The sequence below is a fragment of the Acinonyx jubatus genome, chromosome D1 (genome assembly GCF_027475565.1).
Source record: "Acinonyx jubatus isolate Ajub_Pintada_27869175 chromosome D1, VMU_Ajub_asm_v1.0, whole genome shotgun sequence".
Taxonomy (NCBI): Eukaryota; Metazoa; Chordata; class Mammalia; order Carnivora; family Felidae; genus Acinonyx; species Acinonyx jubatus.
The window spans coordinates 85,989,578-86,133,756 of NC_069390.1; the positions used below are offsets into that span (position 1 = coordinate 85,989,578).

At 40.8% G+C, this 144,179-nt stretch overlaps 1 protein-coding gene and 1 long non-coding RNA gene across 11 annotated transcripts; both read left to right on the forward strand.

Moving 5' to 3' along the window:
* The first annotated feature begins 33,692 nt into the window (after positions 1-33,692).
* On the forward strand, positions 33,693-80,916 carry SNX19 (sorting nexin 19). 10 transcript variants are annotated; one of them, XR_003413351.2, is made up of 13 exons: positions 33,917-35,835; positions 37,567-37,705; positions 38,952-39,052; positions 39,169-39,288; positions 41,203-41,333; positions 42,557-42,653; positions 43,381-43,561; positions 46,075-46,204; positions 68,986-69,170; positions 70,281-70,368; positions 71,283-71,421; positions 75,858-75,943; positions 80,771-80,916. XR_003413351.2 is itself a non-coding variant. In XM_015087298.3 (12 exons), exons 1-11 carry the CDS (start codon positions 34,135-34,137, stop codon positions 71,413-71,415), a joined length of 3,006 nt encoding a protein of 1,001 aa, XP_014942784.2. In that variant the 5' UTR covers positions 33,917-34,134; the 3' UTR covers positions 71,416-71,421; positions 80,771-80,916. The 10 variants fall into 10 exon arrangements, 8 of the variants coding, with proteins under 8 accessions (XP_014942783.2, XP_026892733.1, XP_053059830.1 ...); XM_015087298.3 differs by lacking the exon at positions 75,858-75,943; XM_015087299.3 differs by lacking the exon at positions 75,858-75,943 and having other exon boundaries at positions 80,776-80,916.
* Positions 80,917-83,130: 2,214 nt separating this feature from the next.
* LOC113593256 (uncharacterized) lies at positions 83,131-100,014 on the forward strand. Its single transcript, XR_003413350.2, has 3 exons — positions 83,131-92,351; positions 92,653-97,430; positions 99,685-100,014. It is a non-coding gene; the product is annotated as an uncharacterized LOC113593256 (long non-coding RNA).
* Positions 100,015-144,179: the final 44,165 nt, after the last annotated feature.

Below are 144,179 nucleotides of genomic sequence, written 5' to 3' on the forward strand. Positions count from 1 at the left end.
AGCTGCCCTACTATGTCACAGCTCACTGGCAATGAGAAGAATGCCAATAATCAGTAAAGGCTGTCATGCAAGTCTAGATGAGCAGGATCTAACAGAGAAGGGATACTAATTCACAACTCTCTCCTGTAGTAGCAGAGAAGCTGGATTGTGTCTTCCATATTATTGACAAACTAATAAAGTTCAAATCTCTTTTCTCTCTTCTGAATCTTCATCAATGTTTAACTTGAAAATAGCTGTCAACAGCCTTGACTATCATGTCAACACCGGGTCTAGAGCAAGGATAACCAAAAGAGTGGGATCATTCTGTTCCATTCACTGAATATTAGGGTATAGAAAACTTAAGCCAGATGAAGACCGAATAAAATGAAATATTTAAGTGCTTACTATAATGATGGGCACATAGTAAGAGCTCCAAACGGACTGCTATCATTAGCAACAGTAACTGTATAATGAAATTCAACTCATGAATCATCACCATACTATCAACATTTTAACATCTAGCCCATAGAACATTGAAGTCCTTAAAGAAAATTAACATTCAGATCACTCTTGAGCAGAGGCATAATTGCTTCTACCTTGCACACTCAATCCCTAGCCTTCAAGACCCATTCTGATGCATACACCTAAGATGCTCCATTCTGATGCATACACCTATGATGGTCCTCATGACAGCAGCTTCTGCAGCCCCCTAAAATTATGCTTTGGTGCTCGAGCTTACACCCCAGGACTACTTAGCACAGATGAATGATTGCCAAAAAAAAATCTATCTTGTCTCAAACTTAGAGAGTTCTCTGTTTCTTACCTGTTCTTTCTCTAACCACAGGATTCAGCTCCTGATTCCCTTCTAATAAGAGATGGTATGGGAAAAGCTTGAGCTTTCAAGTAAGGCAAATATAAATAAAGGAACTACGCTGAGGAGGATCAGGATGAGCATGACAGGAGAGGATTCAGTCTGGGGACAGATACAGTTATTTCTTTAATTTTATCTATAAGGCTATCAGATATTACATACTACCATTAAGTTTCTGCAGCTTCTATAAGAAACAAGCACCAGTTCTGTTGGGAGACTGAGGTGAGGTCATCTAAGAAAAAGTATTCTTTAAGGAAATTTGACATGCCCAGAATCCTCTGATCAGGTGGTTTTTTGGAGCCCACAATTGCAGAAAACTCCTCTCGAGCCTTGTGGAAGTGAGGGCCCCAGAAGTCCTGGGCTGTGTTATGCTTGAACGGTCAAGGCCAATTCCAACTCCAACATAGATTTGGCTCCCAGGGTCTGGCCCACTCCCCACCTCTCATAGCTCAAACTTCAAAGTGGCCAGAAATACCTACAAGTGTCACACATATGGTTGCACTGATTACCACTCTCTGATTTGGGGATTCCTGCCAGGGAGTGGGAGAATGAAGGGCACATGATGCTAAAAAGACATGAAGAAGAAATCTGTGACTTCCATATGGACAATGCCAGGGTTCGGGAGGCCCTTTCATCAGGCTTTTGTAAATTAATGATCAGCATTAAGTCAACAGAGTTTAGTGGGGTGGCTTCTCCCTAGTGCAGAACGGGGTAAGTTATAATTCATGAAATCTGTTAGATGTGCAGGCCTCTGACAAGTTTGAGAAGAAAAGGTAAGGAGATGCAGTGATCAAGGACTTTAAGACAGGAAGGGATGGTGTCAAGAGAATGAGCAGCTGTGTTCCATTTCCTCTGATGACACCATCAGAAGGATCAGACTGCTTCGCAATAGGAGTGCCCAGGTGAGTCTAGCCCAGCAACCCCCAGCAAGCCTGCAGCTTCCATATGCCTCGCCGTGTTCGTGGCTTGATTGAACACTACACTCATTGCATCTATCCTTGCAGTGATTCCTGATGGCAAGGAGGTGAAAGGCATCCAATAGTGAGGAAATGTCAAAAAGTCTTTCAATATCATATGAACAGTTACCAGGGTTCTGGCAAAACTATCCTTCCGACCCCATACGTCCATCCCTAGCTTTGACCATTTCTCTTGGAAATGCCCAGCACCTGGTGGGCCAGTTCAGACTGGCATGTGCTCCACCTCAACCCATCAAGACGCTGAGTTCTCATGCCACCTCCACCACCCACCCGTTCCATTCCACCTGACAACTCTATGCTCACGAGGTAATAATCAGCTGTCAGATTGGGTTTTATCCTGGTTATAAATTAGTCTGTTTTAATTGGTTTTATTTCCAGTCAAATGTAGAGAATGGGGCAAGGGATGGATCCCTGTAGGGTTTCAGAAAAGCATTTTATTTTACTCTATCACAGCATCTTAGAAGAATTACAATAAAATAAAATGTGGATGCCCCCTCTCTCTTGCCCGCCTGTGTCTCAGAGTAATAAAATTTCCATTTCAGTGGGGGAATGAAGCTATTTGTCAGTTCCAATGTCAAGAATGAATACAATTTGAATTCTCCAGCCATTTATTTCAACAATTCTCTATTCTACAGCTGAAATAACTTAACATAAGAAATAGCTGTTCACTGTATGTAAAACTTGCAAACCTGGTTCCACAAGGCATATTTCTAAAAAGTAATGAATCTGGAAGGGCTGTTGGGTAAGACGCTCCATCCATCGTGGTGCGATGGTAATGCCCAAGTCCACTGGAGCACTTTCCTCCATCGTCCTAGGCTCAGGAGAAACGTCCCAGTGGGCCAATCTCTTCACTTCCCTCTTCATTACCATCATCATAATTGCTGCCGTTTTCTCATAAACATTCACGATTCATCATCTTTCCTCTTTAAACCTGAAGCATTGATGACACCCAAATGGCCCTGAATGTGAAACCGTCAATGACTGAGGCATCGAGAAAAATTAGAAGTAATGATAAAATTTTTCATTTCACTCCTGACAAGTCCCTACTGCAGACTGCTACAGAAGGCAAACCTGAGCCGCAGCATACAGCAGGAAAATGGCTTTGTCTGGATGATAGCATGAGAAGTAGACTCATGGGAAACCTGTCAATACCCAATGCTAGACTCCCATGTTTGGTATGTCCTGGGACTGAACACCAAACCTTGGTGTTTGGAAGGATCTACACTTCTTCACCTCTGCCCCCATCCCTGACACACCACCCTAACCAAGGTGAGCATGCAAATGTAAAGATTGACAGGAGCCTAAAGAATGTGGTCTAGTGAAAGACCAAATTTTTAGCTTCTCATTAAAAAAAATAGCAAACATTTATGCATTCTATAGCTGTGTACCAGATTCTGAAGTATTTTACATATTCTGCTTAGCCTTTATTATAATCCTAGAAAGTAAATGCTTTCACTATCTCCATGTGAGAAAACTCAGATTCAGTGGCCTGGCCAAAGGCAGAGAGTTTTCGAATTGTGGTACTGAAATCAGATCTAGATAATTTCCCCAGAGTCTGTGCTCTTAACCAGCACACTACATGTCCTCTCTCAAAACTGCATGTTACTGAAATTTCCAGAGGACACTTTTTGAGAATTGAATGTTCCTAGCAACGATTTCAGTGAGATCGTGCCTAAAAGTAGAAGACAATAAATTCCAGCTACTCTTGCAGCCTCAGTGTACCTATACATGTTTACAGCTCTTTTCCAGATTTTACAAAAGAGAAAGAACCAGTCCTTTTTCTAGTATGTTTGTGTTCTTTATTTCCCTTTGGGTAAAATGAGGGGAAAAAAGAGGGGACCAGGGAGGAGGGTTAAAGGCCAACACAGATGGAAGGAGCCACAAATGGAGGCATCTTGCATGTTAGAGAGAGAGTGGGGAGGAAAATCTCTGAAGCATAGAATTCACGCAGGAAACTATAAGGAGATATAGTTAGGTGGAAAGATGAACTGGAACAAGTTACATATGGCCTTGGACATTAGAGTAAAGAGTTAGGCAAGGTTTACTGTGGGACTGGTGGAGCAGGGGTAGGAATGGACAGGAACCCCACCAGAACTACACTCAGTTATTCTTCCCTGACACTCAGAAACTGTCCTCCCAAGGTCCTTCCCCTCTGCTCTCAAAGACCTTGTCATCTCTTTTGTGTCCAGAGAAATTTGGAAGACAAAACTTAGATCTCAAGGCTCCCCTCTTATAAGGCCAGGCTGTTTGTTAAGGAAATTTCTCACAGCTCTTTTCTCTGTTTACAGACCAAAACAGAGCTAATATCCACAGCCTCTTGCCTGTCAGTCATCAAAGTCTCCTGTCTTTCACAAAGAATTTATTTCTGCATGTCTTCTTTCATCTACCAGAGAGCCCCAAGTGTAACACTAGCCACATTCACAAATCTCTCTTTCTCTCTCTGTCTCTCTCTCTCTCCCTCTCTCTCTCTCTTTAAGCTCCAGAGAAATATTTTAGACACTGAGTGATTAGTTCATAGACTGCCAAGGAGGAATATACAGTGCAACTCGTCTCTTAGCTGAGTCAAGTCCACCTCCCTATTTCCATCCATTTAATTACTTTCCAGTGGCTATCAACCACCATGAAAGTCTAGAGTATTGTGGGGGAGAAAAGAAGGCGCCTCATTGTCACTCCTATTCTCCCAGGACCCTGGCCATTGGTAGTTGGACCAGGTAAGGGGAGATAAAGTGGGATCGGTCATAAAGGTGGGGTGAGTGTGAGAGTATCACGGACTTTTTCTTACCCACACTTAAGTGATAGGGAAATAAGGGGCATGTCACTGTCTGCCAAAGCCAAAGATAATAAAACCTTGATCAACCAGGATAATGCTAAACTAAATCCTCAATTAATTAGATTTTTTTTTGTTTCTCCGCTTTGGGCAAAAAGACAAATAATCAGATTTCAGATTGATGCCAGATATACATTTTTAAAAATCTATATCATAAGATTGAGAAGACAAGCCAAAAACTGGAAGAAGATATTTTAAAAGATATGTCTGATAAAGGACTACTATTCAAAATATACAAAACTCATAAAACTCAACAATAAGAAAATGAACAACCCAATTAAAACATTGGCAAAACATCTGGACAGAAACCTCACCAAAGAAGATATACAGATAACAAATAACACATATGGAAAGATTCCCCACAACACCTATCATTAGGGAAATGCAAACTAAAACAACCATGAGATAAACAGCTATTAGAATGGCCAAACTCCAAAACAGTGATAACACCAAATGCTGGGGAGGATGTGGAGCAAAAGGAACTCTCATTCATTGCTGGTGAGAATACAAAATGGTAAAGCCACTTTGGAAGAAAGTTTGGCAAAATAAACATACTCTTACCACATGATCCAGCAATCACAGTCCTTTGTGTCTACCCAGCAGAGCAGAAAGCTTATGTTCACACAAAAACTTGCACACAGATGTTTACAGCAGATTTATTAATAATTGCCAAAGCTTGGAAGCAGCCAAGATGTCCTTCACTAGGCGATGGGTAAATTTCAGTACACTTAGAAATAGAATATTATCCAATATTAAAAGAAATGACCTATCAAGTCATGAAAAGACATAGAAGAACCTTAACTGTATATTACTACATGAAATAATGTATGTTATATGTTTGCAATTACAGGCAGTCCCTGACTTACGATAGTTTGACTTATGAATTTTTGACTTTATGAACATGTGAAAATGATATGCATTAAGTAGAAACCATACACCAAATTTTTAATTTGGATCTTTTTCTAGGTTAGTAATATGTGGTACATTCCTATCTTGGGATGCTGGGAAGGAGCAGTGAGCTGCAGTGAGTTGCACACAATCATGACAGGAAACAACCCATACACATAAAGCTATTCCATACACATAAACCATTCTGGTTTTCACTTTCAGTATAGAATTCAATAAATTATATGAGACACTTAACTCTTTATTATGAAACAGACTTTGTGTGAGATGATTTTGCCCAACTATAGACAAATGTAAGTGTTCTGAGCATGTTTAAGGTAGAGTAGGCCAAACTATGATGTTCAGTAGGTTAGTGTATCAAATACAACTTCACCTTAAAATATTTTCAATTTATAAATATTTTATTGGGCAAAACCCCATTGTAATCTGATGAATATCCATAAATGACATTCAGGAAAAGATAAAACTATGGAAACAATAAAAAGATCTGTGGTCTCCAGGAGGCATAAATGGTTGCAGCACAGAGGCATTTTAGGGAAAGGTAACTAATCTATATGAAATTATGATAGTGGATACATGTCATTATACATTCATCAAACCCATAAAAAGCACAACACAAAGACTGAGCGCTAATGCAACCTATGGACTTTGGATGATAATAATGTGTCAGTTACAACAAGTGAACTGAACCACTCAGGTGCAGGATGCCAACAATGAGGATGATTGTGCATATGTGAGGCCAGAGGGCATATGGGAACACTCTATACTTTCTGCTCAATTTTTCTGTGAACACAATACCACTCTAAAATATTGTCTACTTTCTTCAGAGCTTGAATAACAAATCTCTCCAAACTAATGCTTCTGAAGTCCTGACTCCTGAACAAATTATGACCAGAACTAGGGTCCTAAGAAAAAGGCTCCTACTGCCTTGTAAAATTTTTTCAAAAATTATTTCTCTAATACTTCACTAAGCAGTTATTGAGGCATTGGACTAATCCCTGAGGGTCTAAAAATAATACAACCCTGACTCTGGCCTTTGAGGAACTCACAATGCAGTGGAAGAAACAGACCTGCAAGCAATCAATTGTACCGAGTAGTAGAGACTCAATGCAGTAAATGTAAATCGCTGTGGGAGACCTTAAAAGAGATGAGAGTTGGCTTGGAGGAAACTTTTGGTCAATGCTCAGTGAACCATCATCCATTCATACCTTCATCCATGCATTAAGGGACAATTCTGCTGAGCATTGGACCAGATAATAGGGAAACAACAGTAAGCCAGATGACACAGCCCTTATTGGTCAGGAAGATGACAGTTTAAAGGTCCCTATTTTAATTACTGAAGAACATAATATTTAAGCAGAAGCAGAAAACCCTTCTCAAAAACCTGGTTAAAAAAAATGTGTAAGTTCCAATCACAGACTATTAGCATTAAGAGGGACATTAGAGATGCAATATTACAGTGGTTCAAAAACCTACTTACACATTAGCCCTGCATGGTACTCTGTCAGCAAACATCAACACCTGAATTTCCATCCAAACCAATTAATTCAGAATAGCTCGTGATTGGTAGTAGGTTTAGGTGCTTCTTAAATATCTCTAAGTGATTCTGGTGCATAGTGAGGGCTTGAAATACCGACTAATCTAATCCTATCTTTTCACTGATTGTGAATGATTGTCAAAAGATTGAGGTCAAAATTATAGATCCAGTCAATATAACAAATCCATGATCCACCATACAACTTAAGAACTATAACACTACCAATACCTTGTATCTAATATTCTCCTCCGAGTCCTTTTCCCCCAAATAGTAACCACTACCCTGAATTTTATAATTGTCTTTTTTGTTAATTTATGCCATATGTATATACTGTTTACCCACATAACAAACTATTAGATGTATCTTGGTTTTGAGCTCATAAAGAAGGTGTATATATGTATATATATATATAACCTATATATATAGGTTGCAGCAGCAACCTATAGATGCAACAGCATCACCCAAAAGTTTATTAGAAATGAAGAATCTGGGATGCTAGCACAGATCCACTAAATGAGAATCTTCATTTTAACAAGATGCCCACATATTAAAGTTTAAGAAGCACTGTTCTAAAGACTCATTTTATCACTGAGATTTATCCAAGTTGTTATATGTAGGTATAGTTATGTAAATGAGTACTTATGATGCTTCCAGCTATTTTTTATATTATGGAAAATACCTCTATGAATAATCTTGTATGTCTCCTACTGTACAGGTGAAGAGGTTTTGTAGGATATATACCAAGGTGTGGAATTCATGGGAAATAAACTACAAAAATGTTTAAATGCCAAAAATTTTCCAAAGTACTTAGATTTATGTATCTACTGGAGTATGTAAGAGTTTCTATTAACTCACATTTTCTCTAACACTGAGTATTGTCAGATTTCTTGATTTTTGCCTGTTTAATGAATGTACTTATCACAGTCTTGATTTATATTCCTTTGATTTATTAATGACTTTTGAAATAATTTTAAATGCTTTCTCGTATTTTTCCTCTGTGTATTTTGCCAGTTTATTTATTGCGTTATTTGAGCTTTTTCTTTGGGTTATAGTTTTTTTGTGTTTATAGATACAGATATGTTTTCAATCATATGTGTTGCAAATAACTTTTTCTAGTATAGAGGTTCTCTTTCTATTTTATTCACTATGACTTATGATGAACAGAAATTCTAAGTTCTACTGTAATAAAATTTATTTCTATCTTAGTAACTGTTCCCTTTTTAAGAGATATTTCTTTACCCTGAGGTCTAAAATATATTCTCTTCACATTTTCTTCTAACAGTTTTAAAGATCGACTTTCATATTTAAGTCCTCAATCTATCTAGAATTAATTTTTGTGCTCTTGGTGCAGTCGAGATTAATGTCATTTTTTTTAAGTATGGAGAATCAATTGTCACAGAATCATTACGGAATAGCCCCTCCTTTCTTCCAGATCTGCAGGACTCTTGTGTACTATATATTCACCAATCTGTTTCAAGACACTGTCTTGTGTCACTGAACAATTTGTACTATTCTGGCACCAATACCACAGAGTATTAATCACCACAATTTTATAGTAAAACTTGGTATCTATTAGGGCAAGTCCTTTCACCTTCTTCTCCTTTAGTATTTGAGCTATTCTTAACCATTGTAATTTCCATATAAATTATAAAATCAGTCTGTCATATTCCACTCAAAACATTGTTGGGATTTTTATTGAGACTACATTTATGAATCAGTTTGAGAAGAATTTATATCTTTATAGTGTTGAGAATTTCTTTTTATGAACATTGAACATTAATGTCTTTCAATCAAGTTTTATCATCTTCTCCACAAATTATTATATATGTTTGGTTACATTTATACCTAAACATCTTTTTTTTTAAACTTTGATATTGTAAATTTTATTCTTAATATTACTTTCTAATGTTGTGTTGATAAACTATAGAAATGTAAATAATTTCTATAATTGTTTTTTAAGCAGTCACTTAGATAAACCCTCTCATTATCTCTAATTATATATATACATAATTTGTCAATGAATTATTTAAAATTTCTATACATACAAGTCATTGTATCTGAAAAAATAACAGTTTTGTTTCTTATTCTAATACGCATATGTGGCAGGGACTGCTAACTATACTATATATATATATATATATATATATATATATATACACACACACACACACACACACACACACACACACACACATTCTTTCTTTTTAGTAATAGAACACTGAATTTCAGGTGGGATTATTGCTACCTTGCAGCTAAGTGTGAGCAATTGACCAAGTTCAGGGCAGTCAGTTGTGAGGAGAAATATATGAAACTTCCACATCATAACCATAAGGACCAAGTATAATCTAATTGACTGAGACTAGGATTTTGAGTTTGGCTGTTTTAGAAAAGTTAACTGATTCTCTACCCCCAGACAGCAGGCAGGATATTGATACTCTGAGACTTTCTCAAGAATCTTCCATTACCTGTTCTCATCAACTAAAGAATGAGAGATAATCTAGTGGCAAAAATCAGATTAAGACTGGTGCTTCTCACACCAGACTGTCATGGCAAATGGCCTCAATACAGCTACGACTAAATTGACTGAGTTATGAGCTGAGCACAAAAGCTAATACCTAAAAGAGATTTGACAGATGTAAAAACTACAATCTGAAGAGATCATTGGATGTGTTTACTTTTACATGAAACTGACTAGAAACTCAAAAATTAAAAGCTATTTAGTTTGTGGGGCATTATATTAATGCAAAAGACAAAACTCTTGCCTTTAGAAGTATAAAGTCATTCAATTCTTAAAGCCACACTTGGGCCCCAAACTTGCACTAACAGGAATTGGGCTGTGAAGATGTGAAGTTCCAAAAAAGCCATATTTTCTAATACTTATTCTAGATAGATGTATAAAGAGCCATGGAAAAGGGAAAAAACCTAGTGGGCAAAGGCAAAGAAAAATGCACAATGGACTTACTTCCAGAGGGCAGGAGCAAGGGCAGGCAGCTGTGCTAAGCAAGGAATCTGCTCTACTGCCAGGGCAGGGAGGCTCATAATTCATGCCCAGCAAGATTTGATGACCTTTGCTGTTTCTCACTCTTTGCTTTCCAAGTAGGAGTTTTCATTCTAATTGTATTTTTCTTATTTGGATTAGTAAAGATGTAGGCCAAGCTGTTATAGAAAAAGGTACCAAAATAGAAATTTATTTTTTTCTGAGATAATATTCCAAATAAATACCAAAATAGAAATTTATTTTGTTCTGAGCTAATATTCCAAATAAATTAGACTCTAAGAAACAACCCGAGGTCATAGGCTGGCAGAGTAGAGCTCTTATCCTTAATACATGACTATAGCTTCTTTTTCTGTGTCCAAGTTGTTATGAATTCCTTACTAACTATAAGTCCACAGTGAGTAGTGAGTATGCTGTCTTTAAGGAGGTATCACAGAAGGTACACACATTACTTTTACACATATTTCATTGACCCAAATTTTGTCACATGTCTGCACCTAGCTTCAGGGAAGTTTAGAAACTTGGTGTGTGGCTAACTGGTCATGTCCCCATTGTAAAACTCTACTATTGAAGGAGGAAAGAGAGAATGAAATCCTGGAGATAATCAGTCACATTAATTCATTATTTTATATTGAGTGTGAAGTATTGGGATGAAGTTACTTTGCCCTTTATTTTTTTCATAAGTAAACTACAAGAAGATAAGAGGAGAGAAATAAGCATCATACAGATAACCTGAATTTTGAGCCAGCTGCATTAACAGAATGGGGCTTTGGGTTATAAGGGAAGAGTTTTGCTGGGGAGTGGGGGAGTGGGGGAGGGGGAAGAAATGCATGAAAACCTAGATGCCATAAAGGGAAAACTCAAGTCTACAAGGGAAAATGTACAAAGATATTCATCATAGCATTATTTGGTGACAGGATGTAGAAGTAAATCTAAGTGTTAATCTCTGGGAGAATAAATACATAAATGTGGTAGATGTATATAAGGTTTACTATGTAGCAAACAGAGAGCAGCAGTAGATTAGATAAGTGGGAATATGGATGCATATTAATGACAGTGCTAAGTACAAAAAAAGCAATTTATACCTTAATACAATTTATATAAATTTATATATAAATACAATTTACTTTAAAATCTAACAATACATATATGCCAGATTCCAACAAAAATATACAAATTAGCTTGTTAAAATCGTTACCTATAGTGGGGGAAAGAAGTAAGAGTAGGGATCAAAAGAAAAATGTGGAAAATTAAAATAAGCAAAGAGCCTTATGTATATCCATGTCATTTTCTGACATGAACTGCAAAGGATTAACCACCCTCTGAAGCTGAAGTCTGGGGAAAAAAAAAAAAAAAAAGGAGTGACTGTGGTGTTCTCAGAAGTGAAGGGTTTGGAAACATAGCCCCATCTGAGATTAAATTGGGGGGGGGGGAGATGCCACCTGGCAGGCGTGGACACAGACAGTATAGAAGTAGGGAGTGGACAGAAGCCTGAGACAAAGGAGGGGTGCTTGATTGCTGGTTGGTGAGAGCACAGAGTTCCTATGCCAGAGACTAGGAAGCTAGGTGACACCATTTTCACTTCTCCCGTGCATGTGTGTGTGTGTGTGTGTGTGTGTGTGTGTGTGTGTACGCACACACACACACACACACACGGCCACATCCATCTACCCCAGTAAGCTAAGCAGCGCCAACTAGTGGAGAATGGAACCATTACACCAACCCTGCCCAACTGTGCCCTCCAAGCACATGCCTTAGAGGACCAGCACAAGTCTCTCCATTGGCTTAGTGTATGGACTATAAAGTGCTTCATAGTTTGAGTTCTAGGGGAAATTGGATGTAACTTCATTCAGGTTTCTTTCTGTTTGGTGGTTCATCTATTTGTGGGTTTTTTTGGTTTTTTGTTTTTTGTTTTTTGTTTTTTTTGCTTTACTTTAAGTTGGTTTTCTTTTCTTTCTCCTTTCTTTTTCTTGGATACAAAAAGAGAAAAAAATATTTTTATGTTTCTTTTTTACAAATTTTTAAATTGTTTTCACTATTATTTATTTTTTGTAAACTTTTTAATTCTATTTAATTTTCTTCATTTCATTTTATTCTATTTTATTGTATACATTTTTTTAAATTTTTAAACCTTTTCTTTCTTTTTTTCTTTTTTTCTTTTCTTTCCTTTTTCTCTATTCTATCAAGCTTCTCTCAGCTACCAGACCAAAACACACCTAGGATCTAGCTTCCTATGATATTGTGTGTTATTTTTTAATTTTTTTAATTTTTTAATTTTTATTTTTACTTTAATTTTATTAATTATTTTCCTTCCTTCAAAAGGACAAAATGAAGGAATTCACCCCAAAAGAAAGAATAGGAAGAGACGACAACAAGGGGCTTAATTGACACAGATATAAGCAAGATTTCTGAACTAGAATTTAGAATCATGATAATAAGAATACTAGCTGGGCTGAAAAAAACATAGAATCCCTTTTTGCGGAGATAAAAGGAAGTAAAATCTAGTCAGGACAATATTAAAAATGCTATAAACAAGATGTAATATCTAATAGATGCCTTGTTGGCAAGGATGGATGAAGCAGAACAGCAAAGCAGTGATACAGGAGATAAAATTATGGAGACCAATGAAGGAGAAAAAAAGAGGGAAACTAAGGCAAAAAAGAATGATACAAGAATTAGAGAACTCAATGACTTATTAAAAAGGAATAACACCCAAGTGTTAGGAGTCCTAGAAGACGAAGAAAGAGAAAAAGTAGAAGGTTTATGTGAGCAATATCATGGAAAACTTTCCTAACCTGGGGAAAGACACAGACATCAAAATCCAAGAAGCACAGAGAATTCCCATTAGGTTGAACAAAAAACAACCATCAACAAAGCATATAATACTCAAATTCACAAAATACACAAACAAGAAAAGAATTATGAAAGAAGCAAGGGAAAAAAATCCTTAATCTATATGTGAATACAGATCAGGTTCACAGCAGAACTATCCACAGAAACTTCTCAGGCAAGAAAGGAGTGGCAGGATATATTCAATGTGCTGAATCAGAAAAATATGCAGCCAAGAATTCTTTATCCAGAAACACTGTCATTCAAAGTAGAAGGAGAGATGTTTCCCAGACAAACAAAACTAAAGGAGTTCATGACCACTAAAACAGCCCTACAAAAAAATGTAAGGGGTACTCTCTGAGGGGAGAAAAGATGAAACAAAACAAAAAAGACCAAAAGCCACAAATACTAGAAAGGACCAAAGATCACTACCAGAAACTCCAACTCTACAGGCAACACAATGTCAATAAATTCATATCCTTCAGTACTCACTCTAAATGTTAATGGGTTCAACGCTCCAATCAAGACAGAGGGCATCATAATAGATGAGAAAACAAGATCCATCCATAATGGATAAGAAAACAAGACCCATTTTATAACTAAAGATGGCTTCAGATTGAAAGTAAGGGGATGGAGAACCAACTATCATGCTAATGGTCACTAAAAGTAAGCTGGAGTAGCCATATTTATAACAGAAAAACTAAATTTAAAAAAAAGACTGTAACAAGAGATGAATAAGGGCATTATTTCATAATTAAGAGGTTTATCCACCAAGAAGACCTAACAATTATAAACATTTATGTCCCCAATATGAAGTACCCAAATATATAAATCAATCATAAACATAAAGAAATTCATTGATAATAATACCATAATAGTAAGGGACTTTAACACCCCACCTACAGCAATCGACAGATCATCTAAAGAGAAAATGAACAAGGAAACAATGGCTTTCAATGACACAGTGGACTGGAAGGACTTAATAGATATATTCAGAACATTTCATCCTAAAGCAGCAGAATACGTATTCTTCTCAAGTGCACATGAAACATTCTCCAGAATAGATCACACACTGGGACACAAATCAGCCCTCAACAAGTACAAAAAGATCAAGTTCATACCAACAAGTACAAAAAGATCAAGATCAGACCACAACACTGTTGAAACTCAAAGTCAACCACAAGAAAAAATTTGCAAAGACCACGAATACTTAGAGATTAAAGAGAATATCCTACTAAAGAATGAATGGGTTAACCAAGAAATTAAAGGATAAATTAAAAAGTATATGGAAGCCAATGAAAATAACACAACAGCCCAAAGCCTTTGGGATATAGCAAAGGTGGTCATAAGAGGGACATATATAACAATCTGGGCCTTCCTAAAGAAAGAGGAAAGGTCTCAGATACACAACCTAACCTTACACCTTACAAAGCTACAAAAGGAACAGTAGATAAAGCCCCAAACCAGCAGAAGACAGGAAATGATAAATATTAGAGCAGAAATCAATGCTATTGAAATAAAAAACAAACAAACAAACAAAACCAGTAGAACAGATGAATGAAACCAGGAGCTGGTTCTTTGAAAGAATTAACAAAATTGATAAACTCCTAGCCAGATTTATCAAAAAGAAAAAGGAAAGGAACCAAATAAATAAAATCAAGAATGAAAGAGGAGAGATCACAACCAACACTGCAGAAATACAAATAATAAGAGAATATTACGAACAATTATATGCCAATAAATTGGGCAATCTGGAAGAAATGGACAAATTCCTAGAAACATATAAACTACCAAAACTGAAACAGGAAGAAATAGAGAATTTGAACAGACCCATAACCAGTAAAGAAATTAAATTAGTAACCAAAGATCTCCCCCAAAACAAGAAGTCTATGGAGGGATGGCTTTCCAGGAGAATTCTATCAAACATTTAAAGAAGAGTTAACACTTTTGAAGCTGTTCCAAAAAATAGAAATGGAAGGAAAATTTCCAATCTCATTCTACAAGGCCAACATTACCTTAATTTCAAAACCAGAAAAAGATCCCCCTAAAAAGAACTACAGACCAATTTCCTTGATGAATATGAATGCAAAACTTCTCAACGAGATACTAGCCAACCACATCTAACATACATTAAAAGAATTATTCACCACTATCAAGTGAGATATATACCTGGGGTGCAAAGCTGTTTCAATATCTGCAAATAAATCGATGTGATACATCACACTAATAAAAGAAAGAATAAGAAACACATGATCCTCTCAATAGATGAGGAGAAAGCACTTGACAACATACAACATCCTTTCTTGATAAAAAAAAAAAAACTCAAGAAAGTAGGGATATATGGATCATACCATAAGATCATAAAAGCCATACATGAAAGACCCACTGCTAATATCATCCTCAATGGGAAAAAGCTGGAAGCTTTCCCCTTAAGATCAGGAAAACGACAAGGATGTCCACTCTCACCACTGTTATTTGACATAGCGTTGGAAGTCCTAGCCTCAGCAATCAACAAACACAAAGAAATAAAAGGCATCCAGATCAGCAAGGAAAAATCAAACTTTCCCTCTTCACAGACAATGTGATACTCTATGTGGACAACTCAAAAGATTCCACCAAAAAACTGCTAGAACTGGTCCATGAATTCAGCAAAATTGCAGGATATAAAATCAAAGCACAGAATTTGGTTGCATTTCTATAGACAAATAATGCAGAGAAAGAGAAATCAAGGAACTGATCCCATTTACAATTGCACCAAAGCCCATAAAATATCTAGGAATAAACCTAATCAAAGATCAAAATCTATACACTGAAAACTATGGAAAGCTTATGAAAGAAATTGAAGAAGACACAAAAAAATGGGAAAATATTCCATGTTCATGAATTGGAAGAACAAATAGTGTTAAAATGTCAATACTACCCAAATCAATCTACATATTCCATGCAATCCCTATCAAAATAACACCAGAATTCTTCACAGAGCTGAAACAAACAATCCTAAAATTGTATGGAACCAGAAAAGACCCTGAATAGCCAAAGCAATCCTGGGAAAAAAAAAAAAAAAAAAAAAAAAACCAACTGGAGCCATCACAATTCCAGACTTCACGATGTATTACAAAGCTGTAATCATCAAGACAGTATGGTACTGGCACAAACACAGACACATAGATCAATGGAACAAAATAGAGAACCCAGAAATGAACCCACAAACATATGGCTGCCTAATCTTTGACAAAGCAGGAAAGAATACCCAATGGGGAAAAAAAAGCAGTCAAATGGTGACTTCAGCAAATCATGTTGGGAAAACTGGACAGTGGCATACAGAATTAACCTGGATCACTCTTATACCATACACAAAAATAAACTCAAAGTGGATGAAAGACCTAAACGTAAGACAGGAAGCCATTAAAATCCTAGAGGAGAAAGCAAGCAAAAACCTCTTTGACCTTGGCTGCAGCAAGTTCTTACTCAACAAGGAAAACAACAGCAAAAATGAACTATTGAGACCTCATCAAGATAAAAATCTTCTGTACAGCAAAGGAAACAATCAGCAAAACTAAAAGGCAACCAATGGAATAGGAGAAGATATTTGCAAATGACTTAATGGATCAAGGGTTAGTATCCAAAATCTATAAAGAACTTATCAAACTCAACATCCAAAAAACAAATAATCCAGTGAAAAAATGGGCAAAAGACATGAATAGACACTCTTCTGAAGAAGATATCCAGACAGCTAACAGACACATGGAAAATATGTTCCACATCACACATCATCCGAGAAATACAAATCAAAACCACAATGAAACACCACCTCACACTTGTGAGAATGGCTAAAATTAACAACTCAGGCAATAACAGTTGTTGGTGAGGATGCAGAGAAAGAGGAACCCTTTTGCACTGTTGGTGGGAATGCAAAATGGCGCAGGCACTCTGGAAAACAATATGGAGGTTTCTCAAAAAATTAAAAATGGAAGTACCCTACAACCCAGCAATTGCACTACTAGGTATTTATCCAAATGATACAGGTGTGCTGTTTTGCAGGAGCACTTGCACCACAATGTTTATAGCTGCACTATCAACAATAGCCAAAGTATGGAAAGGGCCCAAATGTCCACCAACTGATGAATAGATAAAGAAGATGCGGTATATATACATATGCATATATATGTACATATATATGTGTGTATATATATATATACACACACACACACATACATATATGGAATATTACTAGGCAATCAAAAAGAATGAAATGTTGCCATTTGCAACTAGAGTGTATTATGTTAAGTGAAATTAGCCAAAGAAAGACAAATATATGACTTCACTCATATGTGGAATTTAAGATACAAAACAGATGAACATAAAATAATATAAAAACAGGGAGTAGGACAAAACATAAGAGACTCTTTTTTTTAATGTTGATTTTTGAGGGAATGAGAGACAGAGCAAGAGCAGGGGAGAGGCAGAGTGAGACAGACACACAGAATCTGAAGCAGGCTCTAGGCTGTGAGCTGTCTGCACAGAGCCCGACATGAGGCTCAAACTCACGGACCATGAGATAACGTCCTGAGCCAAAATCAGATGCTTAACTGACTGAGCCACCCAGGCACCCCAAAATATAAGAGACTCTTAAATACAGAGAACAAACTGAGGGTTGTTGGAGAGGTTGTGAGTGGGGAGATGGGCTAAAGGGTGAGGAGCATTAAGGAGGACACTTGTTGGGATGAGCACTGGGTGTTATATATAGGAGATGAATCACTGGATTCTACTCCTGAAATCATTATTGCACTATATGCTAACTAACTTGGATGTAAATTTTTAAAAATTAAAAAGTAAAATAAAATAAGTGGATAAAAAGTACAGCATAGGGCATATAGTCAATAATATTATAATAATTGTGTATGATGACAGGTGGTAACTGCACTTACTATGGTGAACATTTCATGTTGTACACATACCTGAAGCTAATGTAACATTGTATTGTGTCAGCTATAGTTTAATAAAAAATTTTTTAAATTGAAATTACCAGGCATGCAAAGAAGTAGGAAAATATACTAAATATAATGAAGAAAAATGAATCTCAATAAAAACCAACCCATAAATTATATAGACAATAAGATTAGTAGATGAGGACATTATCATAACTATATTCTATATGTTCCAGAAACTAGAAAAATATTTAACATGTCAGAGATGGTGAAAAGTTTTTTTTAAATTCCCAAATGGAACTTCAAGAGATGATAACTACAATGTCTGAAGTAGAAAATACAATGGGTGGGATTAACAATATAGTATAATATAATATATATAATATATATATTATATAATATAACAATATAATTTGCAAAAGAAAATATTAGTGAATTTGAAGAAACTATATAACAAAAAAACATGGAAAGGAAAAAGATTTTCAAAATAAGCAAAGCATCAACGAACTGTCTGGTGATTTCAAGATGCCTAACATGTATTTTTTAGCCTGAAGAAAGGAAAAAGGGAAGAAATATTGAAAATTTGAAAAAAATAGCCAAAATTTTTCCAAAACTGATAAAAATTTAGTAAATACACAAGTCTAGGCACCTCAATCAACCCAAGCACAAGAAACATCAAAGAAACTCCAAGAAGACACATCATAATTAAACTACTTAAAACCAGAACTTAAGAAAAAATTTCAAAGCAGCAAGAGATAAAAGGCATATTTCATACGGAGCAACAAGATGAGGATGAAAGCAATTTCTCATCAGAAACAATGAAAGTCAAAAGAAAGTGAAGCAATATTTTTAAAGTATTGGAAAAGGAAAAAAACTGTCAAACAACCTTGAATTCAATACCCAGAAAATATATCCTGCAAAGGTGAAATAAAGACTTTTTCAAGCATAAAAAACTTTTAAAACTTTTATTACCTGCAGAATGTTGCCACACACACAGACACACAGACACACACACACACACACAGACACACACACAGACACACACATACACACGTCAAGGAACTCCTTTGGGCAGAATGAAAATGATACCAGAAAGAAATATGAATGCACACAAAGAAAGAAGAGCATCAGGTCTGGTAACTACATGCGTAAATACAAAATACATTTTTATTACTTACATCTTTAAACGACAGTTTACTCTTTGGCTAAAATGAACAAATCAGACTATAGATGCTGGAGAGGATGTGGAGAAACAGGAACCCTCTTGCACTGTTGGTGGGAATGCAAACTGGTGCAGCCGCTCTGGAAAACAGTGTGGAGGTTCCTCAAAAAATTAAAAATAGACCTACCCTAGGACCCAGCAATAGCACTGCTAGGAATTTACCCAAGGGATACAGAAGTGCTGATGCATAGGGGCGCTTGTACCCCAATGTTTATAGCAGCGCTTTCAACAATGGCCAAATTATGGAAAGAGCCTAAATGTCCATCAACTGACAAATGGATAAAGAAGTTGTGGTTTGTATATACAATGGAATACTATTTGGCAATGAGAAAGAATGAAATCTGGCCTTTTGTAGCAACGTGGATGGAACTGGAGAGTGTTATACTAAGTGAAATAAGTCATACAAAGAAAGACAGATATCATATGTTTTCACTCATATGTGGATCCTGAGAAACTCAACAGAAGACCGGGGGGGAGGGGAAGGGGAAAAAAGAAAAAGTTACAGAGAGGGAAGGAGGCAAACCATGAGACTCTTAAATACTGAGAACAAACTGAGGGTTGATGGGTGATGAGGAGAGGGGAAAGTGGGTGATGGGCATTGAGGAGGGCACCTGTTGGGATGAGCACTGGGTGTTGTTTGGAAACCAAATCGACAATAAATTATATATATAGATAAAAAGACAGTTCACTCTTTAAAGCAAAAGCAAAAATACTGAAATGTATGTCAGTGTTTACAAAATATGCTGAAATTAAATGTATGACAATATCACAATGATCAGAAATAGAAAAAGAAAAGTATGTTTTTGTAATATTCTTAAACTATATGTAAAGTGGTATAATTTTAAATATTTTTTATTTTATTTTATTTTTTTAAACATATTTATTTATTATTGAGAGACAGAGAGAGACAGAGCATGAGCAGGGGAGGGGCAGAGAGAGAGGGAGACAAAGAATCCAAAGCAGGCTCCAGGCTCTGAGCTGTCAGCGCAGAGCCCAATGTGGGGCTTGAACCCACAAACCGCGAGATCATGACCTGAGCCAGTCAGACACTTAACCAACTGAGCCACCCAGGTGCCCCAAATATTTTTTATTTTAATTTCAGTATAATTAATATACAATGTTACATTAGTTTTGGGTGTACAATATAGTTATTCAACAATTCTATACATTATAAAGTGGTATAATATTACCTGAAGCTAGACTGTACATTACAGATGTGTACCATAAACCTTAAATGAAACACAAAAAGATCATTGCAGATGAGGCAACAAAGAAGAAAATATGGTATCATTAAAATGTTCAATTAATCCAAAAGAAAGGAAAAAAACAGCTAAAAGAAAACAAAGAATAGGATGGCCCAAATGAAAAACAAACAGCAAGATGATAGATTAAAATTCAACCATATAAATAGTCATATTAAATAGAGGTGGTCTAAACATCCACATGGATAAAAAAAAGCAATAACTAACTAAAAGCTACCTACAAGAAACCCACTTTAAACACAACACATTGTTAGAAGTAAATGCATAAAAACTACATATTATTCTAATACTGATCAGAAGAAACCTGGAACACAGCTTGAAAGGGATCTTGTTAGCCAAATTTGTGGCAGGGCATTAAAAAGAATAATGGCAGAACGTAGAAAATGAGGGACTTCTTTCCAATTCATTCTGTAAGGTCACCATTTCTTTGATACCCAAACCTAAGACATTATAGGGAAAAAAAAAAAAAAAGAACATCTTTCTTTCCTTCTCTTTCTCTCTAAATACATATACACACATATATGTGTGTGTGTGTATATCTCTCATAAATATTGATGCAAAAACTCTCAACAAAATTTTATTCAATCAAATCTAATAATAGTTTTTTAAAATGTTTTTTAATATTTTATTTATTTTGAGAGACAGAGAGAGACAGAGAGTATGGGTCGGGAGGGGCAGAGAGACAGGGAGACACAGAATCCAAAGCAGGCTCCAGGCTCCAAGCTGTCAGCATAGAGCCCAACATGGTGCTCAAACCCACAAAATGTGAGATCATGAACGGAGCTGAAGTCCAACGCTTAACTGGCTGAGCCATCCAGGTGCCCCTCTAATCATATGTTTTTTAAAAATAATACATAATGACCAAATGGGGTATGTTCCAAAAATTCATGTTTGGATTAGCATGAGAACATTAGTTAATGAAACTAATATTAACAGACTATATGATTCTCTTAGTAAATATAGAAAATGTATTTGATGATGTCAATGTTAGTTTTATGCATCAACTTGGCTAGGCTACAGTACCCAGTTATTTAATCAAACACTAATCTAGGTGTTACTGTGAAGGTATTTTGTAAGTGTGGTGAACATCTACAATCAATTGACTTTAAGTAAAGGAGATTGCCCTTGGTAAGGCAGTGGGGGCAGGGGCCTCATCCACTCAGTTGAAAGGCCTTCAGAGTAAAAACAGATTTTCCAGATAACAAATTCTGCCTCAAGACTGCAGTATTAATTCCTGCCTGAGCCTACCCTACAGATTTTAGACAGGCCAGCCCCTATGATTGCATGAGGCAATTCCTTAAAACAAATCTCCTGATATTTATATAGATAATTTATGAATATAAATATACATTTATTATTTACTTAATACATTCAAAAATATACATTATTTATAAAAATGTATATTATTACTCAAATTCCATCTATATATAAGATATAGATAGATAAACAGAATATTAAGGATAAGTTTCTGAATTGGTTTGTGGGTTTCTGGAGTTGGTTCTCTAATCTTACTATATTTAAAGGTAATAATGACTTTATTGCCAGTGGTAAAGACAGTGATAGTCTATGGCATGATGCGACAATAAAGATATATAAAATATCATTCCTGGATACTCCTCATCAAATACTTACAAAAGACAAGGCTCTGGGTGACCATCTGTTTGATACCTAGTTTATTTAGACTAATAAGTATAATGAGATAGACTGGTTGCTCCTAAGTGCACTGGAGAAAGTAGGAAAATAAGCAGTTGAGCTCAAGGCTTCAAGTTCCTAGCTCAAGCTCAGCATAAATCAACAGAAAGTGTCTATGCCATGCTATAAAGAAAGTCTTATGTCCTATAGCAGCAGAACTGAGACTTCTGAAAAACAAACTCGGAGTCTCATCCCCCAAGTAGCTGAATTACAAAGCAAATTGAATTCTCAATTTCATAAGGTATATTTTGCTAAACTAAGGACATTGTCTAGGAAGGAATAGGATCCTGAAAACTAGAATGAGAAGATGTGGGCAGATCCTGATGAAGCTGGAGTTACTGAACCCCGAATCTTCTTTGCCAGCAGACTGCTTTGCTATCCCTGTCCGAAGAGATGACCCCACTTTGCCTGAGAGAACTGTAATAGCCTTTCCTGAGGTAGTTGACTTGCAAGACACTACTTATTCTTCTCAGGATCTACCCCCACATGACCTTTAATTGCTTCTAGACTCATAGCAAGATTCAAGTCCCAGCAGATCCTCAAGGATGAGATACAAAATGTGACCCATTAGGAAATGCATACACTCTAAAACACTGTGTGATTTTTCCAATTCATACAGGGATAAATCTGGGGAATATGTGTGGTAATAGATATTAGTGGTGTGAGAAAATGGTAGAAGGAACATAAAATTGGATCAGATCAAATTCATTGATATGGTCCACTAAGCAGAGATTCTCATTTCAATGTTATAGCTCCAGAGCTTAGAAAGAGATCTAATAGTTTGTCTGGTTTGTTAGCTGAAACATGGACCAAAAATTGGCCAACACTAACTGAAATTGACATGCCAGAACTGCCTTGGTATACCATAGTGTAACATATCCCAAAGCTTAGGAAGATTTGAATGTTACAGGGATTTTATCAGGTAAGAACTGCTTTACTTCTGTGTCCAAGTGACTTGCCTTTCACCACAACTCTGTGAAATAAACTGTGAGGTGAGCCCTAACATTCTTAACTGTGGTCGCTTTTCTCCTTAGGCCAGAAATTCCAATGGGATCTGCTGCTCCAAACTAGGATACTTAAAAGAATGGATATAATTGGATCCAAAGGTAGCTGAGGGTCCAGTGGAGGCACTTAATCATCAAATACAAGGTGGGTGTGGTTACAAATGGACAGCATGATCAAGACAGTAATCAGAATAATCCGACACAGACACCTATGCTATTGGTTATTTGATCATTGTCCCTGGAAGAGAAATAGATGGGCAATCTACTAAATCAAGCAAAAGTGTTTTAGGTCAAGAGAACAGAAGTCTAATTTGAATCACGAAAACAAAAAGTATTGCCCCTTCAATCAATGTTAAGACTTGATCAAGTTTTACCAGGGAGATTGTACATTACAGAAAAGGAAAATAATTGTACTTTTGGGGGGTTATTGAAACATTGGCTCTGAACTGTCACTAACTTTAGAAGGCCCAAAATGCCACTGTGGCCCACTAGTAAGAGCAGGGGCTTAAGGGGCTTATTCAGGTCAGATTATCAATATGGTTTTAATTCAAGTCCATTCCGCAGGGGGTACAATGGGTCACCAAACACATCCTGTGGTTATTTTCACAGTTCAGAATGCATAATTGGAATAGACTTACTGAGCAACTGGCAGAATCCCCACAATATCTTCCCTAACCTGTAGAGGAAGGGCTACTGTCATAGACTCTAAGTCTAAAGTTCTCTTTTTGCCAGGAAAAGAGTGGATGCAGGATTAAAACGAGAGATGGCTTATGTCCAGGGAAAAGACAAGAGCCTCGAATAAGGATCCTTGCCCCGTATTTATTCAGATCAGAAGGCTTACAAACATGATGGGCGTGCACAAAGAGACAAAGAAACTGTAAACATTAACTTGGGGATGTGAGGGGAAAAGGGGGGTTTTGGAGATATACAGTGTTTGGGGTTTGGGTCAGTGTAAAACAAAATCCTGGTGCTGGGCAGATGGGTAGATGGTTGTTAACAGCAGACAGGAGGCACCATGCCTGTTTATCTTTGCTAACCTAAGGGATGAGACAGATAGGGGAAATAACCTCAGGGTTAACAAGACACCTTTTCTTTTGTTAACCATCTCCGTTCCAGGCTGCTTTGCCTGCAGCACAGAGGTCCATAGCCCAAGTCACCAATTTACCTAACCTGGCCCTCTTCTCCTATGAAAGCAGCCTTCTGCTATAGTACTATATTTGGGGTGCTTTCACCCTGAATATCTAATCTTGTTATTCCTATGTATTGGCCACCTTTGTGCTGTTTCAGTTCCAGGCCTTTGCCTCTCCATTTTGGGGACTCTGCACCCCCTCTATATTTTGAGGGTGCCTTTGCACCTCCATATTCCTGGCACCTTTATGCCTCCCTATTCTCAGGGTGTCTTTGAACCCCCCTATTCTTGGAGTGCCAATCTGGTTTACCCAAACTCAGGTGTGAACATTTTATGACTTTGTATTTCTTTATGCCTTGTTAACCCATTGGTGTAAGCCCAAGAGATTCTTAAACTTATCCCCCACAGGCTACTATGGTGGGAAAGGCCAAGTGAAAGCCACTAAAACTGCTTCTACCTGGGAAAAGAGTAACCCAAAAGCAATAGCATACTCCCGGATGGATTTCAGAAATTGGTGCCAGCATCAAGGACTTGAAGGACACAGGGGCAGTAATTCTATCATACTCCGATTCAACTCCCTAGTTTGCCTGTGTGGAAAACAGATGGATCCTGGAGACTGACAGTGGATTATCATAAACTTAATCAGGTAATGATTCCAATTACACCTGCTGTTCCAGATGTGATTTCAGTGCTTGAACAAATTAACACATCCCTGATACCTAGTATGTAGCTATTGATCTGGAAAATCCGTTCTTTTCTTGATACCTATTAGTAAAGACCACCAGAAGCAATTTGCCTTGAGCTAGAATATACTTTCACTGTCTTAATTTAGGAGTATATCAGTGCTCCAGCCTTATGTCATAATTCAATCCACAGAAACTTGATTGCCTTTCCCTTCCACAAGATCTCACGCTGTACCATTACATTGATGACATTGACATGCTTGTAAGCTCAAATTGGCAACTATTCTAGACTTATTGGTAAGAAATTTGCATGTCATAGGGTGGGAAATAAATACAACAAAAAGTCAGATGTTTTCCAGTTCAGTGAAATTTCTAGAAGTCCAGCATTGTCATATATATTGAGATGCTCCTATATCTCCTACACACAATGCCTAATGACCCTCTGGATTTTAGAGGAAACATATTCCTCATTTGGGCATGTTATTCTGGCTCATATACTAAGTGACCCAAAAAGCTGTTTTGAGTGGGGTCCAGAACAAGAAAATACTCTGTAACACGTCCAGGCTGACATGAAGGTGCCCTGGCAGTTGGGCCATATGCTCCATCAGGTCAGTGATGTTTGAAGGATCAGTGGCAGAAAGGGATGCTGTTTAGAGCCTTTGGCAGGCCCTTATAGGTATTTTCCCAAGACAGGAAAAAAAGGAATATCTCCATATAAAGAATTGCACACAAAGGTTCACAAGAGTTTTATTTCATATAGTCGTAAACATTAAAAAATCCAATGTCCATCAACAAATGAATGAATAAGCACATTATGACATATCCATACAATGGAATACTACTCACCTATAAAAAGAATGGATCAATTGTTAATTGATCCATGCAACAATATGAATGAGCCTCAAAACAATTATGCCAGGTTGCCTGGGTGGTTCAGTCAGTTAAGCATCGGACTCTTGATTTCGGGTGAGGTCACAATCTTACTGTTCATGAGTTTGAGCCCCTCATCGGCCTCTGTGCTGACAGCCTGGAAGCTGCTTGGGATTCTGTCTCCCTCTCTCTCTCTCTCTGCCCCACCCCTGCTCTCTCTCTCTCTCTCTCTCTCTCAAAATAAATAAATAAATAAAAACTTTTTAAAATTAAAAAATAAATTTGAAAAAAAAGACAATTATGTTGAGTAAGAGAAGCCAGACACAAAAAAGTCTATGGTGTATGATTTCATTTATACACAATTCTGGGAAATACAAACTAATCTAAAGTGAAAGAAAACAAATCAGTGTTTGCCTGGGGGAAGGGGCAGGACAATGTTGAGTGAACAGAGGGAAAGTTTTGAATATGACAGATATGTTAGTTATTACTGTGGTAGTGGTTCCATATGTCAAAACTTAATCAACTTGCACACTTTCAGTATGTGCAATTCATTTTATGTGAACTAAACCTCAATCAAGTTGTTAAAAATATTTAAATATAAAAAATTATTGACATGGGAAAAATGCTTCTCGGTTTCCCATTCAAAATGATACCGTTGCCCTCTTACCATAGTTTGTTTTGAGGGATGTTTGTTTTTATTTTATTTTATTTTATTTTATTTTATTTTATTTTATTTTATTTTTAGCCTCTTAAGACATTTATATATTATATATATTTGGAATGACTATATTACATTTGGAATTGGTTTGGTAGAATTGGCTGGTAAAACTCTCCAGTGTTTTCTTTGTGGTAAACTTTAAAAATAGTATTAAGTTTCTTGATAGAGTAGATTTATCCAGACATTTTATTTCCTCCTGAAATTATTTTGTAATTTACATTTTTCTAAAAATTTTTCCATTTTATCTTAGAGTTTAAGTTGGCTGTCATAAAAATTGTCTAGCCTTGTTCTCCCCTATATCTGTAATTATTTCTCCTTTTTCTGACTCAATATTGTTATTGTGTTTCTCTCTTTTTTGTTCTCAATTTATTTCACTTGATTTTTTCTTCTTTCTTATTACAATCAACTTTTGACTTTCGTACAATCAACTTTTGACCTTGTTGATCTACTTTATATTATTGATGCTTCCTGAATCTATGTGTGGATTTATGTTTTCATTCCAGTTTTAGAAAATTCTCTGCCAATATCTCTTTGATTCATCTTCTCCATTCTATTTTCTATACATTATCATATCTCCTTGCTCTCTGTGATATAGTCTAAGTAATATATTTAAACATATATTCCAGGTCATTAATTTTCTCTTTGGTTATGTATAATCAACAATTAAAGACATATATTAAGATGTTTATTTCAGTAGTGTGATGGAGGAAAAACTTTTCCTCTACCCTCCTGGGTTCTGTGACTAATTTAAGAATTACATTGACATAAAACAGATTAACAGGGAAAAAAACATTTTAATTATTCTTATGTGCATCAGAATTTCAAAAAAACTTGAGACTCAAGGAGGCAGCCAGATGATTGAGACTTTATATACCATCCTGAGCTAAGGAAAATGGAGAGGGGTTTCAGGCTTCTGCAGGTGGGGGGGGGGGGGTGCAAAATAGGGGAAGGAGAGAAGAGGAAATACATGGTAAATTAAAGTTGCCTTCTTATGCAGTTAAGAGTCTCTCAGATGGGAAAAAATTAACTCTGGAAGTAGCTCTCTTCCTGATACATACACATTTATTAATGGAAATTTCATTCATAAGTGTAAGTTTCCTTTATACAGGGGAAAAATTAAACTTTATTTGAAGCCTTTTTTTTCCTTTAGCTCAAAATAATCCATATGCCAAAGTGACATATTTTGGGAACTTCTGAACTTCTGCAATTGATTTTTTCACTTATAAAAATTCCATTTGGCTATTTAAAAAAAATCTGTATGGTCATATTGTATTATCTGTAATTGCTAGGTCATATTTATGTTTCATTCCTTTGGAGTTCATACACAGATAAGTATCAGTTAATTTCCATTTCTACAGCCCTGTTCGTCTAAATTTGATCTGTTTATTATTTTTTCTGATTGTCACTCAAGGTGGCTTGCCTTCTCATATACCTGATGACTTTGGATTTAGAATTCATATTCAGTCTATATTAAATGTGATTAATTTGGGGAGTTTAAAATGAGTATATTTTCTTCCAGAAAGGATTTTCATCTTTGTCCTCCAGAAGCTAGGGAGCACCACTGGCCTGGAATCTCTTCAAGTTCCCCTCAAGGATTGTGGGTAAGGCAGGAGTCAGGGGCTGAGTTTTACCTCCTTCTGCTGATACAAGGCTCAGAACCTGGATTACAGTCCTGCTGAGGACATCTGTCCTTACGGCCACCCCGCCCACTACTCCCAGTTCTGCCTTCATTTCAGAGTTCATTTTCTGTTCTTTTGTTTTGGGAGAGGGCCAGGATAGCGCAGCTTGAACTTATTACCTATTTGTTTCCTCTTATGGATCCATCAATTCACCAAAAAGTATTTGCATTCAGGATCTAGTTGTTCTGCAGTGGAAAAGCACTTAATATTATGTGCAGTCAGATGACATATTTAAGTCTGGGTCTCTTTGAATTGTAGTTCAATGTTATTTTCATTTTTGTATGCCATGAAAGCAAATCCTGACAACTATTAAAACTATCATCCTCCTTTTCAGTATCCTGATCATCAAATTGTGACCATCCAGATAAGCCACAGACAGAAAGGAGCTCTTATGGGCTGAATTGTGTGTCCCCAGAATTCATATGTTGAAGTCTTAGCCCCCAGTACACCTCATAATGTGACTGTATTTAGAAATAAAGCCTTGTGGTAGTTAGTTTTACATGTCACTTCGACTGACCATGGGATGCCACATTAAACATTATTTCTGCATGTGTCTGTGAGGGTGTTTCTGGAAAAGATTAACATATCAATCAGTGGACATAGTAGATTGCCTTTTCAAATAAGAGTGGTCATCAACCAATCCATTGAGGGTCTGAATAGTACCAGAGGTGGAGGAAGAAGACATTCACCATTTTTACTGCCTCACAGATAGAGCTAGGACATATCATCTCATCTTCCTCAGCCTTTAGACTGGGATTTACATCATCAACTCCCCTGGTTCTCAAGCCTTTAGACTTGTACTGAATAATACCTGGATATCCAGGTTGCCAATGGCAGATCATGGGACTTCTCAGCCTCATTGGCAGGAGCCAGTTCCTCATAACGAATCTACGTGTGTGTGTGTGTGTGTACGTGTGTGTGTGTGTGTGTGTGTGTGTGTGTGTGTGTGTGTACACATATATACTTGTTCTGTTTCTCTGGAGATCCAGACTTAGACTAAGAACTTAGTCTAACTAAGACTAACTAACTTAGACTAACAGACTTAGACTAGCTAAGAACGGACTAAGTTCTCCTGACAAAAAGAACTTTAAAACAGTGAGTAAAATAAAATGAAACTATATAGGTGAGCCCTAATTCAAATGAGTGGTGTATTTATTTTTATTTATTTTTGAGAGACAGAGACAGAGCATGAGTAAGGGAGGGGCAGAGAGAGAGGGAGACATGAATCTGAAGCAGGCTCCGGACTTCAAGCTGTCAACACAGAGCCAGACATGGGGCTCAAACCCATGAACAGTGAGATCATGACCTGGTCTGAAGTCGGACACTTAACCAACTGAGGCACCCAGGCGCCCCTGAGTGGTGTCTTTAAAAAGGAGAGAGAGAGGTACCAGGGAGGCACACACACACAAAGGAAAGACCATGTGTAGACACAGTAAGAAGGCAGACATCTGCAAGCCAATGAGAGAGGCTTCAGGAGAAACCAACCCCGCCAACATCTTAATCTTGGACTTTCAGCCTCCAGAACTGTGAGAAAATGAATTTCTGTTATTTAACCCATCCAGTTTGTGATATTTTATTATAACAGTTCTAGCAAATACAGGAGCTTACTCGGTGTTCCTCATGTTTTCCTTACTCCTGGAATGACTTGTTCTTCTTGTCTTCATGAGAAATTTAACCCATCTTTCAAGGCTAACACAAATGTCACTTCTTCTATGAAACTTTCCCTAATTCTCTGTGTTCCGGTATTTTGACATATTTCTTTGATAGCACTCTTAACATTGTGTCAATGCCTGTATCTTGTAAAAGATTGTGAATTATTTAAGAACAGCAGCCACACAAAGTCCATCTTTGAATTCCCAATACCTAGCTTAATGCTAATGAATGGATACATGAAAGGAAGAATGAAGGAGTAAAGGAGATAGAATTTCCCGTTAAGATGCCATTCTCCCTTCTGCCCTCTGGTGGCTATTTATTCTCCAATGCTACATCTGAGACAGCTCTTTGTAACTTCTTCCAGATAACTTGTTTTCCACTTTATGAAAAACTCCCTCCTCCTATTTTGATATTACCATACACCACTCTTCTCATTACATCACCCATAAACCTCTGGTCATCCTCCTCATTTTTGTACAAAACCCCCAGTCCTCGCTACCCTAACATCAGTACCTTCCAATGCCATGTAGATCATCCTTCTCAAAAACAGTTTCAAAATTTTTTCCTCAGGAGAAAATTTCTTCTTTATCCTACTTCAGAATCTCATTAATTGGATACACCCAGACTTTATAATCACAAATATTTTCACCTCTGGATATTTTGGCTCTGTAAATTAAATAATGACCCCCCAAAGACGTCCACATCTTAATCCCTAGAATCTGTGACTGTGTTACCTTTTATAGCAAAAGAGATTTGCAGATGTGATTAAGTTAAGAATCTTGAGATCAGAAGATAACAGATTATCTGGGAGGGCTCAATACAATCACAAAGATCCTTATAAGAAACACTCAGAAGGGTTAGAGTGAGGGGAGAAGTGACAACAGAGGCAGAAGTCAATGTAATGTGAGGTCATGAGCAACAGAAGGCAGGCAACCTCTAGAATCTGGAAAGGGCAAGAAAATTGATTCTCCCCTAGAGCCTCCATAAGGAACACAGCCCTGCCAGCTGAGTTTAGATTTTTGACTTTCAGAACTTTCAGAGAAAAAAACTTACATTGCTGTAACCACTAAGTTTATGGAAACTTGATAGAGTAGCAATGGAAACTAACACAGGCTCCAACAAACCAATCTCTAACCACAAGCTTTGGTTCTTCTGGCTCACTCAGTCTCTTCCAATACAACTAACCCTATCTCATAATTGATGATCTCTATCTTGGCTTCATTTCCTTCCTTAGACACATAGACATGATGATTTTAAGTTTTAACAACTCTCTCTTCAAGACCTCAAGGTCCTAACCCGAGTTAGGTCCTCAGTCCCTCTTTATTCTTTACATGAACTTCAATACCTCCTTCTGTTTCTCACAGCAATAATTCCAAACCAAATCACTTGCCCCATCACTACTTCTCTCTTTAGTAAGTTACCTTGACTTCCATTTTTCAGAGAAAATTGAGGTGTGGCATGAGCTGCTTTCAGCATGCCCCCTTGGTGCAGCCCCCCTTGTTCTCATTGTCAATGCCTATTTCTCTCTGCTGTCTCTGCCTAACAGACTTTCCCTCTCTCTTCCGCTTGCTCTCTCTATCCTACACTCACCTAAAATAATTTATTTACTTCTTTTTCTTTTTCCAACATTTTTCCAACTTTCTATGAAGACTTTATTGGCACCACCCAATTCCCCAGTTGACCACCCTTTCTTCGTGTTCCCATTTTATTGTACATACCTCTACTGCAACTATTATACCACACACGATAATATTTTGTTGCATTTATTTATTTATGTGTCTTTCTTCTATAATTAGACTAAGAATCCCTTGAGGTGAATCACTATGTCTTATTTGTCTTGTTATCTCCAACAATCTAGCACTTTGCCTACAATGTTTTAAGAAATAGTAAGAAGGAAAGGAAGAACCTACTGAGATGGTGAGTGATGTGGCCAAACAGCCAGCCTCCTCCCACCACATATACACAGCATCACTACCACCAAACATCAGTTCTGCCTCTCACCTCCTCCCTGTGATTAATCTGTTTGGAGACTAAGGCTGGCCCCAGATCTCTAGGCAGAAACTCATTCCAGTCAAAATGACAAGTGCACTGGCACGTTCATCTGAGAGTCCTGTTTCATCAAATCCATTTCAGAATCAGGAAGGCACTCTTGGCTACCTCCATGCTCCAGACCATCTGGTCAGGTGGCACAGCGCCCACTTACAAGGTCAGTTTCTTACTACCCTGAACACTCCAGATTATGCTGCAGAGTAAACTTTCTCTCTGAACTGTCATTTAAAACTCTTCAAGATCACATTAGTTTCTTCCTCATCCACTTCTTTTAGTTCTTGGCTAAGTGGCAAGGATATTTCTCCAGAGCATCATTGTGATCTTCTAACTAAGGACAATGAAGTGGTCTGGGTGGATAAAGGCGGCAGCACCCGCTTCTTATCTTCCTTTTCTGTGGGAAGAAGGGCAGCAGAGAAGTAGTCTGTGCCATGGAAATACTGAACCACATTCTAGGATCTCAGGGATGTGCTCAGTCTGCTTTGTGGACATTCTGATATTAAATCAAATAATTGCATTAGAATTGATAGGCATTAACTACGATGGTTCCTTTTGTTTTCAAAAGAAATCTTTGCCCCAACAATAGAAATGAGAGAAGCTACAATACGTTTTCTTCTTGTTGGCACAAATGTTGGTTGGAGTTTGCCTGATGATTCCTCTAAGCATCTGGGAACTAATGCTATAATGATGAAGGCTGCTAACACCATTGAGAAAGCTGAAGATGAACAATTATAAATAGCACTATACAAATGATATACATCCTGTGTAAAAATAAAAAGGATAGCCACATTGCAGGCAGAGCTCCTAGGGACCAAGACGGTGAAGAAAGCTAGCTTCTAATGACACTGGCACAAACATTCTTACACATGGTCAGTACTACTGTTAGGTATTCAATCTTGTAGGTAATTTTGTCTGTGTAGATAACTGAAGGCAAATTTACTAAAACAAAACAACCAAACATAGAGCACATTTCAAAACAAATATATTTGAGGATTGTCTCTAACTTCATCTCTACTTCTGCCTTCTTTTCTCATATATTTGGGGAAGAAAGTGGAAGAAGACATGGAGTGGGTAGAAACAAACTCACCCGCTTGAAGATTCAACATAAAGGCTACTTTCTCTGTGAGGTTTCCCTTACACCACTGCAACCCACAGTGATCTGTCCTTCCCCTGAACACCTATAAGATTTTGCATTTTACTATACACCATACTGACTTGCGTTGTTATCCATCATGATCCAAGAACTTGTCATCTCCCCCATTAGCCACAAGGTTCTTGAGGACAAGGACTGCTTCTATTCCTCCACAGTACCCATTCACAGTGATTAACTATAGCAGATGCTCAAAGTATCTAATAGCTTGGGTAATGCCACCAGCAAATAACTCCCAAATCACAAATAGGATTTTGTAACACAGTATATGAAATTTAAGGAATAAATCCATCCCTTAATAATGTTTTATGCCTTGTGTTCTGCAATTGCTCAGAACAAGGTAGGTGAGCTGTGTATTGGGGATTCGGGGGGGGGGGCTCTGGGGGGAAGCAGGGTAAATGTTGAAATGTATCATGACAACGAAAACATTTCCATATGGGATTGAAACAAACTGGGTTAGTGAGACTTTGCCTAAGCAGGAAGAGATGTCGGCGAACTTATTTAATAATTAAACCTAGAAGTCTCAGTCCTTCGGGGGGGGGGGGTTCTGCCTGCAAGGCCGCTCTGCGTTCCACGCGGCTTTTGTCACACCCTTGAGCACTGGCTCTGCAAGCACACAGTTTGGGAAACCGGTGTCCGCAGGTGCTGTCGCGGCCGTTCCTCACCACCAGGGGGAGCTGCGCAGCGCCGCGCCCAGGGGTGCGCTAACGCTCTCCCAGCATGCCCTGCTCCGCCGACGTCGACCCGGAAGCTGTCGCCGGCGGCCGCCGGCCGGCAGCCGTGACAGAAGTCGGGCTGCGGAGCGCAGTCGTCCGGGACCCCAACCCGGCGGAGGGTCTCTCCGAGGGCGGCGGCGAAGACACCGTTGAGTCCCTCGAACATCGGGGCTCCGTCTGGGCGCGCCCCCCAGCGGTATGTGACCCGGTGCACGGCGTCTGTAAGTGTCAGGTGAGGACGCTGAGAGCTGCTTCTCCGCTGGAAGGGGCTGGAGCGAGGGGGAGAAGCAGAGCCGCCTCTGTCGCTTTGCATTGCCTCTAGGACGTGGAGGGCCCAGAGCCCGCCGGGTCCTGAATAGCACTCCACATAACCTCGTCTCCGTACACAGTTAGTGCCCCATTCCCTAACTCGGGTGAGGTAAGAGAGCGGTTGTCTGGGTAGCCACCTGACCCTTTCAGCCATGAAGGCAGAGACAGTGTCCTCGTTGCAAGAGACTCCAGCTGAGTCCAGCTGGAGCCTCAGTAACCTGCTGAGTAGCCGGAAGCTGATGACTGTGGGGATCGTGCTCGGCTGGCTCATGGTCATCCACTTTCTGGTCAATGTGTGGCTTCTCTGCCTTCTGTCTGCATTGCTAGCGGTGCTGGGAGGATGGCTGGGCTCAAACGCCATTGTGGGGGCTTCAGGTCGACTGCATCTGGAACGCTTCATCCCAGTGGCCACCTGTCCTCCAAACCCTGAGGCAGAGAGGCAATTGGAACAGGAGATCAACCGCACCATCCAGATGATTATTCGGGACTTTGTGTCTTCCTGGTATCGCTCAGTGAGCCAGGAGCCAGCCTTTGAGGAAGAAATGGAGGCCGCCATGAGAGGCTTGGTCCAGGAGCTCCGGAGGAGGATGGGCATGGTGGACAGTCATGCTCTTGTTCAGAGGGTTCTGACTCTGTGCGGTTGTCACCTGCAGAGCTATATTCAGGCAAAGGAGGCCACAGCTGAGAAGCAGAGTGGTACAGTTGAGCCCTCCCAGCTCTGGGAGGCTTACTGCCGAGCTACTGCCCCACATCCTGCTGTACAGAGCCCCAGCACTGAGGTCACCTATACACGTGGCATTGTAAATTTGTTACTGCAAGGACTCGTGCCAAAGCCCCACTTGGAGACCCGGACCGGGCGCCATGTTGTGGTGGAACTCATTACTTGCAATGTAATCTTACCACTAATCAGCAAGCTTTCAGATCCCGACTGGATCCACCTTGTACTTGTGGGCATCTTTTCCAAGGCCAGAAATAATCCTACAGGAGTGGTTAAACCAACCTCCCCAGCCAGTGGTCTGGAAAAGCCCTCAGTGCCCACATCTCTGCCTCTGATTGTTGAGGTACAGAGTCTGCCAGAAGTGAGAGCCCCGTCTCCAGCAGCAGCAGCACCAGTGCTACTAAACTGTAGTGAGCCAGAGGGGCCTTCCCACCACTCGCCAGAAGTTGAAGAAGGCCATGAAGCAATAGAGGGAGAATTGGGTGGAGTGCCAGAAGAAAGGAAAGTAGGAAACAACGCATCTCATTTCCTACAGCCAGATATTCGAGGCCCTTTGTTCTTATGTGAAGAGCTGGAGTCTCCATTGTCTGAACTGAGTAAAGAAACCATCATGCTCATGACCCCAGGCAACTTCCTCTCTGACAGGATCCAGGATGCCCTGTGTGCCCTAGAGGGTCCCCAGTCTCTGGAGTCTAAGAATGTTGAGGCATCTGAAGGAATCGAAGGAGCAGAGGCCGAGGAGGGTCCAGGAACAGAAACAGAGGCAGGCCTGCTGGTCTCCATGCTGACTTCCTGCCCAGAGATCCACATTGACACAGCAGACAAGGAAGTAGAGCAAGGAGATGTCACCTCTCTTACAGCTTTGCTGACAGATCCGGAGAGGACCTGCCCCCCACGACCCTCATGCTTAGAGAAGGATCTCACCAATGGCGTGAGCTCCTTAGATCCTAGTCTCCCACAGGTTCTGCTTTCCTCCTCTCCAACCGGTCCTGTCAGCTCAGCCACCTTCAGCTTTGAGCCCCTGAGCAGTCCAGACGGCCCAGTTGTTATCCAGAACCTTCGTATCACTGGTACCATTACTGCTCGAGAGCACAGTGGCACTGGATTCCACCCATACACGCTCTACACGGTGAAGGTAACAGGATTAGAATTTGGTCACCCCCACTGGGCTGGGAATGGGTTTGGAAAGCAGAGACAGCGAAGCTAGGAATCTAAGGGAGAGAGGGTACTCTTCACTTGTTATGTTTAATTGAACAAGAATCTATATGTGAATGGTCTGAAGATCATTTGTAAAGCAGAGTTGGCCTCTGTTTTGTACCCATGCAGACAATCCTAGAATCTCAGGATTCTTAGGATACTGAGGGTCATATTTTTCAGTGGTTCCCAATGTATAGAGTTTTGTCCAGAAATTCTCTTTCTACTGTTCATTTCTTTCTTTCCTTTTTTAATTACTAGTATCTTTTGTACTTTGTTTAGGAAGGAAGTTTATTTACCTATATACATCTCAGAAGGTGGCAAGTTCCTCATTCCTAGAGATGTTTAAGCACAGAAGTAGGAACTACTTGGCAAAGATGATATGAAGGGGTTCATGTATCAGATGGGTTCAGTTATAGCAGAGTCTCCCTTTAACTGGCTGTAGGATAGGCTGCTTCCAGATTACCTGAAGAGGGTATTTTTGGAAATTCTCATTCCAAATCTATCAGAATCTGAATATTTAAAAAGCAGCCCAAGTGATTTTTGTCGTGCAGCCAGGTTTGGGAATGTATGAGTATTGACTAGTGTCCCTCAAGGAGAAAAATCCACAAAAAGCATCCTAATTCACAGGTGCTCCAAGTTTGAGAGCCCCACCCTGAATTCCATCTGTCTCATAGCTAGGCCTTCTCAGTGCTAGTGTGAGGGACTACTACTTTGCTCATGTCAGTTCATAATGAATAGTTCTCTCTGGCTCTAGAGAATTTTAAAATAGCTTTAAGTCCCACCAACAAAGAGATCGTTTCTTCCATCACTTGCCTCACACTATAATACCTCCTCCAAATAATAATGGTAACCTACTCCTAATGACAAGTGCATACATAGTTCTTCCACATAATTTCATTATATCTTAACTACTCTGTCAAAAAGTCTACCCTGTACTAAGTCACAGCTTCAGGGTGTTCACTCTGGGGGAACATCCAGTACAAGTTGTCTTTTCCCACATACTGGCCCTCCACGCATATTAAGACAGCAAACCTTGACCCCTTACGACATCTCCAGTCTTCATGTGACTTCCAATCATACAGATGATATGTACTTAGGAAAACAAATTTCACTTGAGCTCCAAGAATAATAATTAATCTGCCCAAAGCAAAATAAAAACACATGGTTCTTTAATGCATTCCAGGCAAACAAATGATTTTATTCATCAGCTGTTCTGGATTATTTGTTCTTCTCCCAACTAACATAAATAATCACTGGTTGAGTATAATAGCAAATGGTTATCCTCTTATAACGTCCAAACCCATTATTTAGGAGTGAAAGAGGCAGTGTCACTTTTATTGCTGTTTTATCTTCTGTTTTATACTCTGAGATTTGAAAATTAATTAGCCAATTTTATAAGTCAAAGTGTTTGCAGGAGGGAGTTTTGAGATGGAAGAAGAGAATGGAGAACAGCAAAACTCTTCTTTTTCTGGGGCACATGTGTTAGGAAATGCATCTCATTCCTTAATTCAGCTGCCCTGGGAATTTGAGTTACTCATTACAACTCAGGGCAGCAATCAGCTCTAATAGGTTCAGAAACAATAGGAACATCTTTCTCCCTCTACCCCTACTCTGCTCGTACTCTGTGGCCAATGAGCTGCTGCACTAAACAAATTTGTTCATTCAACAGTATGAGACAGCTCTGGACGGTGAGAACAGCAGTGGCCTGCAGCAGCTGGCCTACCACACTGTGAATCGCCGCTACCGCGAGTTCCTCAATCTGCAGACACGTCTGGAGGAGAAATCAGATCTACGGAAGTTCATCAAAAGTCAGAGTTTCCCCAGGCTGGACTGCCTGCTTGCTTTACACATCTAGCCACCTGATCTGAGAGGCTAGAGGCCTACTAGTTTGTGAGGAGGGATGGTGGAGGAGAACACAGCATCAAGGAGCCTGTGCTTCCCCCATTTGTTTTCAGATGCTTTTTAGTGCAGGATGGCACTGATCACATTGTTTCTGAGGAATTTCTTTGCCACTGAATGCTCTGTTCTGGGGCCTATCTAGTTTAAGCTTAAGAAGCTTTCACATTTGCACCTGTGTCTGTGAGGTAGCATGAGGCATTAAATTAACTTTTCCAGAGGCATCGATGGATTGCTCTTAAATATTAAATAGTATCCAGAAATGTTTGCCATTCTTCAAAAATCAGGCTTTTGTGTCTGTGTTGTTTGACACCCATAAGGCGTAGGAACAATACAAAAAGGTAATAAAATTTAAATCTAAATAAAAGCTGGTAAGCAGCTACTTTTTAAAAAAAAAAAAAAATTACTGATGATCACCCAAATAAAGTTTAGGCATAAGTTATGGATTTCAGTTATGTATTTTCTTTCTTAATAACAATAGCTACTACTGAGTTAAACTTGAAAATATATGCCAGTTTCTCTTCTGGGTACTTTACATATATTAGCTCATTTAATTCTAACAGCTTATGAAACAGATATCATTATACAGAAAAAAAAAAGTCAAAGGAAGATTAAACAACTTGCCTTAGGTCATTCTCACAGTAGGGACTGGAGCAAAACTTTAAACTTGCAGAAAAAAGGGACGTCTGGGTGGCTCAGTCGGTTAAGCATCCGACTTCAGCTCAGGTCATGATCTCGCAGTTTGAGTTCAAGACCTGCGTTGGGCTCTGTGCTGACAGCTCAGAGCCTGGAGCCTGCTTCAGATTCTGTGTCTCCTCTCTCTGCCCCTCCCCTGCTTGCACTCTGTCTCTCTCTCCTCTCTAAATAAACATTTAAAAAACTAAAATAAATAAACTTGAAAAAAAATTTAACTTGGGCAACTGGAGTTCAGAGCCTTCATCTATAACCATTGTAGTGTATGGCCTCATATACCTTAGTACGAGAGTAGATTGTAAGTATTATTTCCTTAAGATATATTTGGAACTCCTGAAATTAAAAAAATCCTAGGAATGTATTCAATAGTTCTGTTTTCCTTACATATATGATATGTTTTATATGGAATACCTCAGTAAATGTTAAGTGAATGAGTTTTTGTTTTTGTTTTTTGTTTTTTTTAAGATGTAAAGGGTCCTAAAAAGCTCTTTCCAGATCTTCCATTTGGAAACATGGATAGTGACAGAGTAGAAGCCCGTAAGAGCCTCCTGGAATCCTTTCTAAAGGTCAGTATCCTTCTGTTTTGGTTGTGCTCTCATTCTGATTACCAGATACCCAAGCCAAGCTGGAGAGACCTGGGAACAGGAATTTCTCTTTGAAGTCTTTCTTGTGTCTTTTGCAGCAACTCTGTGCCATTCCAGAGATCGCTAACAGTGAAGAGATGCAGGAGTTCCTTGCTCTGAACACAGATGCTCGTATTGCCTTTGTCAAGAAACCATTCATGGTGTCCAGAATAGACAAGGTACCTGCAGGGCCACTGTGCTCAGCTTTAGTGTCCCATCAGAGCATAAGCAGGGACTAAAAAATAAAGGAGATTGGGGATGGGGAGAGACAGCAGAAAGGAGTCAGTAGAACGTGGACTAGAATTTTCAAGACCTCTTGTAAATATTGCTTGGATCATCACCTTCCTGAATTACAGTAAGCAACTATGAGGATACACTCACCCTGACACTATACATGTACACATATCTCCTGGGGGATATTATGACATTGTTATTCTAGTGGAAGGAGGTAAGGATAGATCTGTACCTCCATAAATAGGTGAGGTCAGAAAAGTCTTTTCTGGAGGAGATCATTCTTGGTATTGGTCACTCAAGTAAAAGAGCCCCAAGACCACACACTCAGCTGGACTTAGACTGGTGTGGTGATTCTCTGCTAGAGAACAGAGAGTGGAGAGAATTGTACTTTCAAGAGGGGATCTCAGAACCTTTGGAGATGGTAGGAGAAGGATATTTGTGTAGTACATTATACCCTATAAATAGTGATTACCAGCTGATTTTAGAGTCCCCAGGGCACAAGTCTGAGACTTATGTTTATCAAAAGATGGCATATGTTTTAAAAGGTTAGAAAACACTGACTCATTAGCAGAAGGTGGGGCATCACTCTAGACTTAAGAGGATAAAATGTTAAAGTGGAATTTCATGTGGTAGGAATTAGGAGAAATTCACTGCTGTGAGGAAAAACCTGCAAACTGGAAAGGGATGAATGAGGTAGAATCCCCAAAGTTCCGTGCAGATGTGTCCATCCACACAGATGTGTTCACTCACTGACTCACCATCCAGTTACTGCTTGCCTCCTCAAAGCCATGAATAGTACTAGCTGCTGGTGACACAACAGTGACAAAGCAGATAAAGACCCTCCCCAGAGATCTACAATTTTGTGAGCCTTGAGAGCAAGGTGCCATTATCTATTCATACTATCCTCTGTGTTCTTTCCTTGGTTTGTTATGCCCTATGCTTTACTGTAGTCTTACTCAGCCACTCCAGCCTTGTCTCAGCTGTGCTAGCTGTGCTTCTTATAGAGGATGAACACAGGCATGAGTTCAGGAAGGCATGACACTACTCTTAGCCAGCAGTGTTAATTAGCAAGGAGCACCAAAGGAAAAGTAAAGATTTCTTTTCATTTCTTGAGTATTGTAGGGTTTCATTTGTTTGTGCATTTTCCTTTTTAGCAAATATCTATATGCCATTTTCCCATTCTGAGAAATACAGACAACTCTTACTCTTCAGTGAGGATTGCTTTATTTGGTCTTTATGACCAAATATTTGGTGTTTATGAGTAGAAAAGTTGATATCAACTCAAGATTCCTTAATTTTGACATGAGTGATTTTTGTTATTCTTTCTGTAAAGAAGAGAAATTGTTTGAATTAACTGGAAAAACCAGTTCTTTACTCTGTGAATTACTCTGAGCATGTTAATATGTATGCTACCAGACTGCATTTCTTATTTGATAATCTTTTCTCTTTCTTTTTTCTATATATCCCTGCCTATGTTACTTCCATTTATTCACATCTTGGTGAAAGTATTATTGATTTACAAACTAAAAATTATTCCTTTATATACAAGGAAAGAAATTGAGAAATGAAAAGTATTTCACCAGCCTGTAGAACTCTCAAGGTTTTTATTTATCTCATTGTTTGTTTTGACTTATTTTCCCATGGTATTGTTTGTCTTAACTCTGTGAGGAAGAAGATTTTTATGGCCATAGAGAAAAGGCAGAATAGTTGACAGTAAATCTGCCTGATACCTGACTGTGCTGATGAGTAAGATTCCACTAGCTAGCCTAGCTATCTGCGCATCCTAATTGCATAAAGCAGCATGAGACAACTGCTCATTTGGTGGTTCCTGTCTGACCCTGCACCTCTGACCCCTGCAGATGGTGGTGAGTGCTATCGTGGACACCTTGAAGACAGCATTTCCTCGCTCTGAACCCCAGAGTCCCACAGAAGAGCTGAGTGAGGCCGAGACAGAAAGCAAGCCCCAGACAGAAGGCAAGAAGACTAGCAAGTGAGAAACCCTTCAGTTATCCAGGGACCCTTTCCAGTTCTCAAGTTGATTGCCAGTCTTTAGCCAAATCCCATCTCCACTTTCAATCCCTAGGAGAGAGGAGATGGGTAACACATACCAGTTATTATACAAAACCAGGCTCCACCAACCTAAAGGAGCCTAAGATCCAGCATAGGCATCCCTGATGAATGTTTGTCTCGCCATAGGATCCCAGGACTTAAACTGATCAGGAATTTTTAATTAGAAGGAAAACTCTAGAATAGAGATAGTGTCCTTTTCTATTTTCCTGTAAAATTTAGATGTTTCTTTTCTATGAAGAATTAAGGCTGATAACTGATCTCTGTTTGCCATCGTTTCTGCAACCCTTAGCTCCAAAGATGCATATACTAGCAATAAACAGGAAGGGGCCAGCTATTGTTTCCTGCACTAGGGTCCCAAATGTACCCTTTCAAAGCCAACATGTGGAAGGGAATGGCACCACTCTTAACCTTTAGTGCAAACTTCATATCTGTATCTGGGCCATTATGAAGAGACAGAGAGAAAGAGATAATGTGTGTTTATGTGTGTGTTGGAATGGGGAGAGGGAAGGATAGAGTTTGTATTTTTATGTCTGTATGTCTGACTGTCTTTGTGTACATGTGTCATGTACCAGCAATAACACTCATAATTTTTAGCCTTTTTTTCTTTTTTTTTTTTTACTGAGCCCATATTTTGAAAGGTGACCATGATATCTGTGCTTATAAGATCCTTGAAACATTGAGGTTAGCACTTGTGGTCCTTCCCCTGGTTTTATTTGGAATACAAGGAGAATAAATGGATGTGCAAATAGGGTACCAACAGTAACAACTAAAGCCTTGGTTTATTCCACACGTCTCTTTAATCTTTGACAAATTTTTAATGAGAATATAGTATATGCTAGCCATTCTTCTAGCTTATGGGAATACAGCCATGATAGACTGGTCCCTGTTTTACATTAGCAAAAACCCTTTCACAAATGCGTTGTGCACATAGCTTAGTGCAGTGGTTGCACTATGTATTGAGAATTGCCTGACTGTCACTTGAAGAATTTCAGGGCCAGGTCTCTCCTGGCAACTCTGACCACAGTAAGATCCCTAGAATAAGTATGAGTGTTCTTGTTTTAAGGTATTAATACTTGTCAGTCCTTCATATAGGAATCCAAATCATGCATTACATTCTGTTTCTGCTCGTTGTGTCAATACCAGGTCCAGGCTGAGGTTCTCATCCAGTAAGATTGCTCCAGCACTGAATATAACTGAAGCACCTGAGAAGATTCTCTATTGTTTTCAGGAAGGCAGTGTGGTAAGATAACCAGATGACTCCTGGAATTAATCACTGGGAGGTTGACCCTGCAGTTATAGACAATTGAGACATTCTCTAAAGTTAGGAGGGATGTAGGTGCCTTGCTGAAGGACCTAACCAGCATCTGTGTCTCTAACTTTTATTCTTTTTTTTTTTTTAATTTTTTTTTAATGTTTATTTCTTTTTGAGACAGAGAGAGACAGAGTGTGAGCTGGGGAAGGGGCAAAGAGAGAGGGAGACACAGAATCTGAAGCAGGCTCCAGGCTCTGAGCACAGAGCCTGACGCAGGGCTTGAACTTACGAACCGCGAGATCATGACCTGAGCTGAAGTTGGACGCTTAACCGACTGAGCCACCCGGGCACCCCTCTAACTTTTATTCTAAAAGTATTTTCTCTGGGTAGTTTGTAATTCCTGCTGGCTCTGGGTCAGCAGTTTGACTTCTCAAGCACCATGGGTTTGGAATAAAAGGTGGCAGAATGAGAAGGAAAGCCAGTTCCTGGAAAAGAATAGATGACCCAAATGTGTTTGCAGCAAGTGCAAATACAAAGGCATTGTTTTACTTGCAGTTTTGGTAGAAGCTAAAGACTTTCCTGAGGTAGTCACAGAGTCATTTGGGTTCTGTACTCATGATACTTTTGCAGAGAAGGAACAGGGAAACTCAAGTGCCACAGTTGCTCTCATATATTCCTCATACTTTATGTGATGTGCCACTGGCTCTTTCCTCAGGAGTCAGAGATCCTATCCATGTCTGGGATGGAGTCCTTTATTGAAAAACAGACAAAGTTACTAGAAATGCAGCCAGCAGAAGTCCCAGAAAAAGACCGTGAACAAATCCCCAAAGGTTGTGTGGATGGTTACTTGTCAGATCCAGCCGTGCCAGCCCAAGACCTCAGCACCAGTGATCCGGGTAAGTGACAGGGTCCCTGCTCCTACAGAGAAGGGAGCCATGGTATAGTATACTTGGGACTTGTGACAGTTGGGATTTGTCCATTTAATTTCTCTTCTGTTTAGCTAAGCAAACCATGTGTTAAAAACCAGTGCTTGAGGTGCTCTGCCGAGCCTGGCATACAAAGAAGAATCCGACACAGTCCCCAGAGCTGATTCAAACAGGGGAACAGGGCACAAAAACAGGGAGCTCTGATCCAGCAAGATGAGATCCATGCTTATCATATCATTATCTTACGTATGTTATTTATGGCATGCTTTGGCATCTTTGGACTACTCCCTTTATCTGCAAAACTTCCTTCCTTCATGTCCATGGTCCCCCTCTCCTGGTTTTCTTTCTGCCTCTCATGTAGTTAGTCTCTTAGTCCCATTTGTTGGTTCTCTTACTAGCCTTCCAGAGCTTTATTTTTGGCTCTTTATTCTTACTCTGCATGGTCCCCCTGAGTGATCTCATTTGTACTATTGATTTCAAATCTAACACATGTGCTGATGATGCCTAAATGTTGGATATTGTCTTTCCACTTGCCTACTAGAAATCTTCACTTAGATATAGCACAGGGCAGCTGAAGTGCAACCTGTGTGAAATGGGATTCTTCCTCTCCCTGGAGCTTTTCCTTCTGTTTTATTTACTGCCATGGCAAGTGATACCACCCAGTGCCCCACCATAGAACAGGAAAGGAGAAGAGGTGAGGATAGGGCAGGTTTGCTTCCTAGAAAAAGTGCAGATGTTTTCTACATGGGCAAAAATGGGAGCCCAGGATATTAGTATGTTTGCTGAGCTACAATTTATAAAAAAGGTTTTCAGTTCCACCAAGACAAAGTTTCCCACAAAGTCTCTTCAAGAAGAGATCACAAAATCTTTAGTTCAGAAGGAAAAAAAAAAACCAAAAAAGCAGATTTCAACATTGTTTCTTGGATGCCCATGAATAGTCACTTGACCTCACTCTATGGGACCTCTGCTTAACTGTGAGGAAGAAAAAATGAAATTTACAACCCCACCTCTTCACACATGTCTCACTGGGTAAGTAAATAAAGTGTTATAATGGCAAAAGCATCAGAACTGTAAGAAAGATGAAATGGGTAAAACAGTGTAAACAGCCAAAATCAAGGCTGTAAATTTTCAACATCATAACTCTAAAGATATAGTTTATGCCTGAGCTTTTCTTTTAGCCTTAAGAAACTCAAAATTCTCACAGGACAGGAAATTCACCATTTTGTTCCAGAGGACTTGGTGCCTTGTTTTGCTTTTTCTTATATTTTCTGCTATGACTAACTGTCACCACATGGTGGCAGCTCTAGGTAAACACTAAACCTGAGAAAATAGAATTGAGAAGGGTGACAGATGCTCAGAATGATGCTGTTTCCCAAGGACCTAAATATCCTGTCTTTGACCAAATGACTGGAAAGTAAACATACCAGTTCTGAACAAATTCCCCTTGAAATGCAGTGCAGAAAAAATATATATATTGGGTGGGATTAAGAAAAAAGTAGGATTCAGTTCTAACAGATTCATCTAAATCTGAAGTCATTAATGTTCTAAAGAACCCTTTAGGGAGAAGAGCTTGGGCAAACTGGCTCAGACAATACCTATTTGTCCTAGACCAACAAAATTATTGTTGATGATTAATTGTAATATTAATCACAGCAATAGCATCAGATTGCTGAGATTCATTCATTCGTTCATTCATTCATTCATTCATTCATATATTCCTAGAGATGTCTTTTGGGAGGCAAATCACAGATGACATGGGACCCCTGAACAGGGTTAGAGAACAGATGCTTCCATCCATGAAATACATCTGTTCAAGAGACTTCAGCTTAGCACGGATGTGAACTCATTTGTGGTCCTCTTTCCAGTCTTTGAAATAGGAAGGAAATCAATAATTGTCATGGCCTATTTTACCAAAGGTATAGTGCTCTTTCTAGAACTGCATGTTATCTCAGAACCAAACTGAAGCCTCCTGGATCCCAACCCAACAGCTCTGTGTAATGGAGACGCTTTCAAAGCAACTTGTTTATAGGAGAATGAATCCTAAATCTTTCCCCAGATCTGCTGCCCACAACATTTCCATGATGCTTTGTGGAGGCCAGTGGAATATAAGGATGGAAGAGACTGGGCCTTGCCAATTCCAGTTAGTCACTAGTTGGGAGCAATTACTTGGAACAGAATGTATTCAGCTCCCTGGAGAGAATACAGAAGAAACAGAAGCTAGGTGGGAAAAATATTTATATGCAAAATCTTTTAGAAAGGCAAACAATATTTACTGAGTGAGGAACATAAACAAAAGAATTATAAAGAAATACAGAGCCTATCACTGAACTTCTTAGATATAAAGTAAACATCTCTTGATTTGAGTAAAGAAGAATTACAGAAATACAAGATGATTGATATAAAGGTGAAGATCCAGTTCGTTGAAATATGTTCCACCTGAATGGGTCTCTTCTCAGTTACTTTTGATGCCTTTCATTCCCCAGGGACAGAGACAGAGCTAGCTGACACAGCCCTGGATCTGCTCCTCTTGCTGCTAATGGAACAGTGGAGATGGCTGTGTACAGAAAACATGCAAAAAGTTCTTCGTCTTGTCTTTGGGACCCTAATTCAGAGGTAAGACTGCAGAGTTCTCTATCGTATTAGAGTCTCAAGTTGGACAGGGCTTGGGTGTGAATTCTGAATTCTGCACTGGAGAGGGAAAATGTCGAGTCCAGGAAACCTGTGGCCATAACGGAAGACAGAGACTCTGTTGTAGGGGTTCAGGGATGAAGACTGCCTGAAGTGTACCAAAAGGCTTGTATTAATCACCTCATTGTCTAAAGAGTGAATGGGTCTGCTTCTATAGGACTTCTGGCATAATCCACTGAGTTACAGACATTGCCTGTGATCTTAAAATACTTCAACTCTTACTACTGGGGGATCCATTCTCCACCCAGTTAAACCCCAAGCCCTACACTGTTCACCTTGTTACAGTGAACATTTCACTGACAGTATGTATTCACTGTGATGATAAATAATGAGAAAGACAAGGCGAAAACAGATCAGTGCTCTGAAAATAAAGATTGTTTTCTCCAAAAGGTGTGTAAATAGTCAACAACTGAGCAAGTACTTCCACAGGATGGTAAGGAATAGTAGTATACTTGGATTTAAAATGTGGATTGTGATCCCAACACTACTTATATCTCTTAAAAGATCTGTGAAAAGATTTATTCTGTGGAACTTTGTGTGGTATCCTCTCCCACCTTCCCCCAGAACTGAGGAGCCCTCTTGTCTACGCTTAGAGTTGTGATCATAATACTGATAACACAGCGTATTAGAGAAATAATGTTCTTTCCCTAAACTAGTGGTCCTCAAGTGAGGGCCAGTTTTCTCCCAGGGGTAGTTGGCAATATCAGGAGACATTTTGAGTTGTCACAACTGGGAAGGGAGATAGGAGACTATTTAATCTAGTGGGTAGAGGCCAGGGATGCTATTACACTACACAGGACAACACTCTCCCCACTCCCCATGCCCCAAACAACACTGAATCATCCTACCCAAAATAACAGTAGTACAGAGGTTGAGAAACCATGTTCTAGACTACCAGTTCTTTAGGGAGTACACCTGACTTTATATCCCCAGCAACTTACACAGGACCCAGGACATAGAAGATGCTCACTAAATGCCAAATCAAAGATAAACATTTCCTTTCTCATTACCTTCATACTTGAAAGCAGAGTCTGTCTGTGTTGTTTTCAGTCACTTGTGGATGTTGTTAATTGAGCCTTTGTTTCTCTTCTTCCTCTGTTAAGCTTCCCCTTGCTGATCTTCCAAAATCTTCCAAAATGCTGATCTTTCAAAAAATTGGAAGATCCTAAAACTAGCTAGTATGTGATAATTGATTACTCTCGTCCTTGAAGGCATTTACATGACAAATTGGTTTCAAAACACAAGAAAGTATTCAAAGATAAGGATTCATATATGAAAAAGGTAGGAAGAAGTTTACCTGAAGTGTAAATAACTAAGAATATTAAAGGGCTTGAGCCAGTACCAGATAAGGAGAGAGAAATATATTTGGCGATTACAAGCTGATCACTGAAGAAGTAGTATTTTACATAGTCAGGGTTCTTAGAGATCTAAACCAGGGAGATTAAATACAAGGGAATTTCAAACTTGAGAATTCTAAGCCAGATTGCATTTACCTCAGTGGGCAATGATTATAAATTCTCTCGGGATAGGGAAGAGATAAGAGTAAAGTGGAGTGGATGGGATGTGCAGAAGTAAATATATTGTGCCCTCTGATCTGAGCAGTTTCTGGGTTTGACTGGTAGACAGTTGTCCAAGCTGTTTGTAGCATTCATCCACTTCACCTTGAAATACTCTTACCTGTCTATCTAGCTGGGAAATTGTTTTGGTCTTACTCCTTAATTCACCAGGCTGGTCAGTAGTGAAGAAAACAGATAGTCTCTACTTTTCACATTTTGTACAGTTTAATGGGGGTTAGAACAGAGGGCCTTATCCACAATCACAAAGCTAATGCATGGTGGAGCCAGAAATCAAATCCAGAAATTCCAAAGCCCAAGTTCTTATCCACACAATATACTACTACTCTGCTATGATTAATTTCTCTGAGCTTTGGTTTCCTCATCTGGAAAATAGGAATAATAATAGTGTCAATCTCAGGTGCGTAGAAGGTATCCAGTAGATGTTCGGTCTTAATTATTTGCACTTCAGAAAAAGGAAAGGATAAAAAAAAATTCTTTCTCTTTCTAATTCCTCCAGCTGGTGACCCCAGATTTGTTCTACTTTTACGTCTTCAGGTTGCTCTACCCTATACCCATCTCCTGTAGCAACTGCTATCCCCACTGTGCCTGTGTCTCTGAGTTTTGCAGAATAGAGCTCCTAAACAATAAAGGCTTTGTAAGGGGTTTCTAGGTGACTTTGTGCCAATGGGTTCCTTTGTTAAAGTAACAACTAGAGTATTCCCATGTCTGACATCATGAAGCAGACCACCCAGGTATCTTTCCAGCACAGACAAGTGTAGGTTAAGTATAGAATTCAGTAGTATTTTCCAGGTGCTCCTGGTTACATGGGTGGGGAGAGCTGCTAGACTCAAGTAATGCCTTCATGAGAAGAACTTTGAATCAGGCTTGCTCACCTTTTCGTCCCCAGCCCTTGACACTTCTACTAGAACTACAACTCTAGTTAGCTGGATAGATAGCTGTCTGGTGAATGAATATGAGCAAAACCCATGTGGAGCTCACACCATAAACAAAATCAGGGAGAGGGCTTACAACTAAATTTCCCTTGACATTCCTTTAACTTTTTCTTTTTTAATGGAGTGGCATCTCTGTTTGTTAAAGGAGGGAAATTCTGGATGTCTTTAGTGAATTTGAATGAAGCCAAGATGAATCTTGTGCAAGAATAGAATTTTGTGGCTATTTACTTCTGGAAAACTCTTTGTAAGTGTGGTCTGTTATCTTTGTTCATCATAGATTTTTCCAGGCGATGATATTTTGTCCTTATTCACTTGTCTCATCCCTTCCTATCAAAATTTCCCACTTCTATCAAATGTTATTGTTAGGTCCATTTTGTTTTGTGTTAGCTACAGTGGAAATGGGAACATAGCCAGTTGACACCCTTCACACCCTAAGTCTCCACAGACTAGAATTAAAAGTTTCATCCTTCCCTATTCAAGGCCTTTCATCCTTCCCTAGAAATCATTCCCATCTTTTAAATGATGCACATGGCCCCCTTCTCAAATAGCTGGTGCTGGGTTCACAGTGTTCTTGAAGAGTTTTAAAGGGAGTCAAGGGGTCCCTGAGGGGCTGTCAGTTAAGCGTCCGACTTCGGCTCAGGTCATGATCTCATGGTCATGGGTTCGAACCCTGCGTCAGGCTCTGTGCTGACAGCTCAGAGCCTGGAGCCTGCTTTGGATTCTGTGTCTCCCCACTCTCTCTCACTCTCTGCCCCTCCCCCACTCATGCTCTATCTCTCAAGAATGAATAAATGTATAAATAAATAAATAAATAAATAAATAAATAAATAAATAAAAGATGGGAGTTAAGAGGCAACCATGGATATCTGGGGAAAGAATTACAATTCCCCTTCCAGAAGTTCGAAGTATCTGTGGTCTGTGGTCTTACACCAGCAAGTTCCCCTGTGCATGGTAGACAGGGAATAGACAGGGCTTACTTCAGGACTCAAAGTGTAGATACTTTGTAGATAACAATGTAGATAACACAATGTAGATAACATTGTCACCTTCAGCGTTTTTAGTGCCCGGCAAACCTTTGTTGAGAGTTTACTTTGTGCAGACACTATACTGAACACACAAGCGCATTATATCATTTAATCTCCTCAAAGCCCTGTAGAACAGCTATGATCCCCGTTTCAAAGATGAGGAAGCTAAGGCTTACAAAGAAGTGTGGTTATTTAATCCAGATCACAGAGCTAATAAGTATACCACAGGCAGAATCTGAACCCATGTTTGTCTAATTTTCAGCTTAATGACTTTATCTTTTCTTATCAGTTTTGCTCTGGGATTTGAAGGGATTAAAAACCAACAAAATTATTTTGCCTCAGAGTAGTCTACGTTCCCCAAGAGGAAATTTTCAGTCATTTTGTAAAATCCAAACCACATTTCCCTATATGCACATTCTCATGTAACACAAAGGGCCCTGCAGCATCCTAATCCTAAGGTCATCCCATGTTACATGTTCCCTGAACGGCTTACGCTTCTTTTTATTTTTAAGATGCGGTTTATACAGTGCTACATTCTTGGGCTTTATTTGCTTTGGTAAGCAAATAAGTTGGAATTTGATATCCCCCCAAAGCTACAGCATCTCCCCCACCTCCCCACCACTCCACATACCTTTCTTACTATTACAAGAGGTACAGTGTGGTCCCTGCCTGCTTCAGTGTTGGCCTCTCTGAGACTGTCCCCAGGAAGCACCATGGCTGTTCAGTCTCTGAAACCATAAGTATCTGAGCTGTATCCTTTTGCAGCATACTGAGCTGTCTTTAGTTCTGCACTTTAAAGGTAGTTGGTATTGATGGCACTGATAGCTATTGCCACTTCTCTGGTCATCATGAACACACTGCAGTTCGGGCATCAGGGACAGAACTGCCATCTAGATTTACATTCATTACCTGAAAATGTCATAATTTTCCAGCTTCCAGCATTATCATCTCTAAGAAAATAAGTTAGCTTCTGCTTTCAACTTTGTTTACTCCCCTTGCTCCCTTAAAAGATCTATATACGTAACTGCCTTGGATGCCAAGGACTCCTGCCAAATCATGAACAGTCACTCCCTCAGTCTCTCTCTAGCCTGCAAAAAAAAAAAAAAAAAAAAAAAAAAAAAAAGGAGAGTAAATTCAACCTCATGACCCCTCCTTCTAAGCCAAGGTTGGAAGAGTTCTGGTCTGAGCCAGGCTTCATAAATCTCCCTTGATTGTTGATGTTGTTGATGGTGTGGAGAGAGTGGGGGAAGGGAGCTAAAGAGAAGTTAGATGCCCAAAAAAGGCATTGTTAAGTCAAAGGGAAGTCTTGCACGCATGCGCGCCTGACCTCGTATGTAAGCTTCCGTGCTGGGAACATCCAATTATGTAAGAAGGAGCACTCCTTGTTTGGAATTAGAGACTAAGGGAGGGGAAGAGGAGTGGGGGTAGCAGTCTAAGCCAAGAAGTGAATCCAGCTTGTGCAGACTGCTCATGTCCGAAAACAGAAGAAACTTAACAGTATCCCTGCATGCATCAGAATCAGGGTTAAGAAATTGGACAAGTACTCAGATATGACTAGGCTGGAGGGAAAGAGGAGAGATGTACTGTGCTCCATTGATGGTAGAAGGTTTGGGGCAGGAAGACCCAGCCAAGGTAAGGGGTGAGATTATTATGGAGTCCTGATGTAGAGCAAAGGAATGAGAAGAAGCTGGACTGGTTCCCTGCTTGGATGCCCAGAGCAGTGATCTGATAAAAATATGAGGCAGGCTAGCAGTAGAGTACACGAATGCCACGTCTCGTGGCTCTGCCCTCCCCATGGCCCCGAAGATGGCATCAGACTCTGTGTCAAAAGGGCAGCAGACACATTCTTGGCATCTACATCAGGATTTCTTAAAGAGTGAGTGAGTGAATGTGTTTGTGTGTGTATGTTGAGGGGCACGTGGGAATGGAATAGTGTGGTAAAAAGAGTAGGGAAAAGGGAAGAAGGTTCTGTGATCTCTGGGCAAAGAGACTAGTTATGTTAAGTCAGGAATTATATGGAGATGAAGAAGAAAAGAAAGAATGTGTCAGGTTTAAGGAGTCCAACAAGCAGTGCACTTGAAAATTAAGTGGATGAAAAAATTAAATGGCAGGCACTGGACTTTATGCCAGGCCATGGACTCATTTTCTTAGAAAAGCAATCTCTGTAGATTATCTCCAGGGAAAATCAGAAGGTGTATGGGGAGAGAGTAGAGGAGCATTGGAGAGGCTGTGCTGCCAGGCAAGAATGTGCATTTTCCAGAAAGACAATTATGAATGGCTGACCGTGTACTCTTTTGCCTCCACTAATTCTCTTAGGTCACTCCAGAGTCTTAGGTGCTCTCTAAGAGGAATCTATTCAAGGGCCTCTTTCTCAGTGGGCATGTCTAGGTAGCAGATGGATAAAGGGTCTTTCTGACATTGGTTATATCTTAAGGGGGGAACATCAGGCCTGCCACCAAAGGGTACAAGTAAGTGCAACAGGAAAGGAGCTAACATTTGTTAAATACTAACTATACCAGGTAAGCAGCCATGTACTTCAGGTACTAATGTGCAGTGCAGTTCTGTGAGATAGACATATATTTACACATTTTACAAGTGAGGAAAATGATACTTGGGTTAAATAACCTTCCCAGAATTATAGAGCTAGTAAGTATCACACCCAGGATTCCACTTCAGTCATCCTGGCCTCAAAGCCTATGAAATTGCTGCTGCTCCATACTGCCTCCCTACTCTGCAAGCTTCCTCACCAAGGCATGACCACTAGAATTGACCTTGCAAGTTCCTGTGCCTTATTTCCATCTAATCTCTCTTGCTTTCCATCTGACTAGACTGAGGGACACATGCACATGATGGTAGTATATAAATTCATTTCCATCTGAATATTTCTGATTTTATTCTTAAAACACTCCTGGATCAGAGATTGCATAGTTTCCCTTAGGGTCCCTGTTCTACATCCTATTCCCAGTCAGAAAAAGATTTTCAGAGTTAAGACTCAGAGTTTCTCAAGAAACGCAAATTACAGCTTTCTCCTTTGCCCCATAAACTTCTCTTTTGATTCAGCTTTGGTGCCTTGTGGTTTCTTACACTTGATCTCTTTCTACACACAATTTCTGTAGAAAATAGCATACTTTTGTAAGAGCCCAAGATATAAAATTATCTCAGACTAAGTCTTCAAATTTTCCTGTCAGATTATTTTCTGGCCCTCTCATTATTGACTCAGGCAGTTTTTAGAGTTGCTGAAAATAATTTTTTGCACTGATGGCTTTGGATTAGGTTGTATTGTGCTTCCTTGGGGAAAAGGAACATCGTTTGTCTTACGCTTCTTCCACTAGACCTTGACAAAGGTCTCAACTTCTATAGATTGTGCCAGGATGGGCCACAGCAGTCTCTCCTATTATGAGTGGCCTCCCTGTCAGATTTCTTAGGTGCCACTTACCCTACACCCATCTTAGGATAAAGACTTCATGCCTTTTCTGTTATATACTGACAGTTTCTACTTGAATACCTCTTTAAAGTTTTAACAGATAGGTGGTACCTGACTGGCTATGTGCCTATGCCTGTGGGTTTTTGCACTTCTGTATATAAATTCTCATACACTGAAACACAGAGGCAGAATTGATCATTGCATCAGTTATGAATAAAACAGTATCATGAGGTATTTCAACCTCAAAACCTTCTTTCAAGGCACATTACTTGTATCTCTTGTCCATCTATAACTACAAATTGAAACCCAGGGCACCTGGGTGGCTCAGTTGGTTAAGCGTCCAACTTCAGCTCAGGTCACGATCTCACGGTTTGTGAGTTCAAGCCCCACATCAGGCTCTGTGCTGATAGCTCAGAGCCTGGAGCCTGCTCCAGATTCTGTGTCTCCCTCTCTCTCTGCCCCTCCCCCACTCCTGTTCATTGTCTCTCTCTCCTTGTCTCTCTCTCCCTCTCTCTCTCTTTCTCTCAAAAATAAATCAACATTTAAAAAAAATTTAAAAAACAAATAGGAACCCAAGACAGTTTTGAAGGACAGTTTCAGACTGTCCGTATCCTGAGAGTGGGGACTCTGTCTTATTCATCATTCTGTCATAAGTACCTAGCTATATATGTGGAAAGCACTTAACAAATTTATGTCAAATGAACATCTTCTTACCACTAGTGAGAATTGCAGGGATTCCTCAGTAGTGCTAGGGGACAAGAAACACAAACGTGAACTGAGCCTCTGTTATATTCCTCCCCCGCAGCTCTAAGTGAGCAACTTGAATTCCCATAGCCGTGGTTGAGCCTGAGAAGAGGGTTTTCCTTTGGGCCTTTCAGGCCTTCTCCTATCCTGGCGCACTCTCCTTTCCAAAAGAACATAGTGCCCTCTCCGCCCTGGGCCTCCCACTGTAAGATCCATACAGGCTTGACCTCTCTGGAAGTGTCTCCTGCTGTTGTACCTTCTCAGCCCCTTTCCTTCCACACAGGGAAGTAAGAATATGTGCTTTGAAGTCAGACAGATCTGAATTCAAATCCTACTACTTTGTGTCTTACTGTCTGTGTGACTTAGACAAGTCACGTAACCTCCCTCTGCCTCAGTTACTCTACAAATGGAAATAAGAGTTCCTAACTCATGAAGTTAGTTGGAGAATAAGAGATGATAATGAAAGCCTCTTGATGTGAGCCTGGCACAGGGCAGCATCACCCATGACTTCTCACCCATCTTTATAAGGTCCATGTTCCATTTCCTTGGGGATTTTGACTTGCTGGGGCAGTAACATATCTGAGGTAGAGAATATGTTTACATTTCAACATCTTTCTGGAGAGGTCTTTCTACTGTGCTTGCTTTGTGATCTGCAGGGCCTGTTTCTTCATATGATCTATCTATGCGCTCCATGCTACCTTACATACTTAAAGTCTCCCCCAGTCATATCCAGAGCAGAACCTCAGAGTTTCTTCAGAACCCGGGGACTGCCCTGTAATGTAGATGCTCCTAACCCTCTTCACTTGCTTTCTAGAAAACTAACTTTATGTTCTTGTTATGGTGACCTCTTTACAAATAATTTTTGAAAAGTCTAAGATTTGATACCTCTGTGCTAGCCCTTCAGATCTAATGTGTGACTGTTTCTACTTTAAGGTCCTTTCAGCCTAAGAGAAGAAATAACCCATATGAAACAATTAGAAATATTGAATAATGTGAGGCCAAATGACACTGGATATAGACTGTAAACATAGTACAAAACAAATTAGGATTCTTGGGGCTAAAGGCTTTATAAAGGAAAGTAAGTGTTTAAAGCTGTATGTGAGATGGGTGTCAGTTAGGTTTAGAATAAAGAATAGTACAGACACTGAACATTTTAAGGAGAGGAGGGGCATTATTTCTACTTTAAATAAAAAGTAAACTTTAAACGTATTTTGAATATCTTCATCCAGTCCCTCTCTGAGAGAGTCAGAGACAGATACAGAGGAAGTGTTTGGGTGAGAGAAACTTCATACGCACAGAAGACAGAAAGATCATTTTGACAAGTACATCTTGGAAAGCCCCAGCAAGAAGCTGAGGGAATTAGAGCAGGAATTCTCCCTCTAGGCACCAGGTGGCACTGCAAGTTAAATTGTGCCCATTTGCCTTCTTTGAGGGAGGGTTTATTTTGCAACTACAGGTCCTTGTCTTGGTGGTGGTAGGAACAGAAACCATTCCCTGCCTTGCTCCATGATTCAGAAGCTACTTATCTGCCCTCTACTCTGGGCCACTGACTTTTAGATGAGCCCGTTTCTTTTATCTTTCACCCTCTCCCCTCTCTCTGATCGGTCTTCAGTGTACACTTGCTTCTCTGAGCAGTATGTAAGGCCAGAAGTTGCCCGTTTGAGTGCATTCCACCCCTCAAAGGGTTCAGTGCTGGAGCTGATTCGTCAAGAACAGTTTTAACTCAGAAACCCAGAGTAAACCAGAGAGCCTACAGTGATTAAACCAGCTGGACATCTGAAGTTGAAAAAATCTGTTGCTACTCTCTATAAGCTAGTTGGTCTTCTACTCAAGGCCTTTTTAGATACCAGAATCCTAGATATATATGTCACTAAGGTAGACATTGTCAATGCTAGATTGCACTGATATTGGGAATCTTATAAACCTCTTAAATGATCAACGGTATTTCGTTTTGCTTTCAGCCGTGGATGGAGATCATTTGTCTCTTTCCTGTTGACTTGGTATTGGAACACAGCCATATGTTAACGCTTCAGGTTTGATCTTTACCTCTGTCTTTAGACAGAAACTTCACCAAGTGCCCTGTGGAGGAATAGACCTGTATGGTACTAGAGTAGGGAGGTAGTAGGGGTGACCCGGTGGGAAATACACCTTAGTCTAGTGCTGTAATTATGGCACCGGAGATTTTCTTTGGGGGAATTTAGCCCTTCCTCAGTAAATATATAATCTCTATAACATGGTATGCTTGGTATGGAAATGCAGCTTCAAGGTAAGCCCCTTGACCACCTCCTCCTCTCTCCCCCTTGTTTTCTAACCACAAGTGGTGCCCCCAAAATCCCTACTATGTGGACATCTGGAGTCACCACAGCTCTATTCCATATCCTTAGGATCAGAATGGATAACCTTCTATTTGGAAAGGTTTTAAAATTCAGCCTATAGACAAGAAACTGAAAACAACTACCTTTGGGTTACTCTTCTACCCCTTGTTCTTTTTAGCCTTTTCCAGCTTCCTCCACCCATTTTCACAGTATAATTTGGAACCCTACTATGTCTACTTATTTAAACCCAATCCCTAATTCTCTTCCAGATCATGGCTAAGCATACTTTAACCTGATATCTAGTAGAAGTTGGGAGCCAGTCGCATCATGTAGAGCACACACTTACCACTTTTCCATCCTTCAGTTCCCCTCCTTCTTCCTCTCCGATAGTGGTGGGGTTTGCTCAGAGCAGAACCTGGGTATCCTTCTGTGAGGTAAACTCAACCAGGAACAACAGGGGTTTAGTTGTCAAGACAGCAGTGAAATTCCTGCCTTCTGCCCTCCTTTGTGCCCTTGCCTTTCTTTCCAGGGCTCCAGTTCTAAGCATTCCTCTCCGTCTCCCTGTCCTTTCCCCTCCATAGACTCAGTATTCTTCTGAATGGGTGCCCATTTTAATCAGCCTTCCCTTTCCCTGCCTTCCTGCCTTACGTGCTGAGAAAGAAAGGCTCAGCTGCCTGGTGACTGAGAATGACCCAAGCTTGCTGTTCACATGGGAGTGAGGAAAGAAGGAAAGAGAGATTTTGGATCCTGCAGTCCAGTCCTTGCAGTGAAAGTTGCATTGTTTAGTATTATTGAGGTCTTGCTTTAGGAAGGATTCCAAAATATAATCTTCAAATTACCCATAAGCCCCTGTGGTTTCTCTCCAATCTTCTTAAACACACAGGACAAAAATGGTTCACTGTTCTAATATTTATACCCCTAAGCCTGCCAGGAGGAGAGTCAGTTTGCAAAAGGGAAAACTAAGGCATGAAATGCAAAGCTCACTCAGGACTTTACCATCATTAACTTTGTGAAGACGGTAAGGCAAGAATTAGCCCATTTTATTAAGAACGAAGCCAGAACTCTGGTCATTCAAGTGGTCAAGCCAGGTTCAAAACTGTGGCTTTCCAGTGTTATTTCCAGTCATTATAGCACACTGCTTGTGTGAAGCCTTTGTAGCTGTGGCCACTGAATGTGTCTTTTCCATAGAAGAGTATGAGCTAGTTTATACTCAGTATTGCCTTGAAAACTGTGGTGACAGAGGAATCTCTTGGGCTTGGAGAAAAGACATGGACTGTTCTAGAGACACTAAGGAGGCTGCTGGTTGTGAGGCAGATGTTCTGCTGCTTCTTTTACATGGATCAAACAAAGAGCACAGGCAATTGTCCAAGAAGCATGACTTTGATTTTGCCTAGCCTTAGAATCTATCAGCTGTGACTTTTCAGGGCTGGATTATGGTGCATTAGCAACATTATATGCGGCTGAGAAAAGTTGATGGGAAGGTCTTCAGAGGTATACTAGATTTGTGTAACCAACTTTCAAACTGGAATCCTAAGGGTGTCACAATCCTCAAATCTAGAACAAATTTCTAGAGCTCTCCCTTTGCAATTAGTCTCATTTATCCCATGAACACAGAACCCCTCAAGTGTCTTCCTCTCATTCTGTATTTGTTAGAAAGGTAACCTGACCCTTGCTTTTGGTCACTTTTTACCCAGACGTTCTGCTATTTTCTTCTTCTTACTAGTTTCAAGTAATGGCTGGAATCCGTTTGATGCTGCTCCATCCATCAGGGGCAGTTCCCAAAATACAAGTGACTCACAGTCCTCTTAACCCCTTTGCTTTTGTTTGACTTTCAGTTTCTTCCATCCTCTGGGCCTATTTGCCAGGAAAAGTGACAAAAACATAGACTGCTGGCAGGTGTCTCTCTTCTCTAGGCTTTATAGAGTGTGCCACATACGAAGCATGGCTGACCCAGTCCCTTCCTTCTACCTCTCTTGCCTTCCAGGGGAATACATAACCAGAGGTGAATTGCATGGATTATTCATGTTTTTTTTGTTTTTGAGAGAGAGTGCACAAGCAGGGGAAGCACAGGGGGAGAGAGAGAGAAAGAAAGAGAAGGAGGGAGAGAATCTTAAGCAGGCTCCATGGGCAGCACAGATCTTGACATGGGGCTTATCTTGCAACCATGAAATCATGACCTGAGCCAAAATCAAGAATCAGACACTTAATCGACTAAGCCACCCAGGCACCCATCATGATGAACTCTTAATTCTAGCTCAGCTGACTTACTACCTGGGATACTTACAACATTTACCCTATACCTGGTGTGTTGGAACACAGTTTAATTTTAATGTTAACCTAAATAAAAGATTATTAGGAAAATAAATCTGCCTAATATTTATGTAAATACATATAAAATGCCAAATACAAAGGATTTCTAGATTGTCCACAATTTTTTAATCTCTTACTGTCTTCTTCCATAAGCATGAATAATGAGGAGCTTACTATTCTTTTCTATTCTTACTGTTCTTTTCCTGCTTTAAGTTTTGGGATATTTGCCTTTTCCAAAGCTTATTTTGAGCAGTGTGCCATGCTTTTAGACCATTGTCCCATAGAGAGCATTAATTCCCTTAGTAACTAACATTTATTGATTACCCTCTGTGCTAGACACTTCATTAAGTGATCAAAATACAAAAAAGACCCCAAATTCCTACCCTACAAAGTTTAATATCCAGTTGGAGGTGCAATATTATAAATTAGGAATTAGAGTACAAAGTTAGGACTTTAACAAGGACCCTGTAGGTGATTAAGAGAAGTGATAAAGTAATGAACAATGAGAGGCCCAGAGCAGGCTCACAGGAAGATGACTTCTGAGGCAGGATTGAAAGGAGTAGGGAAATGGAGAGCAGACACTGGAGAACAAAGTATTGATGGCAGAGCAGTAAACAGCCTGATGTATTTATGGTACTCGAAGAAGTCAGGTATGATTAGGAATATATGACGTGCAACGAGAGTGGCCAGATTACATTGAAGAGTCTGATGGGTGCCAACTCATACAGAGCCTTGTGAGCCATTCAGAGAACGTCAAGTTTGTCCCCCATTTGTGGGGAAGCTTCTTACAAAATGTAAACAGGTGATGACATAATTGACTTTGTAACTTAGAAAAATCACCTAAATAGCGCTGCAGAGGATCAGTTGAAGGAGGCAAAGTTAGCACCAGGGAGACAAATTAGGAAAGGGTTGTACTGACAGCAATGAAAGGTGATGAGGAATTGTGATAGAGATGGGAAAGGTTGAAGAATTCGTGAGATGGAGGAGGTAGGATCACCTAGATTTACTAATTGTTTAAATCCTTGGTGTTGCAGGGGTGTATGTGGATTCAGAACAGGGAAAAGGAGAAAGAATAACTCTGTTTTCCAGTGTGTAGATTGAGAAGCATGACTGATAGAACAGTATGACATCTTTCCATACAGCACATCTGACTTGTGCTTAAAAAAGTCTGCGGCTGTTCATTAAATCAATAGATTTTTATCTCCTTTTGTGTAAAAATAAGTGATGATATATGAGGAAACATGGACTATATCCCTAGTCATTTTGAGATTTTTAATAGAATACTTAGAGACCCAAGAGCCCCGATTATATTTTCGTCTTTTCTTCTGTCTATAAGTTCTTTTGTCTTTGGAAGAAAAAGGGAAATGTGGAATGTATAGCTGGTACAAAGGGAAGATTTTCAAATTTTCTGTTCTTTGGCACATGATACTCACATGGTGGACTCCTGACTATCAAATAGAGCATAACTCAAGGATAATAGAATGTACATGGCAGGAGACCTGTCAATTCAGTGAAGAGCAAGAAGGTAAAAAAAAATTTTTTTTAGATAAAGCTAACACTGGATATGAGAACAGACAGAAAATGAGATAAGGAATATTACTGTTTTATATGCCATAATAATGAGTTAACTCAAAATTTTAACACTCAAAGTTACCATGAGAATCGTGGAATAAAATTGATTCAGTATTTGATGGCTTGTTGTATGACTGGCACTATTATAGTAAATGCTGAGGAAGATATCAAAATGAATTCAGTAAGATCCCTTTCCACAGAACCTTACAGTCTATTCTTTTGGCACCTACAAGAAGCTCAACCAATTTGTGTGGAATAAATGGAATAAACAAACTAAACACAGAATTCCAGTGAGGAAAGGAAAGAATCAAAATCAGATGAAACCAGCTTCGTTAACTGAGATCAGATTCTAGAAGTATGCATATATTTAAAAAGGGGGCAGAAGGGAGGACACACACTGAGTAATGCAAAATAGTAGCAATAGAACTAATAAGAATGGTGTCCAGTAAGCTTAAACTCAGAGTTGAATTTGTAGATAAATGTTAGGGGTAAAGGCTTTAAAAAACAACAACATGAAAAACAAGAAAAGCAAAGAAAGTAAGTTAAATTGTTTGAAACAGATGCTGTAGTATTCACTGGCTACCTTGAGAAAGCATTTATTCATCTGTTCAACAGTAAATTGACCTGCTGTATGCTAAGCTGTTTAATTTCTGTTTGTTTGTTTGTTTGTTTGTTATTTTTTTCTTGTCAAGGAAGATGGTTTGACAAGAATTGGACAGACATGATTAAACTAGAAGACTAAAATAGAAATGCAGATAAAAGAGCACTTAACCTATTTTGAAGCTCCCATACCTGACCCAGATGAATTATATTCTGTGGAACTGAACATTTGTATTTATCATTGAAGACCTAAGTTCATTAAGAAAATTGGCATATAGGATGTGGTGGGTTGGAGGTGGACAAATATGTTGCCTTTTAAAAAATGGATACAGGTCATTAACCCTGATATTTATCTCTAGAAATTTCTGAAGCAGATTATTAAATAGATGTTTTGTGAACATGCTTGGAGGGAGAAATGGCGAGCCCCAGAAACCAGTATGTGTTCAGTGGGAACATGCCCTGCCTTATTAGCATAGTTTCTGTCTTTCTTTGGCAGGATTATTAAACCATTACATTGCATTGGTTAGTAAATTGTAGGTGGATTTCCACAAGCTTTGGCCATATTCTTATAATATCCATGTGGAAAAAAATGGGCATATGTGACCTGAACTATAGTACTTTTAAGTGATTCACAGCTAGTTGAGTTTCTCTAGCCCAAGATATCTATCTAACAAACTGACGGCCTCCTGGAGGGAAATTTTTAGTGATAGAGCATTTTTCTTGTTCTTATCCTGGTCAATTTTTTCATCAGTAAATTTGCAAGTAATTGTAATCTTAGAGGTATAATTAATACTCTGGATGACAAAAATCAAGTTTCAAAAGGTTAGAATAATAGGTCAAAACCAACAAGGTATATTTAATAGAAATAAATGTTATAAATTAGAATTTAGATTTTAGATTCAAAAATTGTGCAAGTACAGAAGGGCAAGACTAGGCTTAACAGAGAAGCATGTGATTTTTTGTTAAAGTACATATGTGGAACTAGGGTCCTAGTTGACTGCAAAACTCAGTATGAGTCAGTGCTTTGATGTGTGTGCCCAAAAAGCCAACACAGTCTTTGTATTAATAGAAGTATAGTATATGGATCAAGGAAGGCACTAATCCTCTGCATTCTTTCATTCTTTGCTGGTCAGGGCACATCTGGAGGTTGTGTTTTGTTCTGGGTACTCCATTTTAAGAGAGAATAGAAAGCAGCACACACCCAGAGGTTGGAACCAGGATGAGGAATCGTTCATTTCTCTCCTCCATTCTTTAGACCTTTGTTGAGTGTATTCTGTGTGCTCAACTTTGAGGTTATCAGAATCGTGGATATATAACTTGTAACAGAGACTTAGGGGAGAAATAGCAGTTGAGTTTAAAAATGCAAAGTGTTTGTTCAGGAACTCTGCCCATTTTTAATTGGATTACTTAGGTTTTTTTGGTGTTGAGCTGTGTAAGCTCTTTATGTACTTTGTATATTAACCCCTTATTGGATATATCACTTGCAAATATCTTCTCTTATTCAGTGTTGTTTGTCATTTTGTTGATGGTTTCCTTCACTGTGTGCAAAGGCCTTTTTATTTTGGTGTATTACTGATAGTTTAATTTTGCTTTTGTTTCCCTTGCCTGAGGAGACATATCTAGAAAAATGTTTCCATGACCAATGTCAGAGAAGTGACTGCCTGTGTTTTTTTCTAGGGTTTTATGGTTTCAAGTCTCACATGTAAGTCTTTGAAACATTTTGAAAGAGATATGACCTGGTAACTTTAAAATTCCTGTTTTTAACTCCAGAGGGTAGAAGCAAGACGATGACCAGAAGTTACAACGAGGCAGTTTTTGGTTGCCAATATTTAAGAAGCATCTCTAATAAATTGCAGTTATCCTTTTCAGGAATTAAGCAACTTCCCCAAAGTCACATTCCTAATTGGTGGCAGAGCTAAGATGAAAGCCCAGCTTTCTGGATTCACGGACCAGAACCCTTGGGCTCTGCCATGATGTTACACAGGAGATTTCTACTGTGGGAGGAGGTGAGGTAGGGATTGCCTGTTTCCTTCCAGCTATGAAGTTGTATGTTCTTATTATAAACCTTTTGCTATGCAGTAGTCCTTTTTGGTTCTCTGTTTTCATGTGTGAATTGGTTAGATTATTGGAATAGATCACCTCCAAGGTTAAACAGATGATTTCTTTAATTTCCTTCCTTGATTCAAAATGCTTCAGTTTATAATGCATAATAGTCTTACAACTGTAACTTGTTCATTTCTAATCAAAAACAAAAACTGTGGCTAGATACAGAAGTGTGGAACTCAGGATTCTTAAATCGTGGTGTTTAGGCCATATGTAGTCTTCCCTTGAAGCACGTGTTTTAAAGATGTGGATCCATTATTTAAAACATGAAAGCAAAAATCAAAGAAGAAATTGTGTAGACTCCATGGCCATTTTAGATTTCACAATAGTCACTGGAAAAAAGAAACAGGAGTTTCTGGCCCTCAAAGTTCATTTCCTCCCCATTCTTCTTCCAACACAGAGCAGGAAAGGATGGTGACCTAGATACACAGTCAGAGAGCAACAATGCTGAACTTTCTCAGACACAACTGAGTAACCTGGGTCTGGCCAGTTCTAGGACCAAGAAGGCTAGTGAGAGCTGACACGGAGGAACTGTCTGTAAACAAAAGAAGGGGCAATGGCAGGAAGGCAGAGGCCTGGGAAAGGAATCAGAGGGAAGAGAAGTGTTACTTTTATCAGGTGTGATACTGGCAAAAATAACTTGTTTAATGGGAAATGCCCTGGATCACACCATCACCCTCAAGATCTCCTTTCTCTCCACTCTGTACGTTGGGGCTACTGAATTAATGAGCAAATACTCATAGGACTGTGGGTACAGAACACAATGTTCATGGTTTATGCCATTATAAACATTTTACAGGGTACTTGGAAGATGGGTGGAGGGTGGGGAGTGTTTCCAGGAGGCTAAAAATGTAGCTTGGGCTTTTTCCCCCATTTCTTGGAACTCCTCATTCCTTATACTATATCAATGTTTTTCTAACTATTTTTAAACTTCAATCCACAGTAAAAAATGCATTTTACAACAGGACCCACTGTGAACACAACGCATGCACACACATCAGTAGGTCCATGTATGAAACAAAAGAGTCCCAAAGCAGGAAATACACTTCTATGTATTCTAAGCTGTTTCTACTTAGATGTTTTTAAATGTTGTCACAAACCAGAGTTGAGTACATGGCCACCTCTAATGCTGTTCAGAATTTGAGAAATACCGTGCTACAGCCACCAGAGTTGAAATGACTTTGGAAGTAGCCTGACACATGGCAGCCAAGACCCTAGGTCTAAGTCAGTGATTCCCAACTGGGGAAGGTTTTGTCCCTCAGAGGAGATGTGGCAATGTCTGGAAATGTTTGTGATTGTCACACAAGAGGTACCTGGGAGGGCAGAAATGCTTCTAAGTGTTTGATAACGCACAGGACAGCCCTTCACAACAAGGATTTAGCCTAAAATGTCAGTAGTGCCAGAGTTGGAAAACCTGGCTCTGAAGGTAATTGAAATGAGCTGACACTTCTAATCTACTATAGATCTTTTACAACGGCAGAAGCTTTAACCTGATCTTCTTTTACTCTTTTACTTTGAACTGTATTTGGTACATTAAGGAGTTGGAGTATAATCACCCTTGGATTGTCTACAGAGGTAGCCCAGTTGAAAAAAGGATGAGAGGAATGATTCTGCTGTATCTTTCATTTAGACTATACCAAGCATTTTTTGTTAGAATATTGTTACTGCTGTTAAGAATATTTTCTCTTTTTTTAATGTTTGTTTGTTTTTGAGAGGTAGAGAGAACACAAGCCAGGGAGAGGCAGAGAGAGAGAGAGGGAGACAGAGAATCCAAAGCAGGCTCTGAGCTGTCAGCGCAGAGCCCAAATCGGGGCTTGCACTCACAAACCATGAGATCGTGATTGGAGCCGAAGTCAGACACTTAACCAACTGAGCCACCAGGCACCCCAAGAATATTTTCTATGTTATGATTTCACTCTCCTTCTCCCCCTGTCCTCCCCATTAGGCTCACTTACCCACGGCCCCTCCTCACTCAGCCATAGAAGCTCTTAGCAGAGAAGAGAAGGGAATTTGGCTAATTAGATTAGACATGGTCCCTTAAGCTTTCTCCCCTTACTTGTGAGAGTTGATTCTGTTGTTTTGATGGGAAATGACCTTGTGCTAACCTTGAGGTGCTGTCTTAAGCCCTAGTATTAAACTGTCTCCTTTTTAGCCACTGCTCCATTCCTCTATCTGTAGCTATTTCAGACCAGGTTCTTGTGAACACGGATAGACTTGCACTCCCAGTGTAATGAAAAGCCCTAATCTCCACATCCTCCCTCCTTCCATGTCTGGCATCAGAGAAGCTCATGAATATCTCAGTGTCAATCTGTTGTTGCTTCTTTCTCACTTTATTGGCTATTTCTGGGCCCACTAGTAAGGCTGCCATGTGCTCTGAATCATTCAGAGATGGCCTCATAGAACAGACCTGGTTTGGCTTTTTTTCTTCTTCTTTTTACTGGGGAAAAGGTAGGATGGTAGGAGGAGATAGCTCTAAATCAAATAACAGAACTGGAATAGTAGTAGAAAATAAAACCAATGCTATTTGTGGATGTTCGCTACCATATTTATTTTAGCATATTTACCTCATGCATCTTGAATTACATAAACAATAACATTTGTATTTAGTAAATGAATTCTTATAAATAATTTATAATAAATAGACTGAGAGATATGTGTTTGTGTCCACCTTGAAACTTCAGATTTCTGTTAGCATAATAGTAAGTGGTACCAGCAGATTCCAGAAACTGACACTGGAAAAGCTCCTGTGGCACCTTGGACTTCAGACACATGCATTCCATTCCTTTTGCTTCAAGAGAACTATAGGGATACAGATTTCTTTTTAACTTTCCCACTTGTAAGTTAGGAATAGAAAGACACATGTGGAATAGAGAGATGAAGGGAACTAATAAGCTAAGGCATTAGTCTCTCTTTTAATTTTCCAGTGCTTAATCTCTTCGCGTTCTCTAGCCCGGTTTCAGAGTGAACAGACCAATATGAAGGGAATCAGTAAGACTAGATAAAGCACTGTGGTGGTATGTGTGGAGCTCTACTCTGGAGAAGGATGATGGAATAAGAGGAAGGGAAAATGGGGATGGAAAGGGGAGAAGAGATCATTGGATGAAGAAACCCCTGCCTTCTTTGTTGTCATCAGTTGTTGGTTCTGTGCTAGGTGTTAGGCAAGGTAAATGATACAGAATCCCTGAATCTGGTCATTTACAACTTAAGAAAGGCATTTTGTGTAATAATAAAGGATGCCTTAGAAATTGTTCTAAAGCTCACAGATTTTTTCTGTTCTGTCTGAGGCGCAGGGCAATTTGGGTGGTGGTAGTAGTCGGCACTGGTCATTTTCTTGGTTTTGGCTTTATGATTTTTTTTCCTTCTACCTTGGGATGCTCATCATTCACGATAAGATACCATATCTCAGGAGTTCTGTGAGCACGAAAGGTTTCGCTGCCCTGCCTCTTTTCCATGGGCTGTCTGGGGCTAGGAAATGAAACATGGCTAACCCTAGATGTCCAGGAGAAAGCCTGTTTTCTTAGAGGAAGAGAGGTAGGAGGAACCTGGGCAAGAGGAGAATCTTGAAAAGGGTGAATGTTTAAATCTGCGTGGTACAAGTGTGTGTGGTTGGTGTCTTTTACCTTCAGGGTATGAAGAAGCCTGAGGGTAAGAGAAACCACAGCACCTTGCAGGTAGAAGCCACTTTGTACATTACATTCCTCTTTTTAGACATGCAGTTTGTTTCGTTTCCACCAATTTGTACAAGTCCTATACTTTCTCATATTCCTTACATTCCTGGGAATAACTTGTTGATCACTTCTGTGCCTCAGGGTTTATAGTGCTTGACAGTTTCTTTATCAGCAGTTGACATTTACTTGGAGACCTTAGTTCTCTTTGTCAGTTCCACTTAGCTCCCACAACTTGAGTTGACTCACTGACTCATCCTCATCATCAAGGACCTTATTTTACTTTTCCCTACTTTGTTTCTCCTTCCCAACATTCCCATTTAGGGTTTGATAAGTTGTAGTTCTATAGATTTGTATACATTTATACACTCATTTTGCCATGTGCCAAAATTTGTTTTGCACCCAGCGGGTATGCTTGAGTCACGAAGTCACAATGGAAGAGAACAAAAAGGACATCCTTGCCATAATGCAGTGGTGCAAGGGCCTGTTCCTATCAGGTGAATTAAGGTTAATTCAAAACAATCAGACTCCTATATTGTAAGACGTGCCCAGAAGATGACCGAGGTCCCCAGATTTACTGTTCAGTATTCTGCTCTAAGAAGGGTTGAGCAGATGCTGAGATAGATACCTTTGAAGAGTGGAGTCACAGGCATCGCTGGCCCCAGAGAACAAGAATAAGGGTACACTGGCTTATGTGCAAATGGGAATGAGAAGCTGAGCTAGAACTAATTCCAGGCAAAGGTTTCTGGTTTAAGATTCTCCTGGCTTTTTTGGAGGACTTCAAGATTTTGGTTTTCACTCCAATGAAACCAGTTGCTCAGATGAGACCCTAGTGCACATCATTCACCTTAGCAGAAGTCACACAAGTATTTGTGGCCTGAGGTGAAGAACGAGAGTTGGGTCACTTGATTCCCTGCAGATAATCTGATCAGGCCATTGCATACACCTCCCTTTGCTGACCCTTTTCTATAAACAGGAACAGAAATTCTTGCTACTGGATCCCTTTCATCAGGCGTCTTAGGCTCGCTGAATGAAAAGCCCTATAAAAAGGAGATGCAGCCTAATAATATCAAATACGATCGTGATGGCTATTTTGGGCAAGAGCAGCTTTGTGCCGCTCTTGATCTCCATCGGTGTCTGCCATTCCTGCCCTGCCATTACCTTTCAGACTTCCTATTCTTAGAATCATTTGTGAGCCCTCGGCTTGGGGGATTGCAGCCCCCAAGGCTGGAATGCCTAGCTTGAGTGGAATGCAGACTGTCTGGCAGAGTGGAGGTTAAATAAAGTTTGCCTTGGCAGCCCCTCTACTCTTGGATGGGCGACAAGTAACTCGGGTATAGGAGCAATGGCATGAGCTGCCATGTGGTGCAGGACCAAATAGAGTAGAAGTGGTTGATGGTCCATCCGTTAGAATCATAGCCTTGTCAGGCTCAGCCCTGCTCCATACTGAGGAGACTTGGCAGGCTTGAACCTCAGCTAGTAACCATATTGCTCTGAAGAAATGCAGGAACAAATAAAGAATAAGGGTGAAATGACTGCAGGAACTGCAGATTTAGTATGTTTGCCCCCTGAGAGTTATTGCCTCATTTTTGAATGTGAGATAAAGGGGGAAATTTTCATTGTAATAAGAACTATCGCTAGTCAATCAACAGGCCTTTCTTGAGCACCAGGGCACTGTGGGAAACTTTTTAAAAGTATAAGACATATAGAAATCTTGTGGTGCTTATACTTTAGTTGGAAAAGTAAAGCTGTAAGCACATGAGAAAATAATTTATATTCTAGAGTAAATTACTAGTTCCAAATCTGTACTGTAGAACTAAGTGCTGAAGGAAGTCTAAGAGGAAAGAGAACGCTTCTAGCTGGAATGGTCAAGAAGAATTTTGTGGAGGAGGTGAGGTTAAGCAGGTCTTGCTAGGATGGCAGACTTGTACTGGAAAGAAGAGGGCCTTGTCAGTGAGCAGACTGTTACGAGCAAAAGATGGATGTAGGACACTCTTAGAACAGCTCATGGGTCCATGAAGAGCCTGGATGTGCCACACCCTGGATGTGGACAGGGTGGCAAAGGAGAGGGATTTATCTAAAATCACCAAACCCTTAGCTGGAAAGGCAGCATGTGCACATTGCTGAGAAATGACAGAACTTCCCACTAGAAGATAGTTAGAAAGCTCCAGCCCTGCCAGATACTGGGGCCCTCCTAGTGCTCTGTTCTGTTCAACCTCTAATACAACATGCAGTTCCTATCGGACACACAGTAAATAACAGTATTATTAACTATTACTCATCTTCAAAGTCTGTGGTGCCGAGTTATTAAATTGGCTAGGTTTCATTTGTGAGAGTTGCCACTGCCTTCGCTTTGCTCTGTGCTGATTGCTCACATGATTCACACCTTTCTGCAGTCCTTCCTTCAAATTTATCTGACCATTCTCTCTTCCACCACAGGTGGCTGGAGGTGCAAGTGGCTAATCTAACATGTCCACAACGCTGGGTGCAGTACCTCCGACTTCTTCAGGAGTCCATCTGGCCTGGTGGGGTTTTGCCTAAGTATCCACGGCCTGTAAGGACCCAGGAGCAGAAAGTGGCTGCTGAAAAACAGGCTTTGCAGAGCCTGATGGGAATCCTGCCAGGTAATTGGATGATGAAATAAGTTATACTGATGATTAGTCCTTTCTCATCTGGCTTTGCCACCATTACCCCACACCCCTTCCCATTTTTAAAAGGGCTTAAATGTGATTAGACTGTTGACCCACCATTTCTCAGGCCAACAGGAAAATGATCGGGGCCGCAATTCTTTTATCCCTCATTCAAGTGATGCTGAGGGAATAGAAGGAATCACTGAGAACACACCGTAAATAGTAGGTGAGAATCCTGCAGATACTTGAGATAATAACAGCTCTGCCTACACCACAGAGTCAGGTCTCAGAACTGTTCCCACCAGATGAAGACCTCAGGTTCTCTGCCAATTCATGGTTTTTGGACTAGGGAAGAAAATGATATGTGCCATAGAAGCTTGGCCTTGATAAATTGGGGTCATTGAATAAAGTACCTGGTTATTAGCAGTAGATAAAAACAAACTCTGGAGAAGACTTTTTTTCCTTTACTTTCTATGGACTTTTAGAAGGCAGGAAAGGCAGTTTGTTGCCTGTCGCTGTGCTGTGGTAACCAGGGTACAGTAGTAAACTCTTAACTCTTAAAACAATTTTATATACTCTTATTAACCTCTGCTCTCCACCCTAAACTGTTACATCAGAAGTACCTGCACTTTAGGGGTGCCTGGGTGGCTCAGTAGTTTGAGTGTCTGCCTGTTGATTTCGGCACAGGTTATGATCCCAGGGTCGTGGGATCAAGCCCCACATCGGGCTCCATGCTGAGAGTGGAGCCTGCTTAAGATTCTCTCTCTCTCTGTCTCTCTCTGTCTCTCTCTCTCTCTCTGTCTCTCTCTCTGTCTCCCCCTCCCCTACTCATGCATATGCTCTATCTCTCTCTCTCTCTTAAAAGAAAAAAAAAATCCTGCACTTTAATGATTGGTTACAGAATTATTTCTTGAGGCCCATTCTTATTTAAACACTTGAGAAACATTTCTCTTAGCTTTTCCCTGTTTTAGTTTCACTATGTAGTTCAGAAGTTTGCCAGAAATACCTACTTTGAATAAAGATGGCAGATATCATGAGATAATCTCCTTAGAATCTAAGGCTTCCACGGTAGCACTGAAACCACATCTGCTTTTTCCTCTTCAGATATTGTAGTAGAAATCCTGGGGGTGAACAAATGCCAGCTGAGCTGGAGTCTAGTCTTGGAGTCACTACAGCAACCCGTCATCAACAGGTAGGCTGAAGGCGTATGTATACTCAGCATCACCACAGCTGAAGCCATCTCTGGTCTCAGAGGTGTCCATGATTTCTAAGTGTGCAACCCACATTGAGAAGAATAGAACTGCAGTCTTTGTTTGCCCTGGGCCCTGACTGCAGGGTGTGATGTCCAGATCCACACATACTAAGAAAAACCTACACTGACAGCTTCATATGTCACTGACAGGTCATATAATTTCTAGCTCTACATTCAAGGCTGCACAGCAAAGCTGAATAGTATTACAATCAGGAATTGTCTTTGCTTAATATGAAGTAGACAAGATAATAAGGTTTGGCTCTGATAAAGGGACCAGAAATATTGGGTGAATACTCCTAGAATAATCCAGAAGAGGTAGGTATTTCCCTGGCTGGCGCCTTGGGATATAGTGCTTCTGAAAAGTATTTAGGACTTCCAGTCCTTTCTCAAACCCTGTCCCAAAGCAGACTGCATCAATTAACTGTCACTACTTAAGGGCCCTGGCTTTTGCTTCATTGCCTGTAAGGTCACCCATAGATCTATGATGATTAATTATGAGAAACAGCCATAGTCAGAAGCTCTGAAAATTCTTAGTAAGTTGATATCACAAATATTTTCCCTGCTTCACAGTTTTTCAGAGTAGTGCTGATCTGCTAATGCAGCTATATAAATAAATGTGGAGTTTCCTAAAATCTAGTCTCAAGTTCTATTTCTACCTCTCTTGCAGTCATAACCTTTATTCGCAAACTTTTATTTCATGGCGGAGGCTTCATCAAGCTATTGAAATTTAGAGTTCACTAAGAATATCAGTAATGGGCAAGGAGGGGAAGGGAGAATAAATGTCATAAACAGGGATCTGGTGTCTGTTGACCGAGCCAGACCCTCCTCTAAGTTGTTTTGTCCATTTGTTTCAGGCATTTGATTTACTGCCTTTGGGACATCATCCTGGAATTCTTGGATCTCAGTGCCTCTGTTGAGGAGTCTACCGTAACCACCTCTGCCTCAGATACCCCAGGCAACCCCAGGAGAATGGGTGTCTCCCCTTAGCCATAGGTTATTTGCTCATTCTTTGAAGGCTAGGAAAGGAGAGTTGTTCTCCCACCCCATGACCAGTCAGGAAACCTGTGCTCTCTGAAACTGAGCTGTAACTCAGAAGGGGCACAGTTCTTCCCTAGCTCTACTCCATTTGTAGCAGGTGATGGGAGAAATATGTACCAATCACATGCGTATCCATTTCCATACCTTTTTTTGTAATGTTTGGATTGTTACTAGTGGAAAAGGAATCCGTGAGGTAGAAGAATGAGCCCCTTTTGCCTCCTCTTTGCCCTCCTTCCTAAGGTTGTTTGACAGGAGCCTGGCCCTGTATATACATGTTCCTAATCCATTAACACAAGTTGTAGATAGACCAAGAGAAAACTGGTAACCAGATTTCTTGGAGGAGTAGACAATCATCTAGAGCTCTCTGTTCCCACTAAGAAACTGAAAATTCATTCAGGTCCACCCTTGAAAGCCAGATCCTCTGAGTTCTATCTAGTTTCTCAACAATTCCAGAAGAAGGAGGGAAAACATTTCTCAAGGGACTTTTTGCTGATGGGCTATTTCCCAACACATCAGTCCTAGGGAGGATATCATTGAAGGCTGCTTCCATGGGTGGCTACACTTTTCCTGTTCAGAAGACTTCAAAGTGGACTGCTAAAGCTTCTGGGTAGATCCACCCCACCCTCCACACCCTTTCCTGAAAGGAGTTGCATCAGATTTTATTTATTAGCTTTCCCCCTAACCCCTCTCCAAGAACAGTCGAGTTTTGGTCTTTGTGAATTTCTCTCTGTCTTCCTTCAGCAGAATCATATGGCAAGTTGCTTAGTCAGCCCAGTGCTTCCAAAGGGAAGGGAAAGGTTTGCTCCTGCTCTGTGCCTGGGAATGTGCCCAAAGAGGAGGGAACCCAGGGGAAGTACAGGGCTTCTCTTTTCACAGGTAGGGGACTTTTTCACAGGCAGGGGACTTTTAACTTGAACCGATAATATTAGCAAACCTGCAATGGATTGATTACCACAAAATGCTTTAAACAGGAAGTACTGTTCTTTAAGATTATAATTAGCCTTTAGGAACACTTGAAGATGGAGGCAAAGGTACTATATCAGACACTAGTGTCTTAGAAGAATGGAACAATTAAGAGAAATTGGTAGGAAAGAAGCAGACAGAAAGTCACAAGGGAAGTACTATACATTAAATTCATGTGAGTAGCTGACAGGGTTCAAGGGGGTCACTGGGAGACTTTTGCCTCCCCCATCCCTTTAGCTTTGCACTTGCCTATTAGTGCCCTGCTGTCACTGAATTATGGATCCTCCCATTTAGAAGGGGATCTTGGGGTAAGACAGCAAGGAGATGGATCTAGAACAAGTGTCAGGTTCCCTTAGACTCTGAAGTAGATGATGTACACAAAATTAAAGTGGTTTATGGGAGAAAGTTGTGTAATCTTTTACTTTTTTTTTTTTTTCAAATACCCCTTGGGAGGCTTTTACCTATAAAATGTGTTCTGCTGTAATCAGAAGGCTTTAGTTAGGCTATTATTGCCTAAGGACAAGGAGATGAATGAGATCATGTCTCATGGCACCTTCTAGCCTTAAAATTTGATTGTTACAGCGACTTTATGGCTCCAAAACTTCTTTCGCCCTGGACACTTACAGGCAGAAAGAACTCAGCATTTCTAGCTTTAGTAATTACATATTTTCAGGATTACAGGGGTTCCAGTCTCACATATTGAAGTGGATCCTTCACCTTTTTCAACTATAGGGCCGGATGCTCTTTGGGATAGGTACAGGTGGCCAGCTCATTTCTGCTACCCTTCTCTCTTCATACTTTACCCTCACAGGTACTTAGCCACCTATATTGCTTGGAATCTCTGCTACTAGTTCTGGCTCAGATGTCATACAAAGCCAGTCCATAAGCTGACACACCATAAAATCCTTGTGGCTGTAACATCTAAGGAATCTTTTGACACTGCCATTGTATTTCATTTTACGTAAGAGATCCCATCCCTGTTTTCTATGTCCCAAAACATGAATTGTCTTCAGATCGTCCTGCCCAGAGGGGAAATAATGGATATCACCAAGGAAATAATCAAAGCCCATCTGATCTTGAAATAACCTGTCAAGTTTGGGTAGAAGGGACAGACTGCAAGGGAGATCAGCATTTGGGAGAGAGCCACAGGTATCAGGAAAAGTTGCTGTTGGCTGAATGATAAAAGGCAATGAAAAATTGGGTCTGCACTAACCAGAACATTCCTGAATTTTCTTTTGCCCTACCCAGCACGTTCATTTCCAGTTGCTCCTAATACCCAACAGCAGTTGTTAGGTTCTGGGTGGAGTAAAATATGTATAAACATGGTCCCTGGCTATATGAGTCAGGATGCTTTGGACTGAAAGGAAACTAATAGGAAAATTTATTTTCTTCCATAAGATCAGTACCTGAGTAGGTAAGCCACAGGGATTGATGGATTCAGCAACTCTGACCCCATAAAGGGCCCAGAATATTCCCATCTTTCTTTTCTGCCACCATAAACATGTTTTTTCTGTTCTCAGACTGCCTGCCTTCATGGTTGCTGCAGTTTGGGGCATCACATTCATACATAAAATGTGAAAGAACAGGGGCACCTCTTCCATCTGTTTTCTTTTCTTTTCTTTTCTTTTCTTTTCTTTTCATTTCATTTCTTTTTTTTAACATTTATTTATTTTTGAGAGAGCACAAGTCAAGGAGGGGCAGAGAGAGAAGGAGACACAATCCCAAGCAGGCTCCAGGCTCTGAGCTGTCAGCACAGAGCTTGACCAGGGCTGAAACTCACAAACTGTGAGATCATGAGCTGAGCCAAGGTTGGATGCTCAACTATCTGAGCCACCCAGGCACCCCCATGTTTTCTTTTAAAGAATGAAGAAACCTTTTCCCAGAAGTCCTTCAAGAATGCTAATGACTCACTGGCCAGAACTGTTCACCCTGAGCCAGTCCACGGTCACTGAAAATGGCATTACCTGGTTGGCTTGCAATAGTATTTACCCCACCAGAGAGGAGATCACCCCCCAGGAATGTTAATACCTAAAAAAACCATTAGATGTTAGCAAGGAAGAAACGGAGAATGTGTGTTAATAGTATTCTATCATCTGTTACAACATCAACAAACCCCCATGGCACTAAAAATATATAGTACCAGGTAAGAGAGAATATTTGCTGAAGGCACCACTTGGAGCACTTCATCTACATTAACTTATTTAATCAACCTTGTAAAGTAGGTTCTATGTCCCCATTTTATAGATGAGGAACACAAGGCACAGAGAGATTGTGAGTTGCCCAGTCACTTGCAAGGAAATGGCAGAGCCTAGATACAGATCTTGCCAGTCTACCCTAAACCCTACATGCATAACCATTACACTAGTCTATGTTTCTTCTTACAAAGGAAAATAAGACCAGGTTCTCACTTTTAAGGAGCTTACAATCTAGTAAAGAAGTGTGCAAACTTTTCGGTAAAGGAGCAGAGAATGAATACAGGCTTTGTGGCCATATGGTGGTCTCTTTTGCAACTACTGAGCTCTTCCATTGTAGCACAAAAGCAGCCATAGACAATACATACAGAAATGACTGTGGCTGTGTTCCAACAAAACTTTATTTACAAAAACAGGTAGCTGACCAGATGTGGCCCATGAGTCATTTGCAGACCTCCTGTCTAATGAGGTCTAATGAGCACTTAGAACAGTGCTTCTCAAACTTCAATGTCCGTGTGATTCAGCTGGGATCTTGTTAAAGAATATGCTGCATTTTTAACAAGCTCCCCAATATATGCCATTGAGAATGTGGATCTTCTACCACATGCTGAGTATCAAGGGATTAGAACATGGGCAACTCTTCATCGAGTGTGATTAATCCACTACTAAATATTTAGGAAGGGCACTTAATTGAGAGTGGAGGACCAAGGAAAGCCTGAGATGATAATATCTGAATTGACTCCTGAAAGATTCATGAGAATTAGCCAGTGAAAACATGGGGAAGGTGTCCAGATGGAGGGAACAATGTGTGCAAAGACAGTCATCACAGGAAGACAAATAACATGATCCCGTGTATCCAAGGTACCTAGAGTGGTCAGCCTCACAGAAACAGTAGAAATGTGGTTGTCGGGGACTAGAGAGGAGGATGGGGAGTGTGTAATGGGAATGGGGTGTTAGTGTTAGAAAATGAAAAGTCCTGGGGATCTGGTTTATAACAGTATCAGTTGATGTGACACTACTGAGCTGTACACTGAAAGTGGGTAAGATGGCAAATTTTACATTATGTGTGTTTTACTACAATCAAGAAATTTAAAGTTAAAGCCATGGAGAGCTACAAGTGGCACAGCACAGTGGGAGCGCAGGCTGCGGGGAGGGGGATGGAGAGAGGGGGTGCTGGGAGAGGGCCTGTCTAGTGTGACATGCTCAGGAACCTGGTGCTGTTCTCCCTCTACACAGTGGGGAATTGTTGAGGAATCTTCCAGAGGAGTATTTCTCATCAAAATTAACAGTTCCTGCTTACGGGACACATGGTGGTATAAAAGGTAAACAGCCTTTCTTAGCCCTGCCCCTTGGATTTGACCCCTGTCTCCGTCACCTTCTGACCCTCCTTAATTTCTTCGAGTCTGTTCCTACTCTTTCTTACATATAAGGTGGCTTCAGGATCTATAGAGTATAATGAGCTGAAGTGACAACAGCCTGACTGAAACCTAGCTCTGTCACTTAATCAGCTGTGAAGATGTGGTCAGGTAACTTAGCTTCACTGAGACTTAAATTTCTCTCTCAGAAAAAGGGACAAATACAACCATTTTGAGAAGTGAATTGTAAGAACAAGCTTTATAAAACACAAGAGCTATGCTATAGAAACATCAGTGGTGTTATTATCCTGCTGTCCTGCTGTCTGAGGGACAGTTGGAGATGCCTTGCTTCACATACCATGGAGCCACACTGTCCTCTAGCAAGCCTCAGTTCCCCAGCCCTCTAAGAAGCTGCCGTTTATCTTGGTCTTCTTTGCACTGGGGCAATATGTGTTTTCCCAGGAGGAGGAAAGGAAGGTTAGCCAACCCTGCTGGATGCAAATGGGAATGGGAACCAACCAGGGGCAGGAGTGGTTAATTGGGGAGGAAAGGAAACCATGATGCTTTTGTAGTTAAAGGCCCAACTGGGCAAGCTCTTCCATCACTTGGCATCTCCATTTCCTTTCCACTGAGAGTGCCAGAAATAACAGGGAAGTAGTTGCTTTAACTGCCTTTGTGGACAAGAGAATGAAACCATTGCAGGGGGAATTTCTGCTAACAAACCCCCACCATTCTGTGGTGTAGAGGATGAGAAATGCTACACACAGCAGTGTTTCTCAGAAGACAGCCAGTAAGGGGAGACTACCCCAAATACTACTTCCATAGCCTAAGACTTGTCCAGTATTTATTACACAAAGACATCACTGGCCTGTTTAAAAAAGAAAAAAAAAAATGTGTTGAGCAAGTGAAAATCATCAGAGCTGTTTTCCTGTAGTGACCTAACCAACAGGGTTGGAAGCCGGGGCAATGCTGATTTGGCGGAGGAAATGCGGGCACTGACAGCCACCTTGGCAGATACACTGTGCTATTCTCAGACTTGCTGAGCCTTCTTGCCGCCTCCCTACATCTCTCACCTGTCTCTGGTCTGAGAATGCACTTGAACTCTGCTTTCTTGGAAATGAAAAGAAGCATGCAGCTGTATCCAGAGAACTCCTGTCTGATGTCTGTTCCACATGACAAAATCTGTTTTCTCTCCACATCTTGACTCTTCAAACCTTACCTACAAGTGCTTCTGTAGAAGTCACTAGCACACTGTTTCTGGGATGTGGAAGTTTGGGAAGGAAAAAAATAATATCAGTATCAGGATCCAAACTTAGAACTAACATTTCTTTAAGTGACAATTATCTACTCGTTTTAACTCAAAATAGACCTCCTTGTTACCAGAATTTGTTTAGGAACTGCAAGCTAATTGTAGTATTAGGGTGTTGTAATGATTAAGAAGGTAAGTCTGTGTCAGATATCTAAATTCCTACTTTGGCTTTTTTTCCCCCCTTCCCCTTATGTTCCGTATGACTGTTGCAGCCTATTATTATGAGCAATGGAGAGCTATAGCTATAATTGTACTTTCAGACACCTGCATTCATCAATGAGGGCAAAGGCCAAACAAGATTAACCCACAAGTCTGTGATTGCAAAGAAAGGCTCTAGTATGTCTGCAGAAGCTGTGACTTCTCTGTTCTGGGTTGCCTTGGATTTGGGCATCTTCAAGCTCAGGTGATTGGCCCTTTTGCCTGTGCACCATTATTGGAGAATCATCCTGCCCCAGTAGCATCAGAAAGATTAGCAAAGATTTAGCAAAATGTCTGCATTTCATATCTTGCCTTTAGGGAGGATTGACCTTATTAAGAAAAAAAAAAAAAACAAAACTTAAAAAGTCCTTCTGGAGTTTACATTCTTTACCAATACTAACAGGGAGTCCAAATTCAAACTAATGGCAAGCCAGTTCCTTTCCAGCTTCCTGTACTTGTGGCAAAAGTTTGCCTCCTGTCATCTGTAAACACAAATGATTCAAGAATACTGAGGGTACCTTTCATTAAGGCTTCATATGGCTCTGGGAGAGTCACGTGGGCTTGGTTGGCAATAGGACTTCTGCTGGGAAAGAGAATGTATTATGGAGATGGTTTCGCAGAAGGTTGGATGAGATGGCTTCCCAGAAATCTAGGGGCCTGCATCCTGTTCTCTCCAGCTTCTGTCCTTTGGCCCCTGTTCTTTCATCCAGTTGTGCACAGGTGGACACCCTCTGTCAAGGCCAATTCAAGTTTCACCTTCTCCAAGGAGCTTTATCTGATTGTGCCAATCAAAATTCTTTCTCCTTCTGAGTTACTTACACTTCTCAATGTGATCAAGGTCAATGTGCATTTTATGGGGTCCTCAGTAAGAGATGAATTATTCAAGGGCAAGAAACATATATCCATTTTATTCCCATTATATCCCTATGCTTCAGCCTCCCCATAGGTAGTGCATAATAGATACAAAATAATAAATACTGAGGCTTATTTAACTAAAGAAGATTATGCTTGTAATACTTTTAGAAGGTAAAATATATTAATAAATTAAAGAGTTTACTGGGCACAGAGATGTGAGAGAGGGACAAAGGGGAAGCACATTTTCATTTTTCTGACCTTATATCTTTATTCAATAGCAAATATAAAATGAAAGAAGTTGGTTTTTATATTTCCCATGCCAAAATCCACACAGTTTTATAACAGTACTGTTTGCAGTCTATGTGGACCATAAGGTGCTAAAACTGTAAGCTTTTTAAAGAAAATTAGTCCCGATTTGAAGATATTTTTAAAATCCTCCAGTCACAAAAGTACAAAACATACCCTGTCTACTTTCTAGTCCCCACCTTCACCTACTGGATCAGAAAACAAAACAAACAATCACAGGAAATATTCTCAACTCTTTCCTGCCCCAGACACAAATTTGTAAGAAAGCAATTACCATGAAGAGAACGATTGGTTTGCTACCTGACTGCTCTAAAATAATCTTGGAAATCCTTTGGTCCCAGATTTAAAATTCTGGGAAAAATACTTCAGACCTTCTCTAACAGCATATCTAAGCCATGTCTAAGATCCTACAAGGAAAAGTCTTCAAAGACAAAGTAATAACCTTGAAGAAAAGAAAGGATAGCATAAATTCCTCGTTCTTACAGGTGTTTGCTATCTTCCCCACCACATTTCCTGCTGCAACTATTTGCCCAAACACAACAGATCAAAACTAGGCAGCTGCCATAGGAATGAAAACCAACGAATCTAAGACATCTGGATTAACGGCAAGACAACATGTTGGCCCTGAGGGGATAAAATCACCTGCTGTTTTGGGGGCCCCAGAAAGGGCCTCCAGGCCATGATTTGAAAGAGGGCAACAGCAGGTAAAGGAGCACAGGAGGAAGAAGTTCAGTCTGAGAATTAAAACAATGATGTATTTCATGAAAAGAAGGAAACTCTAGACAATATAGTGCTTGGGTCATATATTATCTTAGACTAGGTCTGCATAAAAAGAATCCCATCTGTATGGAATGAAGTCCATTCTGGTGCCAGTTAACATTTGCACAACACATGATGTGGAATAGTCTCTGGAGCCAAGATTGGTTCTGTATCCACCCAGGGGCAGGTTGGTCACTCTCCAGTGTAAACCTCCTTGGGATTAACCACTTATTCCAGTGTTGTGCACTGCATAATTAATACCAGATCAGTTCCAGACAGCTTTGTACATCCTGCATATGGATGAAGACCCAAAACATTTTTTTGGTGATCTGTTTGGATGAGATAGAGAAAGGTGTTGTTCTAATGTTTGAAGCAGAAGTCATCCCCATGTACAGGGGTTTACCTTGCACAGATGGGGGCTCGTGGGTGGCATGTGACATTTACCAGGAAGGAGCTTGTCTGGACAAGTAAGAGGGGTGATAAGTGTGCATGTGTGGATACAGAAGTAACATCTGAGGCATTAATGTTTGAAGAGCAGGGCTATGCACCTTCTTTTAGCAATCTGGAGAGGATTGAGGCAAGAGCTTGTGTTTCAGCAAGGTTTTGGATATGGAAGAATGCCCACTGTTGGGGTGGAATGACCTGAGTTATAAGATTAGAGTTTCTGTGGATTTTTCCCATGTAATAGAAAATTTTTTTTCTTCTAGTTTCGTTCATAGCAGGCAGCATTGGACCAATAGTTTGCCTAAGCCTATTTCTTCTCTATATTATTTCTGAAACCCTTTTCTTAAACACTAAAGTAAATAACAAGAAAAAACAAGAAACCTTTTCAAAAAACTTCATATTTCTGTCATTTCTCTTTATTGTGTGTGCAGCTCCAAAGCTGCTTTTCCTCATCTTTAATTTTTTTTCCTATGTCAGCTTACCAATCTTCATGGGTTTGACTTGGCTGCCCCACTAGTCCAGTTGTCTTTTTGATAAATTAATATGGACAGCAACTTAAGGTTCCATGGAAATCTTAAACATGATATTTCTTATACTTGACTCACAGTCAATATTCTAGGAGGAAGATTGCCCTACTGTCCCCTCCTGTAAAATCAGAATAACCACCAATCCTGAAATTAAACATTTTGATAAATTCTTTCCACGTCCCAAGCTGTTCGTACAATGTTATGGACTAAATGTTTGTGTCTTCCCAAAATTCATATGTTGAATCCCTAGTCCCCAATGTGATGGTATTAGGAGGTGGAGCCTTTGGGAAGTAATTAGATTTAGATCAGGTAATGAGGGTGGTGCCCCATGATGGGATTAGTGCCCTTACATGAAGAAAAGACAACACAGTTTTCTCTTTCCTCATGCACATGAAGAACAGGTCATGTGAGCACATAGTGAGAAGATGGGACACCTGCAAACCAAGAGCAGAGGCTTTAGAAGGAAACCCACCTGTGGGCACCTTGATCTTGGACTTCCAGCCTCCAGAACCGTGAGAAATAAATTGCTATTGTTCAAGTCACCCAGTGTGTGGTATTTTCTTATGGCAGCTCGAGCTAAGATACACAACTAAACAGTTTAGTCATGTAAATCTCTTACCCTGATTTTAAGTCCAGATTCTGAGACTCAAGAGAATTTAGGGACTTTCTGAACCCTCCATGGAAAATCTGGTGTAAAAACTGTTCAGGCGCTAAAAAATATAAAAACTGCCTCTGAGTATATTGCTAAAGCTCTCCTCTCCCTCAAATTACCTCTATGAGCTTTCCCTCCTGGAGGAACTTTCTGAAAACTAGTGACTAAGTGCTCAGATGGGAAGGAGGATAGGTGAAAGGCAAAACACTATTGCTAATTGCATCTGTTGTTCATAGTACTATATGCCTTTTACCTACCCACACTGATAAGCAATATGTAATAAAGAAGCTCCTTTTCAAAAAATAAAATGTAATTAAAAGTTTCTCTTAAGTTGGCTGGACTCAGCACAACTTGCTTGAAACATACCCAGCTAGCTTCATTGAGAAGCACCGAAAATGTCCATTCTAACCTGTGCCTTATCAGATGGCTGCCTGTCTTCCTAACTGAGCTGTAAACCCCTTGAAGCTGATTGTCATGTTTATTACAGTCTCTCCAGCATTAAGCATTACACCATGGCACCTCCCTATTTTCTCCTTATGCTGTCATCTCATAGATTCTCAGAAAGCTTGTCAAGTTCCTCTGTCCTCTCCACATAAGCTTGTGACAGACTTTGCCTGTACACAGTTGCTTGATCCATAAATGAACTTGGCAGCCTTCTTGTGTCAATGAGTAACAGTTTTCTTTCCTTCTGGTAGTCTTGGAATCCTTATTGCCATCTGGCAATTTTCTTTCCATCTTCCTACACACAAAATAGAGCAAAACCCACTTGACTAACCCAAGTTCCATGTAAGCAAAGGTGGGGCCCTTGGCCTGTGTCTGGCCCCGACCTCCCCTCTGCCATCAAAGTATACCAACTTCTCAGTTTGATACCAGAGAGGGAATCTTGTGTGAATTTTGTAGTGGCAGCAGGCTTCATCTGAACCTTGGGGACTCCTGTGGGCCTGTTGCCATGGTAACCAGCCACCACCTGACTCTAACACCCTTTAAGACTGTCTGATCTGAGGTGGAAATGTCCCAAGAAGCAGACCCCACACTGACAGCTCTTAAACACATGACCCATCTCATAAGCACATAGCCAGCTGGAACTTCTTGGTTGCTGGGGCAAAGGAGCCTCTTTATCACCACAGGAGAAATCAGATGAATTCTGGGCTCAAAAAAGGGTTTTGCTTTTTTCCCCCCTAACAGACATACTCTCCAATCCCCAATCTAGCTTGTGGTGAAAGGGCTTCCCCCCTTTCTTATTACATTATGCGTTGTTCAAAATGCTGAGCAAAAGTGGGAGGGAGCCATAACACTAAAGGATTTGAAGTATCTTCCTGTCTGTGGGGGAAGTCTCTGCCCTCAGTGTGGGAAAAGAGAAGGCAGAGAAGGAGGGGAGCAGAAAGTCAGCCTCCTGGGATGCATTGTTGTAATTGATTGTTTCAGCTCACAGGAACACACAGAGCAGATTTCAATCTTAAAGGGCAGTACTCCTTCCCACAGGAAAACAGGTGATTAATAGTATCCATGAGGCCCATATAGATGGTGCCTGTTCAACTCTTCAGGCATGTAAAGGCAGAGAAATAAACATTCCAAAGATTAGCTTTAAAAAATGACCACTTCATTCTTTGGAATTGTCACAAGGGCATGATATGGACCTTGAACAAATTCCCAATCACTCCAAACTCAGGCAAAGAGAAGCAACAAAATGGGAAGGAACATATTTGGGCATTGAAAGAGCTGGCTTCTAGTCATGGTCACAGTGATCTTGGACAAATCTCTTTACTTTCCTGGACTGATGTTTCTTTCCTCCATACAGAAAGGTTGGACTGGATAATAGGTAATACCCTGTTCAGCTCTGCAACATCCATTAGACAGCAAAGGCTGTCTTCCAGTTTGAGACCAGTTTCTGGAACAGTGATGATGCTTTCTAAATGGTTTGTCATGAAAATGAATGAATGATTATATTTCATCTTGACTTTTATCTCAATAGAGATTTTCTTTCACTTCATTTCGGTCTCAATTTGAGGAAGGAAGGAAGGAAGGAAGGAAGGAAGGAAGGAAGGAAGGAAGGAAGGAAGGAAGGAGGGAGGGAGGAGGAAGAGAGGGAGGGAAGGAAGGAAGGAAGGAAGGAAGGAAGGAAGGAAGGAAGGAAGGAAGGAAGGAAGGAAGGAAAGAAGGAAGGAAGGAAGGAAGCTTTGACATAACTCTTTCTGAGAGGAATGTCTTGCCTTTCTCTGGGCCCTAGGATACAAAGTTCCCATCCTACATTTTCCATCTTTAAGCCTGCCAAAATTAAATTGTTTAAGAATACCATACAGATTTAAGGAAAAACTACATCCCCAAATTTTCAAGGAATCCAAAGACCTATTCATCTCCAATCAACATTTCTTAGGATCATCAAAGTACACCATTTCGTTTTTCATTTTCCAGATTATTTTCTGTGAACCATCTCATTTTATCTTCTCATTATTCCTTTGAGGGATGTAATACTTGACACATATATAGGACTTTCTAAATCACAAAGTATTTCATATACAATATCTTCTTTAGATCTTGAAAATCACTTTTTAAGATACTTTGGGAAGTTATTGGCATCCCCATTTTACTGAAGAGGAAGCTGAAATACACAGAGTTTGTCTCTTGCCCAAGATTCTGCCCATGTTTTCAGGAGGCAAAAGAACCAGGATTAAGAAAATGGCTCTGCTAGTAGACATCCAGGTGAGAATCCTAGCTCTGCCACTGATTAGCTCTGTGTCTGTAGGTAAATTATTTAAAATCTTCATGCCTCAGTTTCCTCATCTATTAAATTGGAATAATAATGGTACTTTCATCACAGAAACTGGATGGGGGAAGGGACTAAATGAGTTAATGCATTTAGATGCTTAGAAGAACTTCTAGCACACAAAGCATCTTAATTGTTTGTCATCATTGGCAAAACCAAGACTAGAACTTGGGTCTTCCAACTTTTAGCTCAGTGATGTTTCTGCTGCCCTACACCAATATTATCCTTATTATACAGAAGAAAACCTAAAGCTGACAACGTTTAAGTGCAAATCTCATCCAGAGCCTCTCTTAAACAGAGAGGTCTAGAACTAATGTCTCCTGGACTCTGTTTAGTCCTTCCACCATTAAACCACGCTGCCCTCCACTGCTCTTAAGTTTTTAAAAGTTATAAACCAACCACTCTCATGCAATACTACTGACAGCCTGAAGGCAGACTCTCCCACTCCTCTGGGGAAAGGATCTTCTACCTTCAGTCTTAAGAGATCAAAGGGTTTCGGAATGCTCACTACAATGGGAGCATGCTCACTACTACCTCTAGGCCTTTTCTGGGATAGTCTCTCTTCTTTCCCTTCCAACTGTAGTTATCCTCAGCACCAGATGATTCAATATTTGACCATTTTTGGCTTTCTGAGAACAAGTGTTGTTTTTTCATATTTTCATTATATACTCCTTGAGAGTGCAGACTATGTTGCATGCAGGCTTGTATTCTCTGTTGCACATGGCAAAATGCTCAGTCAATAGCAGGTACATAAACAGATCTTGATTCGTGAATTGATTGTTTGATGGACTGATAGTGTACCCTTCCAGTGGTTGGCAATTGTCCTAACCTCTTTGTTGCAAATTGAGGATGATCAGAGAATTGCCTGGATGGCGTTTAATACCACAGTGACTGAGCAAGGGTTTTCTGTGGAGGGAGGAGCAGGGGCTGGGGAGGGGAGAGAGTTCCCCTTTGCTCTCACCTGGGCTGGCTTCCACAAAGCCTCAGAACCAGGCCCATGCCACTGTCTGACTGCACATTTTGTATATGGAAGACACAGACCTGAACCAGGGCTTGCCCTCTTGTCCACAGTCTGGACCCCTCATAGCACACCCAGACCAGACGTGACCTTGCTCTACGGCTAAAAACAAGTGAAAGTCATCTGCCAGGGTCACTTGGCACCAAAGTCCTGTGACAGAAGGGGCTCCACTTAAAGGGCAGTACAAATCCAGGGCATTAAAATAACCTGAATGGTGTCATTTTCTGATCAAATGCCTTTCCCTGTCGGGTTTGTGATTTTTGAGCCTGAGAATGTCCCCTCAAGGCTCAGGTTTCTCTGCTGTCACACTGGTCTCAGGCCTGGAATGTGAGTACTGGCCGTGGAGGTCTGATGTAGCTATGTCACAATCCCAAAATGGAGAGACATTATCTCATAGACAGTGGCAGCAAGCAGGCACCAGTTTGCTGCTGGCAGGCATGGTCAGAATCTGGCCCCGTGAGTATTTCTCACCCACGGTTCTCAGTGGACACACAATTTGAGGTCCAAGATGCCAATCTATGCACTAGTAAATTAGGGTCTTGCAAAGCTTCTCATCCAGGAGTAAACCCAGGAAAACATAAGCTGAGGTACAGAGAGGCTCATTTTTGTTATAAGTCCTGTTGGTTTGTAGGAGGGTGATCCCTGGTGGAGAGGCCCTGGAGTACCTGAAAGGCTTGGTCAGAATGCAGAGAGCAGCAATTCGCTAGGTGAAAGGGTACTCAAGGCAGGGCTAAGCTGCCATCCTTACTTTCCTGGGCCTGCGAGGGCAGGATTGCTGACCACAGGGCAGGTGGGGCCTGGTGGCCTATGAGGTAACCATCCCTTTCAGCACTTGGAGAGGATGAGGCCCCAAGGGGAAACCATTTCCCCTCTCATAGAGTAATAAAGGCCATCAGAGTCATAACTACTTTGATAGTGAACTAGCTTTAGGGATGAAGAGAAACACCTTCCTACCCAGCCTTAGAAAGGGGGGGTCCTTTTCCCATTGGTAGCCTGTTCACCCACTTACTTCCTATGGCTCTGCGCTGCGACTTTTGTTACAACCAAGCCATTTTCCAAACAAGCCCTGCATGCTCCTGCCTCCTCCTGTCGCTCATTCCTTCCTGCACTAAAGAGTCTTCCTCTTCTTAGTCCACCTTTTCTTCCAGGTGCACACTTGATTGATTCCTCCTGCTTAGTGAGGCGTATGAGTGCTGCAGCCTCCAGTCTCTGGGGCTCCTTCAGAACCAGTGTCTATTCCTTTCACGTGACCCTTGGCACACACCAGCTTCCCAGTCCCTTACCATCATGCATGAGGGTTAGAGCATGTTTGTTGGAAGGCCCTTCAGCACAGAGGCTGTGTTTTATCTCTCAGAATTTCCCATGCCTAGCAGAGGGCTCACAGCATTGACTCTGAAGAATGTATGACCTCTCCAATGGCTTCCCATCACACTTAGCAACAAAACCTAAGATAGAAGCCAGCAATATAGCCTCATGTCCTAATTTCCCCATTTCTTTACCTTCCTCCAACACACTGGGCATGCTAGCATCAGGCCTTTGCACTTGCTCTCCCTTCTGCCTGGCATACTTTCCCTGGACCTCCAGGTGGCCACCTCTCTCACTCCATTGTCTCTGTCCAAAGGCCACTTTCTCAGAGAGGACTTTCCTGGCCACCATGTCTAAAAGATAGCACTCCTCATCCCATATGCCTTGTCTGGCCTTATTCTTCATCACAGCACCTAATTACTGACTGACATAATATTAGTATAGTATAGTATAGAATAGTACATTACACTATGTATTTTTTTTTTATTGTATGGTCCCCATAAGAATGCAAGTTCCATGAGGGCCAAGACCTGACTTTATTCACAGCTTGTTCTCAGTACCTACGGTGGTATCAGGAATATTGTAGGTATTCAATACTTGTTGACCAAATGGATGGGAAAATGAATGAGCAAACATTTCCCTGAGAAGTGGGGACCATTCTGGACAATGATGTGACATGCGGTCTGTTGTGGGATAACATAAGGCTTCCTTTCAAAGAACCAAAAAGCATCAGAACTATAAAGGTACTTCAAAGGAGGTCAACTCTCAACTGTACAGAGTAAGAAACTGAGTCCCAGGGAGGGAAACATAAATGGCATAAGCACTGGAAAAGTTAAAATCTTTGACTTCTAATTGTTAACTCTTCCTAGAATGTGGCCTGATGTGACAACTCTTCTGAACGAATTCTGAGTTACCAATTTTCTACTGGTTTTGCACTTGAATAATTTTTATAGAATCAAAACAGTCAAGAGAATAAGACCAGTCGCATAAAAGTTTACCTCTTCATGCTTCTGAGTGTTTTTAGAGGCATTACTGCAAAGGAAGCATCAACACTGATTTTGTCCAGTGTCCCTTCTGCAGTAGCCCAGTAGCCCAGTAGCCCAGATCTGGACAAATATTGAATGCTGTACATTGTTGCTTTATTCTTCCCAACCTTTGTGTGTTAGGCAGGACACTGCAGGACATCTTCTTTTGGAATAAAGAAGAAATCTAAGCATTTGCCCAAAGCTAAGCTGCAGCTGAGTTCCAGGTCTTCATCTGGCCTTCTCCTTCAGGCACCTGAGTAATGCTGGTTGGTTCTAGGTCATTGAAAATGGACTGGAACTACTCATTGCCACTGGTGGGTGGTTCAGCTGACCATGAGTGTCAGTATTCATCAGACCACAGCCATTCTAGGTTTTCCTTTTCCTTTTTCTTTTCCAATTCCCCGGAGGGTTCTAAGAAAATCCCATCCAGATCTCCTCTCCCAGGTGGCCCTCAGGGGTGGCTGCCACCTTGCTCTTCTTGTAAGATTATGTTTGACAGCAATGAAAACCAACAGTTCAACAGCAATAATCTCTTGGCAGGACAGATTGGCATGAGACTTATCCCAAAACAAAATAAGCCTTTCAAGGAAGTGTATTTCAAGTTGGGCTCATGTTCCCAAGACACTGAGATTCTTACATGGCTGACACAGGAGCTGAAGCTGAGCCCCAGCCAGGGCCGTCAATGATTGTCAATAACACGACAGAACAGAGAGAAGACTCAGGGGCTGAGTATGTTCCTGAACAGTTCAAACAGGGGTAACTGGAAATGCTGCGGAACTCGTTCTCAGAAAAAGCTTTTTGCACTCTGGCCAGATTTTCTTAAATGGCCTTGTTAGTGATTTCAGTCTTGGAGGAGGGTGTGTGGGTCAGAGTAGCATCCACTTGCCTTCCTTCCACTTCTTTTCACTACCCATTCCTTCCCATCATTCTCCACAATTCTTTCCATGCCACCTACCACCATTTTCACTGCTGTATGTGCCACTTAGAGGAGCTCTCTAGACATTGTGCCACTTAGAGGAGCTCTCTAGACATTATGCCACAAGGGAGCCTGTCATGTCACCTATGAATGGCAACTTATATGCCTCTGGTTGTCTGCATCCTAAGTTGTTATAAGCCTTCCTCTCTAGGCTTGGTTACAATGCACAAGCTCACAGAATAATTCAAACATCAAAGGTGGAAGTAACCTGGGGATAACCAGCGTGACCTGGGGATAACCAAGTTGCTTTTGCGCTGCATCCTCTCAAAGCCCACAAGAGGACGCCCAAGACCTCTCAAGTCCAGTTACAAGTGGCAGTGAGGCCAGGAGGTGGCGCTGTTGCCTTAACCATCAAGAAGGAAGCGGTTCCGGTTTAGTCGGGGCTGTGAATGTACTGGTTGGGGGACACATAGCACCCCTGCCGACTGCGAGTAATCCCTACGTGGGATGCTTAGGCTGTCCCAGCCAAACATTGCTACCCGACCCTGAGAGGTAAGGCCAAGCTCTAGCCAGCCTGATTCAATGGAAAAACTAGGTGAGAAACCAGAATTCATGGGTTCTAGTTCCAGCTGCCATGCTATTTTGCTGGGAGGGCTTGAAGGAAATCACTTACTCTTTTTGCCCCAAAGGCTTCCTCGACGTTCCATGTGTTCTAACAACATAACTTAAGATTCAGGAGTGCCAAGTGGGCATAGAATTCAGGAATAAGAAAGACAAAGCTCATGTCCTGAACAAATTCATTGTCCGCGGGTTGGGGAAGGGTATAGGGAAGGACACATAATCAGAAAGTCACAGGTTGAGGAGGGAAGTGGAGGTCTGGAGGTGCACACAGATGCATATGCGGGGAGGACATGGATCGGTGAAGGATTCCTGGTGATTCTAGACAGTATCAGAGCTGAATAGGAGTCATGTTGGTAAAGATTTGGACGGGCAGAGGGGCAGCCAGGGCAAAGGCAGTGAGGCAGAAAATAGCCTAGTGGGTGAGTGGGGCTCTTGTGTAAGTGAGTAGTGTTAGGAAGTGGAGCTGGATGAAGACTCAGACACCAGGCAGGTGGGGCTTGCAGATCCTGTCCAAATGTCCCTTTATAGGCTTTGTGGTCAAAATGCTCTGAAAAGGGAGCATTGCAAAGACCAATGGTGTCACTAATACATGTATTTATTACAGGTGCATAAATCTGTGCTCATTTGGAGATAAAGAAGATAAAGAACTACCAAGGGGGAAGGAGGGCTAGGGGAGACACAGGACCAATATCCACCTTCTGCTGTGTTTTAGCTTGACCTGAAGTCACCACTAGCCACCATTGTTCTCTCTCTTTCCTCCCTGACCAAGAAGTAAAACAAACTCCTTAGGACATGGACTTGTTAAGATCTAAAATTGAAGAACAGCCATATATTTATTTAACAAAACAAATATATACATTATTTATGCAAGATAATAAGTCACCAAAGTATAAAAGCTCATATTTTCATTTATTTATCAAAACAAAGGTATGCGTTCATGTTTTACAGATGAGAAATAGGAGACCCAGGCCACAAGACCCAAAAATGGTGGTGCTGGCACTCTATCTGGGCTTTCTGATCGCACTACATGCTCTCCACTTTTCACCAGCATGATTTACTCTGAGCGCTTTGAGGATTGACCTCCTGGCTGGGGAAGGCAAGCCCAGCATCACTGGTACCCAGTTCATGCATTCACTCTGTGATCCGGAGGGCCTATAAAACAGGGGTTCTCACACAGGCTGCTGCATTTACAGAAAGAGATGTTGGATCTCCGGTTTTAGTATTTACTCTAAAACCCCCTGTTCTTCTCAAATGAGCACTAATTGGTCACCAGCACTGAAGAGGCATGCAGTGCGCCATGAGTTCTAGACAATAAGAGAGACTTTCAAATGCACTGCTGTACAGGCATTATGGCTGGGTACAGGCAGTTAGGCTGGCTGTGCAGTGCTTTGTTGGTATCTGGGACGATGTTGCAGGGAGGGCCATCCATGAGTGTCTGTGACTTGATGTACCCTTATTTAAAATGGCATTTTTCCCAGATGCTTAGTCTCCAAACAGAAAACAGCCTGAAATCTCATTTTTTCAGTTTCTGCTACAAAAATTGTTGCCAGTATATTTGAAATTTATGGAAAGAATGTTTTTAATCAACTAAGTGTACTGAAGTATGTAAAGTTCCGGGAAGGAATACAGCCCACCAGTGAGGCAGAGAGAAGTGGAAGTCTAGCAACAACAAATGAAGGACCCCCAGGCTCAGCAACACTGGAAAGAAGTTACATCCAGTAAGAGGACTGTGATGGGGGCAGGACTGTAAAAAACAAAACAAAACTAAACTAAACTAAACTAAACTAAACAGCAAGCAATCTGTGAGAATGGAACAAATGACATGCAAAATAGTCCAAAGAATAACATGTAAATTAGCATCAGATTTCCAAAGAATCTTAGAGTTGAGAGCCTAGAGAGACCATCTCTCCAGATAATGCTACTGAACCCCCACGGAAGGGAAGCAACTTGCCCTAATAGAAACAGCTAACTTCAAAGAGGGCTCACAGGGAGTGAGGCCCTGATTTCAATGCTCCATGTGAATTAACCCATTTAATTGTCCCAGAAAGGGCATGAAGCGTGAGGCTTCCCCCATATTGGCAGATGGGGCAACGGATGCTTAGGGAGGTTAAGGTACTTGCCCAGCTCATCTCATTAGTAAGAGGCAAAGCGGGGACCAAACCGGGGCAGTCTAGCTCCCAGCCCATCTTCACAAGCATATTGCTCCTGGAACCATTGCAAACCAGCAGCAGAGCCAAGACTAAAGCCCTGGTGCCCCAGTTTCCTATTCCTGTTCTTTCCACCATTCTGCTCTCTCCTTGGGCCCAGAAGGTTCTCCTCTCAGAGCTATGGCGCTTGCTGGTCCCAGCATCCTTGTCTGGAATGCTCTTCTCCTACATCTCCACAGAGTCTGCTCCCTGGATTCCTTTTCTGTCCACCCCAAATAAAATGGCAACACCTCCACTGTCCATAGCACTGGAACGTCAGATACCCCTTACTTCATTCATAGATGAAACACCTCACCATCTACTTGCTGTATATTTACTCATTTTTATTGTTGTAGCTCAGTGTTTCCTACCAAATGCAAGCTCGTGAAGGTAGCATCCATGCTTTCTTCAATAACACGTCCCTGGTGCCTGGCGCCTCGAAGCAGGCAAAAAACGTTTGATGAAAAAGTAAATGAATAAAATGAACAAATGAACAAATGGTAAGTAATTCCCAGACCTGAAGCAAAGAACTCAGGTGCCCTGTGCCACATGGCAAATGTCACCCCTGGCTGCTTTACTCGCATGCTACCCAGGAAACCTGACTCCTTCTACCGTGAGTTCCTGGTAAGATTCATTTCTTGAATTGTAATATCATGTCTCTAAGAGTCTTCTATTAAACTGTAAGTACTTCTGGGGCACCTGAGTGGCTTAGGCAGTTAAGCATCTGACTTCAGCTCAGGCCATGATCTCACAGTTCGTGAGTTCAAGTCCTGTGTCGGGCTCTGTGCTGACAGCTCAGAGCCTGGAGCCTGCTTTGGATTCTGTGTCTCCCTCTCTCTCTGCCCCTCCCCTGCTCACTTCTGTCTGTGTCTCAAAAATATATAAACATTAAAAAACATTTTTTTAAACTGTAGGTACTTCTGAAAGGGAGAACATCACACATGAATTAATTACTAGCCTTTAACAATTTGGGATATACTAAAGTGATACATAAACATCATTTTATATATAACAGATCCAAACTAAAATACAGCTCGCATGGTTGGAGCATTCGGAACATGCCGGTCATAGTGCAAGGTACTTTACACATGGTACTAATTGCCAAATATTTCCGGCTCTCTGCCTTCCTGGCACTCATGGGAATAGCACTTCCCAGGTCTTTAGTGGTGGGTAGCACCATGTGACTGGTTCCAAACAGACATAAATGGGCCTGTTACCCATTTACAGGGCTAATGAGAGACCCCTCAGAACTCTCTTTTCCTTTTGGCTCAGCTGCCTTCAATATGGGACCTGCCTTAGCCTGAATCCCTGAGTGATGTGATGAACACAGGACCTGCCCACCCCCACCCCCATCCCCAGTGTCTGTACAGCGATCTTCTGGGGTAATCTGTGCTATCATTTCTTTACAGGTAAAGAAGGGGCTGTGTGTTATTAAAGGATTTTCACAAGATTTCATGGCTGGCAAGTGATGGAGCCACGAAGGGAACCAGGTGTGTTTGATGCTAAAGCCCATAACTTTCACCTACATTTACTCTCTCTCCCAAATCTTTATGGAATAAATAAGGAGAGAGAAATGAGAATAATACCATCTGTGGCCTGGAAAACAGAAGCTTCGTATGGCACTACAGCTTTGGGGAGTCAAGAAGGCTGTGGGATCTTGGGGAAATGCTTATAAAAACTGGTGGTATTGGGGAGAAAACTCTATTGAGAATATTCTTTCTCCCTGTTCATATTTTTGCTTGTTGGAGAGGTAGAATCCATGATCTTGGGTTTGATTCTTTTCCATTGCAGATTCATTGGTGAGGAAGCCAGCACACGTACAGAGATGTCTCACAGTGCCCCGGCCCTGTGCTGAGGGCACCCTGATGACTCCAACACTCAAGACCCTGTTTTCAAGAATCTGCCAATGCCCAGTCAATCCCCCTCCCCTTCCATTGTTCCTACAGGGAATGGTCACTACTGCTGAAGATAATTGCTCAACTGTTTGCGCTGGGAGTTAGGGAGGGTCAAATCTCCACTGCTCCATGTACTCTTTGTATTCTTTATACAAACTACATGGAAGTGATAGAAAATTCTGAAGGTCTGGATCACCTAAGAACAAAACTGGAATGCTTGGGAGGCAGGAGCCTCCTGTACAAAGTTTTTCACCCACTGCTAGCGTGGTACCTAAATTTTCTACCATTAGAAATTTATTCCTTTGGGTTTAAAGCAGATTTCTCCTCTTGTCTAGAACTTGCCCAGACTATTGTATAAAATCTTCTTTTGTCATACATCCAAATGACTACCCTAACAACTTCTAACAGCTATCTCAACATTGAGATCTTGTAGAAATAGCCCAAGGAAGCCGGCAACATAAGGAATGGCTGTACTTCCAGTGCTAAATACTTCAATTTTGAGGGTGAAAATGTTCCTTAAGGCCTTCTCCTTTTAATTTTCTTTTTCCCAAAAGAACTCAAGTAGAGGGTTTGTTGGTATTGTTTGTTTGCCACTGGTGTTGACGAGGGGCAGAATGCCATCTTCTTATGAGGACTAAATTGATGAGAATTCTCATTGTGCTGTACAGAACCCAAATTACCCACACCACTATCCATCACAAACTCTGTGGATTCCCGAAGTTTGGACTGAAATTGTGCTCTGAGAAGTGTCTTTCTTTCTGGGAGTCAGGGGATGGTGGAGGGATGGGGACACCTTTACGGAGAGGGACAGCCATGGACTAACGGAAATGAGAAGATGTGGAAAATGTTGTAGCCTGGGAAGAGAGGATTCTAGGAGGGTCAGGGGAAATACGGCATCAAAACTCAAAGGCACAGGTCTTAGGGATAAATATCCAGAAACTCACTTAAAAAAACAAGGAGGTATTATGATGACCCCAAGCAGAAAGGAAAGGCAACACAAGAATGTATTTGTAGACTTAACCATGACATAAAATTATATGATTTGAGGCCCAATTTGTTTAGAATGTCCCTGCTTTTCTTGATCTCTTTAGTTTATTATCCAAGACCACCTCGTGAAATACTTTGAACCCAGATTCAAGTTGAACATAAAACACAACTGAGTGTGGAAAAGAATAACTGAACAAATGTCTAACCAGAGTGATATGTGAAGGTTCAGCTCACCTGGAAGCCTGCAGGACTTGGGGCGGCTGCAGGACCTGGGGGTCTGGGGCCGGAGATGAAAGAGAACTGGCCCTGAGTGGCCTGTGTGTGCCCAGCACTCTGCAGGGGAGCAGTTGTGTCCCAGAGGAATAGCAGCTTCCTGCTCTGTGTGTGTTTATCATGTGACACCAAAAATAGCAGAGGTTTGTTTTCTGTAGGTTTGCCAGAGACCCAAAGCTGATAGGGACTGATGGTTCACCAGATTGCATGTGACGTTTTACCATAAAGAGAGGAAGAACGGGGGTCACACAGACCCGGGCTTTGCCATTTATTTACTCCTCCATGACTGGAGGCCAGCCACCAAGGTTGACAGAACCTCAGTTACCTACAAATAAGATGAGTACAGTTAGACCGCTCACACACACTTTCTATAGGCACATAAATGAATGATATGAATGAAGTGTCCAGCTCACAGTGGACACTCACAAAATCCCTTTCCTTTCCTGGAGGGAGAACTGAAATTCACAAAGACACTGAATCATATGCTGATTACTGCACCCACTCAGACTACTGTCCCCTTACTAGCTAATCTCCTTCTGGTCTCTCTGACTCTGGTCTTGGGTCAATCAGTCACTCAGAGCCAGAGTGCTTTTACTAAATCTTAAATCTCATTTCAAAACCCTTTTGAAACCCTTCAATGGCTTCCTGTTCCCATATCCTCACAGGGCTTTTGGAGGCTTCTCGTGAATTTGTCCTACTTACTCTCCACCCTCACTGTTCACTGCCGTGAACCCCCTCACTCAGCCTCCCCCAGGCCATGAGCACTCCAGCCCTTCTTTCCCTGCAGTGCATACAGGACCTGCATTTCTCCAAAAGCTCAGCTTTTGCACAGTTTATCCCCTCTGCTAGATGATTCCCCACATCTATCTCCTTACAGGCCCTTTTTTTATTTGGATAACTTCTACCCACCTGTCGGGGCTCAGCTTAGATGTTACTTTCGGCTTTCTCCATTCCTCTTATGCTCTCTTCATTGCACTGTGTGCATACATCCAGGATGCTTATGCCAGGTCACATCTGCACCCATCAAGTAAGGAGGCCTCTTCTCCCTACCACCTTTCTCCCTGAAGGAGCCAGGAAGAGCAGGAAGGGTGAGTAGGCTGCGGTGGGGGGGCAGGGGGCAAGACAAAGAGGAGAAGCAGATCTCTGTAGGCTTCACAGCCCCAAGCAGGCCTTGACATGGTAAGGGAGAGTTTGGTAAAAGATTACACTGGACTTTTTAACATCAGAAAATGACCAGAACATTCTATGGGATCTTCAGAAATGAAGAAGGAATCAAACAATTTAACACATGGGGCACCTGGGTGGCTCAGTCGGTTAAGTGTCTGACATGTCTGACTCCTGGTTTCGGCTCAGGTCGTGATCTCACGGTTTCGTGGGTTTGAGCCCCATGTCGGGCTCTGTGCTGATTGTGTAGACCATACTTGGGATTCTCTGTCTCCCTCTCTCTCTGCCCCTTCCCCAACTTGTGCTGTCTCTGTCTCTCCCAAAATAAATAAATAAACATTTTAAAAAAAGAATTTAACACACAGTGGAGGAAAAATGAAGTTCTTTCTTGTTTGTATCCTACCAAGTGCAGCCCTTCAGAAATACTTCTGTAAAGTGTGGTTACCTGAGCAGCTACAGAGGTCTGCACCTAGAAGGGCCTGGGCTTGCCTTAATGCTCTGCTGCTACCATCTTGAAATTCTTAATAATTGGTAAAAAGGGGCCCCATGTTTTCATCTGGCACAGGCCCCACCAATCATGCACCTAGGCCTGGTTACTACATAGCAAGGATTTAGCCATATTCTATGCTACCCCAAGGGGCACAATGGGACCAATCAGTGAGAGGTGGAGAGATACAGATTTAACTCAATATTGGGAAGAGTTTTGTTTGAACTCATGGCTGCCCAAACTGGAATAGGCGGTGCATTGGTAGAGCATCCGGTCACCAGAATCCTTACAACGGAAGGTCAGCTACTTGGCAGGAACATTGGAGACACAGTGCAAGCTCTGGACTCTGTGGCCTACACAATCCCTGCCAACACTGGGATTATGTAATTCTTTGATAAATATCCTTCAAGATGTCTGCTTTACCAGCTTCACTGAGAAATGAATTTACCAGTGCTGAGACCAGGTAAGTGAATCTTCAAGTCCAGCCTCTAACCCCTACATAGTTGGGAGTTTCACTGACTCCCCAGGTTTCTGTCCAAATTGTGAGTTGTTGTTTTCCTTTATGAGGACATTATTGCCATTACTCACTGTATTTCTGATCATTGTAAGTTGGATCTTACTATGGCTGGCACACTATGACTTCTTATTTCTAAGAAAAAGGCCTAAAAAGCCTCAGAAAGTGTTTTAGGCTTAAAGCCACTTTCATTAATCATCATTTTGACAATGAAGCATAAACAGACATGACAAATATTGATTAAGTTTAACATTAAAAATCTACAGGCATGTTTTGGTTATTGTTGTCATCGTCATTATTATTTATTCACTCCTTCATCGTTCACTCCTAATTTGTTTCAGAAGAAGAAAATGAAGTCCATTTCTTCCTGAGACCTCCCAATTATAACTTCTCAAGCTAGAAAGTGCATCTTCTCTGCTCCACCTTTATAGAGCTAGTCTCGGAAGACACAACTTAAGGGTCGAAGCTCCACTACAAAGACTCACCATTGATGACAATTTGGGGCCAGGAACTGACAGGAAATGGGTACATTTGGTCATGCTTAGTAAACCCATTTCCTCACAAATTCATTTCTCCCTCATATTGGAAAACTTTGAGCTTCTTTCATACCATATTTTGGCCTTGACCTTTCTAGCACTTAGCCTCCCTACAATGAAGTCTATGTATCTCATACCCTCAGTGCAGGCCCCCTAATTATAGCCATTCGTTAAACTGTCAGGAAGAAATCCTCAGTTCAATCACGTCTTTATCAGACTCTGGCTGCCAATGGGGTCAAGTTAGGCGTCAAGTCTGACCTGCTCAGAGCCCCTGTGATGTTCTGGTCTGCATGCTCACTGGGGCCTTTGTGAGGAGGCAGGCCAGACAGCCACCTGGTTGCCCCCAGCTAAGTTCCCTGTCCAACTGCATTGCCCAGACAGGGTGGAGCCAAGAGAAACAATGGGGCTGACTTATGTAGCACCTTCCTTTTGGCTCTGTCTTTGGGGAATTTTGTGCACAGGAGTTATACAGGGTTATCAAAGTCCTAACTTGTAAATGAAGACTTTACTGAATAGGGAGGGATCTGGTGTCAGGGGAAAATAAATTCTTCAGTTTGGATCTGCTCTCAGAGATTGTAGAATCATGGAATTTTATCACTGCCAAGGAACTCAGTGACCATCTGTCTAACCCTTTATTTTACAGATCAGTATAAATGTGGCCAAGGGACTTGGGTTTTACTTTTACTGCTGAGTATGGTTTTCTTGAATTTCAGGTGAGTAATATTTTAACATGAGCTGCATAACAATGAAAGAAATCCAGGTTGTTCATATGTCACCTCATATTATTTTCCAGTTTTTCCATGCAGATATGTTTTCTCTTTCATACCAAATTAGAAAATATTCCAAGGACAGGTTATTTCTTCCTCTGTTCCCCATAGAAAGGTACTAGTGAAGGGAGTACTTTGAAGTATTTGTTGGGGTGTCTGGGTGGCTCAGCCAGTTAAGCGTCCAACTCTGGTTCTGATCATGATCTTGCAGTTTGTGGGTTCAAGCCTTGCATTGGGCTCTGTGCTGACAGCTCAGAGCCTGGAGTCTTGTTTGGATTCTGGGTACTCCCTCTCTTTCTGACCCTCCCCTCCTCCCAAAACTAAAAAATAATTTTCAATATTTTTAAAAAGTATTTGGTGAGAGTTAGTATATGTTCTTTACTCCTTTTTCTGTTTTGGTGTATTTCTGCATGTCTGTGTCTCCTTAGATAGATTATAAACACTATGTGCAAGTTAAAATAGAACCACCAAATTTTATAGCTAGTCCTACTATCCCATTTAAAAGGTGAGAACACTGAGATCCAGAGAAGTGAAGTTACTTGCACAAGATCACTTGGTTAGTGTATGATTTAAACTCAGATCCACTTTCTGCTCATTCAAGTTACCTCCTTATTATAGCAATATATCAATATTGAAGGTCACAAAAGAAACAAGACATCAGAACAGACAAGGGCAATCAGCCCTTAACTGATAACATTATCATTGTTATTAGTAATACTTTAAATATGTAGAGCTGTTGCAGTTTATAAAGATAAACATTGAGCAGTTTCTTATATATCCTTCAGTAACAAAAACCACAAACAAGTCTATGTCCCATATATGCATGTTTACTTACACAAGAGGAATTTTACTATACACATTGTTCTGCACTTTGTTTTTTATTTTTTTATTTTTTTCACTATATGATATTACTTAGCAATCTTTAGATATCAGCACATGGAGATCTACTTCATGCTTTTTAAAGGGCACTTATGGTTGGATAGACCATAACTTATTTAACCAGTCTCCTACTGATGGACAGTTAAGTTGTTTCCAGATTTAGGCGAAGAAATGTGCTTTTTTTTTGTTTTTTTTTTAAACAATCTCCCCTGGGGAGTTTTAAGTAACTAGCTTGACATCAGATCAGCATTTTGGAATCACCAATAGTCTTATACCTTATTTTAGCAGATGATAAAACTGAAGTCCAGAAAAGTTTGGGAGCTTCCACTATTAGGGGCAAAACCATAACTAGAGCCTGGTGTTTCTGCATCTTCTTTCACCATCCATCTATTCCACTGCATTTGGGCCATGTCAGGGCACCGGGCATGCTTAATTTGGCTGTTTGTAGAAATCAATGGCCACCACCCAATAGCTGGCCCAACAGAATCTTTGTTAAAAGAACTGATTCATCAAAAGATTCTCATCATGGTTTAAATTTTACTAGCCCAAAGATCACTGAGTTAAACTTCCCATTTCAGTAGATGAACCAAAGTGCCTTGAATAAAGACGTAATTCAATAAAAACTTAATACTCTCATAAAATTGAATATTCTCTGGTTCCCCAATGAACTCCAAAACTTATTATATTTCTTCTGCAGATGATGTGAGGTGGCTTGTTTTACCTAAACTAACCCCATTATGCCTTTAAAAATACATTATTATTTAAATGTTTACATTTCTTTTATCCTGCAAATGTACAAAAAAGCAAATATAGTATTTCTGGGAGAGAAAATGCTGGTGGAGGAAATTATCACATGGGGAAGTTTAGGACATTCATTCAAGAATTAGGAACAAAAAGCAGATTGGAGTAGTGCATGTTTAACTCATGAGTGGTCCTGGGAAGTGGCTGTTTCTACAAATTGCCACATAAGGAGCTCATCACTGAATGAGGGAAGAGGGGTGATTAGGATAAGGGTTTTCCAGGAATGAGAATCTGAACACTACTCTGACTTTTCAAACTAAGAGCCTTTTGTTTGTTTGTTATAAATAAACAAAGAGAATTTCTTTATTAAGCAGTAAAAATCAAAGTTTTTAGTTTGCTTTCAATAATGAAAATTATAGCTACCATGCACTGAGCACCTGTTCTGCTGGCACTGTTCTCAAGGATTTACATGGTCATTATTATACATTGTAGAACAATCTAAGAGACAAAAGATAAATACTAGAGAACCTCTGGATATCAATTTCTTACTGACTTCTTAACAACTTCCATGTGCCCACAGGGTGTGCCTCACGGAAGTCTTAGTTTTGGAGAAGAGCTGGAGCCAATGTGTACCTCACACCACCTCTCGGCCCCAGTACAGACGTTGGAAACTTTTCTTTCTACACCATTTCCAATCCTGCAGTGCAGGCCCCTGCTCTCTAAGAATTCACACACTTAGCCCTTAAAAATGGGCATCTGTAGGGGCACCTGGATGGCTCAGTCAGTTAAGCATCTGACTTTGGCTCAAGTCATGCATGATCTCATGGTTCATGGGTTCAACCCCCTGCTGGGCTCTGTGCTGACAGCTCAGAGCCTGGGTCCTGCTTCGGATTCTGTGTCTCCCCCTCTCTCTGCCCCACCTTCACTTGTACTCTGCCTCTCAAAAATGAGAGTACTGTGACTCAGTAACACAGTACTATGACTGTGTTACCTCACAGAATTAAAGGCAAAAAGATAATTACTAGGAACAAATGCCATACCTGTTACTGTGTGCAGATAATTTCCATGCTGTGTATGCTCCATGACCTTCTCCATATTGTATCTCTGGACTCAAAAACAGAAATTTCTATCTTACTAAAATAACTTAAGACACATTCAATGCCCATGGAAATATTCAGCCCCTAACTCATTAGGCTTTCTCTACTTGCGTCTGTGGATTTTGCTTTAAGCCAAAGGTTCTACCTCTGTTCATTCTCTTTGGGTAAAATGTTCAGGTAAAGTATTCAAGATTCCACTTTTCTCCCTTAGTATTTGTTCATCTCTATCCCTTAAATATATATCAGAAATCTATGAGGAAGCATAATATTCTTTTGCCTTATGGGATCATTCATCTAGTTTCTTCCCATCAAAGCTATGATTTCCTGGTAATTTAGGCTCAAGAAATGTATAAACACCTCCCTGGACTTTCTTGCTTCTAGAACAGGGGACACCAAACTCTTTCTGCAAAGTGACAAATACTAAATATTTTAGACTTTGACAGCCATACAATCTCTGTCACAATGACTCAGCTCTGCCCCATAATGTGAAAGTTGCCCTAGGGAATATGTAAACAAAAGGACATAGCTGTATTCCAATAACACTTTATTTACAAAAACTGGAAGTAGGCCATAGTTTACCTGCCTCTGTTCTAGATGATGTGGAGGAGAAGGAAAAGGAAGATATTTATTATTGATTATTATTATACAATTAACATTGCTCTCTCTCTACAAATACTGGGCTAAGTATTCTATTAATATTATCTCATTTAATGTCTAAAATTTCACAATTGAAAAAACTAAGCTTTCAAGAGGCTAAACAATTTCCTAACAGTCAAACAACTAGAAAACAATGGAGCCAGGAACTCAGATCTGACACCAGGGCTCACCAGAACTTTCCATTATTAAGCTGAGCCATAAAGCATGCATGTTTGCTGTTTAAAGGTATTTGGTCAACTTCTCTTAAAAACTATTTCTAAACACAATGAACTTGTGAATTCGGTAGAAAGATTAAACATAACTTTAATTTGCATAACCTAAGTCAATTTGGGGCTATCGATACATTTAGTCAAATGAACATTTATTACGCCACTACTATAAGCCCCAAATTATGATAGTGATTTGAGGTGGAAAATAATAGAATCTGGTTGCCTTATCTCAGAAACACTTAGAGTCTTGGGCAGGGGGTATCTTTTTCTTTCCTTTCTTCTCATGGAGTCCATCTTGGTTTGAGGAAGCAGACCCACAGCTGGCATTGCTTAAGGACGGCAACCAAAATTTATTTGCAACTGTCTACAGGCACACAAATATGTTTGCCTTTCCAACCTTTAATGATTTATGTTTTCACATGGATTGTTTATTATGATGATGTGAGCAGTTTTTAGAGAATTTCAAGTGATCTTAAAACCCAAAATATCTTCTCCCAAGATTTAAAGCCCAAGTCCTGACAGCCTTTCCCTGAACATCTTAGCCTGATTGTTTACCTCTAAATATCCAACTCCAGCAAGCCTCTTGAACTCTCTGACTCAATGTCTCCAGTTGTATTAAGAACAGAGCCTTTCCTCTCAACACTTCTTTTCCACCTAGCCACACTTGCACAGCACCAGGTGTGTGTGTGTGTGTGTGTGTGTGTGTGTGTGTGTGTGTTCTAGCAGGGTAGGTTACTTCAATACTATAGAATCACATAAGGAAAAGTGAAAGTTCCTACTCTCATAAAGCTAATGACTCATAATAGTTCACACATTGTTCAGTTTTAGGAAATTTTCTCTCTGCTTATCATCCATAAAACTTCTCTCCTTTACCCCTCTCCTGACTCCAAATGAAATGCCTCTTTAATTTTTTTCCCCTCTAAACACATCTGTTTAATTGTCATTATGCCTCATTTGCATTAAATCCAAGTGGTAACCAGCCTATGGTGGTGGGATTTGGTGTTGCTTTTCCCCAAAGGTCAAACCTCACACAGCTGTTCATCATGAGCTATCTCCAGCTCCCAGCAGCTGCCCAGCATTTATGTTATGTTAGTGATGTTCTCTAGTTGCAAAGTCCAGAGAGCTTGCTGTTCAGCCAAAAGAAATCCTAAGGGAAAAGAGTCATAATGAATGGTCGCACATCACGTGCAGTGTTGCTGGGCACCTCCTTTGTATTGCATTTCCCATACAGAAGTTAATGCAAGCCAGTCCAAAGTCACTAGCAAGACCCATAGCTATTGGAGGACCCCTGATCCCCAGCTTCCTTAACATACAGAAAGTTATGTATGTATTCTTGAAGAGCCCAAGAATATGCTAAGGACTTCCCTCTGAGATCTACATCTCTGATTACCAGCCACATGGATACTAGGAAAACAAGGGCACAACATGTGGACAGCAGTGGCTTAGAAAAGCATGGGATTCGCTTCTCTATTATTAGGTTATTTTAATTAAAAAGTAAATGGAATTTAACAAAGATAAAGGAGAAAAAGGAAAGAGAAACAAGGAAGAGAAGAGATGAGATTCTGCAGTTATACTGTTGAGTTTTATTTGCTACAACAACACACACACACACACACATACTGATGAGGCTGTAGCATGACTGCCATATTGTGAACACCTTTGACCCTGCCCAAACCACATGAGCATCCCCACTTGTCTTGAGCACCACTTTAGCCATCTCACACAACTGTTGACCAATGGCAGAGTCCACAGCTGCCTTACCCCCTGGGTACCACCGCAGAGATAAACAGGAGCCCCCCTGGACCTGGGATATGCAGCCCAGAGGAGGAGTTGCTGGAGAAGTTAGTGCCCCCAGGGGCAACATTTACAATTACTAAATAATCTGGCTTCCCAGACTTGCTGTGGGCAATTCCTGGAGGTGGATGATTCTGTATGCTTCTTGGGAAGTCTAAGAGAATTGAACCCCTAATGTACACAGCAGCAGCATTGACCCAACATTCTTATATTGGCTTTTTTCTTCTGTTTATCACTCTTGCTTATCCCTCATTATGCACCTTGGAATCATTATCCCAAATAAGTTACCTGCCTTAATGACCCTGTCTCAGACTCTCCTTTCAGGGAAATGAGTCCTTTTAGAGCTGCCTACTCTGCAGTTAAGACATTTATAAGTAGCTGTGTATGTGGGGTAGGCCACACACAGGCCTAGGTAAGATGCATGGACCTGAGAAGGCTTTAGGTTTTCTCTCTGGGCTGATCCAGGGGCTCAGAACATGCCTGACTAATTATGTAAAAACTTCCTCAGCACAGAGCCAGTCTGCAAAATTGGAAAAGGTAGTTTTTCTTTCAAATGCTCAATTTTCAACAAAATAAAATTATAAGCACACAAAGAAGCAGTAAAATATGGTCCATTCAAAGGAAGAAAATTAAATGGCAGAAATTATCCCCAAAGAATACAACATTGAATACAAGACAAAGACTTTAAAACAACTGTCTATTTTTTTCCCGTATGTTGACTATTGAGAACATTAATGGTTCTAGGAGTTACCAATTCACTCTCAGAGAGATGTGCAAATAAGGTACGTGTGTCTATGAAGAGTTTATTTCATCCTTAAAGAATTTCAAGCAAGATTGTTTTTGGACACTGCTCCATAAAGCACATTAGTTATTCACGTATTCACTTTTGCACTCATTTACTCACTCTTGCACTCATTTACTCACTCTTGCACTCATTTACTCACTCTTGCTAGGTCCTAAATTGGGCATCTAGGTTATAATGGAGAACCAAGCAGCCAGGGATTATGCCCTGAGGCCCCTGGAAGTACCTGTTCATTCTCTTCTGTCTTGCCAAAAAAAAGGTTGAAAAGTATTGTCACCTGATACATGAAATCCCTCTAAAACAAGCAAGGTGCTTTCAGGTTATTTCTTAAAGGAAATAAATGACTGGGGGAAAGAAATTCTTATGCAGTAACCCATCCTTATTTGGAATAATTAAAGTGGAAGAAAGTTTCTGTTGGTGAAAAGCCTAATCTATAGTATAATTTTTAGAGAACTGTATTTTATTTCTTTCAAGTGTATGCAATAAATTAACCATTAAAATGATATGGGTAGATAAATTTCCTGCAAAATCTATGATAACTATTTTATTAAGATATTTTTATAATTATAAAAATTATATATATATATATATATATATATATACTGCATAGAAATTATTGAAAATACAGAAAAGTATAAAGGAACAAAGTACATGGTTCAAAGTACACAACTCCACTTTTTATTTTTGACAAGACTTAAAGACAACTGCTTTTAATATAGGTCCACATCCCTTATCTGATTCTTGGGACCACTTGTGTTTTGGAATGCAGAATTTCTCAAATTTTAATAATGTGTGTGCCACGGTATTTTATTTTATTTTATTTTATTTTATTTTATTTTATGAAGTAATTGGCATATAATATTATATTAGTTTCAGGTGTACAACATAAGGATTCAATATTCATATATATTACAAAATGACCACCACAATAAGTGTAGTTAACATTCATCACCACATGTAGTTACATTTCTTTTTCTTATGATGAGAAATTTTAAGATTAACTCTTTTAACAACTTCCAAATATTCAATACAGTCACCATGTTGTGCATTACATACCCAGGACTTATTTATTTTACAACCAGAAGTTTGTAGTTTTGACCACCTTCACCTATCCCTGGCCCTTGCCTCTGGCAACCACCAATTTGTTTTTGTAACCATGAAAAAATAAGTGTCTTAAATGTTTCCAAAGAGTTAAAGGAAAACACAAATAATTAAGGGCAATCGGAAAAACAATATATGAACAAAATGGGAATATTAACATAGAGATAGAAATTATATAAAAGAACCAAACAGAAATTCTGGAGCTCAAAAATACAGTTAAAAAAAGTAACTGGAGGGGTTCAACAACAGAATTGAACAGCAAGAAGAATCAATGAACTTGAAGACAGGACATTTGTAATTATTGAGTCTGAGGAACAGAAAGAAAAAAAAGAATAAGGAAAAGGGAACAGAGTCTAATGGATGCATGGAACACCATTAAGCAGATTAGCACACTACTTATGCATAAGACTTCCATAAGAAGTCCCAGGGGTAGAAGAGAGGAAGGGTCAGAGAGCTTATTTCAAGTAATGGCTAAAAACTTCTCAAATTTAAGAAAAGCGTGAATCTACAAATTCAAGAAATTCAATGAATTCCAAAGAAGATAAAGCCCAACAGACCCACATGAGACACATTATAATCAACCTGTTGAAAGAAAAAGAGAGAATCTTGAAAAGAGCAAGAGAAAAATGATTCATCAAGTACAAAGGATCCTCAATCAGACTATCAGCTAATTTTCCATCAGAAACCTTGGAAGACAGAGGGCAATAAGATGCACATATGTAAAGTGCTAAAGGACAAGACATATTGCCAAGTGAGAATTCTATACCCAGCAACACTGTCCTTCAAAAAATGAACAAGAAACTAGGACATTCCCAGATAAGCAAAAATAAGGAATTCATTACCACTAGCTGTGCCCTACAAAAATGCAGAGTCCTTCAGGTTGAAATGTAAGGACAATATAAAGTAACTCAAAGCCCTATGAAGATAAAAATGTCTGGTAAAGATAAATATGTGGACAAATATAAAAGCCAGTATTACTAAAATTTTATTGTATAACTTTACTTCTTATTTTGATAATATTTAAAGACAAATGCATAAAAATAATTATAAATCTATTTTAATGGGTACACATATATAAACATGTAATTTAGGATGTCAGTAACATTAAGTTGGGGGGGGATGGAGTTATAAAGGACTACAGTTTTTTTATATAATTAAAGATACATTGGTATCAATTCAAAATAGATTGTTATAATTTTAGGATGGTTAAATGTAATCCTTATGGTAACCACAAAGAAAATACCTATAGAATATATACAAAAGGAAATGAGAAGGTAATCAAAACATGTCACTACAAAAAAATCAACTAAGGCAAAGAAAGTAATATGGGAAGTGAGGGACTAAAAAAATCTGTAATACATACAGAAAACAAATAACAAAATGGCATAAGTAAGTTCTTCCCTACTACCAATCACTTTAAAAAAAGCATTTCCCAATCAAATTTCCCAATCAAAAAGCATAGATTGGCAAAATTAGGAAAAAAAAAAAAAGCAGGATCTAACTTTATGCTGCCTACCAGAAGATCATTTTAGATCTAAGGACACAAGTAGGGTGCCTGGGTGGCTCAGTCGGTTAAGCATCCAACTTCAGCTCAGGTCATGATCTCAAGGTCCGTGAATTCGAGCCCCACTCTGTGCTGACAGCTCAGAGCCTGGAGCCTGCTTTAGATTCTGTGTCTCCCTCTTCCTGACCTTCCCACACTCATTCTCTCTCTCTCTCTCTGTCTCTCTCTCTCTCTCTGTCTCTCTCAAAAATAAATAAACATTTTTAGATCTAAGGAAACAAGTAGATTGAAAGTAAGGGATGGAAAAAGATACAACAGGCAAATAGTAAACAAAAGAGAGCTGAGGTAGCTATACAAATGCTATACAAAACATACTTTAAGTAAAAAACGACTATAAGAGATAAGGAAGGACAATATATGTTGATAAAAGTGTCGATTCACCAAAAAGATATGACAAGTATAAACTTATATGCACCCAGAGTCAGAGCTCCAAAATGTAAGAAGCCAACATTAACAGAATTCAAGTGAGAAACAGCCAGCTTTATAATAATAGTACAACATTTTAATATTCCACTTTTAATAATTGGTAAGGTAACCATACAAAAGATCAATAAAGAAATAGGACTTGAACAAGCCTTTTTCTGTCTTTGTTTCCTTATTTTAAACTATTATTTAGCACTTTCTGTGAGGAAGACTCTATCCTGGGCTTTGCAAATACCAAGAATGAGCATTACTATCCTTGCCCTCAATAAGATGTCAGTTTCATAAAGAGGAAGACAGATTATATAAGCAATGAGCCTGACCACAGAGACATGTATACAATGTTTCAGGGACACTAAGAAGAAACTGATGGACTGTTCTTGGGTGGTCAAGGCTGGAGGGTAGGGAAGGATTTAGAATAGATGATGTTTGAACTGATGTTTGAAGGATTAATTGGAGTGAAGTGAACCAGAGAGATGGCATATGAAGGAAAGGATAGAGAAATGCATGAGCTTAGAACTATTTAAAGGAATTGCAGCTAATTCTGTATGACTCATGTTTTTATGGCAGGTTCAAATACATTATTACTACAACAGTCCTGTGAGGTAGGGAGTAATATCATCCCCATTTTACAGATGACAGATTTGAAGAGAAAAGAGATTAAGTGATTTTCCCAAGATTACATTGCTACTCAAAGACAGCACTCACATGAATTTCCAACCTAGGAGGAAGGATATGGATATCTTCCCTAAATTCCATGCCCAGAGCAAAACGAGAAGTCTTTTGACACTTAAGCCAAACAGCTTTGCTGAAACATTTTATTTCCTCTGTGAACCAAAACAAAATTCAGATCTGAAGTTACATTTCTACCACCACAGTCCTCTATACTCTTGCTTTGAGAATACATGGTATCTTATTTCTAAGGGGAAAAGAAACACTTACAAACAAGACTGCAAAGGCATCTTAAGACAACAAATCACTCATAAAAAAGGGAACATTCTGATGAGTTAAGTGTAAATGAATCAGAAACATATGGATTTAATCTAGTTTAAAAGGCCCAGTGGAGTTCTCAGTGAAGGGCAAAACCCTGGAGAAGATTATATTGGGGATAGTTCCAGACCCAGGACCATTAGTTCTGGCCAGGCCCAGAGCTAGGCTGGTATATGGATCTCCAAGGAAATCAGCAGGATGAGAACCTCAGAAAGGTGTGAAGGTCACTTTTATCCCAAATCCTCAAGCCCAGACTTGAAAATCTGCAAAGCAGAAAGCCTCCTAGAAACACCTTTGCTGAACATTTCATTCTGGCCTGGGGCTGGGACACCAAGTCCAGCCAACAATTTCTCCCAAGAAATGTAGCTTCTTCCAAAAGGGTGTAGAGGTCAAGCTGAAACCCTTCATTTCTCCCAAAGATTCCCTCCCTTTGGATTGATCCCTTTGATTAGGAACAATGTCTAGGCCATGGGCTTGGAAGATAAGAAAACAACCCTAGTCCTCTTTGGCAGCATCAGATGGGAAATGAATATGCACAGAAATATTGAGCACAGTCAGCTAAACAGGAAACAACATAAGAAAAGGAGAAATATCCAGACTCATCAGTCTGGTTGGGTAACATCAGCCATGAAAATAAACACAGGACAGCAGGCCTAGAGCCCAAAGAAATCAGGCTGGTTTAATGGAAGCCAGGCAATGAACAGGTGTGTTTCCCTGGATGTAATCTTTGGTGCTCCCGCATGTACCAAGCTTTTTCTGGGGCCCCACATGGTCAACCACTAGGAAATCTGGGGCTCAGAGTCTGCTCAGTGTTAACTGGGCCTTCACTTCTTTACCCACCCAAGTGCCCGCTTGCAAATGAAAACAGCCTGCACTGTGTTGCTGATTTTTCCCTCTTTCACAGTGGCGTTGCTATGGAAACAGGCCTTTCTCATCCACCACTGATGGAATCAGGTTTGGGGGGGGGGGGCGTGAAGAAAAATGATCGAGTGGAACAGAATTCTCCCCAAATACTGCCTTAAATTGAAATCATCTGTCTCACGGCCCAGCCTGCCCCACTCCCCAGGCCACACCCAGGCAGCTGCGGAGGTGGGCGGGGCCACCCTCCCTCACTGACTCCTGGAATCGCTGCAGTAAGGTGATATGCTGAGAAAAAACTCACTTCTGGGCTGCTTTTGTTCAGCTCCCCCTGCAACCCTTGTCATCAGCTTTCACACTCAGCATGAGCCTCACAGGGAAAACTGTGCGTCACTTCCTCCCAGTGTCATACAGATAGCATGGGAAGTTCTGGGTGGGACTGGTTGGGGAGCTGGGGCTCTAGGTCTCATAGGCATTTTCTGTGTCTTCAGAAGTCCCCACTGTTACCCCCTCCCAATGCAGGCCTTCTTCTCCCTTATGATGCTGGAAATCAGTCATCTTAGAGATTTATTCCTTTAGCTTAAGACTTTGATACATGAGGCAAATAACCAAGGTGAGGTAGAATATGAGCTTGTTAACATGAAGAAAGGATCAACAAGGGGAAGGGAAGCCATGGTGATGGGGTGGCAAGGTGGTGGGTTGGCACTGTGGACGGGGCAGAGGCAGGCAAGGAGGGTTGGAGTGAGGCTGAGAACATGGAGATACACTGCATTCACTTCCCAAGTCCCCCACCCCCACCCCTGGGCCTTTCTGGAAAAGAAACAGAAAGGGCTCTAGAGCCTCAGGATGCTGCCATAAATGGGCACCATCCACCCTCAGTCAAGATATATTTTCTGAGAAGCCGCTGTGTGCCCTAGATGGCTGTAGACCCTGGGGTACACCAGTGGGTAAACAGGGCTGGGGTCACAGACACTGTTCCGAGGAATTCAGGAATGGTGGGGAGCACAGGAAGCAGAAGTGACCAAAGATGTCCTGTCATTCCCTCCCCTGTCATGCACTCCCCCCACTGGAGTGCAGAGCCCAGGGCCTCTCTAGTTCCAGATTCTTCTTCAGTAGATCCTGCCTTGCAGGGAGGGCTCAAGCTGTCCAACAAATTCCTTCAGATGCAGTGCTGAGCTCACTGGACTCCAGAGCCTGAGTCCACTCAGGCTCTGAGGCGCTGCTGGGGTGGATGACCAGGTGGCTCATGGCCTTCCTTAGCCATGCCTCAGTTTCCACATCTGTTGCCATAGTCCCAAGAGTCTGTACACAGAGCAGGGAGGACAGCTCCAGGAAAGCATGCTGTTCAGCAGTGTTGTTCCTTGCACAGATGGCCAGGGCTTTGGCTGCAGCTGGCCCAGCCTCCCAAGGGAGAAATGCTTCAGAGTCCAGTTACCCCTTCCCCAGCACTCCAGAATCTTCAAATCCACAGGACTGAGCTGGTGCCTTTGGAACCAGTGCATTGTTGGCCAGTGTTCTCAGTTGGTCTATGGATGGAAAGAAAAGGTGACTCAGAAAGGGATAAAAAAAATAGGCTGAGGGTGCAAAGCAGGGGACAGGATTTGGGGGTGGGCTTCTTGCCCAACTTAATTGTTTTCATCCTCAAAATGATTCTCAACAGCTGGGCCAGTGATCAGCCTGCTCATGTTCCCTGGGCAACACAGGACTAAGGAAAGCTAAGGCATTTGGCAAAGGCAGAAGAAAGGCCAGGGCCTGTACCAGCACCAGTAAGCTCAGTGCTGGGGGAAGGGGTGAGGGAAGCTGGGCACCCACTGCTTTGTTATGATTGTTGTTGGTGAGAGCTCTGAGGAGGAGGGGCTGGGGCTGGCCCAAGGTGAATATGGGCTCGTTGGGCAGGGTGTCTTTCTCTCCACATGACACCCAGGATGGTCACCCTCAGGCTCTCTGGACAGCTGACTTGTGACATAGCCTTTGATTTCCTGTCATCTTTGGTCAGCTTTCTCAGGTGGCCAGAGCTCTGGGCCAGCAAGGCCAAGGGCTAAGTATAAATTTCCAAGGAGATAAGTGAGCTGCATTCTGTCTGAGGTCCCAGGTGCCTCTCCAGCCCTGACAAACTATCTGATGTCAAAATATCAGCCTCTGGTTACAAGAGGAGACAAGCAGTGGAACCCAGTGCTGCCCAGGCATCTGCAGTCCATCAGTGACAGAGAACTGTGCATTTCCGCCCCCCAGCATGGAGTTGTAGAAAGGATGTAGCTGGTCCTAGCTAACTGTCTCAAGGGGGAAGACTTCAGTGCATGTGCTAGCTTCTTTTGAGCTGCCTTGGTTACATGACTCAAATTATTTTAAAACTCCCCAATGTGTAAACTGGTTGACAAACACCAGGGTAAAGTTAAGCACTAGAGAACAGGGGCTGGGAACTAAGAACTTAGCCATCTCACAGTATAATCCTATCTGAATTTCAGATACTCATTCACCCAATTCTTACTGTGTGTCTAACAGTAATAGCAAATGTGCCAGACACTATTCTAACTGGTGATCATCTCATTTAATCCTTGCAAAGCAGGTACTATTATGATCTCCACTTAACAGATGAGCACACTGAGGTGCAAGTAGACCAGTTAACTAGCCCAAGTCACAAGGCTAAATGGCACAGCGGGATTCAAACCCAGGCAACCTGGATACAGACTGTACCTTCTTGACCATAGAGCTAGTTTGTCTATTCTGGGCAAAGTACCATGCTGGGCTACGTGAGGGAATTCAAATAAATATATGATGTGGTCATTGCCCTTGGGGAATTTATCATCGCCAAGACTTAACCAGTCTTTCCAGACTGACCTGCACAAATCTCCAGCCTGAGCGGAATTCTTCAATCTCTGTGTATATCTTTGAGTCTTTGAACTTCAGTGCTATGGCTAGACCATCACCAGCCCCCTCTGCTATCCCTGAACATCAAATTCCACAGACACTGAAATCCTACCTTACATGCCTCAAACTATTCTTCCAGACAAGTCAGCCAAAGCGCCTTCCTTCCCCGACCACTACTCCAAAGTAACAGAAAGAATTAAGCAGTCCTTTGCCAAGCTTCATGACAAAGATGTTGTGTGCAGGCCAGAGGACACAGCTGAGTCGGGCCTGCTGCCTGGGCTGCAGCCCCAGCCAAATATGAACCAGGTCAAACAGCAAAGTAATGGAACACACTGCACTGCCTTTGCCTGCCCAGTCCAGCTCAGCCAGTAAGGTCACCCCCGGCCGCCCACTTGCAAATAGGTCATTTGGCATTTGAGATACTTCCTGATTGCACTTGCCTGCAGGTTTGGGGGATGCTTCTTGGCATTTGGTCCAGAATCCAGTCCATATGGGACCCTTAGGGCTATGATAGTTGTGTTATAAGTTAGCAAAAGTCAAAAAGAGGATTTCATTAAGAGCTTGAGTGTTAAGGCTCCAATCAAAGTTGAACCAAACAGGTGGAAGGAGCTTGGTGCCAGGCTGACCCAGACACAAAGAGGAGGCCCATGAAGCCCAGGAGTTCTTCTGGAGCATTGAGCCTACTAATAAGGGCTATCAGAGGCCAACATAAAACGTTGATTGAGAGCCGGATCTCCTTCCTGGAGGAACATTAAAATACAGCTATGTTTTAGAGGCAGGATGCTGGGGAAGATGTTCTGTTAGTCCCCTGTTCACTTCTGGCTCTAGAGTCCCTGAGAGTCTTTTTAAAGGCCAGTGCCTCTCCTTTTCCATAGTGGGCACTTGCATCACAGAGATACCAGGGTATTTGAGTGAGTACAAGGGCCCTTATGAGCATCTTGTAACAGCACCCTGGCTCTAGACTGAGGAAATGATGCTTGGAAAAAAAAATACAGTGTTTTGGGGGGCATAATGTGCATGAGAAAGAGGGGCATGATACATCAAAGGTGACAGTAAGGACACACCCCTTTCCTTTCCTGAAACCTGGCTTGGCTTTGTAGACCTCCAAGGGAATGCAAGTCTATTCCAGGAGGAAAGCCAGCTACACCAGCATGAACTCCTAGGCCACCAAGAGCCAGAATAACCTCCAATGCTGGGCTCCAGAGTAAAGAGCACAAACACCCAGTTACTCACCCCGACCCTTCTTGCAGTGCTCATTAATGCTTTCACGAGTAAATGGCTAAAATCTGGGGAGCTGCTCAGATTCAGGCAAGTTCCAGGAGGTAGCAGTCATGTGTAGGATCTGGCCCATCCCCAGCACACAGGCCTAGAGGCAAGCACCTCATCACAAGGGTACCTAGGAGAGTGGCAGGCCAGACTCGTGAGCCATAGCAAGCCTCAGACAGACAGCATGCCCATGGTGCTTGAAGTCTGCCTTTGGAAGGGTTCAGAAGCTATGGAGTGGCCATAAACAAGCTCAGCTGACTTGCAGAAAATCAGGCAGATGCAGGGGCTCCAGAGTCAGCCTACTGCCTTAGCATCGCCATCCCAGGGTAGTCTGGACTTGGTGGTAGCCACCCAAAAGGGCAACCCCAGGTCACCTGAGTCATGACAGCTTCTCTTCTGATCTGTGCATCCTTCCCAGAAGTAGAATGACTCACCTCAGAGTGCCTTTCTTCAAAGAGGTCATACAATTCTTGTTGCAACTCATCTACAGCCATTTAATTCCCACTTCTTCGAAATAAGAAAGGGAAAGAAAAATTAGTTAAGACCTCAGAGTACCTTCTAAAAGTGAACAATAAACTAAGACAAGAACAATACGTGCTTTCCAGGATTTCAGAAGCTTGTGCAATTTCCCTATGTTTATAAAGCACTGGGGCCTGTTTGTCCAGAGTCACTACGCTGAAACTCTCAAGTAAAAAGTTGCCCAGTGATGGTTTTTCAGAGGCAGTAGAGAATGGCCTTGGAAATTTGTTGTTGTTTTTGTTTTCCCCACTCCACAAAAGTAAATCCTATGGGGAAAGAATGCCCAAGAAGTGGTTGTGATTTTTAAAATAGAGTCTCTCAGTGTTTCACAGAACCTCAAAGCATTCAAATTAGAAATGATTTTGGAAATCATGTAGGCACACCTTCTGTCTGATGTGGCCAACAGTTCTGGAGTATGACCAGCAGGATGGTTCAGATGTCCACCTCCAGAGGCAGAAACTCATTCCCTCAAGGGGCAGCTCACACATTTCTGGACAGTGCTATGTTTTAGATAGTTTTTCCTCATATTAAGCCAAAATTAATTTTCCTATACCTTCTAGCCAGCATTTCAAACTGTGTTCTTTGGAGTCATTATAAATACTTCTCCACTTTCCCCCTGTGACATCCTTCAGATCTCTGAAGATAGCTGTAGTGTGCTTTGGCCGCTCATGCCTTCTCCAGCCTAGAGTCATTGGTTTGTCAAACAACCCACTTTAATAAGCCATTAGCTCCCTAGATTTTTTCCATTTCCACTGAAGGGCAATTTTTGGCAGAATCAGAGTTACTGTTGCTCTGCCTTTTCTGATGGCATCCACCCCTGCCTTCTACTGTGCTGTGCCCCACGGTTGTCCTGCATATGGACAAGTGCTTTTTCCAACTGGCAACTTGGCTCAGCCTCCATCAGATCACAGGGGCAGTGTTAGGTTCCAGAAGTAGAATGACTCACCTCAGAGTGCCTTTCTTCAAAGAGGCAGAGGACTGAAAGCCATGTGAGGAGAAGAAATATGCCTGCCTTCTTTACTGCTGTGTTCCCAGGAACTGGTACATGGGACTCATATTTTCTGATCTGTGAATGCATACAGGAATGAAGGAAAGCAAGCTGGGATCAGAGGTGGAGACAGAGAAACACTTCTATAGATTGAAACCGTTTACCGCAAATGTCCTGAATCCCCTGCACTCATCCTGAAGCCCCTTCTAAGCCAACACATGGGCCTCTGAAGCTACGCTCTACCCATGGCTATGCACACCACCCCACTTTGATCGTTTATTACTCCATTAAACTTCCATTACGTCCTCCTCCTCACACCCTCACCAACCTCTTCCCATTTCCTCTTCCTTCTCTCCCCATCTCCCCCAAGGTCACAGTCCACAGCCTCATCTGTAATGGCCCCAGGGTGTGCCTCTGCAATACAAAATCCAAAGAAAGCCAAGTAGGAAGAAATAAAAATGGCAGAAGACATTGCATTGCTTTGGGGGCACCACTGATACCCTTCGGCCCTGGTCCTTATTTGGACCCAAGTATCCCCAACTCATTGCCCTGGCTGCACGGACAGAAATCCCTGCCATGGAGGGCTGTCTGGGCTGTGTCTGTCTGCACACAGATCTCTAGTAATGAGGCCTGGCTCAAAGGCATCTTAGGGCCATATGTTGTTGAACAGCACAAGATGCAACTGATCTATAAGTGGGCAGTTTCATTTTTTATTTTTCCTCTCTGGAGTAAAAAGAAAAAGGAACTCTGGCCACTGGTGACATATAATCTCTGCAAGCCTCAGGACTGAGTCCATCTACACATGGAAAATAACTGCTCAGGCCTTCCTTCTTCACCCCCACCTCTGGAGATAAACTATAATAAAGTATTAACAACTGGCTCTGCTCTTCTGACAGATAAGGGATAACTTTCTTTAAAAGACCTTTGTGCTCTGTTGCTGCCAAAGACATTTAAACTGCAATCATTAGTGACTTCTCTGCTTACTACCCGGGCCAAGATGGATTTCTCTGGGAGAGGCTCCATCAATCACGTGCTCTGGGTGGGGAGCAGCTTTCTGAAGCTAGGAAGTAGGAGCAGGGCCCAGCAGGGAATGTGGGGTTGGTTTGGGGCCTCTGGTGTGCCCAGCTGGGAGGTGCCTGACAGCACAGCAGGGTGGAGAAAGCAATGGGACCCATGCCTCCCCATTCTCAAGCAGCCTGAGGAAGATGGCAAAGGAACATCCACAAAGAGGGAGACAGCTGGCCTGGGGCCTGAGATATTGTGATGTCCTTGGGGAAAGGGGCCGGGGAAAGGAAGGAACATTTAGTGACAGCTGAGTTCTCTTGTTCCTGTTTAAGACTTTCAGATTACTGGAAACCCTTGGGATGGTGAGACTTAAGAGGTAGGAAGCTGGAGGAAAGCATGTGGAAAGGGTGGGGAAACCGAGATATAAGATGAGGGGGAAAAAAAGAGAATGGAGAGAGAACATAGCTGAGAAACAGGAGTAGGAAAAGAACAAGGGAACAGATAGGGAGAAGGAAGGAGAGCCAAGGCAAAGGAAAATGAAAGGAGATATAAAATAAACAATGCAGGGATGCCTGGGTGGTTCAGTCAGCTAAGCATCGAACTGTAGATTTCAGCTCAGGTCATGATCTCACAGTTCATGATATTGAGACCAAGTCGGGCTTAATGCTGGCAACACGAAGCCTGTTCAGGATTCTCTCTCTGCCTCTCTCTGCCCCTCCCCTGCTCTTGCATATGCCCCCCCCCAAATAAATTTTTAAAATAAAATAAAATAATGCATTATAATGAGGACAGAGAACTTAAAAACACGAATAAATGAAGGAGACAGGGACTAATTTCCTTTTTTTTAAGGCTAAGTAATATTTCATCATATGTATATACCACATTTTTAAAAATTCTCTCATCTGTTGATGGGGTATTGGATGCCATTTGCAAAACCATGGATGAACCTAGAGAACGTTGTGCTACATGAAATAAGACCAACACAGAAGGCCAAATACTGCATGATTCCATTTATATGTGGTATCTAAAATAGTCAAAGAAGCAGAGGGAAAACTGGTCACGCAGGCTGGGGGAGGGGGAAATGGGGAGTTGTTATTCCATTGGTATAAAATTTCAGTAATGCAAGATGAATTAGCTCTAGAGACCTGTTGTATAGCATAGGACCTCTGCTCAACAATATTGTATTGCCCACTTAGAAATTTTCGTAGTAGGCCTCATGCTAAGCATTCTTACTACACACACAAAACTTTCAAACAAACAAAAGAGGTGATGGATATATATCTATTATCCTTGGTATTCTGGCGATGGTTTCACAAATATATCCACATGTCTGGATCTATCAAACTGTGTACATTAAATATGTACAGCTTATTGTATATCAATTCTACCTCAATAATGCTGTTTTTAAAAATAAGAAGAAAGGAATTTTAATTAGAGAAGGCTGAGTCTTTTGAGAGAGAAAGGTTAAGAACTGGCAGCACTTTCTACACCTATGAAACTCAGACACATTCCTGAATGTAATTTTTCCAAATCAAAGAAATTCCTTTTTTTTTTTTTTTTTGGTTTTAGTTTCCAGAGTTTAAAAGTCCTATTTATTGCCTAAACTTTGTGATCTGTTCCAATCAGGTGACTGAAACATCTGCATGTGCTTTTTTCAGAGAGTTGTGTAAGGATTACCTCCAGCTGTCTCACCTACATCACATTTCAGATCCTCAACCTGTTAGGAAGTGGATGGAGTGCAAATCCTGAATAAAGAACAAAACACACACTGGGGGAACCAGGAAGATAAGTTCTCCCAACCCATCTTGTCTCAGGAGGAGAATAACACATGACCTACAAAAGTAAGACAGGGCTGGACAGTAAAAGGACTTGGGAGAAGAGGAAGATCTGGGAAAGGCATGGATCTCAATGGAGCAGTCTTGCAGACACACAGTAACCAGAAAGACCAGTCAACCAATCAGGATTGTTGAAGTTGTCTGATTACTTTGACTTATTTTTAATTACTTAATATATTTAGTTGATAATGCAAGAGCATGGTATACATTCCCAAAGGTCCAAAAAGATCTGCAGTGAGAAGTAAGTCATTCTCCCAGCTTTGTCCTCCAACTATAGTCTCCCTCCCGCCACCAAGGCAAATGCTGGCCTCAGTTTCTTATGTCTAAAGAAAAATGGTATGGTTCTCTAAGAGGCTTGACAAGGGACCCTGGCTCATCCTAGAGATGGGGTTAGAAAGGCTTCTCTATGGAAGTGATGGTTGTGCTGAGAGGTAAAGGACAAATAGGGATTTGCTAGTGAAAAAAGGGACTGCATGTGCAAAAGTCCTGTCATTGGTGTAGGTATAGCACTTTTGATGGAATGGTAAGCACGAGCAAATTGTAGAGTGAGATGAAGGGTAGGAGTATAAAACTGGACAAAGACCATAGAATTGAGATCTTTATCCATAGATGTGATCTATGTGGTCCATTTTACATTTTGAAAACAAAATCACTATGGCTCCTACTTAGGGAAGATAAAGGAACCAGCACTGATGAGGACAGAGCAGTTATGAAGTTGTACAGGAAAACTTGGGTGTCTTGCTCCACATTTCAGCATCTCCGTTGAGTTAAGCCATGGCCCTGGAGGATACTCTCACATGGGCTCTCTCTTCATACTGATAGCCCCAACCTCAAGCACATCCTTCCTGAGGGCCTTCTGCAATGACACTGATGCCAGGGGAAACTACTGGTGCATGTGCAGGAATGATCTCGGAGTTCAGGTAAGTTCATGCTTCCAAGAGCAACCTTCAGCCAGTGGAGAAAGAGAGCCAATGGTAAATGTTCTTCCTGGGCAACCCACGGAATACATTCCTCAGAAGGTCCTGGATAGGTCCTAGGTGCTGACAGCAGTGAGGTCCCTTATGTATTTCTATATTATCTTTCCTTCTTCTCCTATTCTGCCTATTTCTCATTTCTGATCCTGGAGATTACCTCCCAAGTAAACAACCAGCACAGAAGTCTTTGTAGGCTCTGCTTTCTGAGTATATCAGAAAGAACTGCAAAGTAATTGCAGTTATCCAGGTTAGAAATCATAGGAACTTAGACTATGGGATGGACAGATTGGAAAGGAGCTTAGACTATAGGAATGGGCAGATTGGAAAGATATTTGGAAGTTTAAATCAAGCGCCTGATGCAGCCATGTTTTCTGGCACCACCCTCTTTTATGTTCTCTTTTATGTTATTTTATATTCATTGTGGCCAGTCCAGGCTCATAGTTTGTGGTATGTCCAGGATGGAGGAAGTATGGTGATGTGCCACAACCCTGTTTTATAGCTCTGCAAATGGACACCATATATGGAGGTAGAACTGAACAGCCATTGCAAAACCAAAGTTACAGGAGATGAAGATGGTACTTACAGGCAATCCTTAATTTAAATGAATTTAAAATGGGGCCTTAGACAAATATCCATGCCTGAGTGTCTCCCTCAGGCAAGACCACATAGCCAGGTCCATTGTAGTAGAGAAAGAAGTAGTAGTAATAATAAGGGGGGTGGGAAAAAGATGTTATTTTTTTAAACAAATTATTTATTTATTTATTTTTGTTTTGAGAGAGAAAGGGTGCAAGTGAGCAAAGAACATGGGCGGGGGGAAGGTGGGGCTCACCTGAAGCAGGGCTTGAACTCACCTGATGTGGGACTCAAACTCACAAACCAAGCCTGAAGCAGGCTCCAGGCTCTGAGCTGTCAGCACAGAACCTGACGCAGGGCTCAAACTCACAAACTATGAGATCATGAGCTGAGCTGAAACCAAGAGTCAGATGCTTAACCGACTGAGTCACCCAGGCGCCCCTTGAAAAAGATGTTCTTAATTGAGCCATGTGCACTTATGCCCACACCTCTCCTATGAAGGATACATCATTATCCCTATTTTGTAGATGAAGAAATGGAGACTCAGAGAGGTATGGTATCTTCCCAGGCAGGGTTGTCTGAGAAGTGATAGAGCAAGGATGTACCTTCATCCAAATGGCTGCAAAGGCCATGCTTTTAACTACTATTCCCTTTTGAATTTCCCTCTGCTACAAAGTGGATGGAAAGCTCTGGGAGAGTCCAGCTAACTCTATTTATGCTGGATTTTTAGATTAGTTGATTGTCAGTTAGATTCTGTTACTTGTAACTAAGGCTCAAGAAGACATTTGGTGTGTTATGGTGGTAATCATATTGCAGTACACAGATGTATCAAATCAACATGTTTCGCACCTTAAATTTACACAATGTTATGTGTCAATTATATCTCAATAAATTTTTTTAATTAATTATTTTTAGGAAGATGAAATTTGGTGGGAATGAAGAATAGAGATGACAATGTGTGGCCTTGGCATACTGGATGGGTGAGAGGCAGCACTGAATGCTTCTCACTTCTTTATCTAACAGACAACTTACGTTAATTAATTTAGTCTTTATAACAACTCCATGATGTAGGTTCTGCTATTATCCGCCTTTTATAAATGAAGAAACTGAGGCAAAATAAAATGGTTTAATAATTTGCCCAGGGAATGGGCGCCTGGATGGCTTAGTCCATTAAGCATCCGACTCATGAAAATCATGTTCTCAAGGACATGAGATCAAGCCCCATGTCAGGCTCTGAGTGGACCATGGAGCTTGCTTGGGATTCTCTCTCTCCCTCTCTTTCTGCCCCTCACCTACTTGTTCTCCCTCTCTCTCAAAATAAATAAACTCAAAAAAATGATAATAACTTGTCCAGGGAAACATAGTTAATAAGTAGGAGAACTGTGATTTTTAAGGAATTCCAAAATCTGTGTTCTAACTCGCTGTTCCACATTGTTCCTCCTTCACTGACTCAGTCTACAGACAAACACTTGCGGGTGCTTGCTTCATATCAGAGTTGAGTTAGATGCTGTGGGAGTGAGGCGGAGCAAAATATAAAAATGAATCAAGTAGGAATTCAGTCCCTGAGTAATTTATTCTCCTATAGATGGTAAGTATTTACATGAATGACCATGAGAAAATGTGTAAAGTGACAGTTGTCCAGTGAAAGATACTGATAAAACACCATGTGGATTCAAAAAAAGAGAGAGATTCCAAACTTAGGAGAATGTGACGGGATGGTAGGGCAGTTTGTTTTGCTGTGTAACAAGTCACTCCAAAATTTGGTGGCTCAGAAAACACCTATTTATTATTTTTCACAATTCTGTGGTGGGCCAGGCAGCTCTGTTGGGCTGACTGCATGGTGCTGGATGATCTAGCCTGGCCTCACTCACCTGTGGAGCCTGGGACCTCTCTGTATATGACCTCTTATACTGCAGATGCATAGTGTGGCCTCACTTTTGTAGTGGAAACCTGTTCTTATCAGCAAAAGAGAAGGCCCTGATGCACAGACCTTTTTAAGCCCCACCCTACATCATGTTTGCTAATATTCCATTGGCTAAAACAAGCCACATGGCCTAGTTCAAGATTCAAAGGGTGGAGAAATATACTTGACCTTTTGATAGGAAAGCTGCAATATCACTGTGCAATAAGACATGCTTGGAGGAATTGGAAGGATATGTAGTCTTTCCCCCATCCCCACCCCTACCCCCAATTAGGACCAGAGAAATCATTACAGAAAGGATAGGCCTTGAAAGGGTCTGGGGAATGTGGCCAATTTCCCATTTGTGGGTACAAAACCATAGAAGCGAAAGAGCTGAGGGATCTACAAGGACCAGCAAGGGCTTCATTTGTGCTAAAGGAAGGTTGGAATTGAATCCGAGAGGGGATGGGGTAGCATCCATCAGATCCTGGATGGTTTCCAATGACAAATGAAGAGACTGATCTCTGCTTGCAGACCATTGTTCCTCTGAGAACAGGCTCCATCTACACACTTGGTTGCCATGGCAGCACTTCTCTTATGTCTGTGCAGTGCCCTCACTCCCTGGCCTGAGTGGCAGGCAAAGCACCTGTGGTATCTGGTCTATGAGCTGTCAAAGCTCTATGGTGGCCTGTCCTGGAAAGGTGAGCTGGCACAATGGTAAGTGAAGGGTGACACGCCTTAGGGATTCAGGCATTAGTGGCAGAGGTGAAATGAAGAGTACACTGAGGTTAAGTCAAATCCAGGTCATCAAAAGTCATGTTCAAATTGGCCGTGTGGAAGCTGAGAGTAAGGGCGCCACCTGGTAGAGAGAGGAGAAGAAACACATACAAATCAAGAAACAGACCCAGAGAGAAAAGATCAATCCCTGGAGCAGCCTCAGGTCCTGATGACTTTCCCACCCATACATAGGTTTACAGGTAATTCTTTTCTCTTCAGGTTTTGAATGGTTCTGTCCTTGCATTAGAGGATGAGTGGTCTGCCTCTGCATCAGGTGATGGGTGATTTACTCCCTACCATCTCTGGCCAGGACATTGGATGGAATAAAGCTTTGAAAAGAAGCAGGGCAACCAGGAATGGAAGTATGTCTTGGTCAGTTTGCAAAGTGAGGTTGAACCCCAAATGGGGTGGGTATTTAGGCTGGAGTTGTTCTTAAAATAAGCCATTCTTTTTCTACCTCTCCTAGCAACTAGACATACCATAAAATGGAAACTTAAGCCATCATATTTTCAGGCAAATCCTGTGATTAGGTGAGGTCTTGAAAGCTTAGAGAATGTTAGTTTGAAGTCTATTTCTTTCTTTATTATTTCTTTCAAATATTTTATCAGTTCTCACTCCAGTTGTTAAAGAAGCCAGACGCCATTCCATCCTGCATTTTTCCTTTTGGGAACATTTACCAAGTACATCTCCGCAGTGGCACAGGAAAATATATTTCCCTGGAAACCAGAAGTCACACAATAGTCCTCACCCTTGAAAGCCCCATGGGGTGGAGAAATCCCCATTATAATTAAAATCCGATTATTCTGCTTTTATGTCACCTCCTTTGCTATAAATGAGGGCCAGTCCAGCTGCCAGAGCACAGAATGACACAGATACAATGTGGTGTGTCAACCACTCATGTTTCTCTTTTATGAGATCAACTTTTATAACTTTGCAGTCAGCCCACTGACAGACTATAAAATGTGGTTTATTGGAAACAGATACATCAACCATAAGACATCATTTGTCAGAGGATCCAGCCTCTCCTGGACGTGAGTCCATCCTTGGAGAGAATGCCCCTGGGAATGGCAGCCTGAGTTTCATCTAAAAATGTGTAGGCACCTGTCCTGAGTCACACCAGCCATCACACCTTGTGGAAAACACCCATGCCGAGCCCTCTTAGAATTTGCAAGATATTTATGGGTTATTCACCAGGGACTGAAAGCTTATGAATCTTATTCCAGTAGAATTAAGAGTCCAAAAATCCAGCCAAATAATACACTCAAAAGCATTTCTAGTCTATTTGTGGCAACAAAAATGTCTCCTCTTTTGGGAACACAGAAAGCTGGCATCAGGGACCAGCTTCCACTTCAAAGGAAGAGTGCTCAAAGCAGATGCCCCTTTGGACTTGAGTAACTGTAGGACATACCCAGTTTTCATGCATATTTAACTACTCACACTCTGTCTTTCCTTCACTGCATGCTCAGAAACAACCTGTGACCCAAAATTGGTCTCCTTCTGCACAAATGGGACTTTGAAGTCCATAGACAGAAAGAACTTGAGGAGTCTCCCTGTTGCCGCAGCTTTGTTCTCTTTTGCGGTCTGACTTAGCTCTGTGCATGACTCTCTTTCTTCGATATCCAGGCATTCAGCTGCAGATGAGAAGAAACACGGTGAAGTTTCATGGTGCAGGCACCACTGGAAAACATGTGTCCAATGGCAACCCCAGAGTTACCTCACCCAACAATGTTCAGATGTTAATGACCACAGAAGCAATTTTTTTTTTAACGTAGAGCAAGCATCAACTATGTCTACATAACCAAGGAGTGTTTTTTTTGTTTTTTGGGTTTTTTGGTTTGTGTTTGATGTTATATTGCTCCATTCAGAGCTCTTGGAAAAAAGTCCTATGTTTGAGGAGCATTTTGTATGTAGACAACATTTTCCCCCCGTGCCTCTGCCTCACCACATGGATATTTCTTTCCTAAAAAAATAAGAGGGGTTCTTCTAAGGAGACAGTGTCATTATTCATCTCTGCTCTAGTCACTGCCTGTTGCCAAAGAGTTTTTTTTAATGTTTTGAATCCAAAATTTATATTTTCTCACAGCTTGAGCAAGATCCAGCCCACTCAACATGTGATTAGGGTTGTTCACAGAAAATCCAGGTGCTTGGGTCAGAGTGGGAGTGACTGCTGCCATGGTGACCCTTCACCCTCCAGACTGGAATCATTAACTCAGGCACACACGTGGTTAGCACTTCTCCACTTTCCTCAGCCTGCTGGCGGTTAGCATTACTGGGAATGATGCCTCCTGTCCCCAAAGAGCGAACTTAATTGTTGTGAAACAATGGAGATAAAAAGATGTCTTTCCTCTACTTCAGAGGTGAAGTTTTATACCCTAGTAACATTTGGCAATGTCTGGAAACCTCTTTAGTTACCATGAGTGGGAGATAGTATCTCATGGGTAGAAACTGAGATGCCTCTAAACATCCTCCAATGTAAAGAGCAGCCCTCTACTCTCCAATATTAATAATCCATCTCAGAATGTCATTAGTGCTGAGGTTGAGTAACTGTGCTCTACGTAGCCAGACTGGAGTGCCCTATGTAGTCAAACTGGAGACCCAACAAGGTGTGGATTCATAGTAGTTCAGATCTCTATTATTATCAATGGAAGGCAAACAATGGGCTATTTATTAACTATAAGCACATTTACTGGATAACTTCAGTACACAGTACTTTCTTGTGGCTGAGAGACTTTGCAGTATATGCTAATCCCTTCTGGAAAGCCTTTTCTTCTCTGAATTATGATCTCAGTCTACATTGTCTCACACTACCTCTCTCTTGTTAAAATTCCTTTCTGCACAATTCATATGAGCATAAATCCTTCTTTTAAGGCTAACCAATTAGACTTAAAGAAAAGTAGTTTATTTAAAAGCTATTTACTTACTTCTAATCTCTCTTTCTCCTTGTCTCTCTCTGAAAACCTCAAGACAGATGAAACCAGGGGAATGGAGTGACCTTCAGCATCCCATCTCATGGCCACATCTGTAATTTACTGTCCATGCTTAATTGCCATTTCTTTGCTATCACTAGTCTTGTAGTCATATGTCCTAGAATTATTACCTAAATGTGATTCATATGCTGTATAAATATGGCCAATTTTTTATGTTTTCCTCACTGATGGAAATAGGAGGAAGCATGAGAGAAGCTTAGCTCCTGGGATCCACCAGCACATAAGCCAACAACAGAGATCACACTAGACAAGTTCTCAGAGTAAATCACTCCAATTTCCACCACTGGCCTTCTTACCAGGAACACTTTTCTTCCAAAGCACGAGTGGCTAAGTCATATCAAGGCAAACTTAGGTCAAGATTACAAATATGTAGGCCCTCTGAACATTACACCCACTTGCTCACTGCCATGGGGGCAGATGATGTAAGGGTAAGGAAAGAAACTTGCTAAGTGGGCTCTCACTCAAGACAAAGGGGGCTGGTCCAAGCATTTACTGGTTTAGTGTTCCACAACAACAAGATGGCAGTTCTCTGAAAAGTGCCACTGATTGGGGAGGACCATCTAGAGTGTTCCACAGAGTTTCTACCCCAGTTTTTCATAGCTGTTACATTTTTAAAAAAATGTTTAAGGTGTTAAAACAAAGACAGCATTGTAGAAGTTGATATAGATGATTCATAAGTTAAGCATATAAACAGAGGAAAGTGATCTTAAGCCTCAGTAGCTAAATGCCACTTCACAGTGGAAATTAAAAAAGAAGAAAGAAAGAAAGAAAGAAAGAAAGAAAGAAAGAAAGAAAGAAAGGAAAGAAGAAAGAAAGAAAGAAGCAAATATCATATTGGTGTACTTTTTTAAATGTAATTTATTGTCAAATTTGTTTTTCCATACAACACCCAGTGCTCATCACAACAAGTACCCTCGTCAATGCCCATCGCCCATTTTCCCATCTCCCCCAACCCCCATAAACCCTCACTTTGTTCTCTGTATTTAAGAGTCTCTTATGGTTTGCCTCCCTCTCTCTCTGTTTGTAACTTTTTCCCCCTTCCCCTCCCCCATGGTCTTCTGACTGTCTTATTTCACTTAGCATAATATCCTCCAGTTCCATCCCCCTTGCTGCAAATGGCCAGATTTCATTATTTCTCATTGCCAAGTAGTATTCCATTGTATATAGAAGCCACATCTTCTTTATCCATTCATTAGCTGATGGACATTTAGGCTCTTTCCATAATTTGGCTATTGCTGAAAGCACTGCTATAAACATTGGGCACAAGTGCCCCTATGCACCAGCACTCCTGTATCCCTTGGGTAAATTTCTAGCAGTGCTATTGCTGGGTCATAGGGTAGTTCTATTTTTAATTTTTTTGAGGAACTCTCACACTGTTTTCCAGAGAATTTTAAGGATGCTTGTACTCAAATTTCCCCTGGGAGTGATACAGCATAGAAAGCTGTACAGCATACAACTCTCTAGAATTCAGCACTACTATACCTGAGATGACCAGCAGGTTCCATGGGGTACTGGAAGCACGACCTACTGATATTTGGGACAGAGTCTGGGCCTGATAGACCTATCATCTCTGGGTGCACTGCATGTCTTAAGGCAGAATTTGATTGGTTTATTTCATCCTTTGAGCAGAGTTTGTTTGTTGGTCCCACCATGATCTAGACAGTAGAGTGGATCTTACTCAACTCCCCTGCCCCCTTAGCCAACTCCTATAAAAAGAATCTTCTGGGCTACTTTCCTTTGGGAGAAGCGAAGAGTGGGGCAGGCCCTGTGTGCTTCATGGTTCTTTCCAGGGCAGGGTCCAGTTTAAGGTCTTCATCACTCAAGCTCCTCACTCTTAACTCAAACTGCTATTACCCCCATCGGTTGCTCTGCAGCCTAGGCCTGGAAGAATAGAGCCTGTTTTTAAGAGGAAGAACCATCTTGCATTTGCTTGCACAGCCTGTCAGCAACTTTGCTGCACAAAGCCCTGGAGGAGCTGAGCTGGCCCTTCTGTTAAGGAAAGCCAGCAAATCCATACAGATGTTTTTCTGAGTGCTGTTCTGACCAGGGCTCAGGGATTTAGCCCTGCCTGGTATCACATAGCATGGGGGAGGCAGGGAATTCTCTTTGGGGAGCAGGAAGTATGTTACATGAAATCAAAATGTGAGTGTGTTCTTTTTGGATTAGGCAATGTTTTTCCCTTCTATTTTTCTTTATATAACCTTATCACTTAGCTCCTTTATTTCTTTCTTCTATGCCTTCCTTGGCTCCCAGGCTGGCTGTGGGTCTGTGGGATAGACTCAGCTTTCTGGGCAGCCTTGAGTGGCATGGTTTGCAGTCAATCTTCACTTCAACCTCATCTAAATCTTACTAAGGCTTTTCTTATCTCATTTTCTTATCTCCATCTAGACTTTCAGATCTTAAAAGACCTCTGACTTATAACCCAAGAGGCCACTGAGAGTAGAATGTGTGACTTTGCTTGCTACCTGACTCCCCACTCCCATGATGGACTACATTGGCCTCCCTCTCACGCTGTCCCCCTTCTGCACCAGGACCTGCCTGGAGATAAGCAGACATGCTTCTGATTTACTTTAAGGGGTTAGATAGACTCCCCAAATCTAGTGTTTCTTTATTAGAATAGAAAACATTTCATTTCATAATTTTAGATGAATTTTAGATGCATGTATCCCCAGAAAAGGAATACTTAACCAAACTCATAGTAAGACATGAATGGGTCACAGTCTCACCTCAAAGCAGAGTTTTTTTGTGTGTGTTTGTTTGTGTGCCTGTTTGGGTTAGTATTGGATTTATGCTGGGACAGGGGTTGAGGGAAAGTGGGTGCACAAAGAGCAGAGAAGCACTGGACACCAATAGGGAGCCAAACCTCACTTTCTTCACAGTTTTTGTCTCCTCTGCTTAAGCATCTTCCTTCCTCACTTTTTCCTGGGTTAGCTCATAAGTCAGCTGGACCTGAGCTGCTGCGGCTTGGTATGGGTGAACACAGGTTCTTTGAGGTGGAGGCAGCTCTTCTTTGAGCCTCTCATGCATTCCGTACCCATTCTTAGGTTCAAAGTGGTTTCCCCCAGAAATTGAGAAGTGAGCCTGTGTGCCAGAAGGCAAGGGTTTTATTTCTTCACTGATTAGGAAATCTTGAAAAGAACAGAAGTAGAAAGAAAACAAGGCAAAGAAGGGATGAGTCCTAGGATGGAAGAAATGAAAGGCAGAGTAAGAATCCATTGAAAACTCAAAGAAGGTTAGTTGTACTAAATGAGATTAAATAATGACATGACGCATCTTTGTGTCAGTCCTGGGCCTGTTTGTCAACTCATGCATCCCCTTCTTCCCCAATCTGCTGTATATCATGGGGGCCCACCCCTGCAGGACTTTCTCAAAGCCCTGTGGTAGCAGGGTTCTGGTGGGGTTCAGTCATGAGGGCAGCAGCAGAAGACGGAAGGGCAGGAGGAAAGGAGAAGGTAGGGTGTCTTTCCCTCTCTCTCTCTGCCTTTTACAGTTTACATGTCAGCATTTCTTAGTGTTCACACACACACACACACACACACACACACACCTCTATAGAGAACTCAGAGACTTTAATGACCTGAATCTCAAGGGAGGAGTAAAGATGCATCCAGAGAGAGAGAATGACCTCTTTGCTCTCATCTTCTTCAAACACTGACTGGAGAGGAGTCTCTGCCCAACTGTTTCTCATTATCCTCCTTTTTTAGTGGGGAGAGAGGTTGGCACCCCCTCGTATGGGCAGGTGACTGAGGCCCCCCAAACTAGATCTGGTGAAATCAACCTTCAACCTCACTTCACACAATAAGTCACTTTGAATGACACATTGGTTCTAAAGGAAATTTCATGAGTGAGTGGTTGCCTCTTGCTTTAGAGAATTTAGCGTTTTGATTGCTTTGCTTATCCTTATGATACTGCTAGACCTTGTGTACATAACATCTATCCCATGTAAAAATATGGCCACGGGCACTTGGGTGGCTCAGTGGGTTAAGCGTCTGACTCTTGATTTTGGCTCAGCTCATGATCTCATGGTTTTGTGAATTTGAGCCTTGCATGGGGCTTTGTGCTGGCAGCTCAGAGCCTGCTTATGATTCTCTCTCCGCACCCCTCTCTGCCCCTCCCCTGCTTGTGCTGTCTCTGTCTCTCTCAAATAAACAAATAAACTTAAGATATATATATATATATATATATATATATATATATATATATATATGTGTGTGTGTGTGTGTGTGTGTGTGTGTATATATATATATATATATATATATATAGCCCAGACTCTGAGCCACATTGGCTTTCTTTTGTACTTCTGTTAGCTAATTTGTACTCATCAACCCACTTGTCACAAAGGGGTCATTTTATTACTTCATAAAAGAAAAAAGGTATGATTTCCAAATTTGCTACACTATTAAAGACTGTTCAGAAACGAAACAATGGAATGACTGTCATTAGTATGGTTAGCTCCTGAGGGCTTGGACTCTAGTAAGAAATGTGGTAAGGAATTTGGGATAGAAATCTCAATTCTCAACTCCTCCACCCTAAACTCTCAAGCCCAGGTTTTATTCTGTTCCATTTTGTTTTCAAACATTGAAGTAGTTTTGTAATCTAGACAGCTGACTCATTGTATGTTATATTAAAGATAATTTTTCAGGGCAAGGTTCTGGAGAGAAAGAGGAAGGAAGCATGACAATGCAGAATGCTGCCCCATCCACTCCTCCGTCTGTTGTATCTTTTCTGTATCTCTGGTCTCGTTTTGGCTGGGAGTTGTCCAAGGGCCAGATGGTGACCTAGGGAGTCAGATTTATAAAAATTCACAATGTCACTCCAACCCTCCAATTATCTGTTCCAGCCTTAACTTTTTCATGAACACTAAGGAGTGGCCAGAGAGATAAGAAGAAAACGAGACTAGGTCAACAGTCTTTCAAGAAGGAGCGCCCATTCTCAAAACAAACAAGCAAACAACAACAAAAAACTATTCCTAAAACTTTTCCCTCTAGTGACAGCTCTCCCTTTCCCATTACCACCAAGTTCCTAGGTGGAATAGCCACCTTCGAGCCCTCATGACTCCCACTCATCTCCTGGAACTGCTCTTCCAAGGTCGCCTCCCACATTCTGGTAATTAAACCTGGAACATCTTAGTCTTCTTCTTCCAGATGCAGCTGCAGGATTTGATGGTTCTTTCCTCCTTTTCTCCATTTTGTCACTCTCTTCGACCAATCAGGGGCCAAAACACTGCCTCTCCTCCTTCCTCATTTCCATTGGCCCTATGGAAAGAAAGGCATCAGGAGATTTGAATCAAATTGCTGTATTAGCCTCTTTACAACTTCATGACGAGGGAGAAGCCCTCCTTTTGCACATACCCTGCTTCTTTGATGCTTGCACCATCTGGCAATACTGCCTCCCACTTGGTGTTCTCATGCATGGAAGCCCTGGTCACTGCCCTTCAGACTTTAAACCTGGCTCAGTATCTTTCCCACTTTACTCCTGTCCTCATTCTGAGACCTAAATATCCCCAAGAACCACCAATCCAGACTTTCTGATTATTCATGGTCTTCAGTCCATTGATCTTTCTTCCATTTCATTTCAACCACACACAGTGGTCACATTCTGGACCTTACTGTCAACAGAATGACCACCTTCAAAATCATGAATACAAACACACTACTCTGTCTGGGAAACCAGCTTTCCATTCACTTGATCACATACCCCCAGTGACAAATATCCTTTAACTTCACTGAAATGTCTAACCTGTGGATCCTACCACTCTCTGATCTTCCCCTTACACCTCCTGTCTTCATTTCTCCCTAATCCAATTGAGATGTTTCACAATGGCAATCATTCTGACCTTTGGTCTCATAGTCTGATCCTAGAGTTGCAAAACCTTCTGCTCTCAATACTAACCTCCTGTTAGCATTTTCCCTCCATATAACTAACCCCATACTTGCACACTCCATCTATTTTAAAACACTTTATATTAGGTGTTTATGATACCTCAAGATTTCCTCCCATTTGTCTGACCACCCTTTCTATGGATTCCTTTTGGGATTCTCTCTTCTACCCAATCTTTAAATTTGACATTCCAAGGACTCAGACCTGGGATTTCCTATCTTCTCTATTGACACCCTTTTCCTGGATGATGGCATCCATCCTCTAGGCTTCAAATGTCATCTATATGGTGATTACATCAAAGTTTATATCTACAGTCCAGAGTTTCCTGCACTCCAGGACTCCAGGTGTATAAATACAGCTGCACACTTGACACTACCATTATTTCTTATAGTTATCATATACATAACATGTCAAAACTGAACTCTTGATTCTATATCCCACCATTAACCCCCAGATATTATCATCTTAATGAAAGACACTAATCTCCATACATTTGCTTAAGCCAGAAAGAAACTCGAGTGTTATCCTTGACATTTCCTTCTCTTTCCTATATACCCCCAACATCAATCCATCACCAATTCTTAACAATTCTACTTCCAAAAAATACCTCAGATATGTTGAGTTTTCTCCATTTCCATGCCAATTCCCTAGTCCAACCCATAATTATTACTCAACTGAACTATTTCAAAAGCCTCCTAATTGGTCTCCTTATATGCACTCTTGCTTTCCTACAATCCATTCTCTTTCCAGAAGTCAGGGTTATAGAGATTATTGTGAAATAATAAGAGTATATATATATATATATATATATATATATATATATATATACATACACACACACACACACACACACACACACACACAGCTTCTAAAACCTTTGTAATCCCCTGAGTTTTAGGGATGGGATGCTAGGAGCATCTTTTGTTCTAATATTTGTTTTCTTTGACACCCATTCCTGACACAGAGCTCCTAAAACCCTGTAGTTTTATGAATGACAGGAGCATATTATACAGAGCTTTTAAATCCCTTGGAGTCTTCTAGGTGATAGGAGCATGTTTTTTTTTCTAATGAAGCAATTCTTAGTTGGCTCCTGGATGGGGGCTTCTCACCAGAGAGTCCAAACCTGATTAGAAGCTTGGAAATTTCAGCCCAAGCCTCCATCCTCTAGGTAAGAGAGAGGAGCTAGAGATTGGGTTAATAATCATGCCTACATGATGAAGCCTGAATAAAAGTCCTTAAAGTACAGGTTCAGAGAGTTTTGGGGTTGGTAAACACATGGAGATGCTAAGAGAGGCCATGGAAACGGTGTGCCCCTTCCCCATCCCTCACCATCTGTACCAATACAATAAACATAGATACATTTGATACTTTTGATAGGCATCTGAAATGGGGGAAGTCTTGTGGGGTAAGCCCTTAACTTGTGGGATCTGCACAACTTGGGTTAGTATCAGATTGAGTTGAATTGTGAAACAGTATCTGAGGAGTTGGAGAATTGGCTGGTGTGGGACCTCTGTACCTCAGTCTGGTGTCAGAGTGCTGAAGAGTAGAGTAAGAAAAAAATATTTTTCTTTTTAATTATATATCAGATTATGTCCCTCGTCTGCTTAAAATCTTATCATGGCTCCTACATGATTAAGCCCAATTCACACTTAATCTTATCCTAAGCCACCCTCTCCTTTAATTACTATGTTCACCTTTGCTGGCCTTCCTCCTATTCCTTAAATATTCTGTGCTCCTTCTTGGTATAGAGAGCCTTGGCACATGATGCCTGTCCCCCTTCTCCAGTGCCTCTCATCCTTTGTTTCTCAGCCAAATATAATTTCATCACAGAAGACTTCTTGGGTTCCACATACTAGATATTCCTAGTGTAAATAATCTTATATCATCAGGTAGAATTAATGACAATTGTACCATAAATTACTTAATGGCAAAAACTCGTTTTCTTTTTTTTTAAGTTTATTTACTTTTTGAGAGAAAGAGAGAGCCAGCACTAGTAGGGAAGGGGCAGAGAGAGAAAATCCCAAGCAGGCTCCACACTGTCAGCACAGAGCCTGATGTGGGGCTCAAACCCACAACCGTGAATTCATGATCTGAGCTGAATCAACAGTTGGATGCCTAACCAACTGAGTCAAAACGCTAGGCATCCCAAGAATTCTAGTTCTTATTCTCTCCTATACTACTCTTTAGCAGAAACTCAACAATTTATTGAATAAATACGTAAAGCACTTTATAATTCGATATATTTGTATGCTTATTTAATGTCTGTCTCTTCATGCGGTCAAGGACCATGAGTATTTTATTCACCATTGTGTATGATATGTGGAGCATATTAGAATCTCCATATTTATTAAATGAATGAATAGGTGAATATCCACAACAATAAAAGAACTCTTAAAAATACATGTGAAAAGGATAGAACACCCAATAAATATATAAGCAAAGTGCATGACAGGGAATTCAGTACAAATGGGTGGCTCAGTCAGTTAAGTGTCCAACTTCAGTTCAGGTCATGGACTCATGGCTTGTGAGTTCAAGCCCTGCATCAGGCTCTGTGCTGACAGCTTAGAAACTGAAGCCTGCTTCAGATTCTGTGTCTCCTTCTCCCTGCCTCTCTCTCTCTCTCTGTCTCAAAAATAAATAAACATTTTTTTTATTTTAAAAATTGAAGTACAGATGACTAGTAAACATATGGAAAGATATTTATTTTCATAATAATAAAGGAAATGGGAATTTTTAAACATTTCATTTTTTGCCTATCATATCATCCAAGGATTACAAGGTTGAATAACAGTCAATGCTGGTGACAAGTGAGGAGACAGGAATTCAATGGGAGTGTGAATTGGTGCAGCATTTTTGTACAGTATTTTGTAGCACATATTAAAATTTAAAGGTGCATACTTGTTAACCCAACAATGCCATTTTCTCTCTGGAATACTTCATGAATGCACAATGAACAGGTGAAAATATATTTAGTGCAAGATTGTGTATAATATAAATGTTCAATAGCAATGAATAGGATATAAAACTATGGTATTGACACAATGGAATACTGTGCAACCACTAATAAAATGAGGTTGATCTGTTGGCACTGATGTGAATATGTCTAAGATACATCACTCAGTTTTAAAATTTGTGTTGCAGAACAGAATGAATTATAAATATAAATGTAAAGGTATATAACCAACTGTTCACAGTGATTTCCAGAAGTAAGATTATAGGGATAGAATGATGGGGGAATTCCAACCTTTAAATTACCTATGTTTGTATTCTTGTATGTATATGAGCATATATGACTTTTATAGTCAGAAAAATATAAATAATTTTTCAAAATATCATGTAAGAATGTCTCAGCAACTATAAGATCAAGAGAGTCTTTTAATGAATGCCTTAATATGGGATTCAGGTAAAAGCTAATACATGAGTTTTATGATTTACAAATTCTATCGTGGGGAATTATCCTATCTATCAAGACACACTTATTGGTATAAACTGCTTTTTTTTACTGTAACCCCCCTTTTTAAATGTTTATTTATTTTTGAGAGAGTGTGAGCAGGGGGAGGGGCAGAGAGAGAGAGAGACAGAATCTGAAACAGGCTCCAGGCTCTGAGCTGTCAGTACAGACCTGAGGCAGAGCTCAAACTCACAAACCACGAGATCATTACCTGAGCTGAAGTCAGACGCTTAACCAACTGAGCCACCCAGGCGCCCCTATAAACTGCCTTTTTGGTTAACCTTCAAGTCAGAGTACCTTGTTTCCCATGAGATTCAAAATACAACTTGCCCCTCAGGAAAATCCCTGAGGAGAATCCAACCACTTAATACTACCTAGAGGGACAATGTTCATAAAAGCGTGACTGTTGCTAAGACAATAACAGTATGCAAAGAAGCAGAGGCTGGCTTCCTATGGACAAAAGTTCCTGGGAGTATCTGTTTGTCCCTAGGAGGGATGGACCAATTCTCTGCCAAGAGTATATTATCTGAAAAGGCAAATTGTTGATATATCAGCATCCTTTCATTTCATCTAGCGTTCTCTGGCCTCTAATTCTTGGCGTTGTCTCCCAAACTGTTCCCCAACACAAACACACACACACACACACACACACACACACACACGTGCACACACTTTTGGGATTTACTTCCAATCTTTGGATTTATCAACTAATCTAGACCCTTGGGACTCTGTAAGAACTATTGTCTCAGATTTACCATTTGGCTCTTTCTCTTCCTAATCACTTGAGGAAAATCTTCACTTCTAGTTCAGTGAGCCTGAATCCTGACATTTCCCAGCTTGCCCACCTTATTTCCCCCTGGGGGTTTAGAGAGAGAAAATAGGCATTTCTTCAAAAATACCTGCCCTATAATAAGAGGAACAGCCATGAATCCCAATGAACTTGCAGCACAGATTACTTCTGCTATAGTGTATACACACAGTGTGTAGTTTTTATGGTTTTTATACAAAGCTATATAAAATAGCCAATACGTGGACCAAACATGATATAAATATAAAACATGATATAAGTATAAACAATTGTATTAGTTGTAAATAAAGCTACCTTCTTCACAGGGGTGACACCAAAATTCCCCTTGGGTAGAAAATTGTCATTATTTGAGAGGGACAAAAACTTTACCTTTTTTTAAGTTTATTTATTTATTCATTTATTTAAGTAATCTCTACACCCAACTCTGAGCTTGAACTCATGACCCTGAGATCAAGAGTGGCACACTCCTGGGGCGCCTGGGTGGCTCAGTCGGTTAAGTGTCCGACTTCGGCTCAGGTCATGATCTCACAGTCTGTGAATTCGAGCCCCGCGTCGGGCTCTGTGCTGACAGCTCAGAGCCTGGAGCCTGTTTCAGATTCTGTGTCTCCCTCTCTCTGACCCTCCCCCATTCATGCTCTGTCTCTCTCTGTCCCAAAAATAAATAAACATTAAAAAACAATTAAAAAATTACTTTAAAAAAAAGAGTGGCACACTCCTCCAATGGGGGCAGCCAGGTGTCTTGAGAAAGACAAAAACTATTCTAAGGCTCCTTGGGTTAAGTGATAACATACCAGAGAAAGATGAAAGGTGACCTGTGTGAAATGAAGAGAAGAATTTGTAGTTTTGTTCTCAAATGGAAAGGAAAGAGAGGTGCCAAGAATATGACAAAATGTTTGTGCTAGGGTGGAAGCCAGTGAAATCTCCAGGGGACAGTGTAGCTAATGCACATTTTAAGAATGGTGAGCTCCACTCTTCTGCTTGGGGTTGTGTTTCTATACTCTACACTCAATTTAGTAACCTTTCTCCTTACCCTTTAAGATGTTCAGAAATGTATTTTCTGCTTAATTTTATGTTTTATAAATAGAGGTTTTCTGGTCTATTTGATCACAGAATAAACAGAGTTTTATGGGATATAAATGAAGATCAAGTTACAAGAAGGAAAGAGTCACCCAGGAAGCAGAAGAGGCCTTGAGAACACAAACTCCACTCTGCTCCCTCCCCAGAAATTCAGAGAAATATTGAGGAGAACTTTGGAAATCCATAGACAATGGGGTTGGGAAGTTCCTGCTAATTTTGTCCAGTCTCAAGAGAGGCTGGGAGACCTCAGCTCACCCCTAAAAAAACAAAGAGCCAATGCAAATTCGTAAATGTATACAATGTATCCCTCAAGCCTTCCCTTCCAGCCCCCAACCCCCCACCTCTGTATGTTTTTAAGTGTAAAATGGTACTGGGGTAAATGAAGAAAGAAAAAAGGTCTAACATAAAGGAATAAAATAATTTTGTACATAGCAGCTAAATATAAACTTGCATAGATAGGATCTAATGTCATTAAGACAGCCAAATTCAATTAATAGGAGGGAGAAAGACACCAATTTTAAGGAAGTGAATTTGAAAGAATGTGTTAGTAATAAGGTATCTAATTATATTTAGAAAAATACATTTATTTAACCAATGTATTTAATGGCTTTTTTAAAAAAAATTTAACGTTTAGTTTTGAGAAGGGGGGAGGGAAGAGCAAAGAGAGAGAGAGAGACACAGAATCTGACGCAGGCTCCAGGCTCCATGCTGTCAGCACAAAGCCCAACTCGGGGCTCAAATTCACAAACCACTGAGCCACCAAAGCACCTCTTTAATGGCTTTTTCTAAGGTAAAGAAAAGGTAAGGTATCTGTGTGTTATTGTGCAAAGTTGTAATAGTGCATGAATTGACTGATTGACCCTGCTTCTGTCAGTTTCTCGACCCCTGGTGGAAATTCCAAGAGGATAAACCTGACCAGTCATCTTCATGCTTTGCCAATTAATATTCTCCCCTTAGTCAGATCCTCTTAATTCTGATATAAAACAGAGAAATAGAAAACTGAAAAAGGCCAAAATAAATATCCATTGTAAGCAAGATTTATGGAAATCTGGAGTGTAACAGAGAAGGCTCCATAGCTTCCTTTTTTTTTAAAGCATCACCTATCTTTACCACCTTCTTCCCAATTCTCCTTCCAGAAAGCCCCTTGGATATGTGTTTCAAGCATGTCGTATGGCTTCTTAGCCAATACCTCTCTAAACAGGCATCAGGATGGTGTGAGAGCAGCTTGCCAATCAGTACAAAGGCAGAGGCTATGGTGGAAACCAAAGCTTTCGTAGGACTCACGCAGTAACCTCAAGCAATTTTTAGTGACAGACATGTGCCAGAAGTCTTTGAGAAAGTCTCATCTCCTTCAGCATCTGCTAGAATTTCAAGGGGTTGAACCAAAATGTGTTGATTTAGGCTGGCTAGGCATTGGAAGCATGTGAAATAGAAAGGATTCTATTCTGGGCATCAGTTTAAAGGTCTTGGGTCTGCTCACCGGCAGCTTTCTGACCCAAGATAAGTCAACTTCTCCAGACCTGAGGTCCTTCATATATAAAATGGCAGAATTGAATTCAAGGAAATAATAGTAGTGTATGCAAGGCTCTGGCTAAGTGCTTCACATTCAACACATTTCCTCTGCACTTCAATCCTATGTGGTATGCACACTATCTCCATTTTACCGATGAGCCCTAAAATCCCTACTCACACTAATATTTTTAGACTTGAGATAATTGTTTCATATCCATCTGGATTCTTATTTTCTTTTGCAAGTTACTTGACTTATTTTTGAAAGGGTTTATTGTTGGCATTTCTAAAATGAAGAGAAGCAATTACCCCATGGATTCAGGAAATAAGATTGCTAATTTGGATGTTTAAACGGTTTCTGATTACACTGATGAACTCTGTACTCTTCCTAAAGTCACCAATGATTCATTTCTCTGCTTTTCTCAGGCTGGAGAGGCTTGATTCATTGGCTCCCTCCACAGAGACTGTTTTAGATGTGGCATTATGCTGATTTTGCAAATGCATCCCAGGATTGTTTCAGACAGGGGAGTGAGGTGGTGATGATGGTCAAGCAGGAGGTGATGGGACTGTGCCTCGAACCTCTGAAGTCCCACTCAGCACAGGTATTTATGTTGGCCTCTCCCAGAATTGCGGAAGGCTCACTTCTGAGTCAAGTGCAGCTGACTGGGGTCTTTAATTGGAAGCTGGTCTTGGCTGGCCTGGTCTGATCCTCTGGAATTTCCAGCAGGTGCAGATGGGGGAATAGGTAGTCAAGTCTGAATGAAATGAGAAAAGCCCAGGGATGAAGCCATCTTTGTTTAAGGTTACGGAGAAATTTACTTTGAAGCACCTGCAACTTGGAATAATTAGAAGCACTTCAGCTTCAGATTCCTGTCCAGCCCAAGTCCAGTAGAAATCCTGGAGGTTCTGAGGCCATTTGAAAGGTGATAAAGATTCTTGGGAACATCAAAGTAAAATAAATAAATAAATAGATTAGATAGATAGATAGATAAATAAAACACCTTCTAGTCATCTCTATCTGGGATAGAGATACAGGCTGCTCACCACGGTGCTTCTACACCTACTGCAGAGTTGGCCACTTGGAGCAATCAAAATATTTGTTCAATGAATTAATGGATAGATGAATAAATGAATAAGACAATCAAATCATGGATTTTTTTCCCCAACTAAAGATGTTAAGGTAAGTGCCTGAGCCTCCTCCTATGGAGGACAACTGTCTTGGGAATTGCGAGATTCATTTCCATTATCCAGAGAAGGTAACTACATCATTACTGTGATGGCTTCAGACCCTTTTGCAAATGCTTCATGCTGGACATGAAGAATAGGCAAAGAAAGGCCACGAAAGATGCACAGGACTTTCAGGAGGCAACCCATCTCCTCTCCCAGAAACCCAAGCATGTCACAGCTTTGTCCTCAGCTGGCCAGACTCTGAGGACTCCTTCCATAGGGAGTCTGCTGGTAGACCCCATGCCAAACTGTTGAGCTTTCCAAAAGTGACCCACATGTGTCCAAGAGGGGACACTTGTAACTTTCCTGTGCCCACAAAAGGGGGGGACTCTGATGCTCTTTCCGGTAAAAGCTCCCAAGAAGTGTTTAGCCTATTTCTTCTGAGGCTCTCTGTGTAAGGCCCAAGGAGAATCAGTAGGAATCTGAAAAGGAGGCTGAAAACTCCAGAACAATTGGAAAAAATGCATATCCTTAATTATTTATTTTGTTTTCACTTTCATTCTGTTTTTTCTTTTATTTTATTAATTTTCCTTCCACACAGATGGCTCTTAGCTTAAATATCTTCACCCATGTTACCTCATTGGTGATTTGGCTACATCTTAGAACCCATGTCTCTTAGTGTGTAATTAGCTACTTCCAGAGACCCTGGAAATGTGATCACATCAGAGAAAAGTGTACACTTAGGAATACTGAAATTTGAGAGAGGTGGACTCTGCAACCTTGGCCTGCTGCAGGGCCTTTGCACATGTGAATTCCTCAGTTCTGAATGCTCTCCACAACCCATTATCTTATTCTGGTTATTTCTGCCTGAGAATTCAGCTCAGACTTATTCTACACCCACAGACTGAGTCAGGCCTCCATTACACTCCCTCAGAACAGACTTTGCTTCTTTCTCACATCTGTCAGGATTGCTATTAGTTAATTAGGTATTTATTCTTAAGGATCTACCTCCCTCTTTGAAATGTAAATTCCAGAAAGACAGAGATTATCAGTTCTATAGGCTGACCACTGTATCTCAAGCATATTACTCCATTCTACATATAATAGATACTTAGTAAACATTTATGGCATAAATGCAACTTACTTACTTCTCACTTCACCTTTTAAAATATTTTCAAAATCTTATTCTCCCTTTAAGGCCAAAGTCAAATACCATCTCCTCACTAAAACCTTTTTGACAACTATCCAAAATTTCAATTAATCACTTGCTCTTTTCTATTTCTGTAGCATGTTATATATAAGACATAATAGCATCTAATTGAACCATATGAAATTACTATTTTTAATAGACCAAAATGGTCAAATATCTGCAATTTCATGTGATTAAGTCTAATAATTTATACTTTCATCTCTCTTGCTAATACATGAATTCCTTGAAAACAAAAACTTTAGTTGCTCACCTCCAATATCTGAAACATTTAGCATAGGGCTTAGTACACAGCAGATGCTTAATAAATGTCGGTTATAAGAATGCCTGAGTGATTGACTAATCATTCCTCTGGTTCCATGCTGATTTCCAAAGTGACCTTTATCCATTAGATCTTCCAAATATTGGGCACTCCCTGATGACAAAATCTTTATGAACTTTTATTAATTTTTATGAAAAAAATCTTTTTTTAATGTTTCCAATTGGACACCTTCACTCAGAGTCAAGGAATTCATTCCCAGCTTAAGAAACCACAAGCCATGGAAAGCTGAGATTATTGCTTGTTGAGAGAAATAACATCAAGATGGATGAGATCAGTCTAATGACTCAGGTTGTGCCTGCCAAGGGGACTGTGAAATTCCATGAAACACCCCCACCTTCCTCCACCCACCCAGACTGCCAGACCCCTCTAGTGTCCATCTATCCCTTTTTCAAAGGGGAGCTGGAATAATTTCATACACTAATGATTTTGCACTGCCTAATTAGTCTTGCCCACCTACCTGTGATGACAGTTGAGGCCTCAGTACCTGTTGCTGGCACAGGCTCACTGCAAACAGCTCTAAATCACAGAAGAGATGACAGGTGTTGCTGAACTAGCCCTAGTGTTCATGCAAGAACTTAAAACTAGTTGTCTGGCAACTAAACTTGCCCTAAAGCACTTAACATATTAACCATTCATTACTGCTCCAAAGCCGCAGGAGCCTCTTCCAATCAACCTCAACTTTAGGAAAATTTATTCTTAAAGTTAAGTAATTACATAAAACTTGCAGATAGATGAGAACCCCACAAAAATAGGAAACTGAAGTTGTTCCATCTCTGTGTCATCCCTTTAGGTTGAGAAGAGGTATAGCTCACAACAACTCAACCAAGAATAAAAAGAAGTGGAGTCTGATTGATTCGCTAAGAACCAGAAGATGTTCAAGGTATTTAAGTTCAACCCTTCATTTTTCAACTGAGGACAATAAACGTCACACATTATGTTAGTTGGAGGGTCAAAACTAGAACATTGATCTCTTTGTTGTCAATTTGTCTCCTCTGCAGCTTGGCTGTGATGTTTGAAGATGATTCCATTTGCATTTTTCTCAGAATTGCAGTAGTCCCATGTCTTGGTCTGCTTGAGCTGCTATAACACAATACCACAGATTGGGTGCTTAAGCAAACAAGACTTCTTCTCACAATTCTGGAAGCTGTCCAAGACTGAGGAGCTGGCTGATTCAGTTCCTAGTAAGAGTTCTATTCCTGGTTTGCAGAAAATTCCCTTCTTTCTGTGTGCTCATATGGCAGAGAGAGAGAGGAAGCTTTCTGGTGTCTCTTTGTACAAGGGCACTAATCCCATCAAAAGGGCCCCACCCTCATGACCTAGTTACCCCCCAAATGTTCCCCTTCTAATACCATCACATTGGGAATTAGGGCTTTAATAAATGAATTTGGAGAGGGGTGCACAAATATCTCTAGGTGTGCTACAACTGAGATATTGAAATATTCTGTCTATGTTGTCCCAATGTGAGCAATTTCATCCTAAGTCTTTGGAATTACCATGGTAGGTAAGCATTTATAATCTGAATGGTAATTTCATTATGATCTCAGTCTCCAGAAATTTTCTTCCTAAAATATCATTTAGCATTTTCAGGGAAATTCCAAGGAACATTGATTGAATTCCCCTTCTATCTTCCCACTCTATCCATCATCTCACAGTGGTAGCAACCATCACTGATTCAGTGTATGCTTAGAGTGAATTTCCCCAACTGGTCCACAGACACTGAAGATGATGAATCACCAAGTAGGAGTGAATGACAATGAGAGACCTACAACCAACCCTTCCCCAGTCAACTTCATCTATCAAGACCTTAGGCCTTGAGGTTGTTAGCATGCTGGCCACTTCTCTCCAGCCCTACCAGAATTATTCATTTTTATGCTTCAGTTATTATTTTGAATCCTTGAGGGCACAACTTGGCTTGCCCCTTCCTTCCTTCCTTCCTTCCTTCCTTCCTTCCTTCCTTCCTTCCTTCTTTCCCTCCTTCCTCCCTCCCACTTTCCCTGCCTTCTATCCCTCTCTAATCCCCATCTTTTTTTTCTTTCCTTTCTTTTTGGTGCATTTTGCTAATTCTCACCTTATCTGATTGATAGACAGCAACACTTGACAAATGCATATAATTGCAAGGTAAAAGTTTGGCTCCTGAGCTTGACATGCAAGGCTCTGCTTCTTTCCCCAGAGTCATTTATGTTCCTGTGCCTCCTCATACTTTGCTCTCCCTTATACTAAGCCCTATAAGAAAATGGCTAAGGATTCAAAGTTTTGGTTAGAGAGGTTAAATCAAGTTATTTAACCTCTCTAACCTCACTTTCCTCTTCCATAAAAAGGAGATAATAATACCACACAAGTGTTAAAAGAAATGCCATATACAGGCTCAGGACACTGCGTGGCACATAGTAAGCACTATATAAATATTAGTGATTATTATCTCACTAAATAGTGAACACCACGAAGGTATGATCTGTGTCTGCTTTATTGTTATTATTGTTTGGGGACATTTACAGATTCACTGAGATATAGTTTATATGCTATCAATTGTACATAAAGTAGTACAATTTGATGATCTTTGAGATATTTGAAACCATTGCCTCAATCAAGATGGTAAATGTATTTATCACTTCCAAAATTTTTCTCATGTCCTTTGGAACCTCCATCCCCACACCTATCTCAAGGCAACTGCTGAACTGCTTTCTGACCCTATGGATAAGTTTTCATTTTCTAGAATTCTATATGAAAGAACTTATGACTGAAATACTCTTTCTTTACTGGCTTCTTTCATTCAGCATAATCATTTGAGATTCATCACGTTGCTATGTATATCAATAGTTCTTCTTTCTTTTGTTAAATATGACTTCACTATATGGATATAACACAATTTATCAATTCCCCTATTAATGAGCATTTGGGGGTGTTTCCATTTGGGGGCCATTAGAAATAAAGATGCTATAAGCATCCATGTATAAATCCTTGTGTGGACCTGTGCTTTATTTTTCTTTGGTAAATGGAATGACTAGGACATGTGAAAGGTGGATGTTTAATTTTTTAAGAAACCACCACACTGTTTCCCAAAATGAATGTGTTAGTCAGACTTCTCCAGAGAAACAGAATGAATAGGATATGTATACATGGAGAGATTTATTTTAAGGAGTAGGCTCACGTGATTATGGAAGCTAGCAAATCCAAAATCTTCAGGGTGGGCCAGCAAACTAAACACCCAAGCAAGAACCAATGTTGTGGTTCAAGTCTGGAGATCATCTTCTGGCAGAATTCATTCTTGCTCAGGGGAGGTCAATGTTTTGTTCTAGTCAGGTATCTTAGTCAGCTTGAGCTGCTATAACTAAATACCATAGAAATACCATAGACTTAAAAAATAAACATTTATTTCTTACAGTTCTGGAAGCTAGAAAGTCTGAGATCAGTGTACTATCATGGTGGTAAGGACCCTCCTCCTTGCAGATGACCATTTTTCTTGCTATACCCCCACTTGTGTGAGAGGCAAAGCTTTAGTGTCTGTTTTTCTTCCTATAAAGGCAATAATCCCATCATGGGGTTATCAAAACCTAATTACCTCCCAAAAGCCCCACCTCCTAATACTATCACATTGGGGACTAGAAATTCAACATATGTATTTTGGGGGGCCACAGGCATTCAGTCCATGACATCAGGCCTTCATCTAATTGGATGAGGCCCCCTCACATTATGGAGGGCAACCTATTTTAGTCAATGTTTACAAATTTAAATGTTCATATAATCCAGAAACACACTCACAGGAACACCCACATAATGTTTTAGCAAATACTTAGGGACAGTGACCCAGCCAAGTTTACACATGATATTAGCCATCACAAGTCTACTCCTTGACAATTTGACATTATACACATCTCTTTAAATCAAAATGTCTAAATGAAGGCAATAACAAGGTCATACTTCCATCTAATATGGTACTCCTACAAACAACTGAAAGTGTACTAACTCTTTTCCCAAAATAGGATGTGATGTTTACTTTTCTTATTGATATCCCATAGCTTAAATACTATGATATAACATTAATAATACTTAAATACTATGATATAATGTTAATACATCTTACCATTACCTGATAAGAGGACACACACACACACACACACACACATTCATAACAAAATAAGGAAGAACTATTCATGACAACTGAGTGACTACAGTTCCCACTATTAGGTCTGGCTTACAAGTAAGAGTGATCACAGAGCCTTTCACAGCTATCAGGGCTCCCCTCACAAATTTATTTTTCACAGTAGTGGTGAGGTGTGTTTTCTCGAACTTCCCAGTGTGGATGAGTAGGTTTCAAATGACAAATCTACTCTAACATTCCCATCTCCTTAAGTCATTGAATCCCTTCCTTTGCACTAAACTAAGGTAAGCCTAGAATTTCCAATTCATTCACTGTGGGCCACCTTTTGATTCATATTTTAACCAATCAATCAAACAAACTGAAAGATCTTC

Coding starts and splice junctions, on each gene's coding strand:
- SNX19 (XM_015087297.3), top strand. CDS start 34,135: ATGAAGGCAGAGACAGTGTCCTCGTTGCAAGAGACTCCAGCTGAGTCC. Junction 41,334..42,556: donor GAAGGCAAGAAGACTAGCAA/GTGAGAAACCCT, acceptor TGTCAATACCAG/GTCCAGGCTGAGGTTCTCAT. Junction 43,562..46,074: donor CCTCAGCACCAGTGATCCGG/GTAAGTGACAGG, acceptor TTCATTCCCCAG/GGACAGAGACAGAGCTAGCT.